We start from the raw sequence: 144179 nt of genomic DNA on the forward strand, positions 1-144179 counted from the left end.
TCAATGTTTTCATTTCAGCTAAGCTCTTTCATATGTTTGCAGCAAATATACCTTTATGTTATCATATCATCCTGAGAGTCCTCTTCAAGTAAAGAAAAAAAAGAGGTGCTGCATCAGTTCCAGAATTGCCATTTTGAATAGACTACTGAAAAACAGGTATCAATTCCCTTCTCTGAATGAGAATTCAAGAACTCAGTTTTCAGCACTCTTGTTCTCCTGGTACAGTGTTCACTGCTGATGGATGACACTTGGGTATACTGTATTAGTCATACAGGCACGTGCAGTACCCAAACCCATGACACATGGAGATAGGATACACATTGCTTACAGCTTAGAATCCAGCAGCTAATTGTGTAACCACACATTAAAAGTAAGATCTATTATTCCTCTCTATTCATCCATCACTGAGTAGCAAATTGCCATTAGAATTTGGTTTCACTAAGATGACGCCTGAAAGCTCATCATCCCAGTTGCCTGTGATCCCCTCTATTTGTCTGCCCTTTGTCACACCCTCATCTCCAAGTTCTTGTCAGATTCAGATACATTTTCTCTGCAACAGAGAAATCTCACACCTTCTTTTTTTCCTCTATAGATAATAGCTTAATTTTCTGTAGCGCACCTTTGACAGCTTTCTTTCTGAGCCTTTTGATTCAGGCTCTTCCCTGATCATGGCATAGCAAGCCCCTACAATCTGACCCAAAATTTTAAAGTTATAAACATCTCTAACTATATCCTATCAGATCTAAAAAGTAAGGCCTTGCACATCTCAGCTTTCCCTAACTCTATCGCCCACTTTTTATTACCAGGAAAACTTTTATTCTGAGATTTTTAATTCATAGACTCACAAACAACTTGTTGCAGTATAATTAGGTTCCACATTAGTCCCGGAGGCTCTAAATCCTAATAGATATTTATTTCTATCTGAAAAACTGAAAATGTTGTTTAAATCTTTTTTAAACAGGCCAGTTTTCAAATAAGGTAAAATTTTAAATAATAAAAATAAGAAAAAAGGAGAAAAAATTTGCTGTTATTTATGTCTAAATAAGTTACAGTAAGGCCGACGAGTTCTATGGGTTTTCACAGTTAAAACTGAAAGCAAAATTTGGCCATCATGGTTGTTATCATCACAATATCATCAACCAGAGGAGTCCTGCTTAAGAACTGAAATGCCTGACAATACCCTGTTCCCACAATGCTATTAGCTCTGAGTTCAATGCTTTCTGTTACCTTTCCTAAATTTAGGCAGTTAGTCTTTACAGTTTTAGATTCTTCCCTCATGGTCACCATAAATCAGGAGTCTTTTTTCACCGACCTAAATAAGGTGAAGCTCTAATGCCAAATTACTTGCTGGCTAAAGACAAAAATACACTGATTACACCATCAGGATATAAAAAGGATGTTAAGAAGCTTGTGAGTTCAATTGTGGTTTTTCCAGGAGGCTTAGTCCTCTATTAATGTGGCCTTTTTTATTATTATTGAAATCTGCACTCTGAAAAGGCAGCTGGAAAAGCGCCGTTGCTGAAATGAAGAATCGATTCAGAACCTAGTTGATCACATCAAGCGCAAAATCTAATCCCCTTCCCTCCTTTGAATATAATGTCAGTTTGCCAATGTAACTTCCAGAACTAGGATTATAGAACTTTTCTAAACTCTTCATCAAAGAGCATTTTAATTGCATTTATTTTAAATATTCTCTACTGATCTTAAGCAAATAAGCTTATTAATAACATCTCCTTAAATGACTTGTATGACAAGTTAATTTACACTCCGAATATAAAAAAAGAGAAGGTGTAGAAGCAAAAACCCAAACACTGATAGCAGCTGCATCTTGAAATCAGCAGGGGTATACCCTGGTATTTTCTCACTCTACATATACTGCTTCTATCTTAATCCTTTTTACCTGAATAGCTTGAAGAGCACAATAGGTCAGGTTTTCTACCCTCCAGGTGAGTGATATAAGAAGCTTTTCCCGTTTGGGTTAATCCAAAACCACACAACAAAAGCACCATTTTGCCATGCTTAGGAGGAGGCATGGTATTGCATGTCAGCAGTAGGAAATCGTCTTTCCTAGACTGTAGGTCGAACCCGCCCCTGGGAGGGTGTGCACCCTGTAACCAGAGCGTGCCTGCATGGCTGCACAGGCAGCCTTGAACTAAATTTAAGGTACCTGTAAGCTGCTCTGCCGTAGGAGATGACATGAACTTCCCCAACCCTAGGCAGGGGGCTGCTTAGCAGGGAGCTTGACAGGTCAAGTACTTACTGTGCTTCTTAGCTGGTTCTGACAGCCTGCACTCAATTCTGCTGCAGGGACATGGTTAGCTTGATCAATGTTTACCCTGGTCAACCCTGACAGCAACAGTGAGCAAGGTGAGACAGCCGGGCTTTCAGTCTCGGCTCTGCTGGCCCACAGGGGATATACGGTGCTCATTTCAGCAGTGAGCTTGTGCAGAAACCACAGAAAATGTTCTTCACTACTGCTTGTATTCCGGCTCACCAGATTAACTTTCAAGAAAGTGCATTTCCCTGTCCTGTCATTACAGCTTCTTGTGGCAACAGATTTCCCACATTTCCTGATATGAGAGAAAAGTGTCCAGTCAAACACCACAGGTCATGTCTTGCCTGTGTCAGTTTCTACTGTGGTTGGAGAGCCATGGTGCTTGACTGTGGCTGTGAACTATCTCTTCTCCCAGATCTCTCTTCTACCTCTCTTTTCCCTGATGACCTAGAATTACAGAGTTGAGAGGACAGTGAATGATCAATCCCTCCCTGTTCACCCTGTCCATCCATGCCACTTGTGATTCATAAATGAGCTCAAGGAGAGCCAAAGTAAGGGAGGTGAACATCCATGATTTAGTGAAAGGCTAATTTTATTTCATCCAGGAGTCTTACTTAAGCTATGCACATTGGTTCTTTGACCCTGAACAAGAAAGGGCAAAACTGATGTTAGCAATGACCAAGAGGAGAACTAGAGAAGCACCGTGTTCTTCCTAAACCACACAGACTTCATTGCAGTGACAATGCTACTGAGAGGCACTAGCTGCCATGAAATAAAGACAACTGAGGTTTGTCTAAGCGTGGAATAAAATTGGTCACGTAAACAGTGGCTTATCTGTCCCTTCCAAAAACATAGTTCACAGTGGAGCACTGGAAAGGATCTGCTTCAGTTCCTGCTCCAGCCATCCAAAACACGAGTGGCTAAGCTAAGCAGGTGAGGATTTTGCTGTCTCTGATCCCTCTACACCACTCCTTGCTGCCAGAAACACTAGCAGGTGGTAGCTACCTTCTCTATCTCTCTGCCATGTTCCTCCCACACCTGGGTGTTGCAAGAAGTAACATTTTGGCAAGCACACAAAAAGCCCAGAAACAGTACAACCAACACATTTAGTGCTCTATCATGAATTACTCCCTGCCTGACGCCTGCTGCTCTCTCACAAGCAGAAGCTGAACTGCCCTGTTGCTGATGGGGATTGTTGGGGCTCTGAGTTTCATGCAGGAGAATGACCCCTTGTTTTCTGACCTCCTTTGGTGGAGACAAAGGAGTTCACACACAGGGTGATGTCCATGGAGGGGTGAGGTTAGGAATGTAGGTAGACGCAAAAGTGGACAAGACAACAAGGAGATAACTGGTGTAAGGCTTTGAGAAACGTTGGGGGCAGAACATAGATGGGAAGATTTCTGCAAAGGTACTTATGAACTCATGTGTAGCCATTGCTCATGGAGCTGCACAATGTTTGGCAGCTGTATTTGCCGTTGATATCTGTTGATTCATGAGCAAGGCACAACTTTCTGGGAAGAGACTTTTCTGTTTCCCGTTGCCTGGCCCCTGACCTGGTCTGTCAGCAAAGGTGAAGTTCCTTTTGGTGTGCTATGGGCTGTGCATTATGAACTGGGCTATTGTGCACCCTTATCTCCTGGAGCAGCAGGATGTGTGATGGCCCTACTCCCCTCTGGGAAGGCACGCTGAGGCCTGTGATTGCATTATCCATGGAAAAATACAACCTGGACCAATATAGATAGGTTGTGGCTCTGCTGTAGGACCTGATCCTTTTTAAAGGATGGGGTGTCAAGGCAAGGCCATGCTAAGGCCTTAGGATAGGGCTTCAACTTGACACTGCTGCAATGATGTGGAAAGAGAAAACTGCACGGTGCAGCTCGGGGGGAAAAGTGGATGCAACATTGCTGCAGGGAAGTAAGAGAGGAGCTGTGAGAAGCCTCAGATTGCTGCAGCTGAAGGGCAGTTTTGGTGCTCCCTTTGGGATACTCGATCTCCAGATGGGACAGAGTAAGGGACAGAGAACCAATTTAATAACTGTTGCTGCCACCCTTGGCTCTGATTAGGGTGTTTTATAACTTATCACAACAAATTTGATATTAGCCAGCTGTGATTCCACTCACAATGGAGATGTGACAACCACTTGCTGAGCTCAGCTCCAAGCCCCCAGGAAGAGGCAAGATAGCTGGGAGCACAGCAATGCAGCAAAAGCAGTGCCTGACCTGAGTGTGTCCCTCATGAGGTTAATTGTTGCTGTGACCTCAGACCAGATACCCAAACGGCTGCAGTGAGGAGGCAGCAGAAGGGCCACGGGTAAGGGTATCAGCCAGCCTACTGCAAAGGGTTACAGACTTTGGAGTAACCATAGGACTAGTCTCAAGTCTGGGTTAATGTGCCTTGACATAAAACATTCTATCTGGTCCTCATTTACTGAGCTGGCTACAGGAAAAAAGGAGCACAGAATCCTTATTTTAATTTACTCTGCTGTTAGTGAATATTCCCCTTTTTAGTTGTGGCCTCAAGCACTTCAAAATAACTGCTCAGTTAACTTATTTTGGTATGATCTAACTTTTCTAAGCTATCCTTTATGGTGTGAACAAACTAGTACAAAATTTAAAAACTGGGGGTTTGTTGGTTGGTTGGGGGTGGTGGGGGATTTTTTTGTGTTGTGGTTTGGTTTGGTTTTTATTCCCAGAAAAATTATCAGCTACCAAAGCAGAAATCTGTGTGAGGTGGTTCTGAAAAGTAGGTTGGTACAGTTATTCTGGAATGATTAGCTGGTCAAATACATCACATTGTTAAGTCCCAGGTGAAGTTCTTGAAGTGAAATTATCTTGTTCTTTTCTGTAGTATTCTTTGAAAAATATAGTGCTGGTGACCTCTAGTGGAGTAAAAATAGAACTTTTTTTTTTTTTTTTTTTTTTTTTTTTTAAAGATAGTTCAAAAAAATCCCCATTAAAAGCAGTGGATTTTTTCCCCTCTAGACTGTATTAAACTGAAACCCATAAGACAGAAGCTTATTTTGCTTGTCTGTGTTCAAGAAGCTGAAAGCAACCATACAAAATCAGCTCCTGTGAGCTCACAGTTCTGATGGATTTATGTAATGCAAAGATTATGGTATGGTTCTGAAAAAGAAGGCACATGACCTTGGTGTAATGCATTTAGCTGTGGATTCTGAGAAAAGGTGAAGAAGCTGTAAGGGATAATTCCCTCCAAACCTTTTATGAAATCCATGTCAGCTCTCCTATTGTTCTTCCTGTCACCAGAGGGTAAAGAATATAAAAGTCAATTGGTTTCTTAAAAGTAGACCCTCAGTGGACACTCAATGAGCTTGATGCCTAGTCTTTGTGCCAAGAATGCTTTCCTCTCCCTGACAAAAAAAACCCCCCTAGATTTGGTTAAATCAGGAGTTAGGGCATGTACAGGTTTGCTAGAGCTTAAAAGCTGAAGTCTCTGAAGATGCCGTCTTCAGGGAGCGTGTCATGTCCTTGCTTCCCAGCTCCTGATGCCCAAGAAGCTGCACCTTGCCCTTCACTCTCCTCAGGAAGAGAGTTGTCCCCATCCAGCCACCCCAGGGAGTTTTGAACTGAACAGCATGAAAGAAATTGCCCCATGGTGGAGGTAGGTGGAGGTAGATGTAAATAGAGCTCCAGCCTCTGCCTGTTTGGTGCCTGATTGTAGAGAAGTCACTTACACCAGACTTTCCAAGTCAGTTTATTCATTGGTACATGCCTTGTTTCTCAAATGTGTGGAAAATAACTGCAGTAGGGACACTACAATTATTTGTAATTAATTCCTAATAAATATCAAGAATTATTAACAAATAATTGTCAAGGTGGAAAAAAATCTGTTGTCTCTTCCACAGTGGTCTCTGCTGGGTATACTTCTTTTCTCTTGGTTCCTCTTCCACCACTCATGTCATTAGCAGATGTGTGTATTCACTTCACGTGCTAGACCACAAACATCACCCTACTGGGAGGGGAGCTTCAGGCACACAGGAGGGCAGAAGATTGACAAATTGGTATAGAGAGCTGAAAAAGTGTGGGTAATAAGTCAGCTAGACCACAAAAGTATACATTTAAGTAAGAGTCATTTACTACAGAATTATGAAATGGGATATGGCAGGCTGGCTAATTCTTCAGAAAGGGAATTGAGGTTGTAGCATACTCCATGTATATTATATATTTATAAGCAAGGGCCAAAATGTGAGGATCACATCTGTGATATATAAGCAGAAAAAGTAACGTAAGAGTCATGAAGAAATTTTTCTGCCTTACTCAGCAGCCCTGAGGCATCCACTGATTTTCATGTCCCATTCTGGGCAGCATTCCCCAAAGAGGGTGTGATTCAGTGAGCAGTCGTGTCAGAGTCAGCAGCAGATGTCCAACGTCTTCAAAGAGCAGAAAAATATACTGTTCTTCATGTCCCCTGGGGACAAAGCAAGTAAAGATGGACTAGCACTAGTACAGAGTTTGAGGTAAACATGAGTCTAACAACGAGCATAAGTAGGCACTGGAAGAGACCGGCCTCAGAAGACAGTGAAATATGTGAGTTTAGGCATTTTTAAAGAGCAGGTTAGACAGGAAAAATTAGCAATAAAGATAACCAGCAAAGACTGAGATAGTTGACCTTCTGTTAGGGCAGGAAGATGGAGTAGATGGCCTACAGGGGACGCTGTCAGACTTATTTTTCCCCTTGGCACGATTTGAAATGCTTAAGCTTTATTTTCATCTGTGTTCCAGACCCCCAAGTGTGAACAAAGTCAACGGTAGCTGCCTTTATATGTTTTAAAACTTGGTTAGCACTAAATCACAAGGACAGAGCCTAGGTTTCCCAAACCGGCTGTCCAAATATAAAGGATGTTTTGGGCTTTAAAATGACACATCTTTGTTCCTCCGCTCCAGTGCAGAGTTAATGCTATCCATTCATCTTTTTGTCATGTTGTAAAGGTGGATTAATTCAGTCTTATGAAATTTTTATATATTACTGTAGCATCTAGCATTTTTTGGGGAAACTGTTTACTATATTTCTATGACAGGTTATCTCCATTTTCAAGGTTAATACCACAGGCTGGAAAAAAACCCAAACATCATAATGTTCACTATCACTGTAGGTTATGAAGGAAGCAGCAATGGCTGTGGTTTTGGAGATTGAGTTCTGACGTACCACAGACCTCCACAATATTATTAGCTAATGATTATCTTCTTTGTGTACTGAACAAGGTGGGAGTGTGTGAAAAAACCTGTATGCAGTACAGATTTTAAAAAATCTGTTGTGCATGTGCACAAAAGTGCAGAGTAACAGAAGCATGAATGCCCTCTGCTTCTGGGTTTTACCACCTTGCACATAGCTGCCTTTTGTAATAGCTTTTCCAGGTGCCCCTGTGCATGAAATCAACCTATGCAGTACTCAAACATGAAGAACAAATTTATAAGATCCTGAGGTTGGCTCAGCTAGTCAGAGTATGGTGTTAATAACACTAAAGTGGTGGTTTGATCCCCATACTGGCCATTTACTTTAGAGTTGGACGTGATGATCCTTGTGGGCTCCTTTCAGCCCAGAATATCTGTGATTTTCTGTGATATGACTCGTTGAGACAAACCTGTATTGTCTTCAAGAGGAAGCTGTTTGGTTCCTTTCCCTACTCAGTTAAGCAGGGAGGCACAACACAAGCTGTTGCTGAGATAGTTGTGAGTTCCTCCCTAGCTTCCTCTTCCCCAGAGTGGCACAGTCCAGGTAGGAGCCCGATCTACAGGGAGCGAAGTGGCCCCTGGCCTGTTGGGCTGCCCAGAAATCTCTCCTGTCTAAACTCACAGCAACCTACAGAGATCAAACCTCGATTTGATCTGGCAGTCACTTGGAAATGAAGCTGCAGGGATGGAATGATTCGGGAAGGTTCTGAAAGCTGTCTGAAAGCAGACATGCCAAATCTGAGAGCAGCCTGTGCAGCTCCAGCAGACTGCAGAGTCCATGCAGTAGGTGCAACCCCATCTATTGGCTGTAAGCACCTGGCCAGCTGCAGTTACCATGCAGAGAAGTAGTACTTCTGCTTTTTTTCTCCAAAACGTTCCCTCCAAATCCCACTTGCTCCATGACATTCATGATCTCCGAGGAACCAGGATCCAATAGAGGTGGAGACTTTGATAAGTTGCTCTGCTCCTGCCCCAACCTCCCAACACCTGCAAAAAGACATAGGCAAATGGTTAAGGGGAATTCCTCTGCAGCTGTGTTGCCCAGCCCTCACTGCTCTAGCTTGCCACTGGCACAGGCGTTTCCCTTGGCAGGGAGGATTTCAGGTGAATGAGGCAGTTTTAGGCTGTGCTCAGGCCCTCCCTTTTAAGTGGCAAATTGAAAACCTGCCTTTTAGGGGTGTTGTGGTTTAACCCCAGACAGCAATTAAGTACCATGCAGCATTCTATTCACTCCCTTAGCTTGTCCCAGTGTGATGAGGACAAGAATGAGGGGAAAAAGTAAAACTGGGGGTTGAGATAGGAGCAGTTTAATAATAATAACAAAGTAAATAATAATAACCATCATCATCAAATGAGAGAGGAAGAGATAAAACTTAAAAATCCCCAAATGGTGCAAAATACCATTGCGCACCTCACACTGACTGACACCCAGCCCATTCCTGAGCAGTGATCAGTGCCTGCCAGCCAACTCTATCTCAGCCAAAACTGGGACCAGGGGTGGATTGCTGCACATCTGGGCACTGTCCCTAGGGTACCTGCCCATTTCTACCTCATCCATATCAATGGTGCAAGGAGTGAACTCTTCCAACCATCATGCAGTCATAAACCTGAAGGATTAAATGTCTTCTATCCATAAAACTGATTCTTCTCCTCAATTTTAATGTCATGTGTGTTCAAGCTGAAGATAAAATGTTAAAGACGTAAATGTTAAACCTTTTATAACATAATCAACATACTGGCTTAGAAAACGTGGCTTTTAGAAATAAAAAATGCTGAGTTATTTCATTCATGTTCTCACTCTTGAGTTTCTATGAATGAAGCTTAACTAACTCAGGCTTTTAAGTTTTTACAGCTAAGAGGGTGGTTTGTGTAGATGTGATAATCATAAGACTCCAGGAATTAGGCACTTTAATATGTTGCCTCTGATTTCCATGGCACGTGTCCAAGAGATTGAGAGCTGGCACAAATGTATTAGCTTCTAGAATTGGCAAGGGATCCAAACCCCACACTGGTAAACATGAATATATATGTCTAAACATGTTAGTCAGAAAAAATCTCTAAATCTCACAGAAAGGCATTTCAAAGTCAGATGTCTTGCAGTGAACTGGGACTTTTTTCAAAAGGGTACTGAAGGCCTGATTTTCTTTTCTCACTGTTGGGGCTGCTTTGCCCCTTTGGGTAGGTTCAGGTAGCGGGGAGGACATGGTCAAAGAGCTTGGAGTAAGAAACAGTGAGTGTGTGTGTGGTGTAAGGTCATATTCACTGAGTGCAACTGAAATTTCAGAGCTGCTATCAGGTAGGAGCAGATACCTACTGCAAAAAACCAAGGTACAGTTCAGGAAAGTCACAGACCAGGAAGGAGAGAGTTTCCTTTGAGAGGTGGTGTGCATATTAATAACTACCTAGGAAAGGGAAATATTTGGAGAAGAAGGTGAAGCATGAGAGATGTGTTCAAAGCTCTCAGTCTGAAGGGGGAGAAGTTAAAGGCAGTGCCAAAACTCATCAACAGCTTTCCCAAAAATCAGTGAGATGAGGTTGGAGAAGGAAAAAGAGCCTTTCGCTTTCCCAGAGGAGCCAGGAAGAGATTTGCCATCTTCCTTGCTCTCATAAGAGTAGCTGCAACTAAGCAGCCACTCTAGTGCTGCTCTGGAGTTTCTGATTACTTTTTGTGGTGTGAAATTAACCTTCAGCCAAGTCAGCTACTTTCTGCCTCCTGACTCCACGCACCCAAAAATCTTCCTTATGCGCTATGTCCACGGTAGTAAAGCCCTTTCCAAGAGCTAAACTTTATCTGAGCTAACTACAAAACTATGCTTTGTTCTCTCTTGTTTGACAGGGCCTGCTGAAGTCAGAAGCTGTAGTGGAAGGCTAAAGCATTGTATGCACACTGTTTGCTGTGAACCCAATCTCAGACATTCTTTCCTTGGGGCATTCCTGCTCAGAGGCAGTGCAGTGCTCTTCAGGACACTGAGTGCCCAGCACAGCACATGCTGTACCACTGACAGTCCCTTGGACTTTGCCAGCACCTATTTCATCAGTGTGAATTTAAACAACTAATGCTTCAGTGATTAGTCTGCAACACAGAGGTTTAAGCCAAACTGAGCGGCACAGAGTCTGAATCTGAATGAGAAGGGAGGGAGGAGGGTGTCTGCTGAGTGGAGACACTCATAGGCTGGCAGCCCCTGCCATGTAGGAGGCAAATGAGTGCACCAGGACTTCTGTTGTCTTCAGAAAGGCCCAAGTCCTTATGCTGAAGTCTCTTGTTGCACAGAAGTAAGTCAGCCAAACAGCCGTGTTGGGATGACGGGGACCTTGGTGGCAGGTGGCAGCTGCCTTCTCTTGAGGCTGTCTGCCTTTACCGGGGTGTGGAAGGGGACAGCAGCAGGCCCTATGGGCTGCAGTTCTCAGCTGCTCAGGGAGCTCCTTCATACAAATCATGCTGGTAAACCAAACAGAAAATTACAAAAGAGGGTTTGCTTCACAAAATCAGCTTTGTCAGAGGTGATATATATCTTGGGCTTAAAAAAAAAAGAAAAAAAAAACCACCCAAAACAAATAAAAACTCAAATGCCAGAAGAGCAAATGCCAGCCTCTGAATTGCAGCAGGCTGCAATCCCCACCAAGTGCTTTTGGAGGATGTATGTTAGGGATCCTCTCTGAGGCCACAGCCCAGCTGAGGGTTTCCTTCCTAATGAGGTTCCCCAGGGCACCCAAGGGTGCCTACCCAACTGATCTATGTTGGATAACCAGGCAGCCACTACCTGCACAGGCACAGCCTGCCTCCAGGATCTACACCATGTGGTGTGAGGGACCAGAGACCTTGTGCCTAAAGAGAATCCACTCCTTTCTCATGGCAATCAGGAGAAAATGTCATTTAAGTGGGAAGCAAATAAGCTGTTTTCTCCCTGGCCTCTCTCTGCCAGCAAAGTGCCTACCTGTGCCTCCAGGACATACAGCAGAGAAAGGAAACTCCCTGTCAAAGAAAGGTCCCCTCCCCATCAAAGTGTTGGCAGCATAGCATTTCCCCTACCTGTATTTCAAAAGATGGGATTTTGGTGTGTGCACTGGAAAGGATTCTGGGGCAGAAAACCTCCATTTTTTTCCACAGAACCTCTCCTGTATTGTCCTGGGTTCTAACAGTTCTGTCACTCACCTACTGAGCTTTCAGTATCTCTAGCTCTGAAGAGGAATGGTAGTCTCAAAATAAATTTGAGACATCTCCAGATGCACAGTGTCCACTGAAGACTGCCTTTGCTACATTTTCATGGACACCGGTGACAGAGGTTCCGTCAGGGGAACAGGTAACCTGAAGCATTTTTCACGCTGCTTATTTCTTCAGGACTGCTGGGTGAACACAAATTGACCTCTGCTTTGGAGGCTGGTTTCATTTCCTGCTTGCCTGCAATGACTTGAAAATTTTGATGGACTTTGGAAAGCTTTACCCAGACATTTGGTTTTAATGAATACATGTAAAACTGCTTTCAGATTGCCAGCTGTGGTCAAAAACCAGCGAGAAGGCGAAGCACCGCATTAATGACATTTAGTTGTTTATTTTTGCAACAATGAGATTTTCAGGAGAAAACAAAACACTTTGTCAGTGGAAATAATTAAAACCATGAAAATGACTGCATTTCCTGTGTGACTGACATATTCCACGTGAGAGAAAATGTTTCCCAGCAACAAAAAATACATTTCAGCAACTCAAACTTTTCTTAGCAATGGACATCTCTTTCCTTAACGGGAACAGGCAAAGGGAATTTCAGTTTACACATTTTTAACAATTCATCACAAGAGTAAAGAACAAACTCCCCTTTCCACTGTACAATGATCTTAAAGGATTCAATTTTTGACATCTTATTTGGAAATTCTTAGAAACCACCTGACTTCAAGCAGTGGGTGACATTATTAACTGGCTTCTCTGGGCTCAGTTCTTGCACTGGAAATGTGCACTGCCTCCCAATTTTAGTTCAGATGCACAATTTTCTTTCAAATATATGGGGTGCTGTTTCTATGAGTTGTTAAAAAAGGAAAGGTAAATATGAAATATCAGAAGCAAACAGGAAAGAACAGTGTGTGATGACAAACAACAGACATGTTATTCAGCAACAAAGTACAAGTGGCCCCTTTGGATTACCCAGAAGCTAAAAGACCTTTCTATTTATTTGTTAGAAAGGCTACACAGCCATGGAAGTGGAGACCTGAACTAAAATTTATATTTTATTTTGTTTTCTCATATCAATTCTATTTGTATTGTATTTTCCAGTCTTCAGTTCTTACCTTCAGTTTGATTTCAAGTTTCTGCCAAAATATAACTCTTAGAGTTGCTGACCAAGGCCATACTGTACTTCTAAAGAGTACTTTTAAAGAAGATGCTAACAGAAGACCAAAAGATTAAATATTTGTGCTGTGAGTCAGCGGGACTCTGGAGGGAGTTGTGAAGTGTAATGAGCTCTGGACTATGTCTATAATTTGAGTTTTTTAAAAAAAGATAAAAATATATTGGTATAAATCATTGCCTCTCAATGAGTAAGAACATAACAGAAAGAGCATGACTTAGTAAGAAACCACAGGACTAAGAATGAAAAAACTTGTGTTCTCAGTTGTCTTGAATTTTCTATATGGCACCAGACTATATTATTTATTTTCTTACTAAATATTATCCATTTATTGATGTATCTGTAGTTTATTCAGTTGCAAAATGACACAAATAGCATAGCCTGAACATTGTGTTTATGAAATATATCTTACATTTATTAAAAGCATCTTTGCAAAACTGACTGCTGAATTGTAATTCTTTTGCTGCACAGCAGTAATAACAATTATCTTTATATTCAAGGTTCCTGAATGATGTATTATTTTACTTTCTTGAAGCAGTTCTTGGTTTTTTTCATCCAGCTCTCATTGCTCAGTAACTGGAATTTTGGCATATTTTCCTCCTTGCGTATGGGTATCAATGTGTCAACACTAATGGTAAAGGCTACTCCTGCTTTTCTAGATTGGTACCTTTTTTTTTTTTTTTTTAATAAATAGTATGGTTTTCTTTTGGTTTTTCTTCAATTCTTTCTTGTTTCTCCTCTCCATGTCATTTTCATTCTTTTGTCCTCCTAGTTTTACTCCGGTTGTTCCAAGACAGCGATCTCATGAGCATCTTCTGCAAATGGCAAACTATTAGTTCTGAAAGCGAATCTCAACAATTTTATTTCAGAGATGAAGGCAAAGTAACTTAAGCTGATATGTCAAGAAAATGCTCTCCATAGTTTGCTGAAAAGTTTTGTTTCTACATTTTAAAATAAATAAATTAATTGGGAGATTTCCACTAATCTTCTTTTTAAGAGTCATAAAATCTACAGAGAAAAAAGATGACCTTCTTTACTCCAACTCTAATAAAAGTGGTCTATGAAAACTGATTCAGAAAACTCTTCAACTCTTAATTAATTTCTACTGGCTTATCACCAACTTCCCTGTCTCTCCACAGTCCATAATTTGAGTTATTAGATCACCAGAAATACAAATACAAATCACAACCACAGATTTTAGAAGAAGTCCCCACATCAGTCTCACAGATTTTCCAGACAGATTATTCAGCAATTTAATGTGACTATCTTATCTTCTTTTTCTGGCCTAATCACGTTTCCAGTACTAAAGTGTTTGCCTGATTTTGAAAGCAAGGAACTGAGAAGATAGCAGAAAAGGTGGTTTCTTGCCAACTGCATGTGGATAAAACCAGGGGAATCTCATGAGAGTGTTGCACTCATACCCCTTGCCTGTCTCCTGACCCTCTCCTGCTTTGGGCACTTAACTCTTTCCCACTCTTCTTTCCCACTCCTGAAGGGCATGACCTTCTGCCCAGCCTCCCACAGCATAGCTATGCAAGCAGGGGTCTTACTCTTCAGAGCATCACTAATCTGTTGCCCATGTCAGCATTTTGGATTTGTTGCCTTCTGGCAACTTTTCTCCCTGCTCGTTGGTTCCAGCAGGACTCTCTTCCTGGGTAGCCATGAGAGGGGCAGAACAGGAGCAGTCCTGTCCTAGCTGCCACCACCCTGGCAGGCTCCTGCCCCTAATCCAAGGGACACCTTGCTCCTGGCACAGAGCCCCAGCCAAGTGATTGTTTTGAGCATTGTGCTCAGGCAAGGCAGTAACAGGAAAACAATGGAGAACTGAAAAGCATCAAAGCACACTTCCTTCTCTTCCTTCTTATCCCAGTCATGCCTGTTGTACTGGAGCTTTTCTTGTTTGCTTGACTGTTTATTTCTGGTGGGAAGCAGAGGGGGTTGTGGGACCAGGACCCTTCGGCCACCAGCAAGGGTTTCAGTCACTGCATTTCACACTATCCCTCTACAGCTGGATTGACTGCTTTTCTCTCTCTGTTTGCTTTCATTGGCTACAATCAGATTTTTCACAGTTCCTTCCTTTTCTGGGCTCCAAGTAAGCACCAGTAAACACCAATAACATTAATGCCTCAGATTTTTGCCACAGTTATGATAAGACATTCTCATGCCGGATGAGCTGTGGCTTTTCACTATCAGCAGAAACTGATGACACTGCAGCCCATCCCTAATAACAATACCATCTCAGGCTAAAATATTTCACATTTCCACTTACTGGGAACATTTTTCTCCAAAGACCATATTACACTGATACAGGCCTTGAACCAACGGGGCTTACTCTATTAGCATCTTCCTAATGTCCCATCTCCCAAGGTCTCAGGTTTATTCCCTCCGTGTAGGGAACCTGGGCTAAGCTTTGATCTGCCCCAAGTAATTCCCAGGCTTCCACACAGGCATAGGGTATTACTGAGGGGGCAGGCTGAAGCTCAGAAACCTTCCTGGCACTTCAGCAGCACCCACAGCTCAGCATGCAAGGTGCACTGCCCTTTGGGCAGCCCAAACACAAGCGCTCTGAATAAGAATGTCTTTCTTCCATATTTTCTCTGGCCATTATGGTTTGTACTGTGTCTACTGGCTGCTTTACCCTCTGTGCAAGCTAGGTACATACCTTCTGAGATTACCCCAGGGGGCAAAGTTAAACGATTGCTGTGTTGCAGTTGGCATAGATACCATGAAATAAAGGCAGAATTAGAAAGGAAAAATGGGTAATTTGACTGGATTTCTTAGTAAACAAGGAGGTTAAACATTTCAAATAATTCTAGGCTCTGGCTTTTGAAGGGACTGAACTCCAGGCATAAACACAGTTAAAAGAAATCATACTGTTTGTCTAAAATACCTCTTTTTTCCCTGTTAAAAAAAAAAAGAAATTCACTATTGTATTCACTTAACATTCATTTCATAAAATCTGTTCATCCTAAGATTTAAGAGCTCAATATAAAGCAGGTTTTTTTATTACTTACTTCTGGGAGTAGTATGCTTCTTGTTCAGGGGAAGGTGCAGTTCCTGACAAGTTTTTAAATCCTCCTGAAGTCTGTATGTGCCAACAGCTGTGTATAATCAGCATATTTAGTTGGAGGATGGCATTTAGTTTAGTTTTTTGGGGGTTTTTTTTTTGGTTTTTTTTGTTTTTTTTTTTTTTTGTTTTGTTTTTTTGTTTTTTTTTGTTTTTTTTTTAACAGTTGCATTACATCTCTTAACTCCCATCCAAATGAGTAACACGCTATGGTATGGCAGATGAGTGATTCAGCAGGAGGGAACCCCAAAGCATCCTCTAGGGCCTCACATTTGGGAGCAAAACTTTCCTCCCTGTCGAGTTGCCACAGGCACCTCTGCAGTTCTCTGGCATCTCCAGGACCATTACACGTAAAGGCACTTGGGATGTGGGAACAGCTGTGCACCCATGGACTCAGCTGAGTTTCCAGAGAGCTTGCACTGAGCCGAGCTGTGGGTTATATGAGGTGTGGGTTGTTAGAGGAGGTCGATTACACATCACATTATCACAGAGGAATCTTATCACAGCTGAGTTTGATCGATGAAAACATTTTCTTTCCTTCCCCAGCCTAAACAGCCTCTTTTTTTTTTTTTCCCCCAAAACATACAAATAATTTCTTTAAAAATTAACATTACTTTTTGCACATATTCCATGAAGAAACAACACCTCTCTGGATGTGTCAAGGAATTGTTAACAGCACCAACAGCGTCCTGTACTGACTGACAGGTGGACATTTTACAAGCAAAGTATGTAGCATGTGAGAGCAGAGTTTGGCTGACTCATCTAACTACATGTAAAAGGCACTGCCAAAACCCAGACTCCCCAATGGAAGCAATCCCCCATGGCATCCCTGGCGGTTCATTTTCTGAAGCTGGCAGTGAGGCATCTGTCAGATGGAGCAGTTACAATATCTTTCATCACGTTTTTCTTGCTAAGCAAACATCGATAAAGGGCTTATTATGCCTGCTCTACATAAGGAAAAATGTTTCGGAATTCTCCTGTCTGGAAATACTGCAAAAGCTACCAAGTTTCTATGTCTACCTTTCCCTCCCATGCTATCTGCAGGCGTTAGTGTATTACAACAAAAACAAACAAGCAAGCAAGCAATCAGAGAGCACAAACAAGAAGCCTACAGCACTGCCAGATTATACAACAGTGATTCCCACTGGGGGTAGCTTGGACAACTTGCCTGATGGAGGCAGCGGGTCTGCTGAGAGCACTTGGAGGCTCTCCCACCAGGACTGGGACAGAGCAGGGCAGGCAGGCTCTGTAGCCAGCTCACCTGCACCCGCTGCAAACCTTCCCTCCTGCTGCCATCCAGTCTCTGGCCACTGCTGCCACAGAAACGAGTAAGGCTGGAGAGACTCCCAGCAGTGATCAAAATCAAGTCTTTGACTCAATTTAGCTGATACAGTCTCAGTTTTTTACTACAAATAATTGTCATGGAAAAGAAGGTGGCTTGCCCTGCATTTCCTTGTAAAATATCATCCGCATCTTTGCCATGTAAAGTCCTGGTTACTACTATCACAGGCTGCAAAGGGCTGCCATGGTTGTTTTCCTCTCCACTACTTCTCACCAAAATTTGCTCATAAGTTACGAGAGCGGAGTGATGCTGCGTGTGTGTGCTCAGTGCCCTAACTTTAGCTGACAGAGCAAATCCTTCCCTTCAGTGTGCCCTCTCTGCTAAAAACCTGTGTGTATGAACAACAGGGAGAGGAGGAAAAGAGAGACAGGGGAAAAGAGAGAGACATCCTGTAAGTGAATGGGTAAGGAATGTGCACGGAGCTGTGCATAGATGTCTGATGTCTCAACTATTTGTTAAAAGGCAAAGCAATACTTCCGACAGACGGCCCTCCCCTCGCCTGCAATAGGCTCCCCAGAATAGCAACAGCCCGTGTCACAGCAAAGGGCAAAGCCTTCTGAAATAGCAACAAAGTTGTTCACAAACCACTTTGTGGTTTGCATTTGGTTTCAGCCAGCTTCAGGGACTTGTTGCCATGAGGAAAACAACCTGTCCTTTCCTGGCCGGCCGGGGAAGGGCCACAGCCGTGTGAAGTGCTCCCGCCCAAGGTGCGAAGGGGGCAGTGATGGTACCTGGGCAGAGCACGGAGGAGCTCAGCCAGCGGAGCCAGACGATGAGAGCAGGGGAGGATGAGGAGCGCAGCCGGGGCGGCGGCCGCTCCCGGCTCCCGGCTGCAGCAGGTAAGGAGGCAGGAGCTGGGTGCCAGCTGTTGGCCAGCAGCAGCTGCCAGCATGGCTCATGCTCGGGGCTGGGGGAGAACAAAGCCAGGGCACTCTCGGGACATGCCTTCTCCATTTCTAAAACTGGAAGAGAGGAACATACACGTAAGGAAGGGGACTGCCAGCTTGAATTTTGAATGAAGGTTTGTGTGATAGTTTCCCTAAAAGGCCTCTGTCCTTCTGCTCGTGTAGGTGCTGTCTGTTGTGTAAATCCTTTTCTTCTGTGAAGATCAGTCATCTGAAAGATAGGAGAACCTGCTGCCCTCTAACAACAGTGATCTGGTCCTTGCACACTTGGGGGCAGTTCAGCCCTTTTCACTGGAGTGAGTGGAGGGAGTCTAGGCAAGCACTGCACCTGCCCATGCAGGGGAACAGTACAGGGTGAGGGGACAGCGTCTCCCTCCTGTTTTTACTTCCCTCCTGGAAGTTTTTACTTCCCTAGCATTTCAGGAAGAAACAAGATTTCTGTGCTGGCACCCTCAAAAATCAGCTGTAACATTTATTCTGCAATAAATCTTTAAGTGCAGAAACTGAATTTCATAGCTCTTCATCTTTGCTGTCCTACCCAGCCAGTTTTTCTCAGTTGCAGCGTGGTTTTGCATTTTCAAACTCTTTCCCAGATGATAAGATTAAGGGGATAACGCACCACAATCATATTTCTCAGCCACAAGGAAGCTGTACTCAAACAGGACATCATGCTCATAAGACAGAAATGACAATGTCCCAAACAGATTTTGTTCACTTAGAGCTGGATGAACTGATTAGCACAGGAACATTCAGAAACCACAGGCACAAATGCTTTGTTGGAGTGTAACAGTGATCTGTCAAGCAATGTCTCCTGATACTGGAAGCAGAGGTTAGCCAAGAACAGAAGGTCAGTAGGTGTGCAGGCACATTTAACATTGCCGTAGGGACTGAGCAGAGCACTGCAGATGGTTGTAGGATAGCAATAAATAGATAGAAAAGTTTCTGTAGCATATGGATTAAGATTAGAAGACTATGCAAATTACACATCTCTCCCTATCCTCAAAAATTAAAGCAGTAACCTGAGGAATATGTACTTACATAGTTGGAAGTTAAAATAACTTGTTGATTCTTACTAGAAACGAACAAAACCCAAATGCCATTTCATGTAATGAGGGGATAGGCTGCCTCTTGACATGATGAAATTACATAGCAGAGCAGTAAGACCCATGTCAGGGTTGCCTGTCCAGGATATACATTCACTGTCTTTCCATTGTCAGGGAGCTTTTGTTCATAAATTTGAATATTGTTTAAAAAGTACATTAATTTGGCTTATGCTGTACAAAGTATTCAGTGCTTCCCACCACTGGAGGAGTTTAGATGAGTGGTACATCAGTTTCTTTCCACCTTCTCTTTTTGTTCAATTTATGAAGTAGTTGATTTGAGTTTGCCTTTCACACTTGGGTGGGAGGAGTCCCATTTGTCAAATGATTGTGATCCCACATGGCCCTGACATTATTTTCTGTTGAGTTAATATTTTCTGAGATTTTCCAGCTCTGTTTGCAATATAGCTTTGTCCCAAAACTGCCATTTGTTTCATCCAGTAAGATCTTGTTGGGTAACTGTTTTAGATCCCATGCCAGACTCCTAGAGGGACAGGTAGATCAGATGTATCGTAGCTAATTGGAGAAATGCACCTCCTGAACTGCTACTGGATCTAAAAAAACTCAGGTGCTGGAATAGGGCAATAGGGTAATATATATCTCTTTATACCAGACGACTGGATATGATAGAGAAAGTGACTAAGGCAGCACAGCAAATATCATAATAACATGAAAACAGGGGAATTATGTTTTATGAGAAGCAAAACCATGATTTAATTATGCAGCAATTTCCAATACACGCCATCAAGCATTTATCTTAAAAAAAAAAAAAAGTGATCATCATGCTGTACACTTCAGCAAAATCTTCTTTCATGACAATTTGGGAAATTTAAATACTATATCCCTTGAAAGACACACTTCTTGTATGTCAACACTCAGATGGAAAAGAAATGTATTTTAAGCTAGTAGAGATAGCTTAAAATTTTCAAAAGCAGATGCTGTAGTTTTAAAATTTATTGTAGATAAAAGTAGATATTTTATTCTATTAAAAAAAAAGATATTCCATTCTGTGGGTTTCTATCTAGGCAATGCATTCAACTCACTGCAATTTTCTAACCTGTGCTTATTAACCAATGGTTGACAGAATTTGAATTCACTTTCCAAACGTCTAAATAGATCAAAGAAATTGTAAGGATTTAAAGAACTTTCCTGACAGGAAAATACTTTCTTTCCCTTCCAAACTGAGACATTTCTCATCTCAGATTAAATCAAAGTAAACAGAAGAAAGTGCCATGGTGGAAGAGATTATTGAGTCCCCTCCTATCAAAATACATATATTTGCACAAGTTGCATAAAGTAATCTTCCTTCCCCCCTCCCAGTAGTTTCCTATATGCAGATCATTTCTACTGAATGATCTCTTGGGAGAAAGCAAGAAAAACCTACATCACAGAAATCTTGGTGCCTGGACTAATGTGGAGCATGGTACTGCCAAACTGAGCTGGAAAGGGCTCCTTTCCCATATCTCTCCCTCCCATTAGGTGGGTGAAGAGTGGCGTTTCCCAGATCAGCCTGCTTGCAGATCTTCCCTGGCACTGATCATTTATCCATAATGCCCATAGAATACATGCACAGACCAAATACTGTGCCTTTGGAAGGACTGTTTTTTCCCAAGTATGTGCTAGAAAATAAGTAAAGGGGCACACCCTTAGTACTTGGCCCCATCCAGCCTCATCGTCAGTACACTGTGCTGCTGTACTACAACTGCAGTTGGTCTCCTTTTCAGGAACCAAGCATAAACACTTCCAACAAATGTTCTTAAAGATAGGTTTGTTTGCCAAGTAGGGCTGCTTTTGTCTTGAACAACAGTTGTGAGAAACCACTGTGTTTACATCGGAAACTAGAGAATAGACTTTCCAATCACTTGTCACATACCAGCCACACACTCATTAGCCATGGTGTTAGTGGCAGACAGAAGGAGAAAATTCTCTGGAAGCTATCATTAAAATATTTTATTCCACTGGGGCTGTACACTGCCATGTGTTTTTCTGGCATCTCATAAAAACAAGAGAAATATATATATGTGTGTATATATATATATATATATATATATATATATATATATATATAAAAGCTTTTTGTTAAAAAAAATGAATGCCTAAGAACTACAGCAGCATCATTAAAAGTGACACTTAAAAGGATTGTGAGAGTAACTACTGCAACATTCTTTATCTGGAAATGTTAAAGCAAAACATATGCTGAAGTCAGAGGGAATTTTGCCTAGAGGAAGGCCGTGAAGGGAAACTGAGCAGGGATTTCAAGGTTTATCTCAGCAGGCAGTTGCGAACAGGCAGATTTCGGGTACACCAGTTAAAACAAAACCTCATGGTGATATAACAATGTTTTTCAGTGGAATAGTGCCTGTGAGGGACAAGAGACACCAAGTTAACTACTGACTTTGCTGCTGCTAATGCAGAAGGACAGTGTGTCTCTGCATCACATCAGGATCTGGTTTTCATTTCGGGGTGCTCTAGTTACAGCCTTCCACTATTTCTATACAACTGTGGGTATGTGTCACTGGACACATGAAGAAAGATACCAGCTGACCCGGCAAAACCAAACAAAATAAACATGAAGACATTGATCAAGTTGCTCTACTAGGAGAAGCAAGAAATACATGGACTTGAATGCTTCCCTATCAATTCCCAGATGTCCAAGCTCTACATCCAGCTTGTACAGACTCTCAGACTAAAAATAAATAACCATCTCAGTTTCTCTGATCTAAGGACCGCAGGCTGATGTGATCACAGTCTGGATGGTAAAGAACAGTGCTGGTGGTGGACTCTATCAAGATATTTGACTTGACACTCTCATTCAGAAACTGAAACCATACAAAAATGGCACTCCAACATTTTAGGAATTAAGAACTGTGCAGGACACAGACTTCACAGTATCAGTAGGGTACACTGTCCATGTGTTTCTGCTGCAGAGCCTTAAACTCAGGTTTTGCCCCTGTGTTACTTAATGTTTTTTTCTCAATTTCTAGGAAGAAAATAATAACAGATTATTTAACAAGGTGATAAAGGTGATGGGTGATCAATAAATGGGATATGTCACTGGCTGAATGCAATTTGGATGCCTTGGCCTGCTGACTGCAAGTGAATGTGCTGTCTGGGGTTCCTTTCTTCTAACTTTAGACATCTGCATCTGAGCAAGCTGCACAGTTGCCTTTTATAGGCAATGGAGGGAAGTAGGCATCTGACCTAATTCAGATGTCTAGAAGTGCCTACTTTTCTCAAGTGTTTACAAGAGAAATCTAGAGATGATGTTGATGTCTCACAGTTAGGTAAGTTGAACCTATGCTATGTATTTTAATACAGACAAATGTAAAGTGATTTGCATTCTTCATTAGGATGCAATGAGGCAAGCCATATTTAAAGGCACGACAGTGCCTTGGAAAGAATCTAGTCAGAAAATAAGTAGGTTTTCCTGAAGGATAACCAGGAGATAAGCTTCTATACGTGTCTGTGAGAATTCTTGGACAAGTAGAGAGGAAAATGTTCTCCAGGACTGGAAAAATTATGTCAAGTTTCTGTTTGGCACTGTGTAATCACTGCAGGAGCACTGGTGCAGATCAATTTACTGAAGAAGCTGATGGTTTGGAAAATGTTCAGAGAACAGAGGTTTGAATACTTAAGGGATTGGTAAACTAGTAAAGCCTCACAGGATAAGTAGCTAAAAAGGAGATGTCTGTTAGATGACTTAATGACAGGCTATAAGTTTGTACTTGGTGAACACAGTTAAGTGTGGGAATGGAGAATGGGATCTGATGGCTGGAAGTTGAAGTTGCAGAAATTAAGTCTAGAAATAATTTACAGATAACTTACAGTGAAAGCAATTAACCATTGGGATGACTTAATTCTTAAAGTCATTGGTTTTCAATCACTCGTCATTTTAAAATCAAAGCTGAATGTTTTAAATCACCTGGTTCAGATAAAACATAATTGAAGCATGTCTGAAGGATAATGTTGTGCTGTTTGTGAGTGTCAGACTGGATGAACACAATACTCTCTACTCCATAATATATCAATTGAGGTAAAATCCTACATTAAATATATGTGGCTCAGTGATATAAAATACAGAGATATTCAAGAAAGCATAAGCACTGAACAGTGGCTTGGGCAGAGCACTGGAATCAGATTAGCAGTTTAGTTTCTGATATGCTCATTCCTTTGGCATAATGCTGTGTTGTTATCAACCCAGATTTCCAGCCAGGATTCATTGGAAGGGAACAAATATTGCATGTGTGCATTGCAGGATGCAGCACAAAGCAGCTTAGCTGTAGTCAGCAGTATTTCCACTGAAGTACTGTGCAATGGGTGAAGGAAGTACAGCAGGATGTAATCTATGCTTCTGTTTAAAATAAGTGAAGTGGTCTCAGATACTGCAGATATAAAGGAAGAAAAAGCTTTAGAAATATTAACTGATATGGACAACAACAATATAAAAAAGATTGTTCCATCTCTGGAGCATTTTGAAAATTTGTTTCTGATATTTTCTTCAAGATGTCCCATCTCCATCCCAATAAATCTACCACCTGCCCCCACCTTCTGAAACACTTTTCATAATAATCCCATTCCCCGTGTCCTAACGGCCCACCAAGACAAAACCATGTGCTTCTCCCTTATCTCTTATCTGTCTCTGGTTTGCCAGCCACACCACCTGAGGTGTGATGCATTTGAGTTTGAGTTGAGGTGCGTTTGGTGCACTCAATATCTCAGGGCTGCTGCTGTTTGGTTCAAACTTAGGAGAGCTAATAGGTGATATTTATCTTAATGAACTTAATGGGCTTGCACCTCTCCCCTGACCCCCAAGGCATTGCTTATATTCATGGTTATATTGTGTTACCCTCCAAAATAACCCGTCTGCCTGTGGAGTGGCTGCAGGGTGGGATGGTGGAATTGTTTGCTTCTAGGAGTTGTTAGGAGAACATAAGGTGGCTTGGGGTGCAAATGTGCCAGGGATCCTGCCAGCAATTTAGTAGGGTATATGGCCACATGCCAGGGTCTGGGCAAGGGCTCTGGCACTGTTTACTTCAGCTGTGCAGATGTACTGTTAGGGCATCTCTCCTTCTCTCTATTCAAGATTTGCCTTTGAAACGTAATAATATCCTCTGTCAAATGGGACTGATCCACACCAATGTGCTCAAAATCATTGGCAGGGAACTGTGAGCAGTCAACGTGAAAAAAAGAGCCTTAACGCCTTAGAAAAATTAGCTAAAAATAAACAAACTCTGTGTATCATTTGGAATTAGACTGTATCCCACTCATTCCAGGAGAATTAAATAAATCCAGTCTCCATGATGCTGCAAAAGCCACCTCTCCTCAGACACAAACTGCAAAATCAGAAGTTAATTTACTCTTTTCCTAGTTGTGTGGCAGCCAACATCATGATGTGAGGAAAATCATGCTGGGAGAAAGAATGAGACCAACAATAACAAACTGATATATTCCTCAAGGTTTAGGGTGCAAAAGGCTTCACAGTTAGTAGAATATGATCAGTCAAATCTGTCTTGTAACAATAAACAATGAATCACAATTGTATAAAATGAGTTTGTTTTAAAGTGGACATTCAAAGGCATATAATCTGCATTGTTTTCATCATCTGTTTCTTATTCCTGACATTATGGCAGTCAACGCGATGCAAAATATTTGATCAAGATATTCAAAAGAATCTGAGTTTAGACATGAACGAAGCCCCGAAAGTTCATGTTTGCCTCAAAGATCAGTTTCCCTAGAATATCCCAGATATCTGCATCAGCCTGGTGCTCACTGAATATATCGCCAATTTGGCAAAATAAAAACAATGGTACCAGCAGCCTTCATGTCATCCTCAGGTGAAACAAAGGAAATAATAAGTGGTGAGGGAAAACTTGTTACTTATTTGAGTCAAGGTTGAAGCAATTTGGCTAAGAAATTTATGCTTTCTTTGCTCATGGTTCTCTAGTTGGGTGGATGAGACTTCCTCAGTTTAGGAAAAACACTGAAAAATCTCAAGGCAAAAATTGCTTTCTCACCATTTCTTTTTGCAGTAATATTCTGAGGTAGAAGGTTTAATTATTTAGGACCTGATCAAAACCTTATTGACTTCTGATCAGGAAGATAAGGGACACAAAAGCATTAAAGCCAAAGATTTTATATTTATTATTATTTTTTTTTCTTTTCAGAAATAGATTTTTATGTAAATAGGTTTTATGTCACCGCTGCTGCTGGATGTGTATTGTACCTAACTGCTTTGCCTAAAAGTTATGGAGAGATTTTTTAAACTGGTCTATCAAATGAAATCATTATTAATTGTCAGAAAATTGCAGAAATCGCTCTTTAAAGTTTTTTTGTTTTATCCTCTTATTTCAGGCTGTGGGACATTCACCTTTCTGTCTTCTGCCATTGCCGCCATAAGTGGACTTCTGATGGGCTATGAGTTGGGCCTTATCTCCGGAGCTCTTCTTCAGATGAGCAGCATTTTGACACTGTCTTGCAAAGAGCAGGAGGTCATTGTAAGTTCCCTGCTTTTTGGGGCCTTATTTGCATCCCTTACTGGTGGATTTCTTATAGACAGATTTGGAAGGAGACTTGCTATTATTATTGCATCCTCTTTGCTTGTGGTGGGGAGTCTGATTTTGCTGCCCTATGAATCATACAAGGTACTTATTGTGGGCCGGATTGCCATAGGTATTTCCATATCATTATCATCAATTGCAACATGCGTGTATATCGCCGAGATCGCCCCACAGCATAGAAGAGGCCTCCTTGTGTCATTAAATGAACTCATGATTGTGATAGGCATTCTCTTTGCCTACATTTCAAATTACGCATTTGCCAGCATATCTCATGGCTGGAAGTACATGTTTGGCCTCGTGATTCCATTAGGTGCTGTGCAAGCTATTGCCATGTATTTCCTTCCACCAAGCCCTCGGTTTCTTGTGATGAAAAATAATGATGAAGCGGCGAGAAAAGTACTGGAGAGGCTACGGGAAACGTCAGATGCTACTAAAGAACTTACTGTGATTAAGTCTTCCCTGAAAGATGAACATCAGTATAGTTTCTTGGACCTGTTTCGTTCAAAAAACAACATGAGGGCCCGAATGCTGGTAGGACTCACTCTAGTGTTTTTTGTGCAAACAACTGGGCAACCCAACATTTTATTTTATGCATCGACTGTTCTGAAATCAGTTGGGTTCCAGAGCAATGAAGCTGCCAGCTTAGCTTCTGCTGGAGTTGGAGTGGTTAAAGTGGTCAGCACAGTACCAGCCACGTTTTTTGTGGATCAAGTTGGAAGTAAAACTTTTTTGTGTATTGGCTCTTCTGTTATGGCAATATCCTTGGTCACTATGGGCTTAGTGAACCATAACATACATGTGAATTTCACCAAGGTCTGTAGAAGCCAGTCTCCAGAGGATTTCTCACTCCAGAGACCAGGAAACTTCACCGTCACCAATGGGAGTCTCAAGGACCTTTTTGCAAACATGACTTCAACAGAAAGATTGTCACTTGATGTACAAAGCCCAGATGTTGTCAGGACAGGAGAACTGAACAGGACTGCCCTGGCAGGAGGCAAAAGCACAACAGGGTCTCACATGGAAAGTGGGGAGGTTCCTGTTGTCCTGAAATGGCTCTCACTGGTCAGCCTGCTTGTCTATGTTGCTGCATTTTCTGTAGGTCTTGGACCAAGTAAGTGTTTAATTTTTCTAACTGTTTATAACTTACATTATGAAGTGCTGGGATGGCATGCCTGACTTGGCATTAGGCAGTTCTTAAGCTGGGCAAAACAGTGTTGTCTGCCAACATGCACTGGTATTGTTACAGACCATCCTGCTAGGCTGGTATTTTTTAGGAAGAGGTCTTGCCCCTTGAGGTCAATGACCTGACCTCTCTTCAGTTCAGTATAATTCATTGGTCCCTCTTGGGTCAAGAACTGCTGCTAGCTTTGTATAACAAAATTATGGAGCCCCGACTGTTTTTTCTCTTTCTAGTCTATTGTGTCCTTACACTGGGAAGGTTAAGATGTTGGCATTTGCTGCTGCTAGTTCCTAAATCCAAGATAATGATAAGCTTTAGACCTCTGTATGGTATGACATCATCAAATCCACAAAATACCAACCTGTCTGGATCTGTCCAGACAGGAGAGAGGATCCGAGGATCTGTCCCTCTGACTGTGTGATAGTCTTCAGATATAGAAAACACATTCCAGGTACCATAATTCATGAGCAAGCTGTAGTACCATTGCCACTGCTTGGGTGGAACAACACAAGAGGGAGGACACAAAGGCATGTTACTGTACAGCTGAAACTGTATTGCTGCATCTGCCATCACACTTTCATGGGTCCCACTCTCTCCTGAGGAGAGCATGTCTGTCATTCCAAGGGACTGGAAATTAAGTCTCTCTGTTTTCTTTTGTTTTGTTTCAATAGTACTTGCATAATGTTGTACTTCGAGGGGCTTGACTTTTTAAGTCACTCTGCAAAACCCACATGCCCAGTCCATTATTTATTAACAGACTTTATGTGCTTTTGCACTCTGGCTCAAACTTGACTTGCAAACAAGCTGTACTGTCCTGTACTATTATGATAAAAAGCTTGCCACAAAGATACAACCCAACAATTGCACTAACAACAACTCCCCTGCAGTATTTATTTATTTTAAACATTACTCACTGGGAGGGCAGTGTGAGATAAGCATTCATTGCCAGGGCTGCAAGCTTGACTGTGTTATTACAGCATTATTCTTCCCCTTGAAGATTGTCTTGGGGCTGGATTCTGCTTTCTATGACATAAGTTCAAAACCAGGGATGAAACCCTGAAAAGAAAATGTTACTTGAACTTTTATTTGGGCATTTCAAACATATATTCAATGACCCTTAGAGTGGGGTCACATGTTCAGTCTTGGCCTCCTGCTGAAATCTGCTTTCCTGGTGACCTGGCTGTTAAAGGGTTCTTAGTCATTTGAGTTGGCCTAATATGCAGTTAATGAGAACAATGTCTATTTTCTTGAGGGCAACAAAAACTGACATGTTTTCCAGGCTGATCTGAGAAGTCTCTGAGGCCACTGCTTGTTTTTTGACCTCTTTTCTGACTTGAGAGCTCAAATGCTTTCAAACAGAAAATGGGGTCTCAGCTCCATCATGGAGAAATCATGGATAAAGCCACTGTGAGGCAATTTATACTGACAGATGCATTTGCCTAGCGAGTGAAGGTCAGGTCTAGCAGAGATACTGGTACTTCAAATTGCAGATAAGTCCTTTCAAGGGATTTTCCTGCCTTTGAAAGTACACTGTTCAGTTAAAATTTACAGCATATAGAAAATGCAAGGGTTGGACAATCATGAGATTGTTGGAATCTGCAAAGGATCTATCATGCTGAAATAATCTGGATTGGGATGCAAGGTTATAATTTGTGTCTCATATACAGCCTACAACATCTCCTGTTTGGAGCCCTAATCCCTGAATGTGTTTTCAAAGCCTAGCTTTTGTAAAGAAAAAAAAAGAGCCCCTCTGCTTATGTAAAGTAGATTGTTTTAACATGTTTATGTTATTCATCTCTAAATCTGGTCTGTGGTCTGGACCAGACTGTCCTTCTTTCTCTACTTGTCAGTGGGAAGGAGGCACTGAGGCTGCACTTGCTGGCTGCCATGTCCAGGCGATGCCTGGGGCACCTGGGGACAAAAGCACTGTAATCCCTGCACCACGGTATTTTCAGTGGGAAACCCTCATGCTCCATGCAATCAGTGCCTGCCTCCATGCAATGGCTGGCTAAGGTGAAGGTGGTGTTGAGGACACCTCTCTTTGTAGATCAAATTGACATCTTTTGGACAAAGACAGAGAAGATTTTGCTATTTTCCTTCCTCACCACAAGGCCATTTCTGGACTAAATTCATCCACTTTATTTTGAGTCCATGCTGCACTACGTTCTATGGGGATGAAGGAGACTTTATGTAGGACCATTAGAAGATGACACTCTTCACAGGAGAGATCACACAATCTAAGCTCTATCTTCTTCTTTTTAACTACTTTGTACTTTTTTTACCTTTTTTTTTTTTTTTTTAAAATTCTGGACAAAGAGATAGTTACAATCGAGATAAGTGTAGCAGACATTTATAAATGTATTTTCCATGATTTCTCTTTTGTTGTCAAATTACATAAAGGAGATTGATTTTTTAAATGAATTAAGCATATGCTAAATATATTTATTGCCCTTTATCAAAGCACTCAGGCAGCACAGTGATGAGCACTCAAAAATAGGCAGTGAGAGATAAAAGTAATTTTTGCATTACAAAAGAATTCACAGACTAGCAAACATCTGCTTAGTCAATTTTTTGATTCTGAGGTGCTCTGTATTTATGTCATCAGTCCTTACACAAGATAAAAGGGGTATTTCTGCTGCTGTGTTTCAATTTAATTATGTTTGATGAACTGCAATTCAACTGCTTGTTCACACTCAATTTCACACAATTATGAGGATGTTTTGTAGATGCAACAAATCAGTGTTGCATCACACCACAGAACAGCACGTGCCATTTCTCTTGGGGTGTTTTCAGAGGCATTTCAAGGCATTCAGTCACTAGCTAAAGGGGGCTTGCTTGACACCCATGTTTGTCTTGGGTTACCCTTTGTCTGTGTGTCAGAAAGCACAAACAAGGATCAGCCGTTCTCACAAGGGAATGATGCCTGCAGAGCCCTAAAGAAACCAACCACTCCTGGCTGCCATGTGAAGGGTGAGGAGTGTGAGAGGGGCTTTGCATTGTTTGCAGCACATGTTTGTGAAGAGAAGCATTGGAACCTGCTGTATATGGACAGGGGAGGGACAGCAGAAATCTGATCCTGGCAGAAGCACTGCTATGCCTTTCACAGGGATCAGCCAGTACAGGCTGATGAGATGAGTGTGGTGTGGAGGTAGATCACCAATTCATCACCCAAGCTAGAATGTGGTCACTCAGTGTGACCCTGGAAATTATTAAATACAAAGGACACACAGAAATAAACTAGTCAGGGCTATGACCATGCATGACCACTTAATAAATGACACAGAATTAACTGAAATAGTTTCAGACCATCTCATTTGCCAATTGCTCTATTCAAACCACTTGAGGGGGAAAACCAGAGGTCCTTCCTCATAAAGAGGTGTCACTTCACTCACCACTGTGTGTGATACAACATGTCGGGATGCCAGAACAAGGAAAGCCATGCTCCTGAGATATCAGACTTATTTTCCAAAATAAGGCTGTAAGTGTAGGATTCCTATGTTTGGATGGAACGTGTGCAAGAGAGTTCTCTTGGTTAGGAACTGTAGGGCAGCTATAGCCTCTCTGAAATGGGGTGGGTGCCCAGAGCTCTGCTGCTCTCTTCGCAGACCTGATGAACAAAATTCAGATGTCAGATTGCACCCATTACCAAAGATCTGCTTTTCTGCCTTGACCATCTCCTTTTGCACCATTTATGATCAAATACTAAACAGGGACAAATTTCCCCCCATATTTCTGCATATCCCCTGAATGAGATGATCTCATCATCAGTAAGTGGCAGGAAGAAATATAGTAGCACCACACATAGGTTTGCAGGGAGGCAATGTGGTCTAGAGGCAATGCTCTTCATCAAAAAGAAATCAGAGTGGCTCCAACAAATCCTAGGCTGAGAAGCAAGTAATGTAGACTGAGTCTGGACCAAACAGAGCACCTGTTTTCCCAGTCTGAATTTGTTCTTGCAAATTAAAAGCAAGTGAGCAAGACAGACCTCTTTGCACATGTTGTGGGAATGAAGTTCAAGGGAATCCATGAATGTCTCAGTGCCTTTTGGTGTGGAATGAGGAACACCTTTAAGGAGAAAGGGATGTTAAATGTATGCATTTGGACTGCATGCATGGCATTTGTGCCTTGCACAAGAGCTTTTCCTCTGCAAGTCTTTTAAACACATTTCTGTATAACTGCGAAAGCATTTAGGCAGTTGGCCAATGAACTTTAGGGTAATCTGCTGGAGCAAATCACATCAGTTCTGCTGGCTTCATGGCTTTTCATGCTGAGCACGCAGATGAAAATGCACAGAGACACTTGCACGTGGGATTGAGGGGCAATTTCATGACATGAATCATCCTCAAAACCTCAAAACTTAGCTGTATAAAGTCCGAAGGTACTTATGTCTCTCCCAACCTGTGACAAAGATGTTCTATTACTTCATGTCCTAGAGCAGCTGCCAGCTTTTCGTAGCTCTTCAAAGCCAAGGGATAAACTCTAGAGCTCTTTTCTTGGAGACAAACTCCTCTTTCAGGTGACACCCCAGAGCTGCAGCGATGCCCCAGACCCAAGCACTTAGAGCCTCCTTAACACACAGGTTGCTGCGGCCACAACACACCCAAGGAAAGTCAGTGTCTGCAGCTGGAGAAGTGTTTCCTGGGTTTCAGGTTTTGGCACAAAGAAATACCATATTTACCTGTCCATGTAGATATAAACCTCGAAATATATTTTTAACAGACTTATGGTCAACATATGAAGTGTATAACCAGGTCTTGGAAGAGGGGTTTAGAGCTTACTGCAAACCCTGATTTTCCACATCGCTGTTGCAGTCCCATTGAAGCATAGCTCCCATGAGTGGGTGCTTGTAGGGTTAGCAGTACTTTGGTATTGCTAAAAACCTGTTAAAAAGTGAAATTAAAAATCCCCAGGGAGCCTTCTCTGAGTGGTATATAATGGCCTCTGTGGCCATCTGCTAGCCTCAGCCATCAGGTGAATATTTCTGATTGGAAAACTAGAAAAGAGTTACGTGCTCATCACTCTTTCTTCTTAGCTCCTGAAGTGAGCACATTACCTACAAAACAGGAGACCAGCTGGCTGCTGGGAGCAACCCAGCAGTGTCCAGGGCTGTGAGCCCCAGACCCTCAGTGGAGTCAAAGCATGTTTGCAGACCATGCAAAGGGTCACCTCCCACAAGGGGAGGGTGAGCACAGGACCCACAAAATGGGGACAATTGCAGTTTTGGGGACAGCGCTTCCCCCCAGGATGAGTCTGTGATGGACTTTCAGCCACTCACTCAGAGCCACCTCAGACTAAAGCTCCTCCTGCATTTGCGGATCCCTAACATCTCCCTTCTCTCCTTGTGTGGATGCAGAGGCACTTACAGCAGGCAGATTCAAAGCTGTTGGAGCAGGTACAAGAGAGGATAAACACAGGTGAACTAACCAGGGGCTTGTGGTCACTACAGTCACTTCCTTTATCCTAATGCAGGGAAGGGTGGCAGGCCACGAAGCCTGCCTTCATGTTTTACTAGTTTCACACTGGTTAAATTCCCCGCACATGAAAGACCCAGGATTGTGGCTTTGTTCTCCTTTGTCAGCCTTCTCCCCAGAAGGTGCAGGGACTGTGGTCTCCAGCAAGCCCTACTGTGATGCACCATCTTGTTGCCGTGGGAGCTGTCTGTGTGGATCATCAGCTCCGGGAGGAGCAAAACCAATGCAGAGAAGTTGATAAAGACAAGCCCCTAGTGAGGGCACACCTTAAGAGCAAATTTTTACTGATGAAAGCATAGTTTAGGATGATAGATGTCCATTTCTAGTTTAAACCTAGGGAGATTTGTCATATTGAGTATATCTGAGTTAAATTTATATCAGCTTGAATGAATACTTTAAAAGTGAGATAATTTGTACCTAAAGTGGAACAGATGTTTCAAAGTGTTTGGGAATCCAACTGATGCAGGAGCCAGATTCCTCAGATTATCAACAAAGGGTAATATTGTCTCCACCAACGGGGGGCTTTCAGACCCCTGCTCTCTAACTCAGGGCATGGTGTGAATAAAACCAAGGTTGTGGATTCGACCCCCTTTCAATTGTTGTACAAGCCACTCACTTAAAAGTTGGACTTGATGATCCTTGTGGGTCCCTTCCAACTCAGAATATTCTGTGAAACCTGTGAAATCTGTGACCTTTCCTTTGGCACCATGCTCCCTTCCTTACTGGATGTTAAAGGAACTTCAGGATGACCGGGTAACTAAATTAGACAGCATTCCACACACAGTGTACTTTAACTTTTGGTAAGCCATGAAGTGGTCACCCAGTTGGACGAGATGGTCATTGTGTATCCCTTTGTACTGAAGGATTCTATTCTATTCTATTCTATTCTATTCTATTCTATTCTATTCTATTCTATTCTATTCCTATTCCTATTCCTATTCCTATTCCTATTCCTATTCCTATTCCTATTCTATTTGATTCGATTCTATTTGATTTGATGTGATTTGATTCTATTCCAGTGTAAAAATCCACTTGTTTTCTCTACATCTTATTGTGAGCTGTTGGAGTAATTTAAATGCAGATTTAAACCCATGTTGGGGAAGTAGGGAAGAAGGAAAAAGGATCAGGCAAGAAAGATCAAGGAGGTTGGAAGAAAGCTCAAGGGTTCACAGGAAAAGTGAAATCTGTAGAGATGAAGAAGGAAGTAAATCCATCCTCAATCCATCACTGTCTTTTTTATACAAACTCATGTGGTTTGTGGTGGTCTCTCTCTGTGTTTCACTGGATTAATCAAGGCAAGACTCGGAGCAGGAACAGTGCCCTAAAGCCCAGAGAACTATACTGGAGGCAAATTTATTCCCTTTGACTTTGGTCCTGTGATTGTTAGATTAATTGGCTACCTGATTTAAAGCATGATTCATTAGAACAGTTAAAGGCTGAACCTTTTACATGTCTTTCACCCCAGTCACTAAATGCATCTGTAACAAAACCCAGAACAGCTGGCTTGACGCATGACACTCTACAGCCCAGGGACTTGATCACAGAGGTCATATCTCTTGCCATCCTGACAATCCAGATTCCATAGGATGCTTTTTCTCTGCCCCTTAATGCTCTTGGGCACCAAATGCTTGACCTGAAACTGGAAAATCTTGTGGGAATGAGAACCATCAGTGTGGAAATTCTGAACCTTCCATGGATTTAGTTGGCTGTTCCTGTGTTTTGAAATATTGTAAGCTTAATAGTTTTGCACTGTCTTGGAAAACACTGGTAAAAAAAAAAAAAAAAAAAAAAAAGATACCTAGAATTCACCTCAGTATCTCCAACATTAAATCAGTATTTCAGGCTTTTAAAAGCATGTGGTTGTCGTATTAATTTATAGTGCACAGGAATCTGATGTTAACAGATATTTATGCTCAACATTGCCTTGCATGACATTTGTTTACAATGTTTTATTTTTGAGTTTCTACATTTTTCACAGCAGCTGTGGCCTGACCTTAAAATTCACAGAAATGAGAAGCATCAGTTTTATGGTTTTTTTGTGGTTTTCTTTGGAAAATGGGATAGTGGCGGCGACTAAATCAAATGTTCAAAACCAATCAAGTGCTTAAATTCCATGTTGGAATTTAATCAAGAAAATAAACCTTGGGAATATGCATGTTTTACTGAGAAGCAGTACAGAAAGTCCTATTTCAGATAATAAAAAAGAAAAATTATCTTGGATTCTTTGTTTTATGACAAGATTCCTAGTGCTGTTTATTTGTACTGAATCATCTTTTAATGCATGCATCCATGTGGTTTGAATATGACACTCCACATGCTTATCTAGTTCATCATTCCTGTGCTATTCAAATGCTGCCTCAAATGGCCTTTATTTCACACTGTATCTGTACTACCAAGCTGAAGGAGAAAGACAAGGCATGCCAAAATGAAAAATAAAGTAAGGGTTGTAAATTGCCCACTTCTCTCTATTTCCTTGCCCCAAATAAAACTGAAGCCTCTTGTTAACACATCAGCTATCCCAGGAACAGATTTCCCTTTTCAAAGGCTGATTTGTAGTAGTGAAGTGCAAGCCAATTTAAGATATTTTTGGATAGCTGGATCTTAATTATAGGATTTCAAATTGCAGAAGCTGCTTTCTAAAATATCAGATGAATAGGTCTGTCTTATCTCACTCGATATAACCTACAAATTTGGGGGGCTTTTGTAAGTATCAAAAAGTTCATAAGAAGAAAAAATTGCTTTTGTGATAATGAGACATGGGAATGTGAGTGGGAGCTTCTTAATTGTTTTGTTGTGTTACTATATTTCAACCCCACGGCTGAATTTAAGCTGTATATTGAAGGGCACCTGAAATCAGAGACATGATTTTCACTGACATTTATATTTCTGTTTGTAACTAATATGTTGATGAGGGAAATTCTTGGTGGATCAGGCCAAAGGCTTTGCCTTCTGAGACAGAGCCCTGGCAACTGTGGAAAGAGGGAGAGACCACAGCAAGTCCCAGCCACTCTTCCTATGTCTCTGCAATGACAGTGGTTCAATCTGCTGTTGAAAAGGTAGGTGACTTCCTGTGGTTTGGCATCGTATGACCCATTTAAAGAGGGATTTGAGTCATTATCCTGAACTTGGTGCTCTGTGTATTGTAAATATCTCTTTACTGGTAGTTCTTTGTTAGTTAACGCATTGACACAAAGGTACTGCTTAAGAGAAGTGGAGCCTGTGCTTAAAATTATGCACAGTTTTAAAGTTTAGCTCAAATTTGTTTTCTTAACCATGTTCTAGGAGACAAGACCATTGTGATACTGAAATCTCTGAACAAGTTTTCAGGTCATCTGTCAAGCTTCATAAAATCCAGTTTCCTTCAGGAAAGAGGGTTGGAGAAGAATTTTTTATAGGCAAGCTGTTCTTGGGCTAGCTTTGTGCAGAAACTAAAACTTGTCAGTAGGACTTCAAGTGCAAAGTCAGTATTTTATTTCACTTGTAAAGTTCATGAAAGTAAAATAAGAAAATAGTTATGCCAAAAAGGTAAAAAAGTGTAATCAATCATAACTTACTGGCACTGCTGAGGAAGGTGAAACTGTCAGCAAAGCACAGAGAGGGTGGTAAGTCAGTGCATGAAGTCAGGAGACTGCTTCTCCCATGGCATCCCAGTTGCTGTGCCACACTGAGCTGTGGGAGGAAAGCCAGAAGGATTTTCTCAAAGGGGAAGGGCATGCAGGAGGGCACCCAGCTTCTGCTACCTTTGAAAATCAACTCTAAGTGCAGAAAACCCTTATGGAAGAAACAGAACTAAAAGACACATTGCGGTGGTTAAACCCAGAGCCTTCACACTTTCCTCCTCACTGCCTTCCTCCAGCAGCCACCAAAGCAAAGCATGGGCAGCAGTTTCCAGTGAGGAACTTGAAAAAACCTGGATCACCACAGGCCTCTCTAAATAAGTCACTGTTGTAAAACATTGCTTATCTTTTCTACTGGGAGTTTTGTGAGGCACATGCACAAATAGATCTCTATTCTTCAAGAGCAAAGGCCTAAATTGCCCCCAATTGCTATGTTTTTTTCTGCTGTGCAACCCCTCAAGGACCACCAGTAGCCCTTGGATACTGGAAAAACCGGTACCCAACTGGGTAATTTCTCCTCTGCATACTTTGTAGAAGTGAAATATGTGATAAGCCAAACTAATTCACGCAGAACTTCCTCATGCATTAGGGCTTCTGGCTTCTGCAGTCATTCCTCTGCAAATGCCTCAAAGGATTATCCTGGATTCAGTATTCTGTACAAATAAACACCTACAAACAGGAATACATATTTCAGGTTTTAATTAAAAGGGCTTTTTTTGGATGGCAGTATGTGTTTTATTACAGTAAGCACATTCTCCCTTGAAAGCTTGTTTAAATTTTTCCTTTTTCTCTCTCTTTTTTCTTTTTCTTTTTTTTTTTTTCCTGTCCTTTCTGCTGCTCTGCATGTTCTGTCTTGATGGGAGAATTTGAGTGTCTACGTAATAAAGGATGAGAGAAATGATGACTGTGATATCCAGTTGCAAATGGAATTGTCATTTCACACATCAGTTCAAAACAACTTTTCTTAGGTTACCTGAAAAGAGGTACAGCCTATTACATATCTGCCAACAGTAAGGCTATGATGCATTCTTCTTTTTAATTCCAGCTGGCAACTAAGTACCTCACAGCTGCTTGCTCACTCTTTCCCCTGCCCCTTGCCCACTAGGGAAGAGAATTGGGAAAAAAAAGTTAAACCTCATGGGCTGAGATAAGAGCAGTTTAATAATTGAAATAAACAAACAAAAAGAATAATTCTAGTTCCAATAATGATTATAACAATAACACAAATAACTGTGATGAAAAGGAAAGAGGCAGAGCAAGAGAGGAATAAAAACCAAGAGAAACAAGTGATGCACAACACAATTGCTCACTTCCCACTGACTGATGGCCAGACTTTTCCTGAGCAGTGATCCATGGTTCCCAGCCAGCTCTAACCCATTTATAATCTGGACATGATGCTCTATAGTACAGAATATTCCTTTGGCCAGTTCCTTTCAACTGTCCTGGCCATGCTCCCTCCCACTTTCTTGTGCACCTGCTCACTGGGAATGGAAAACTGGGCATGGGAAACTGAAAAGTCTTTGATTTAGGGTAAGCACTACTTAGCACCAACTAAAACATCAGTGTGTTATCAACATTGTTCTCATACTAAATCTAAAACGCAGCACTGTACCAGCTACTCAGAAGAAAATGGACTCTGCCAGCTGAAACAGGACAATTCTACTGATAGATTTTCTGCTGAGTACTTTTATTGGGCAAGATGGTCTACAAATCACATTAACTAAGAGAATTCTACCATTTCTAGTTCCTTATCTAGCTGTCATTACTTGCCCAGTAATCCTTCAGATGGGAATCACCTCCTCTAAGAAAGCTCATTCGTGACTATTCTTTCCAGATGAAAATGGACAGTCATTTAGGACTACTGAAAACAGATTTAAGAATATATTGGGCACCTTGCATTTAATAGAAAAGCCCATATGAGCCATAGCATTTCTTTGGAGTTCATGGAGATGAAAATTTGAATAGTTAAAAAAAAAAAAAGCATTAAAATGCAGGCCTACAGTGGTAAGAAGATTAAGGGAGGAAGGATTGCTAGGAAAATCAGATGTGAATTGCATCTCACTGCCCTCCTCAAGCGGCCCAGAGCACAGGTGATGGAGGTAATGCTTTGGAATCAGTGTCTTCCCCCAAACCCCTCCTGCTGCTCTATCATAAACTGAAGGAGGCGTGAGTGATTTTAATGGTCCACTGCAAGTTTTCTTAAAAAACTTAGATAGTGATAGAAATAGTACCAACAGTGGGAAACAATTTTTATGTACTCTGATACAGCCTCAGAGAAAAAAGGATTAAATCCCATTTGTCCTAATAATGTTACTGTAAGGAATCAGCCTAAAGGGTTAACGATTAGAAACAGAATTGTGTACCAGAAGAAAAAAAGAATTTAGATTTGCCACACCATGTCAGCTCCCTCTGTATCGTCAGTGGCATCAGGCATCTTGCAACCAGTAGTCTGCTGCTTGGACAGAAGCACCTCGGCAGCCATAGAATTAAAGTACATATTTATTGCCTTCATCTGCAGAGACCAGGATGCAGCCAGAGGCATGAGATTAGCTGAGGCTTCTCCCGACTCCCCCATCTTTCAGCAATAAAGCAATTCCACTCCTTTCAATGTGCACACACAAGGTAGGACTTGACCCTGTCAGGCTGGCTTTCTGCTGGCAGCTTACATGCTCTCCAAGGCAATGCAGCTGCTCATTTGCTCTATATTTGCTCTATATTTGCCAGTTACTAATTTTGAGCAGCCACTTCAGTTTCATGTTATGGGGCAGAGCCAGAGAGAAGGATGTCTCTCATTAAGCAAAGTCGTAGACTTTTAACACCAGTCACAATCGTCTACTTTGTCCTCTTGCACAAAACTGTGGGCAGAGTTAAGTTCACTTTTTGTGTGTCATATCTCCTTTATCTGCTTTGGAAAAGGACCAACTCCCTCCCACCCTTTCCTCCCAAGCTATAAGTCCAATTAATCGCTTTCCAGAGTTTATACCTCAGAAACTTGAATTCTTTCAAGTTTTCTGAATCTCACCATAAAGAATTTGATCTCACACAATACAGGTACAGGAAAAAAAAGCTAAGCAATAAATGAATCCCAAGGGAATCTAATATTTCATTAATAAGAGCTGCTGAGCAGCTTCCAATTTGCTTCTACCTCCAGGCAGGGAAAGGTCAAAACAAGGACGTTTTTCATTCATGTACTTCACTTGAACGTTGAGCACCCTCAAGCTTGCAGTATTTCTCAGTTATTCTCAGATTTTTCTGCTTTTCTGATGTGAGTATGTTAACTTCTTTTTTAAAAATTTATTTACTGCATAGCAGTAAAGTAAGGAAGTAAGGAAGTAAGGAAGTAAGGAAGTAAGGAAGTAAGGAAGTAAGGAAGTAAGGAAGTAAGGAAGTAAGGAAGTAAGGAAGTAAGGAAGACATCACGTGAAGTTTGAGACTTCTCTTTGCTTACTGCCCAGGTGTAAAGTTCATTAGTTTGTCCACGTTGGCTCAAACAAAAAGTCCACTTAATCAGTGTGTTACCCTGCCTCCAACGATATAACCTCCAGGCAATAACAGGTGCTGAGAGACAATGCAGAAGAAGAGGCCCATGCAGCATGCACAGTTGTCCTTCTGCCTATCTCTAGTTTAGAAAACTTCAAGAAAAATATTAAGGAATTATTTTTATTATTTTGAACAATACTTCTGGATGGATCTTTTTCCACACATATGGAGAAATAATATTTTGACACCCAGCATTTAATGATTTAACTGGCCAATATTTTTCATACTGGAAGAATCTTGTGAAAGTGAGTTCCATGGATGAAAACACATTGTGTGAAAAAGTAGATGTTTCTGCCTCACCTAACAGCTGTACCTGGTAATTTCACTTGGGTTCTCTTGGTTTGTATCTTTTTGAATGTGACTAAATCCGCTGCTCTTCTATCTCACAACACTTGACCAAAGCTCTTTGAGACTGAAAAACATAGTGGCTCATTTGTTCCTAACCCCATGTTCCCTCAGTCTTTCAAAATGACATGGTTTTCCTTAGGACTCTTCTTCAAGACACTGTACACATGACCCTTTCCCAGCTGATATTGGTCAGCTTTATCCTGGCTCCAGCTAGGAGCTTGGTACAGTTTAGCAGATAGCAGATCCCTTCCTGCATCCCAGTGGAATGTTTTCTTTAATACTGGGGTGTCACTACCTCCATCCCTGGCCTCTCATCCTCTCTTCCAGCACATTCAAAACACTTGGCTGCCTGATGATGATACTGCAAGTAACATTTCAGCAATCATACTGGTCTTCTTTGTCTGGGCACAATGTAGACATTTTCTGAAGTCACTTTCCTATTTTTGCTAACAGTTTTCTTCATTCAGTACTTTATCTGTGCTGAGCTATTTCTCATTTATTTGGTTGTATGTATATTTTAAGCCTTCAACATGTAGTTTAAACATTCTCCAGAACACTGCTGAAGCCCTTACCCTGATCTTTATAGAAAGTAGGCTTATGTTAATATTGTCCTCTCTTCAAAACAAAATGTAGTAGGCTCTTGGCTTTTCCCTTTCTACAAGAATATTGAATTTTAAATGTTATAACCAGTGTAACAGAGCATCTTGGTCATGATTGCATCTTGAACTACCCAAGCTCAGCACTAAAGCATGATTTGCCTTTTTTTTCTCATTAAATATCCAACAAAGTGCTGAAAGGGACCTCATTTCTGGTATGCAAAATGTAGTCCCAGCACTGTGCTCAATTATGCAATTTATTCAGTCTTAATGGCACTAGCTGAAATCTTCCATTACTATTCTGTTTCCTGCTTGTACAGCCCCTGTGACTTTGTTTAGAGGTGGATGTCATCATCCTGGTCGTGGGGCTGTTTATTATATCTGAATCCTCTGCTCTTTCCACTTGGGCAAGAATTATCAGGTCACCTAGTTTCTGTGATATTTAATGAAACAGCGAAGCTTCCTGATCCAATGCAGTGTTTCTGTCTGCATTTGCAGTGTGTGTTCTTTTCTCTGTATTGTACCATAATAAAGGACCATTAAACTGCCCAGTTTTTCTTAACTGCTGTCAACACACAACACACTGCGGGTCAGCAAAGGTGAGTTTCTGCCTGCAGCAACAAATCCTGCGGTTGTTGAATTGGGCACAGAGAATCATGCTGTCCAGCCCTTAGCCTCATGTCTTGCCTACATCTGACGTGGGGATCACCAGTTCTTTTCCCATCCATTCCACTAACACCAGCCAGGGGTGGCCGGAGCAGGCACTGAAACCTACAGAGTGTGTGCAGTGTGGTTACTATCACAGCATCCTTTGGAAATACTGCTGGGTTACACAGCAGATGGAGGGGTGGGGGGGTGGAGGGTGGTATTTGGATCTTCTTTTCAAGGACAGGCTGATTTCCTCTGCAGAATGCCGCTGCTTAGGCTGGCGAAGGCAGAGCACACGGGAAGCTTGGCAGCGACTTTGGGAGCGTGAAGGTAAAATTTCTGCAGTGTTGTGTGCACAGCGCAGAAGGCAGCAGCAGTCATTGTGAATGGAAGCCTGAACCTAGCTGCTGGCTTCCCCAGAGCAAGTCACATCCCTGCCATACCTACAACAGCTGCTGCTTTTCGGCAAGGGTACAAACAGTAAACACAATCCCGGAGAGGTGCTAAAAGCAAAGAATCGATGGTTATTGCTGCTTCAGCTTGGAGAAAGGAGTGAACAGACTGCAGTGTCAGATTTCTACAACTGCTCTTTCTCCCCGGGGGAATGAGCTTATCCACTCCTTGCCAGCTAAGCAGAGGTCAGGGCCATGCCAGCGGGTGTAGCTACCATAGTAGACACGAAGAACAGTCCTGGTGTTTTGGTGGCATCTGTCTAAACTAAGTAAGCGGTTGCAATAAAAGTAGTTAACCACCATTCCAGCTGATGCAGATCCTCAAGTGTTTTGGTTTCTTAACAGGAAAACAACACAATTCAAACCTCCAGACAAATTATCAGTTAGGCTGAAAGGACCAGTCTGTCATTGGAAAACTAAATGGTATTTGAGTTGCCACAGTGCCACACAATTCAGTTGCAGCATGAGCCATCCTCCAGTGCCCAGAATACTGCTTTGTTCCTGGAGGTTGGTTTATGCCGAGCAGAAAGCGGGTTTGGATTCTTTCAACCTTTAATTCTAATGTGACGGTAAATATGCCTTTTGCCAGTTTTTGATGTGTAACAATTTTTGCAGTCGATCTTGTGTGCTGGCTGGCAGGCCTTCCTGTGGAGATGAACTGCAGGGGCTGTGAATGCACATCTCAGAAGGGCTCCTTTGCCTCTTGCTTACTTGCTGCTTTGCCTTTCAGGTCCTGAAATGTTGTGACTAACAATGCTAGTTTCAATCGCCCTGGTGCTGAGGGGGTGCAAAATACAATCCGGACATCCCCATGAATTTGCTCAGGTGCAGGGCTAGCTGGCTTGGTAGGGAAAAACACCTGCTTGGGAAGTCAGTTCACATCTTCTTAGCTCCTGCCTCGTCTGTAGGCACACCACAGAACGTGCTGAGGGTGCTTCTTTACAGCAACGTTTGTCTTGTCAGCAGCCAGTGTATTAAAGCTTGACGTGATTCTAGTAATTTAAAAAAACCCCAAGAACAAAAACCTCTCTATGGCTGCTGTTAGACGTGGCATCTGTGTTATGGCCACTTGACTATGGCCAGCAGGGTTAGGCCATTATGAAGTGTGGTCTTGATTATCTGTAAAAAAATTAGCACTCTTCTGGGTCACTCCCATGGTGATAGTGAAGCTTGGATGGAGGAGAGGGCGGAGCAGGTTTTTGGCTGGGCTTTGGGTTTGTTTGTGTATGCGTTTTTGCTTGTTTGTTTTCTGATAATCAGGAACTTTACAAAAATGTGTCTTTTTATTTTTTTTTTTTTGCTCTTGCTATCAAAGTGATTACACAGCCAGCTCTTCATGTCTGAATTTGCTTTTGTGAGCTAGCAGCACCAGCATTTAGATCATCTGTGGTGTGGTGTGGCGTGATATGAAGGAGTCAAAAATCAGTTCCTCTCTCTTCATTTATACCTCAGCAATCTCATTTGTGTGGAGCAGAGAGCTGGAATAGCAAGCATACTTCAGTGTGGCAGGTTGATTTATAAGGTGGCATAAACACACAGTGCCCCTCTGAGGCTGAAGATTGCTTTGGTTTGCTGCCCCACTTCCATTAGTGTTATGTCACTCAAGAATTATTTAGTCAGAACTTGCTTTTATACCCAGATGTGCAGTCAGAGCTCACCTCCCCAGTCCAGTGCCACCTGTCACTGGCTCAGGCACCCGCTGGGCAGGGACGAAGGGATGGTGACCTGAGGTGATGCTGATTCCTGCACATGCTGCCTGCAGAGCGTGGGCCCTCACAAACCTAACTCCCTGAAAATCAACTTCTTCTTTCAGGTGGCCTTACCTGAATCCATGGACTACCCAGATTTACAGCAAGGAGAGCCATTCTTCCAAAGAAACTTTCTTTTTTTCCTTGTATTTCAGTGTCCTGGTTGGTCCTGAGTGAAATTTTCCCTGGTGGGATCAGAGGACGGGCCATGGCTTTGACATCTAGCATGAACTGGGGTATAAATCTCCTCATCTCCTTGACGTTTTTGACTGTAACTGGTAAGATTTCTCTGTGACCTTCCAACTTGATATTTTCCTAGTGGGCAAAATAAGTCTCTCTTATACAAAAGCATTGCTAAAATTGCAGCTGTGAAAGCCCGGGTGACAAGATCTCTGTTTAGGTGTCGGTGTAGCTTCACCATTCCCACCACATCTTTGTTTGTGCCAGTAACTTCAGCCTCACAGTGCTGGCTGTCAGACCACCTTTCATGTCAACTCTACAGGCTGTGAAACTCAGGTCTTAAAAACACCATTGCCTTGGTAGGCTGAAAATACATAATGTTTAAGATTAAGTCCTGCATCTTCTGAAATCAATGCAAGTTCTGTTCTAGATTGGACTGCAACTTTTCTGATCAGACATTTTTAAACACAATCCCATTTAATTAATTCCTTTTCACAGGAATTTCTCGGCTTTCAGAAAGTTTACTTTAGAAAAAATGTCTTTGTGAGGTAAAAGTCTTTCACGTTTAAGTGTGAGAAGGTAGACTACCATATATGACTTCTAATGTAATGAAAATACAAGGACAAGGTTAAAGGCTGATGCTGAAATTTACTGATTAGCAAATTTATTTTTCTAATTTTATATTATATGAGGCGTTGCAAATTTCAGTTTTCAGTCTTATTGCGAGGAAAATTTGTGCTGAAAATGAAAATGGATAAGAGAGCAGAAATTTCAGGTTTCTCTTAGGTCTACATTACTCTCCACCAGAGGCAGACAATCAACTCACAAAAAGTCAAGGTAGTTTTCACCCCATTAGATGTTTTTTGAGACAGATTTGAAAATGAATGTGATCTGTTACTAAAATGGGTTTCACATTTGTGTTTAAAAAAAAAAAAAAGGGAGAGAGCGAGAGAAAAAGTAAAAAAAACCCCACATCCTCCATCCTGAGTACTATCTTAATTAAAACTAGGAAAAATATGACAGGTAAAGTTTACTGTGCTCACACTCTCACTTTAATTGGATCAAGGGTCTTCTTCAAAAGGAAACTGTCCACTTACTCCCACTCACTGCCCATCAGTTTGCATCACAGAACTGCACTCCTGAACTGCACAAGCTTTTGGACAAAACCAAATGAGAAAATGCATATTGTAGGCAGTCCAGCTGCCAACACTTGCTCAGTCCTTGGACCAGACTTGATTAACTCCTAAGGAAGTGTCCCCAAAACCACCCCGTGCAGACCTCAGGTGCTCAGTGTCAGCTGTTTCACTGGGAGGTCCCCTCTTGTCATGCAGTGTTACTTGTTAATGTGCATCTCGATGTTATCCTGGTCTCAGTTTCAAAGGCTGTAAAGCCACAGTAACTCCCTTGGCTTAATTGGGTCTAATCTGGATTTATGAACGTGTAAGTACAAGAAAATGTGCATTCCTTGTCTGTGGCAGAAAGGCAGGATTGGGGATTCTATTGTCAAATGAATACACATGGAGGTCACAGTGGCAGCAGCATCTGCACTTAGGTGCTGATGCAGAGGTACCAGCTGGAATAGAAGCTTTAGCTGCAATTTTCAGCTCATGACACAACTCATGTCTCAGCTGGCCAGGTTTATCGTAGCAGGGAAGAGAGATAAGGGGGCTGCAGCAGACTGTTGGGTTTATATACACTTTACTTTTCAGAGGCTGCAGAGTGCATACCTCGGCCTGAGCATCTACCTGCCCCTGGACTGTAGGCTCAGAAAACCACTAGTTCTTGGATGGCCCCATTAGGAGTTCACTCTTGGAACACTTTCTGGCACAGCACCCATGACTCGCAGTGGAAAGGCTGGGCACTGACAGGTGGAGAGGATTAGCTGGAGACAACTGTAATAGTGTGAAAAATGCTTGGATTTGCTCCAAGAAAGAATGTGCACCAAAACCAGACACAGGCAAAAATTCAAAGGCACTCATGATCCCCACTGCCTTCTCACAAACCAGTAACAATGGCTACTCACTGTTTCTATCCAGAGTGATTGCAAATAAAATAAACGAATAGGTTCATGCTAAGTGGACAAATATGAACTCATTCATTTTCTTTCATAAGAAGTATTAGAAAAAACAAAGCGACTCTTCTTTTTCAATATATGTGAGCTAAGAACAGCAGCCTAGCTTCTTTCTAACTTCTCCTGGTCATTAGGGGCTGTATCCTATAAAATACAGCAACAGGAAGAAAAATTGCAATATTTGAAAATTAAAAAGGATATGTTTTCTTCCTTTGTAGAGCTCATTGGCTTGTCCTGGGTGTGCTTCATTTACACAATAATGAGCCTAGCATCACTGGCTTTTGTTATCATGTTTATACCAGAGACAAAAGGATGCTCTTTGGAGCAAATATCCATGGAACTAGCTAAACAGTAAGTACCAAGCGTGTGACTGCATCCCCCAAGTGCCCCCAGAGGGACAAAGCCTTTCAACTGACACATATTGGGGGGAAAAAAAAAAGAAAAAAAAAGAAAAAAAAAAAAAAAAAAAAAAGCTGTCTGGGAGAATTCTGATTCTCTCAAGGCTTGAGCTTGCACATGTTGATGTCAGTAGCCAACCAAACTTTTAGTTGGTGCTGAAGGACTGGCCCTAAAGGCGAGGTGGTTTTTGAACACCCCTTTGAGGGACACCTGCAGCCAAGTCTTGCTCCCCAGCACTTTTGCTCTCTGGCATTCCTGGATGGGAGGGCAACTTATCTTGCATTTAGGACTGTGTGTTTTGGGTTGCATGCAGAAAATGAGAAGGAGAGATCCTCTATTTCAAATTGGCTTGTCCTGGGTGTCACTTCAAGGCTCCATGTGAATTTTGATTGTTGTTGTAGATGAGCTTTTCTTATGTCTTTACTGAGTGCTGTAGACAGGTGAGGGTCAGTCTCTTCTCCCAAGCAACAAGTGACAGGACAAGAAGAAATGGTCTCAAATTGCATCAGGGGAGGCTTAGATTGGATATTAGGAAAAAATTTCTTTACTGGAAGGGTGGTAGGGTGTTAGAAGAAGCTTCCCTGGAAAGAGGTGGAATCACCACCCCTGCAGATGTTCAAAATTATCTAGATCTGGTGCCTGGGGACATGGTCTCATGGTGAAGATTGCAGTGCTAGGTTAACAGCTGGACTTGGTGATTTTAGAGGCCTGTTTCAACCTAAACTAACCTACGAGTCTAGATCCTTTATTTTGGCAGCAAAAGTAATTAATGTGTGAAAATCTTAGTATCATCCTGTATTTGTATTTCTTAGATTACAGGAGAATATTTGTAACTCAGCCAGGCATGAAGGAGCTTGTTTATAGACTAATTAGTTTACGGACTGCCGCTGGCCCTCGGGCTATCCCTTCCCCTCCTCTTAAAGAAAGGCATCCATCCCTGTCGGAGCCGGCGCCGGCGGAGAGTGCGGCGGGGCCGCCCCCGCGCGGGCAGGCGGGGAAGCGCCGGCAGCCCGCCGGAGCATCCCGGGGTATCCCGGGGCATCCCGGGGCATCCCGGAGCATCCCGGGCCCCGAGCGCTGGGGGGGATCCCCGGGGTGCGCTCTGCCGTCCTGCCGGGCTGCCAGCCCGTCCTCAGTGGCAAGTGTGTGCCGCAGGGAGAGTGGCCAACGTGTGCTGGGTTTTGTGCTTCTGCAGGAGATACGTGAGGACACCCTTGTGCCGGGTGAGCCAGCGCAGAGAGAAACTGGTGCCGGTGGAACTTGCCAAGAGAGAGAAAGAGCAGCTCTACTAGACGCGGGGCAAGCAAAGCAGCCTTCACCAAATGACTGAGTAAAAAAAGAGAAATGCTCTGTGATGCTCACACTCTTATGGGACACGCTATATTGTTACTCTACACAAGATATTCTCTCTTTTATTTCTTAGTAGAATTTCCTTCAGTGGCAGTTTACAGGCAGCATTAAAGGTTGTTATAGTTTATAACTAACTGGAAATCTAGGCTCTGTCTGTTTCAAACCAGCATCCCTCAGACTCAGCTCATGACTTTTTCAGCTCATGACACAACTGACAAATGTTTTAACTGTCCAAGTTTATCTTAGCAGGGAAAAGGGCTAAGGGGGCTGCAGCAGACTGTTGGGTTTGAGGTGAGATCCCTCACCTCTTGCATACAGAAGGTAAATGGAAATTGGAATATTGCACACAATTCTTCATGTTCAGTGAGAGTTCAGTCTGGAAGAAGTGCAAAGAAGAATCAAGGTGCTAGGGAGAGGAAAGAGTCTCACAGGAGGAGCCTACCAAAACCAGGTCTGTTTAGGCTAGCAAAAATGGGGCTGAAAAGGGTTAACAACTCTCTGTTGGTAAATTAGGGAAAACAATGCTATGGAATAAAAAATGGACAACTGTGGAGTGCAAAGGATGACATTAGTGCTGAACTACTGGATATAAACTTCCATAAATTAATTTAGAATTCAGCTTAACAATATCTGAAAAAGGATCTTGTTCAGCTAAACTTAATTATTTATAGCACAGAGCACAGCCAACTTGTAAGAGGAATTTTACATACATTTTCACGGTAGGGTGAGGATTCAGTGACCTAGGAAATACTTCTCAGAAAAAAACATTGTCAAATTGTTTAATGTGGGGCATTAAATGCATCACCGTCTACAACTACCTGAAAAGACATTGTAGCCAGGTGGGGATAGGCCTCTTCTCCCAGGCAATCAGTGACAGGATGAGAGGAAATGGCCTCAAGTTGCACCAGGGGAGGTTCAGGCTGGGTATCTGGAAGAATTTTTTCACTGAAAGGGCAGTTAAGCATTGGAATGGGCTGCTGAGGGAGGTGGTAGAGTCATCATCTCTGGAAGTGTTCAAGAAATGACTGGATGTGGCACTTAGTGCTATGGTTTAGTTGGCATGGTGGTGTTTAGTCAAAGACTGGACTCGATGATATGGGAGCTCATTTCCAACCTTACTGATTCTATGATTTGCATAATCAATTAATCTAAACTGACAATGGCCTTACAGAAGAGGAGAGAGGATTTCTTTGGCCTCTCATTTCCAGGAAAGTTGGAAACTGAAGGTACCAGAGTTGATGCCAAAAAATTTTTATTTCTCAACACAGGGTACACTAGACTTTGACTTTTGGACTCAGAAAGTGAGAACTGTGTGGTACATGGCAGCACACAGGAAGTTCAGGAACCGTAATCAGTGCAGATCATAAATTATGTCCAATTCTTGGTTATTGCTTAGCAAGTGTATCCTGAAGTACTCAACAAGCCTCTGCAAAGGGTTATTCATATGGCTCTCATAAAAGAACATTGGTCTTTTTTTTTCTTAGTGGGTTAAAAGATGTTGTTAGGTGATCAGTAGATAACTATTAGCAGATAAACAAATGGTTCTTTGTTTAAAGAAAAAAAAAACCCAAAGCACGTTTAAAAGCATGTTGACTGTCTCTGTAGCCACGAAGTGGCATTTCTTCCAGCATTTCATTGAGGCAGCAAGACTGACAGAGTCAGCTGGAGTGCAGATACTAGTTCGAACTGAGCACGTGATCCTACTTCATTTGCTGTCTCACAGCATCAAAACCACCTGACTGTGTTCTGCACTGAAGGAAAAGTGGCTTACTGACACAGATAAAGTTTTACTTCTGAGCAAAGCAGATCAGTTCTGATCCGATTCTCACATGGTCACGCTTCTAGATACTGACATCACAATTTTACATGAGCAAGTCTAGTCAAGACAGTGAGTTCATGTTCAAAACCTGAAAACAAACTATTGAAGCTAAGGCCATTATTTGCCTGAAGTCACTAAAAATTTAGCTACCTCAGGGTGAGAGCCTTAATTTTATAGCACTGATGTCTATGCAAATCTCTTCACCTGCTTCATGTTTATGCCAGAGGATGGTCATCAGTATCATGCATTCTAGTGAATCAGCTTCAGAATGAGAAATATTAAGGTGAGTCTGGGTAGTCTTCCAAATACGCTGTCAACATCATTCTTATACTAACAAGTGCCTAGGATTAATTCCAGTAATATTTAGTATTACTGGATTTTAAGACTATATTGCAGGAAATTAATGCATTTCCTGATCCTGGACTTTACCAGGTAGTGGACTATTTGCATTTCCTTTTGCATCCCCATTTACTCTGGATGGTACTGTTTTCTGATAGCTGCCTCTAGATAGCAAATCTTTGCACATACAATCCAAGCCTGTTCTTGGATTTTTTAAAATTTCTATTACATTGTAGTTAGCGAAAGGGGCTTCTGCAAAATCTTTCTCAGTATTGCAGCTTCCCAAACAAACCTCTACGGTAATAAATTTTCTGAATGTTCTTAACAAAAATAAATTTAACTTGGAACATACCATAGAAATTGTCTCCCCAGTTTACAGGTTTTGGGATCATTGCAAGCTCTTCTAAACTTTTCCTATGCACACCTATTTAGTGTAGAAGCAAATAAATAAAAATGCCATATTCCTGAAGAAGGCATAGTTTCACTACTGGTTTTACTGATGAGATGCTCTTAGACCTTCAGATAACTCCTGAAAGCGATGATGCTGTAGTCAAGGATTTTTAAAATCATTATAGCTACTGTCTCAATTGTAGTCCTATAGACTTAGCCTTATATAGCCTATAAATGTAGCCATAATTGTACAGTCTTTTATAACAAACCCTGCATATCTGATGACACTAAGTTGGCACCCACCATCTCATCAACCATGAAAATACAAGGGAAAAAAGGGATACATCTTACAGATCACATCCCTGGATCTCTGAAGCACTCCACAAAGAAATTTGTACCAGATCTAAAATTATTCAGTATCTTCATCAATGGACTGGATTACAGAAGAGAATATGCTTCTTAAATATGCAGGCAACACTATGCTGGGAAAGGCTGGGTTGGAATTCAGAACTTCGCAAATCTGAGAAAAAAGCAGGATACAATTCTGAAAATGTAAGCACAAATTTCTCTGGTAACACTAACTGCAAGGCAGAGAATGATAAAATGGTGCTAGAAACTGCAGGAAAAGTTCAGAGGCTGTGACAACCCACAAGCCAGCAATGAGTCAGAGCTATCAATCTACTGCCCTTAGCAGGGTGTATAAATAGAACCAACCCTTCTCTCTAAAGAATGTGAAATGAACTTTTTATGGCACTGCCAGCGCTACAGCTGAGCACTGTGGGGAGTTTTGCATGGGATCCACACAGAGAAACCAGGGAGAGATGAACAGTGCTCTAGGAAACATGGTCACTGAGGAAGAGATGACTGATTGACAGGTAAGTTTATCCAAAGCACTGCTCCCCACACTGGAGGTGAGAGCCATCATGCTGGGACACACTGTCTGGCCTGGATCTCCTATTGGGGATGCAGGACTTGCTAGTGAGAGCTTGTGTGGAGGCAGCCCAACAAAGCAAAGGAACAAATGCTAACTGGTGACGATGGGAAAGGGGGGCTTTGTGTGCACACAGCAGAAAGCAGCAGGAGCAAGGCCTATTCCCAACTGAGGTGGGGACCACCTATTCAGAGGAGTAGGAAAAGGAGTGATATCCCTGAGAATAAGCATACACTATGAGATGCCCTTCATCATCAGAGGTTTTAAAATGTAGTTTTCGCTGTTTGAAGCTCCCGTAGAGCTAGAAGGACAGGTGGGCACACATTTCAAGGGGTCTTTTATTTGCTATTATTCTCTTCAATACTACCCTGCAAGTTTGGTATTGTGTTTTTTGGCTCTGTTATGGATTGTTACAAAGGCTTCAAACTGCTCGCATGGATCTAGGCAGCACTTCAAACGAACCAGTGCCCATTTTAATACATTGCAGCTCATTATTAGCTTTCATTTTTGTTCTAAGAGACAGATTTCACACTACGTGACAGCGCTAACAAAGCAAAATGTTCTTCTTTCTCCACAGATAAATTTAGGAGACACATATGCTTCATAAAAGCTCCAGATATTCACTGGTAGCACTCAAGAATTTTGTAATTTGATTCAAAGAGGCAAGCCTAATCTACGACAGCTATTGTAATTGTAATGGCCAAATCCTCACTCACCAGTTTGGGACTACACTTTGTCCCTCAAAACCCATTTCAATTTTGTTCATTGTTCAAATACCTTCTGCTTTTTTTCTAAATCGTAATAATAATAACTAGTGTTCCCTAAGGGTGGTTTGTTCATTGCTCTTTGACTATGCACAAAATCCTTACTTACGTCAGGAGTGCCAAGGTCCACGCTATTTGATACAAACTGGAAAACTTAGGTATAGCAAGCTTAGCTACATATAGTGTGCTGTATTGAATTCCCTGGCTGTTGAACTCAACTTCATAATTGCATGGTTATAAGCCCTGTTATAAGCTCAAGAAGTGGGCCCATGCAAATCTCATGTGGTTTAACAAGGCCAAGCGCAGGGTGCTGCACCTGGATTCAGGCAACCCCCGGTATCAGCACAGGTTGGCAATGAACAGACCGAGAGCAGCCGTGCCCAGAAGGGACTTGGAGATTCTGCTGGATGAGAAACTGGACATAACCCAGGAATGTGCACCTGGATCCCAGAGAGTCAATTGTATCCTGGGCTGCATCCAAAGTAGTGTGGTCAGGAGGGCAAGGGAGGGGATTCTGCACCTCTGCTCTGGTGAGACCCCACCTGCAGTGCTACATCCAGCTCTGGGGTCCCAGCACAGGAGGCACATGCTGGAGTGAGTCCAGAGGCCACCAAGATTATTAGAGGGATGCAACACCTGTCCTACGAGGAAAGGCTGAGACAATTGGAATTATTCATCTGGAAAAGAGAAGACCTAACTGTGACTTGCCACTACCTGAAGGTAACCTTAAGAAAGATGGAGAGGGACTTTTTACAAGGGCATGTAGCGACAGGACAAGGAGGAGCAGCTTTAAACTAGAAGAGGGTAAGTTTAGATTAGGTGTAAGGAAGAAATACTTTAATGTGAGGATGGTGAGGCACTGGAACAGGTTGCCCAGAGTTGTGGATGCCCCATCCTTGGATGTGTTCAAGGCCACATTGGATGGGGCTCTGAGCAACCTGGTCTAGTAGAAGGTGTTCCTGCCCACAGCAGGGGGGTTGGAGCTACATGATCTTGAAGGTCCCTTCCAACCCAAACCATTCTCTGACACCCACACAGAGTTCCAAAAGGCTTTTATGAACATACCGCTTACGACTTATGGCAAAGTTTTGTTTCTTTTTGTTCTGAAGGATTTGGTGAAGCATTTCCCAATCTACTCCTTCCTTTAAATACTTTCTGCACAAAGTCACTATGAACAGCCCCAAGTTCTACACCACCCCCTCAGGCAGATGAAATCTGTCATGCCAGGCATTTGCTTCCTCCAGATGTTCTTCCACCTTTCCTTTGAAGCTGTGATTTTTGGTACAGTAACAGCTCAGTTTACTATTTTTAGCACCCCCTAGGACTGAACATTACCTGCAGCATGCAAGAGCAGTGTTACATTTGTCTTCAGTGAGATAGGGAAAAAAGACATACATACATTTATACATATTTATTGTATCTTTTTAAAAGTAGCATTTGCAGTTACTTTTCAGCATTCACCTCTCTTCTGCTTCAAATGTGCACTTATTGAGAGAAACATCTACTGGCTTCCAAGTCCAAGATTAATACCAATAATAATACATGCCAGAATCAAGCTTCATTGCTTGTTGGCAGCTCCTGTCATCAAAAGAGTATACAGTTAAGAAGAGTGTAGAAAAGGTCTGTGTTAATCATTCAGCAATAGGCTGGGACTGGATTAGAATGACCACAACATCTTCTCCAGTTGAAGCACAACCATTTTCCTGACGTTCACATTTTATTTTTTTTTCTTTTGCATTGAGTAGGTGGACAAGGCAGTTGTTTTTTTCTACAGTAGCTTCATAAATTGTTAACGTAATTGAGCTATCAGAAAGCGTCCAAGGGAGGGCCACAAGGATGGTGAAAGGTCTGGAGGGGAAGCCTTATGAGGAGGGGCTGAGGTCACTTGTTTGTTCAGTTTGGAGAAGACTGAGGGGAGACCTCATTGTGGTCTTCAACATCCTCACGAGGGGAAGCAGAAGGGCTGGTACCGATCTCTTCACTCTTATGACCAGTGAGAGGACTTGAGGAAACAGCGTGAAGCTGAGTCAGAGGTTCAGTATAGGTATCAGGAAGAAGTTTTTCATTCAGAGGGTGTTTGGGCACTGGAACAGGCTCCCCAGGGAAGTGGTGACAGCACCAAGCCTGACAGAGTTCAAGAAGCATTTGGACAATGCTCTCAGTCACAGGGTGTGATTCTTGGGGTGTCCTGTGCAGAGCCAGGAGTTGGACTCGGTGATCCTTCTGGGTCCCTTCCAACTCAGCATATTCTACAATTCATCTACAGGAAAACACTTGGTGTAGACATTTAGATTTAGAAATGTCTTCTCTTCATGTAACAACAAGAAAATACTTGAAGTCTGGCATGTAGTTAAGAGAACTGGGAACAAACCAAATTTCAACCTCAGATAAACATACGTAACTATTATAGATTTCAATCTAACCCACACACAAAGTTTTACACATACTACAAACAGAAACAGAAGGTATCAGGAAAAGACTATTCTTACATCGTTTCAAATTAATTTGCAACTATACAATTTTAATTGTAATATAAAAAGGGAAGGAATATAACAGAACAGGTATGAAGAGAAATATTTTCCAAACTTTTATTTGTGCACATTCATCAAGTGAAAAAGATAACTTTTACAGCTTCTTTGGTGCCCAATATTCAGCATACAAAAATGTAAAAGACTATTCACAAATAAAACACAAGCTCAAGCTAAAAAAAAAAAGTCTTAAAAGTAGTGCACATCGTGACAGCTTTGCTTATGAATACACAGAAATTACTGCAAAAATAAATAGAATGTCTTTTTAAAAGCAGCAATTTCATATCTTGTAAACTTCCGTTTTTACAATACAGCACTGTTAAGAGTAAAATCCAAAAGAACTGGAGTCTATACTGTGGCCATGAGCAAGTAAGAGTCTGTATTCCTCTGCTATGGTTGGTCCAGTTTTCCTTTTTGCTTTTAGTCCAATGTGCAGCAGTCTTTGAAGGTGCTTGGTTAGGGAACCTAACCATCAAGTGGTGAATTACAAAATTTATTTCCTGCTTTCAAACACGAATGGATAAATCTGTTCCACAGCACTGGCAACAGCCTTTACGTTTGGCCCTGAGACACAGTTAAAAAAAAAAAAAAAAAAAAGGCAGTAGGAAGAGAAAACTCAGGGAATCAGAAATTAAAACAACAGTACCTTTTAAAAAAACCTAATATTATTAGCAGTCACTAGTTCATACCATAGACAGTAAGTTCTCCCCCATTTCTCCTAACTTAACAAAGTTTTTCTCTGATCACTTTTCATGTTAAAGTCTTTCCATGTGAGTAAATCTGCAAGATGTTCTGTATTTGTCAATGGATAGATTATAATTAAATAATACCATCATTTAATTTCATAACAACTTGGCTGATTTTCAATTTACTGGCTTAAACAGCCCAGAGAAGAGGCTGAGTGGCAGAGGTAAAATAAGTTCTTTTACTTATGTCAATCTTCTAGGAATTTGTATTTCTTCAAGCCTAGCCACTTTTAGCTCTTGCTTTAAAAACCTACCAACAAGAGCTACTGTTAAATAATGCTGGATTTAACTGAAGTACATTTCAAGCAAGGTTATTTTAGATTTGAAAATTATAGACTACTACTTTCTATCCCGGGTTTTGCAAATAGCTTCATCACTGATCTCAGGACAAAGCTGGCAAGCCAGGGAATCGTTTTTTCATCTCAGGATGAAGCATGTGAAGGTTATCTAACATGATCTATGAGTATCCAGGCAAAGAAAAGGAAAAGTGACCTAGCAATGCTTTCTGATGGTACCAGGCCACTTCACTCAATGAAAAATTAAGATTACAAATAAGTGAGTAGTAACATGCTGGAAGATATTAATTCTGGATAGAAGCTTGGTGATGCAGCTAAGGGAGAACAGCAGTTTCTCACATGCTTCGATGAGTAGGAACTCAGGGTTTTTGTAACCTCACTTTAGATTTCAAAAGTTTCTTCCAAGTGGAGAGAACTGTTCAAAATGACTCCCAAAAATGATAACTTAAGTTACTTAAGTAATTATTGTTTTACATGCTCAGTCAGAAAGCAAACGGACAAGAATAGGATTCTTCTTGTATTTTCAAACTGGTCAAGTGAAGCACTCAGCTAAAACAAGCCTGGTGAAAGATACCTGTCTTCTCAGTAGATACTGCACCCTCCTTAATTTTGCCTGCTATTAGAAAAGAAAGTTCTCAGGAAAGGAGAAGCCTTCAAAAAGTGAGAGTATGAGCAGGCAAATAGTTCCCGCAAAAAAATGTTACTCTCTCTAAGGCTGAAGAGATGTAAAAACTGCATCATCATTCTAGAGCATATAAGAGAAGAAAAAACAAAACAACACAACCCCCCTAAACAACCCCATCATTTCAGTTTAGAGTCAAAGAAACAATACTTCTTTCTATTACACACTAGTGATTTTTATCATCTTTTATGAAATCTTTTTATATTTGTCCCATAAAAAGAACCCACCTTCCTGGGTTTTTTGTAGTATTTCTAATTATGTATCTCAAATAAAAATTCTCTGAGTCAGAGGTATTACACTAGTACTAGTAGTACAGAAACATAAATCTTCAAAAGAAACTTCATCTGAACGCACTTGAGAAGAAGTGCATTAAGGCTGAAAAGTAATTTAAAACATTTTTAGAATAAAAAGTGTAGACTCAGGACATTTTTTTCCTCTAGAAGAGAGGCAAAGCAGAAGCCTACAAAATCAACAGAGGTGTGAGGTAATTTTTAAAACTCACTGCAACAACTAAGCTAGAAGGATGCAAAATTTCTATGTTTACCATATTTATCTTCATATTTGAAAGGCAAATTCTGAAAATATGGAAGGGATTTTGTAAGTAATGAAGTAATTAGAATCTTACAGAGAAAGTGAATCTCATTAGGAGGCTCACAAGGCATGCTGAGAGCTTTTTAATACGGCAGTGATACTAAGGCTTCTTATTTATTTTAAATTTAGTTTCTAGTTTTGGCTAGACCAGTTGCACTGTTCTGAACATATACTGCAATCTTGAAATACTTTTTAGCCGTTCATTTTTAGATTATTGAATCTGACGGAAATTTGTCTTCTTTAGAAAACACTGCTTCCAGTGTCTTGTGGGAAATGTTCTGCATAAACAAAGACATTTATTAAGGAATTAAGATGTGAAAATGAAAAACTCCCTAGCCAGCTTCTGAACCAGTAGCTGAGCTCTAACAACTGCAAGATGTAATTCCTGCTGAAGTGATACACAATGATTTTTTTGGTTTTACAAGCATTTTAACATGTATTTCCTGAAAAACCTGATTTCTTTTATCTGGACACCAGTGGTGGAAATCTCACAAGTACACAGAAAAGAGAATGAAAAATGAAAATGACGAAGAGAGAGGAAAAATTGGGATGGCCTATCCAAGACCCAGGACAATGATGTCTCTGATTATATGGGAAAAACCACCGAAGCCTGTGATTCAGTGGTGGTTCTCTTAGCTGAGCTTTAACAGAAGAGAGCACAAGTCTGAAGATGTGTAAATATTGGTCAGCTTCATTTATGACAAAATGCTATACTATCCTATGAGTTTCCATAAATCTGCAGTTTGGAAATATGTATTTATGAAAGGGATGTTAATGCTAAATGTGTAGTTAACATCTCTAGAAATGGAAGAAAAAAGGAAGAAAATTCAAGTATTTAAATAAACAATAATGACCTGCATTCGTAAGTGCTATCTTACTTTTGGTTTCATTAAAAAACAGACTATGTACATGCAGTCTAACTTATTTTTCGAACTTACCAATAGTAACACTTTTTCTACAACTCTTCTGGCACTTTCACTCAAAAACAAACTATGTGCTGGCATGGGGAAACAAAACCCTTCCAAAATTATCTTTTGACTGTTTTAGACATGTTGCTTTCCCAAACCTACTGGCTCTAAAGTTAAACATTCCCAACAAGTTAAATATTTATTTTTTGACATTGAAATACCTGTAACTGTGATACTGCCTGTGGAAAAAATCTGTAAGGTAGCTCTGAGAGATTTTATTCTGTAACACACGGCAGGATGAAGTTCTGGTTCATAACTAGAAAACAAAATGAAAAGTAAAAAAGAGATATCTAGAACTGAAAAATAAAAGCTTAAGAAGTATACCAGGACTAAAATTCTTTAAAATCCTACGTACCTCGCATGAGGTCTGTTATTCTTCGTAAATTCTGGCAATCTGATCTCAAAGGGCATGTTGCACACTGCTAAAACATTCACAACTTTAAAATCTGTGAAAATTACCTTTTTAAAAGAGAGGGAAAAAGAAGGCATTAGAGATTTAAAGCAAGTCAGATGCATGGGTTGCAAAAAAAAAAAAAAAAAAGACAAGGACACTCCTTAGAAAGTCAAAATTAGAACCTTGAGACTAATGCCATTCTAATAGGCATCTAAAGAGTACTTAATGGACTCAGATAGTTTACATTATCCTTCTGTGGTGGAGTAACTGCTGAACTAGATACTTTACAGTTGTATCATGGTCACTACAGCAGCATGGTAATAGTTCAGTTTAAGGATGAGACACAGAAACAACTCAAACTGCTGCACTAAACACCTCCCCACTGAAAAGAAACTAAATTTAACAGCTCACAGACCATCCAAGTAAGCAGAGAAAAAGCTTAAATATTGTTGCAAACTTCTTTAATGCCTTGTTGCCATACACCATTTGTATTAAAACTAAGAATAAGAAAAAAGGGACCAACTGTTTTGCTTTAAATGTCCAGTGGCCAGTAGAGCAAACTGGTTTTCTACCCTGTAACTTTCTGAAACCCAACTCAAACTATTTGAATAACTTTCAGTTATTCTTTACCGCAGACACTTTAGATGACAACAAAATAGCCAACAGACAACTGCTATACAAAGGAATCTCTGCTGAGAAGTCAGCGTTGGCAGTGTCACTGGGGAAACTCATTGCTCATTTTCTGAGATTGCCTAAACTTTAAATAGTGGTTCTTCTTCAATCTATACTTTTTAGAAAGACAGATAGAAAGATAGTTAGAAAGACAGTCAGAAAGAAGCAACTCAATCTTCAAAATGTAAACTCCTTGCTTCATGACAAAACTTGGTGTGTCCACCCTGGGAGTACTGTGCACCTCACTGACTTAACGTTCCATTCCAACTTTAAAGGGCTGGGTCCAAAGTCACATTTGTGACAGTAGGAGTGTCACACTTTTCCTGGAGTCTGATGCAGCATTACCAGCATAGGCTGCCACCACTGCATTTGTGTACTATAATCAAAAGTAGTCTCTCCCTGAAAATGACAGCTACTGTGTCTATTTAATTGTCTGTCCCTAAACTGAACCTGTGTGTAAACAGCACAACAGACTATGAGAAAGTTTTAGAGCACCAAATCATGTCATTTTAAGTGGTTTATGTTGCTGGTTTTCAACCCCTGCTATGAAAAGCAAGTGGTGCTCCTGACTGGTAATGTTAACCCAAACCCAGATAAAAGAGGGTGTTTCCTGTCCTAAGCATTTTATTTGGCTTATTTCCAGCCGTACAACATGACAGTGCAGGAGCACTTTTTTTTTCCTTCCTCTTTAATTTAAGAGGCTCAAACTTGCCCTTATTAAGATGGAAATGTATCTGCTATTCCATCAGAAATGAGTGAAAATTATGTTCAAATTACAGTAAAGTTTCAGCATTTTCCAAATAAATCTTTTGAGATATTCCAAATTTTATCTAAGACACATCTGTGGGTGGTTCATATATCAAACGAATTTTGTTCTTCATAATCCAGTGAAGAAACACTGCTCGGAGCTGCCAAACAAAACTCAAATCCACGAAACAGCTTCTCTAACCAGCATCTGGAAAATGCATTCCGACACAAAAGAGCCATCTGAGTGAAAACACATTAACTGCTAAATCATTATGCTCCCTCTTCTTTGTTTCTTTCTAAAAAATGAACTACCCAGCATTGCTTGAGTCATGCAAGTCCTTTTTCGTCAGAATTACCTGAAAACCCAGTTTCTGTAGACTACGAGCTAGTCGTCTGGCACCAAATTTAGCTTCTTCTTCACTATAAAGGAGAAAGAAAAGGGTCTAGCATTAACAGAAACAGAGTATATAGTTGTGCATATACACACCACAACAGCTACTCAGACTACAAAATGAACCATTACATAATGTAGCACATCAACCATGATCTCATGGACAGCCTTCATCCTACTGTAAGTATTACATTTTAACTAGACAGATATTCCAATGGAGTCCTTCATGCCCTGTTTGAAGAATATCTTAGCACTTGGCTCCAGCTGAAGTGAGAGACATGTTTTAATCATACATGATTTTAAGTACCCTTAAAAGATAAATAAGATCAGGGGTAGTCTGGAGTTAACATCTTGAACAATCCTCTTTAATTTTGGAACAGAGATCATAGACAGAAAGCATGCAAATTTACTATTTTACCTTAACTTATCCTTACTTTGAAATGCAGACATATCTTAAAGGAATTCAGCTCTTAAGAATTTAGTGACTGCCAGATGTATCTGAAATGAGAGTCTGCTTTTGCATCTTTCCAGTCCCTCAACACCGTAAAACTTGATTAAATTTAGGTGGGGTTTTGTGGAAAAATAAGATATATCCTCAGGAAAGGTCATCCCTTCCCAAGTCTCAACTTCTGGCTAAACACACAGAACGCTTAAAGGATTTTCAAATCTCTTTAGGATTTTGTTAATAAGGTGGTTTCCCCTACAGCTCTCCCAAGAAGGTTAAACTGATGTTGTTTAAGATTATAACACTGTCTGAGCCAAACACTTCACATAGAAAACTTCCTCCCAAATACATAGCTTGACAAGGACCTATGTGTGATCCAGTGTGAGCCAATCTAAGTAAAAGCAAGTACCACCTCTTCTTTATTTACAATGTTGTATTTTAAAATACACAAGGATTTAGAGCTAGAGAAAGGATTTTCATGAACTCACCTTGTGGCTCCTGTGCAAATAACTTTTCCTGAGGACCAAATTGTGGCCGTAATCCTAGGCTTCCTAAGCTTCATTAAAACCTTCTAAAAAAGAAAAGTAGAAAAATTGGAAATTAGCAGTAATTCAATTTCATACTGGAAAAAAAAATTACTTGTTTCCCAAATCAACTAAAGTTACACTAAAACTCCCTTTACTTTTGATAGGCTTGAACTACTCCTTCATCTCTTTCAGTAATTAAAACACCCTAGCTCCTGAGAAGAGCAAAATAAGCATGAAATAGCCAATGATTCTACACAAAATAGATTAAATGAAGGTATTTTTCACTGAATAACAAGCTGAAAACAACAAGCACCATGCTGACTTTTTTCTTATTAAAGTGATTTGACATTGCTGTCTCCTTGTCAAGATATATTTTCTTGACACAGCCATCAAATTTTTGGAGGCAAAACAGACCCTGAGGTGTAAGAGGCCTCATCACATAGCTTGTACACAATATTGACCTCACCAAGTGCTGTCTCCTGAGACAGCATTTTATCCCTCCCATTACCATACAAGTAGCGTATTAGTGACTAAATACCAACAGCAAGAGAAATAGAGAAAGAAAATTCTGCTTTTCTCTATCCACCAAACACAGGTATTAGGCAGAAGAATGTTTAGCTTAAGGAACATTTCTAAAACCAGATAACTGAGGTATGCTGAATCTCTTACCCCAACATCACGCTTGTATATCACATTTGCTCCCTCTAATGCAATCTTCCTCAAGTTTAAATGGCATCTTGTTCTAAAAACACACACTACATTTGTGATTAAAATGTCCAGTGCAACATCACTGTCCGCATCCATTGGGGTGATTTACAACTCAATTTTCCCACCAGCTCACCACGAAGATCACATCCTGAGAAGCAAAAATGATAAAATTAAACATACCAATAAAAAATTGCTTATTAATGCCATTGAATCCGTTTGCCCCTTAAAAGAGACAAGAAGAAGTCTCTACACTCTGACTCATTTAACAGTGTGAGGGGAAGGGGAGGTCTGCATCCTTCATGCTAGAAAATAGGAGGTGACTTGTTCAAAGTCATGTTGCCAGACTTGACAGAAATGAAGTGCATATACACATATATATACATAAGAGTATTTTAAATGGCCAGTTAAATACATTACAATTCTTACTAAGTATATTAAGACGCTGTAAAGATTACTGAAACTTCTTCCATAGCTCCAGTAGACAATCTTTCCTCAGCTCATTTGAGGATGTCATTAGACGCCTCAGGAAAATACACTTCTCTGACTGCTGAAGTTGATAATTCTGAATAGTTTGACATTTGTGTTGGAATGGATGAGTCTATGAATAACTTTGAACTAACACCGTCTACAGAAACTGTGGTCTGCAGACAGCCTGCTCCCACAGCTTTCCCATCTTCATCCAGCACTCTTGGCCCATCTCCCCCAGTAACAGCTTAAAGCAAACTATACCAAGTGTCCTGGTGGCAGCAGCAGCCTGGGCTGACCCTCTGCACTGCCCACAGGAAGGCATTGCATGGGCAGAGTGAGATGGAATGTTTCTGAGGAAAAGCACGAGTAATTCTGGAGGCACAGGATGGCTGCCCAGTGCATGCACTGCAAACCTAAGGCACCCAGAAGCATCCAGGCTGCTCATGCACATCAAAGGTGACTCTCCTCACACACACCTCAGCTGGGAAAGACAATCCCAACACCAGCAACTGGGCTACCACTCATCGCACCCCAAGAATGCCCCAAATCTCTTCTGTAACCATACAAAGCCAAGACAGCAGGCATCTCAAACAGATCTCAGGTGAAGAAATGAGAGAGGACAAGAGCAGGATCATTGGTATACAGTGAAAAGGACTTATATAAACATTTTAGCAGTATTTCATCTGAAATAAACAAAAAGGAAAGCAAAGAACAAAATCAAAGAAAAACTGTCACATATGTGAAATGCTCCACATGGTCACTGCCATGGAAGAAGCAGGACACTATGCATCAAGAACAATAACTTACCTAACACTCTATGATGTATTTATATAACTTTAAATGTTTTGGCCTTTTGGTCTATATTGGAAATCCTCAAGACACAACATTAATGTTATTATCAGTATTTTCATCTGACTATGCTTTCCTGAACATCATGCCACAGAATCTGTACTTGAGAACTCAAGGTGCGTCTTTGACTACCACTCACTGACAACACAGAAGTAACAAACTACACAGCAGATGCGCACAACATACTGGGTCAGCTGCTGTGGTGGTTACTGCTTACACTCTGCAGCTTCTTCCCGGCTGAAATAATTATTCTGTAATTGTTGGCTTGTCCAATATGAGAAAAGGCAAGATGGATGATAATACAGAAAAGAGATGAAGAAACAGCAAGAGGAAAACAGAAAAACCAAAGGTTACATGTGGGGGTGGAGGGAATGCAGGCAAAGGAGAGAACAAACAGTAACTAATTAGTACTCCCAGATACCCTTTTAAATCTTTTTTATTGAACCAAAAATTACACGAATCCTCAAAGTCAGAAATTACAGATCCCATCTGGTTTTGATGGACTACTACAGATTGGGCAAGTAATTTATGGCACTAGATCCAAAGACAGCACATGTGCAAATTTTGAATGGCATGCAGGCAGGGCCAGCACAGACCTGGAACCCATGGCATCTTCAGAGAGGCACTTGCTTTCCACCCTGACCCCAACTCCTGGCTCTTGCTGAGCTCATTTACTGGAACCCGGGAAAGATTGTCAACAAGATACCTCCAATCAGCAGCATCTCCCAGTTATGAGCGAGCATCTGCTGACACATTCAGCCTCTACATTCTGAAAGAACATCAGCATCGTGCATAACACCATTGAAAGGTTGCTAACATCCAGGCAAACCACAGGATTGTATGATAATGTCCCCGTAATACATGGCTTATCTTAAAAAGATCCAGGGAGAAAAGTCACGTGCTCATCCAGAACAAAGGAAAAAGTGGTTGAAAAGAAAGGAAAATTACAATTTAAAAGGAAAAGATCTATTATTAAGGCAAAAAAGGCTGCTGTGGAGCTGTCATTAAGGATGTTTTCAGCAATTACAATGTATCTTGGTTAGAAGTACAATCTACTTGCATAGATATTAAGAGGAGAAAAATTACACAGATTGCAGTGGTGTGCCCCCATTTTAATTAGCCATGTTCTGAAAGCTCACAACAACAGACACTAAGGGAGGGGTTTTTTAATTTGAAATTGTATATACTATGTCAATAATTTTGAACACACCCATGCCTATTAAGCATACAAATACAATGTTAAAACTCTCCCAAGGCATAGTTTGGAAAGACTGGATAAACCAAAATGCTTCTAGGCTTGGACACTTGTGATCAAGCAGTAAGAAAGCCTTAATATAGCACAATTTTCGATTTAAGCATTCATTTTAATGCCTCACACCTCACTTACAACAAAGGAAAAAATAATCTATAGAGAGGATGTCCTGTTACCTTTCTTTCGGAAGCCTTAGATAACTTCAAATTCAGAGGAACCATGAGAACAAAAGCAACTTAAACTTTCTTAAAAAATAAAAATACATGGACTACATTAAAAAATAAATCTGAAGAACATGTTTACGAAAAAGGTCTAGCAATGTCCAAGAAAGAAAGATGTTGCTCTTATTTACATACATCTCCAGCAAGCATGACCAGCTGGAAAATTCTCATCCTCCTCTTTCCCAGCTGTCTCTTGTATTCTCTGCTATTCATACAAAGTACCATACCACTGACTGGTATTTCCCAAAACCTGAATTTCTGCATTTCCATATCTTTTCTGCAAAATGGGGAAAATACTGCTCTCTGCATATAAGCCTATTTATATTCCATACTTATGGAGTTACACTTGCAGAACAGAGAGGCTGAGTAAAACCAAACATCTGGATCTTCCCAGTTCTGGATTTGCAAATGCTCAAGTTGATTTTATTGAGTTCAGCTTAGGTTTTTTTGATTAATTTTGCCCTTTGAAGGTTCTCTCATCTGAACTGTAAAATTTTGGCAGTGATGTTTTGCCAGCTAATGGTAATTTAATAATAGGTTAAATTTGAAAAGAATTTATCTCCATGTACAGCATTTCTTTTAAATTATGTACTTAATTTGACTTTCTCCAACACAAGAAACTAGCTAACTTTGATTTCAAGTTGTTTTGCACCAGCATAACACAATCTATCCCGACAGAGGAAACAAGTTTAAATACGTCTCTGCAGAAGTTCGCATTATTTTGTTTTATCAGGGAAATTTTAGAAGACTGTTCTTTCTTTTCAATATAGACTTCAGGGGTACATCTGGAATATCACCCTAAGAGAAAAGCAAAATTAAAAAAAAAAAAAGGGGAAGGAAAAAAGTAGAAAGATTAAGCGTGATAATTAACACAAAAATAAAAACAACAGCAAAAGCTAATGCAAGGATATTTGACACTGTAATGTATCCTGCACTGAAACTAGAGAAACTCCACCGAATAAGAAATACTTTGGAGGGAGGAGTGAACACTCAAGTTCTTAAAGCATTACCTCTACATCCACTGTTAAAATCACAGACATACTATTTTAGATACTCTATAAACACACGTGAAGACAAAACACCCTGCACGGAAATCTTACAATCTTAAAAAAGCCAGCACTCTGTCTTCAGAAAAAGTTCCAAACCAACCACAGCACCATCATCAAAGAAAAAGGAAAGGCACTTGGGATGGGGTATATAAACAAAGTATTATTTTAAGCTCTTCACTACCTTTGATCCAATAAACTTGGAGCTATGAAGGTAGATGGGGGATATCTAACAATGGTTATGTTAATGTCAGAACAGTTTAATAAACACCTTTTTCAACAGCAGTCTAAGTATAAGCAACTTTTACTGGTTATTTTTAACTTTCTCCAAAGCAGTTCACAAACTGACCAACTCCACAAACATTTCCAACAGCCCAGCTGAAGGGATATTGGTCACTACTGTGTCAGTAGACATTTGTCAAACTAATGCCTGAAAGGCATCTTTGAAGAAGTTAACATGAACCTCTACAGGATATTTCCATAGGAGAATGGAGAATAAATAGAGCCTGTCAGAAATGGGGAGAGATGATTACGTCCTTCCACTGAAGATGTAGTTTTAAAGATTTGTGTTCAGCCCCCCAGGAAGCAGGTCCATATGAAACCCTGGAGGTGACAGATCTCTGAAATTTGTTTGAATCATTAAACACAGTATGGTCACAGTGGCTGGTGGATGACTGCCTGAAAACAAGAGCAACACAGCTACTACTGTCTGTGCAGAACATCCCCTGCTCCAAACAACTTTCTTAGTTCCAGCCACTGAGCGAGTGGGGCATGCATTGCAACTTTCTGTTGCAATGGCAAGTTAAACTGTGCCTAAAGCTAAAGGCCATCTTGAAGCTACTATTCTCGCCTTTCAGGATTTGCAGAGTCATGACTATTTATATTTTGGGGGAGAAAAATTTCAAAGATGTGCAAAGCCAGTATCGAAGCAGAGACTTGTTCAATTAGATCCACACACAGAGTGATAATAGCAGCTATATCATAAGCAAGCAGGCCTTCAATCCTGCTCCTAGAAAAGTCTACTGCATCTCCATGGGCTCATCCAACACAAATCCATTTGCAAGAATAAAACCAAACAATGTATAGGGCACGACAAGAAAGCATACTTTAAAAAATTCATAACGCCATTTTCCTCAAATCCTTCTCTCATCAAAACGTGCATTCACATTCAAAGCAAAATACACTTGAACTCAAGTCTGTGCCATCTTTCCCTTAGAACATGCAGGAATACTACTTGAATGCCAAGCAATAAAGATAATCCTTTTGGTCTTTATAACACGTGGAAATTAATCGTAAGCAAGACAAAAGTATGAACCAACAAGTATGGAACATTAAAATTATGGAACATCGTAAGAAGAGTAAAAATGTTTAGCTGTAACAAAATATTTTAAGGCAACGGGTAAGCCTTTCACCCCACCTCAGTCAAACATTTTTACCGTTTGCACGTCCTAGCTGAGGAAGTGCGAGTACCCCTCCTATCCCCGCTGCCGGGAATCTCACTCAAAGCCCTACGTGCACCAGCGTCACAACGCTCTGGTCAACAACTATTTCTTCTCTCCCCTCAACCCCAGTCCGAAACTTCTGCGGCCAGCACGGCACAGACAAAGCGCAGGCAGCGAGGCGGCCTGGCCACGCCGAGCTCCGCCGCTCAGCAGCGCCGGCTTGCGCGGGCACGGGCCGCCGCAGGACACGGGGCCGCCACAAAGCCCTCGGGGCCGGGCGGGCCGGCCGGGGAACGAACGGGCCGTTCCCCGCAGGACGCCCCTTCCTCCCCCTCCCTGCCCCGGCCACGCACACCCTCTGGCCCCGGGCGCGATCGGCACGGCGGCGGGAGGCACCGGCCGGGCCGCGGCGAGGCGGGGGAGGCCCCGCGCCGCCTCTCTCACCTCGGCCGGGCAGGCGGCGAGGGGCGGGACGCGGGGGCTCAACGGCGGCGGCTCCTGCTGGGCCGGGCCCGCGGACCCGAGACGGCGGCGAGGGGGAGGAGGAGGAGCGCGGCCCGGCGGGCGGCGGCCGTTACCGTGCGGGCGGGCGGCCGGGCGGCGGACGGGGCAGGGCAGGGCGCAGCGCGGTGCCGGTCGGTGGGTGCCGGTCGCCCGGCGGCGTTCCGGGTGCTGGGCCGACTCCCCGCGACAATAAACATCCCCCAGCGCCGCGGGCATAGACGCGGCGCGGCTAGAGCGGCCGCCGGAAGTCACGGCGGCGGGAGGGAGGGAGGGAGCAGGGGAGGGAGGGGGCCGCGCTTGCAGCGCTTCCGCTGTCGTCCGCCGCCCCCGAGCCGCGGTACGCCCCGGGACGGGCCCGCGGTGCGCGGCTCCGCACGGAGTTACGGAGACGTGCACTTGGGAAGGCAGCACAGTGGGTCATCTCACAGTCTGGTCCGACCTCCCTGCTCAAGCAGGGTCGTCCCAGAGCACATGGCACAGGATTGTGTCCAGACGGTTCTTGAGTATCTCCGGTGAGGGAGACTCCACAACCTCTCTGGACAATCTGTTCCAGTGCGTGGTCACCCGTACAGTAAAGAAGTTCTTCCTCGTGTTCAGCTGGAATTTCCTGTGCATCAGTTTCTGCCATTGTCTCGTGTCCTAAAGCTGGTAAAGCTGATAACAGGCTTCAGCTCGACCACGTCCGCTGGAGAGCTGATGCAGTTTTCAGCTCAGGCGCTGTGAACACCCGTGGCACGCACCAGGCGTTTCTGCGGGGCGCTGCCCTGGCACATCTTGAGCTTTGCTGCAGCCCCCTTGGTCTCTGGCCTGGCCGCTCCACACGGACTCTGACTGAACCGAGTGGTCAGCGTTGGTCTGACAGGAGCCAGCAGGCATTAGTGCTCACCGCAACAGCGCGCTGCCAGTATTGCTGCTCTATACATGCATGTTGCACTGCAGCAGGACTCTGGTCACCACCTCCTGTATTTTAAGTCATTTTAATTTTAGGGGTTTTTTGTTTGTTTGTTTGTTTGTTTGTTTAATTTGAAGTGACTTTATTTGGTGTTGAGGGGATCGTCCAGCAGTAACCTGTGCGAGCTTGGTGTATGAGCAGACTGCTGCTCACCCCAAGTGAAACAAAGATATGAACAGGTGACTGGGAAGTCTGAAATATGCCCAAGTCCCTTGAGTTCTGCAAGGTACTTTTCAGCACTTTTTTTTTTCTTGTGATTCTAATGTTAAAACGATTAAAGTAAGACCGCTGCTTTGGACTCTTTCAATGTTTCATCCTTGCAAAGTGAGCACATGATGCACCCTTTGAGGACAGACAGAGTGGGACTTGTGGACACAGTGCCTGGATGGCACTGGTTCTCTTTGTCCAGGACGTTCCTCTAAATCTGGCACTGTCCCACCTGTGCTGTCTGTAGGGAGTAGAGCGTGTGGTGAGCTACCTTTCAGCTACACTTACATTTTCTCTTGGAAAAGCTCTTGTGCTTCACATGGGAGCCCAGGAATGTGCATGCAATTTGGCCCATTAAGGACTCACAGCCAGACTGACAAATGAAACAGATGTCAAGCTGACTTCAGATTTATAAAGAGTATTGGTCTTTATATAAAAAACATAACTGTATATTTATATGGGTGTACTGCAGAGCATTCACTGAATTGACAATTTTATGAAACTGAGGTTCTGTAATTATGTACTTTGCTAAAGTGACGTGGTAGCAAAATAGCTTTAATTAGGATAGAAGGAACAGTATGAAATTTAAATTTTGAATTCTTCAGAGTTGGCGTGTTTTCTTCTGCTAGATTCAGTTTAATCCTTGAAATGCATGACTAGGTTCGCTTGTCAAAAATAAGCATTCCAAGTTCTCACTTCAGTTCAGCTGGGAGTACGTGGTTTCGCTCTCCTGTTCGCAGGCTGGCTGCGCACCGGCGTGGGGCAGCGCTGCCACCCTGTGGCTTCCTACAGACACGGATCCACGCCGATCCACCACCGCCTTCGGGTGGAACACAGGCAAGCAAGATGAGGTTTTGATACCAGGATTCTGAATTTACCATAGTTCGGTAACTCTACACGGTATCTCCGGCATTTTTTCAGAGTGCCTTAAGGCTGGTTTTGTTCTTTATGGGCTTCAGGCTCTGAGTCATTATAGTTACACAGCTAAAGTGGGGTAGAGTGCTGTGATGTCTTCACTCTGACAGTTCTCTCAGGTTCTGGATGGCTGTATCACAACAGATGCTGATTTATTCTTTTCTGAATAGCTCATCACATCGGCAAGTTATGAAGAAAATCTTTAAAAACTCTGATTTTGCTTGAATTTTGACTAAGCTTTTTTTTCTTTTTTCTTTTTTCTTTTTTCTTTTTTCTTTCTTCTTTTTTCTTTTTTCTTTTTTCTTTTTTCTTTTTTCTTTTTTCTTTTTTCTTTTTTCTTTTTTTCTTTTTTCTTTTTTTCAGCATAACCTTAAAGGTCTACAGAAATTCAGAACAAAATGTCTGCAAGCACACACTACCACTGTCTCCACATGCTTCCTCTTTTCAGGGTATAGCCTTTTCTGGCACATATTCCTCAAAATAGTGCAGTCGTTCCTGGATGTTAAGAAAATTATTTTTGCTGATGAAGAGATGAACCCTTGTAATTTCAAAGTTTTGACTGCTTTGTCAGCCTGAGATTTTCCTGTTTGGACTAAGACATGTTCTGAAAATTGCATCTTTAGATATATATTTGGAAAAATGTGCAAATGTAAGCAAGTAGCTATGATCACATTAACGTGGAATGCGAATAAGGTGATTTTGGTACCTACCTAATTTGTCTTGGAAGTTTATCAGTTGTACTGCAATTTTATTCTATACCTATATAGTTTACAAAACTGGTTGTCCTCTCCGTGCCTTCTCCTCTTCCTGGTCTCCATTCCTCCATGCAACTATAACTTGGCTCCATGGCTTCCTCCACTAGTATGACTGAGATGCCAGGGATCTGGATCTTCCTGAGGATCTAACTTACCAGATGCTGTATGACAGCAGACAGAGAAGGCCCAGAGGCCATTTCTGACACTGTCACTTTCTTTACTACATGACTTCATTCTCCTATGCCTTTATTTTGCGATCTCTTTTTTGGGAAGTAAAGAGGAGATGGAGATGTGGGGAGAGTGTTTCTTGTGCTTGGACATTCTGCAGCGTGGAATTGTAGGCTGCTTGGGACTATCAGTAAGAGTGCAGTAAAAACAAGGTAACTGAACTTTAGGGCACTGCACATGTTTTTTGTTCAGTAATTACAGCAGTGAGACTGAATGAAGATGCAATTTCATTACGTTGTTATTGAGCTGTAGCTGCAGGTTTTTGTAGAAGGAAATCACTCATCAGGCTGAAGCAAATGCTTGGTCGTCTGGATTTTTCTATTTTTACAGTATTAACTTTCAATGAGATAAGATCCTGTGCAAGGTAAAGTATGGGAAAGAGTAGGGGGGAGAGAAGAAAGCTGGATAACCCCCTGAGGCAGCCCACAATGAAGGCTGGCTGGAGAGTTTTATGCAGCTGTGTTGTAAATACTGTGGTGTCTAAGTGGAAGACTGCATTAAAGTATTTGTGTTTGAAGAGGAAGTACCCAGGAGCAACCAGTGTCGTGGATGTTCCATGGAAATGATCTTGTGTGAAATGGTTATCAGCTGCAAACATGATACTGCAGGTTAATTATGTGACATCTCTCAGGCTGGCAGCCATCAGGGAGTGAGCAAGAAGTCAGGGAGGGAATCCTTTGCTCCAGGGCTTAGTTTATCGGGTGAAACAGTAAACTCAGCTGTGCCTTCTCACACCTCTCTGATGATGTACAGTATGATAACTCATGCCACTGCTGCTGAACAGTTACCTCCCTGCTGTAAGTGGCACTTACACTAGCTCCACAATATTCAAACATTGTTTAATTTTATAATATGCATTGTTTTATATGTATGTTTATAGAAAAGATAAATATAGTTACTATATAGTATGTAAATATTTATGTCACATTTTTATATGATGTATATATATTTCATAGTGTGTATATCTGTATATTACATAATATATATTTCCAGGTATGCTATTTAATATAAAATAAGCAAATTAAGAAAATGGCAGTGAATTACCTCTACATAAAAGTCAAACTATCAGAATGAGACTTCTCTTTTGTAAACTTTGCAGTAATTTAATATATATCTGTATTTTCAGCCTCTATGACTGAATGGTATTTACAGATTATGCATGCAGACTTCTGTTGGCAGTAAGAGAGAAGCATGGTGAAAGTAGAATCAGAAGACTGAGCATGACGGAAATGAGGAAGAAAAATTTGTGGGAAGGTTCCTCAGCGCCTTCCCTGCAGTGCTGTGTGTATCTGTAGCCAAACTGGGGATGCTGGCCTTGGATCCCCCATCCAGCTTGCCTCCTACCCCAGGAGAACGATGTTAAGCATGCACAGACAGCATCTACTGGCTGTCTGAATTCTTCCCATGCATTTAAGTAGAGGATTAATCTCAATTTCAGGTCTTGGGATGAGGTTACCTTGATGCTAATTGGCAATGGTGATAAAGAGATGCTGTGAGGGCATATGTCAAATATTGGTGTCAGGCAACTCACAACTTAGAAAAGGGGCTGCAGAGTTAGGTAACAAATGAACAGAAGTTTTCAGTGTCATAATTTAGGGTATAATATTGTTTAAACTCATGTTAAGTTTGTTCTTGAACTTGGCCTCTTGCTCCTAGTGACCTTTATTCTTCATAAATATTAGTAATGAGATACAAAATAGCAAAGAGAGTCCCCACTCAGAATTTTTGGCCCATAAAAGACGAAAGCAGTTTGATCCAGAAAACAAGTGAGAAGAGCATGAGACTGAGGTGAGGCAAAGGCATCAAGTATCTCAGTTGCTGTAGCTTCTGAGGCTGCAGTGACACTGATAAATTAAACAAGGCTGAGGCTTATCTTTCTTTGTGCTTGGATTTTAGCAGGATTCTTGCTATGCCTTTGGCCTGTCTTACTTTTTCCCAGAAAATATCCAAGCATGATTTTGGAGCAGCATATGCCAGGGACTGTTCTTAATCTTTGGTGAGTAGAATAAAACTCAGGTCTGTGTGGATGTGTCCCCAGCCACAGCACTGACTGTTGGAGGCAGAGCATGATCCAGAGCCTGGTTTATCTATTCTAGTAAGTGTAGATGTTAGATATCCAGCCTGAGAGGATCACTCCCCACACCTTTCTTTGTACTGAGTTCAAAGAGCAAACATCCTTGGTGGTTTCAGTGTGCCTAGAACAGCAGCCCACGGGTTTGTGCACCAGAAAAGCTGGTGCCCTAAACGTATTCCAAACTTATGTGTGAACCTTCAGCCAGTCATTTGTCATCTCTTTTTCTTCCCATCTGTATAATGATAGTGGCCTCCTGTAGAAAAACATTTGGTCATGAGGGGACAGCCAAATGCTGCAAGATGACTCCTGTCTTCTGTGTACTTTCTGTATTGACTCTGAGATGCCAGGAGTGTAAAAGTCCCTATGTAAGAAAAAAACAACATGTTATCAGTGAGGAGGCACTGTTCCCATTCTGGTCGCCTTGGCCAATAAAAAGCATCACAGGAAACAGGATGCTGCAGCGAGAGGCCGTGCTGACACTTCAACTGCTTGTCCCACATGATGGTCTTTGCCTCCTCCCTGACGGGGGGAAGTGCTGCAGCAGCAGCCTGGGAAACCATCCAGGGACAGTTATCTGTGCAAGCACATCCCTGGGAACGCTCTTTGCCTGTGCCCACTCCTCCTCCCCTGCTGCTGCCGTGCAGGCTTTCACAGATGTTCCTCCCAGGAAAAGGCAGCTGCAGCTCTCAACCTCCTGGTTTCCATCTCCCCGGTGGTCTGGCTCCACCCGTCTGTGATGGAGCTGCTGATAGTTCCTCCCTTCCTGAACCTATCCTGCCACAAGGACTGAGCTCTTCAGAGGAAGAGGAATTATTCTATGCCTTTTTCTCCCTTTCTTCGTGTCTCCTGGCTGTGTAGCTATACGCTTGCTTTCTTTCCCTAGTGTTTCTGAGCCTTGTTTTTTAAACAACTTGTAAACAACCAAGAGAAAACTCAAGACTGTAGATAATCCATATTTACAGTTGGATGTGGTCTAATAGTTTATGCAACAGCCTGAGGTCTAAATTAGGATTGGGGTTTTTTCTTTGCTCAAGGAGAAGAACCTCCTAAAATTTAAAGTGAAGGAAGGATTTGCACTGGTTTTTACTTTCTTGCTTTTGTTATGGTCTTTTTTTTCCTTGCAAGGAGGTTTTGAAGATAGTGTAACTGAGTGCACGCATGCGCATTGGCTTGAAAACGAGTTTCATCTGTTTACAAGTTTCAGTTTAAGGGCAAAACCCTAAGGCAAGAAAATGCGTCATCCCTGGACTGTTGTGACCCTAGTGTATGTCCGTGCTGCATTTGGAAAATGAGATGACTTGCATGCCTGGGCCTACTCAAAGTCAGTTTTAAACTCAGAGACACCAGTGTCTGAAGAGAAACCATTTACTTGTAGAACTTTGCTGGTTTTGCAGTCTGCTGGCAACAGTCCTCTCGAAGGTAACGCATGGCTTTTCCCCATCTTTCCTGGAGCATAACTTTTAGGTCAGACCTATGGCATCTCAGAATTGCAGAAATTTCCCAAGCCATAACACATCAGTAGCTTTGCAGCACTAGCGACAAAAAAATGCCATCGTTACTGGTTGTGCCACTTCCCATCCATGAACTATGCTGAGCTGAAGAGCATGAAGCAATCTGTGGCTGAATAGTGAGCACAAGATGGTATTTACCCTGTGGGCCTGCATTTGATAGCACAGTCTTAATATGGAAATAGTCAGTGCTACATGGGCCTGAACAATGAACACAAACTACTTGAATCTGACTGTTGAAAGAAATTCTTATGGAGGATTTTCCTGGTGTGTATATACATGGTAATTACAGGATGCTTGGTTGTTTGCTGCTACAAATTTCAATTTCATTGAGATTTATTTTAATGTAATTGACATTTCTTCTGTAATCCTGTCCTTTTTGTGAGACTGTGAGTGCTAATCTGCATACAGATATCCAGACAAAAATTAAAATACCCGGCAATTTTATCAGATTATACCCTCCACTTGTACACCAGATATGTGGAAGTTTTGTTCTCTTTTAGAAAGTTTATTACCTGCAATTAGCTAATTTTTAAAATATTTTGCATATTTGAATTTTTTTTTTTGCTATAAATTATAATGAGAGGAAATGATCACAGGGTTTTGGCAAAAATTGTCTTTTGAAAAATATATGTGATTTGTTAAAAGGAAGCAAGTTTTTTTCCAGGCAGACACAACTGAGGGGTTACAAATATGAATATGTCAAGCAAATATATGTGCTTGTGATCTTATCACTATGTCCAAGATTCAAACCAGCTTCCCTACAGAAGAAACCACACAGATTTTGTGTCTTTTATTTTCTGAGGTGAGCTGGGAATTTTTACCTCAGAGGCACTTAAAGAATAAGCTATCTTGTACATGTTCCCTTATGCACCTTGAAGTTTGAGGGCACAACCCACACTGCGGCCTTGCTGCCCCAGTCAGCGTCCAGAGCAGCACGGCATTTTACAGGTGTCTGCAAAGTGGGTTTCTTGCTATGCCGATGCTTCAGGCTGGCAGATTTCCATCCCAGTGAGAGGATAAGATAAGCCTAAAAGGTATTTTCTGTAAGATCTTACAGACTGTGAAAGCTTCTTCGAAGGGGCACAATGTCAGCACCAAATCCGGGAGCCTGAGCACTGAGTCTAAGCTGCAAATAAAGGATTTGCTAGTCTCTAGCTGAATTGAAAAATGGTCATGAAGTAGCTGGGTTGAAACTGGTTTCTTTACAAAGAAACAAACAAGCAAAAATACTAGTATTAAAATCAAATGGAACTAAACTACTTTTATAGACTTCTTATCTTAAAACATGTAGGTCCATAAGCAAGTTTTCTTTGAACTTGTATCCTGTGACTGAAGAAGTGTTTAGAGCTTCATCTACAGCTGACACTGCTCTATATGCTCTCGAATCCAATGAAGGCTGAGCTCATGTTGAAACCCTTCCTTCAATTGCAAAATTTATAGACTTTTTCTTTACTCAGCTGCCTGTTTTCACACACACACAAATATTAAAAACTATAGTAATTTAGTTATCTTTGAGACCTCTGTCAAATCTAGCTGAAATCAGGCAATGAGTTCAAACATTACTAGGAGGGAATGTATACAGACACTCACACAGCTGCATCGACATCCATGTAGATACAGAAAGATAAACCAAGTCAACTTTTTTTCCACATGAAAAAGGGGTATATTTTGGTAAATATTAAAATGCATCACTTTGTACAGAAAAGCAAGAAAGCAAACAAAATATTTTCTTTAAAGTCTTTGACTTCAATATTTAAACCTGTTCCCTCTTTTCCTTAGCACATTTGCGAGTTCCTTTAAAAAGTATAAATTGCTTCAGTCAGACTAAACATACATTTTCTGTTTGCAAATATTTTGCAATAAAATTGCACTCAGCAGCAGGGTAGAATAATTTCATTCATTGTTCTCCTGAAGTGCATACTAGAACTCTTAATTCATCCAAGAAACTTGGGCTGTTGAAGCCAGCTGCCAGCACTGTGCCATTACTGTCAGGTCTATGCCCTTAACACAAGAGGTCACCGGACCAGGAGTTCCCAGCCACAAAAATGCCTCTGGAAAATATGTTCATTGTCTTCAAAATTGAGATAAAACCATTAATTGGTTTACAGTCAGAGTAAAGTCATTATTTACCTTTCTGTGTACTGCTGGTTGCTTTTGTTTTTTTCTTGTTGCATTTTGTTTCTTTGTTGCTGAACTGTTGCTCAGAGGCAAGGACTGAAGAAGGTGCAGGATGCTTGAGGAATAATTTAGTCCCCAAGAGACTTACAGTGTAGACTGCTACATAAAGCGAACAGCAGTACGAAAAACAACGGTGTCTGCTGCCGGCGTTTACACAGTAAACATCTTCAACACTTACTGTTCCTGCAGCTTTTGGCACATGGTTATAGCTGTGTTCCTCACATCTCACAGGGTACCACTGTATTCATCCCTTCCCTTTCTTCAATGTTTTATTTCAAGTGGTGAATGAACACTGCATATGGTTAATTAGGTGGGGAGATGCTGAGTGCAGTTAGCAAGCATTGCAAGACAGGGTGGCAAAGAAGTGTGTGTTAGAATATTCAGAATTTGACTCAATTTTATGCATATCTCAGATGCGCTTCAATTTCTGCTTTCTAGAAGGAAATCAGCACCTTGCTGTGAGTCTTGACCAGACGTTAGTTAGTATAGATTTAAGTTAAGATTTTGAGTGGTTATTTCCAATGGTTAGTTTCAATTCACTGAGTAAATTTAGAGGTTAAAATGTGTGTTTGCTGTATCAGTCACCTGCGCTCAGCTTAAGGCCGTGGGGCCTCTGTTCTGTCTCCTTTTAACAGACCAGCAATTCCCACTGAATTTCCCAGTGCCTGGGGCAAAGAAATCAGCAAATCAGCCTGTCCAGTTGCGGTTACCAGAGCCGCACGTCCCTTCAGCGGCTGTCCTGGGTCTGTGGCCGCAAAGTCAGTCAAGCCCCTGTGTGTAAGAGCGCACCTCACCTGGCGCAGTCCTGTCCACAACAGCGAAGTTGCGCATGGTTAGGCCAGGCACAGAGGTCTGCTCTTAATTGTGCGGCGTGGAGATAAAGCTGAGCAAAAGTGAAATTAAACAGCTCTCCCCTTCACAGCCATTAGGATGATATAGCAGGTCCTGGCCCTTTTCATAATGAGGGCCGAGATGTTTGCACAGCCCTCTGTTCACAGCGAGCTGCTTTAATTAAACCTAACCTAGCCCACGCATGAACCCGACTGGTGAGTTTGGGTTGCCTGGAGGACGCGCCACCTCGTCCAGTTATCTCGGGGGAAAGTGGGGGATGAGAATTAACACAATCCAGGCTGCACGGGTGCCCGGGGCAGCTCAATACCCGCCTGCGAGGGATACCCGGGGGAGGGAGCCCCCGTGAGGGTCTGTGGCCCCCGCCCTGCCTGTGACCGTGTCCCGGACCCTGCCGCCGGCCCCCGCAACTAGCGGGGACGTAGGGCTTGGTCCGGGGAACGGCCCTGTCGCCCCTGCTGCTCCTCTCCTGCTTTCGGCAGGAAAGTACCCAGGTATCAAACGGAACCGAGAGATGGTATTGAAAGAGCAAGTGAGGCGGAAATTTAAAGCCCCTCTGCTAATAATAACAGTATAAATAACCGAAGACATCTTGTAAACAGTGCGGTCATAACCCTGAAACATTAAACAGCGCGGTGGGATCTGGCGCATCAGCTGCCGGCGGCCGCTGCCGGTGCAGGGGGAGCGCCCCGCACTCCTGTTTATCTCAGCCTCATCTCCCACGGGCGCGCTGATCGATAGAGAGGAGATGTTTAACTTAAAAATTCCCGGCGCTGAGGACCGACTGTACTTCATCAATAGATCACTGCTCCCGTCCCCGCGGAGCAGAGCGGCCGGAGCGGTTCCCGCAGCGCCCGGGCGCCGGGCTGCGGAGCCGGGCCGGGCTCCCGCGGCGAGCTGCGGACCCAGTCTCCCCCTCCCCCAGGGGTTTGCTCCAGGTCTTTAGCTCCGGAGAAGCAGACCTCCTGTGTCCCGGGGCGCAGAGGCGAGATACCCGCAGCGGGATCCCGGCCGCTTCGTGGAGCGGCGGAGCCGGTGGAGGCTCAGTCCTTCCCCCGCAGAGCCCGAGAGTCTCAAACGAACACTTAACACCGCTCCGTGTTCAGTAGAAAGGAAGGTTTATTCACAGAAATAGAGCAGAATCTGCTTGAAGAAAATATATCTATATATCTTTAGGGTGAATTACTTCATAGAGATGACTGTCAAAGTCAGTTTTTCTAGGCATCTACATATTTCACAGGTCTCAGACAAAAGATACACGCGGGGTAGGTTTTGTTTGATCTCTGTCTTTTCTCTAGTAGCTCTTGAACCAGCAAGGCTGTGGTTGCAGGACACTCGACTGTACACGCATTTAATAAAGTTAAATAGAGTCAGGATCTCTCGGGGTGGATGGAGTCTTTGCTAGGGCACATTTGTTCTCCTCCGCGCCGGGAGAGCGGCTCTCCCCGTGGCTCTGGCCGGGGCCCGGGGCAGCGGCGGGGCCGCGGCGGGTCCCTGCCCGCCCCGCCGCCCGCTCCACGGCCGCGCCGGGACGGACGCTGCTGGCCCGGCCGCGGGGCTCAGGATGCCGTCGGGCCGCACAAGCGGTTTGTGTTCACCACTTCTTTCAGGTCACTCTCGGGTTTGCCGGCTACCATAAAAGGCCAAGTCTGTAGCCAGGAAAAGACACGAGTGGGAAGGGGGTTACATATGGAGAAATGCACATTGCAACGCTCATATCGCCAGCGGGTCCGGCTCGGGAGCGTCCGGGGGGACCGAGCCCGGCATTCTCCACCTGAGTCCACTTCGGGCAGCGCTCGGCGGGGCTCAGGCCGGAGCAGTTGCCGCTGGCTTCGGCAAGGACCCTTTTGCCTTTCGCCGGCGGCTGATGCCGCTTCGCCTCACAGCCCCAGCGGTCCCCACCGGGCGTCCTCGGGGCGGCGAAGCCCGTCTGATACGCGGCAGAAGGGAGGGAGAAAGGAACCGCCTGGCTCCGGAACACTCGCATACCCCCGGCATAATCGCCGCGGGCCGTAGCCGCGCCTCCCCCCGCATTTGGTCGTGACCAGCGTGGGGACTCCGACCCGCGGAGCCGCCTCACGCCTCGCCGAGCTACCCCGGGTGCAGGAGCTGCTCGGAGCCCCTATAGCCCCCGACCGTTCTCCCTGGCCTCCCGCGGCTCGGGGAGAATGTTTTGGTGTGCCTCTGTGCGGAAGAGGAGGGAGTTTATATCTATATTAGGTGCTGGTTTTTTTTTTTTCTTTTCCTATGTTGTTGCGTTGAGGGTTTTGTTTTTAATCAAAAATTATCTCTAAGGCCCTTAGCAGCTGACACAGCGGGTAACGTACTTCCCCCCAGAGTCCAGAGCTCAAAAGGCAGAGCCTGACCTCAGTGAAACGTCCCCAGTTCCCCTCTGTGATCCATTTATGAGTCAGGGTCCGCACGTGTGGGCAGTGTAAGGGCTGTATGTCTAAAAAGAGCCCAGGCAGATCTTGCTTACCCCAAGTTTACATCATTTGTACATATTTTTAGAGCTGGAAATTGGATATTTCTGGCGGCCGGGTATGCTCGGGAGATCCAGGGCTGCTCAGGAAAACTTTATGTGGTGGGAGCAGCAGGAGAGACATCACACAGCCCAGGGAGAGGCATTGTGGAGCGTGCCTGGGGCAAACACCTCCTTTGGGGAGTCTGCACTGGTATTTATTTCTCCTGTGCCAGTTTACAGGGATAGGAGAAATATTCTGGACACAGCAAACCTGAGTGGTTGAGCACAGAACCCCAAGAGTCCTGTCTTTAAAAAGTTAGGGTTTGGGGACAAAATTGTGTCAAGAAACATTAGGGTAGAGACACAGGATAAGAAAAAATCCTGTGTCCTGCCTCAAACACACCCTTTTCTACCCGAATTCCTATACCTGCCCACTTGCAGGTAGAAAGCTGCCAACAACCCTCTCTGATTTCTCAATCATTTCTGGGGCAGTAAAGCGTAAAGCCTGCCCCTGCTTATTTGTGGCCAGTGTGGCTGCCTGTCTCCTGGAAGGAGCAGCAGAGGGGGCCTAGGAGGCTTGGCGCTCAGGGCACAGGGCAGCAGGGTAGCTGGGAGCCTGTCCCTTTGTACAGCACTGCTTTCCACCCCACTGGCCGCAGGCTCTCTGTGAGAAGCATAGCAAAGTTTTGTCCCCACACATGCCCCATGCCAGCTCCTTGCCCACCTCTCCCCATGCACACGCACGGAGCGCCTGTCCCCAGCCGACTCTGACTTACCAAGTTGACTGGGTGGATGTAGCCGTTCTCATACTTGTCATTGGCCAGGATCTGCCTCAGGTGAGCAATGTAGCTGGAGGCCAACCTCAAGGTGTCCAGTTTGGAAAGTTTGGTGTCTGGGGGCACCCAGGGTAGGGTGGTCTTAAGCCTGGAGAAGGCTTTGCTAAGGACCCTCATCCTCGCCCTTTCCCTGGCGTTGGCAGCATTTCTCTGTACCTGCTTTCCCTCTTGGCTCACTCCATTTAAAGGGCTCTTCTTGGGGGGAGCTTTTTTCCTCTTGCCCGAGGCCCCTCTCCCCTTCTGAGGGGAGCCATTCTCGCCATTGGATCCCTCCTCGTTGCTCTCGGTGGACGCCCCAAACTCTTTGTTAGTATCCATTTTCAGGCCATCGCACTCCAGCATCTCCACCTCCTGCAGATCTTCCACATCACTGAGGGACCCAGTGGACATGGTCTGGAAGATGCCAAACGACCAGCAGGAAAGGGGGGAGGGGGGGAAGAAGGGTAACTCCTCAAATCTATTTCAAGGCAGCGTAGGAGAGAAGGGGTGCCAGTATCTTCCTCCCCTTCCCTCCTCCCCCCAGGACTAAAGCACAATACCAGTCCAGAGAGGATCCCCGCCCTCCCGCCCCCCAACCCCGCTTTGCCTGTGTTTGAGGGAGGGAGTGAGATTGTGTGAGAGAGGGAGAGAGGGAGAGAGAAAGCCGAGGAATTTAGTGAGGACACTAGTAATTTATCTGGGGGATAAGAGAGGCGGATCCAGCCCAGGGGAGGGGCCTTGCCCACTGAGCACACCACATCCCCAATCACAGACCTTTGCACAACACAGGGAATGAGGTATCCCAGCAAGCCTTTGCTGAGAGCTCGGAACTGGGATTCAAATCTTCACAACTGGACTAAAACAACTCATTTACTCTCTCTCCCCCTGCTATTTCTATCCTCCCCATTCCTCCTCCTCCTTCTCCTCCTTCTCTTCTCCTTCCCCACTTCCCTTTACAGCCCAGGGTTGCTCTCCCCCTCTTCTGCCTTCTAGATGACCCAGGCAGCTGGTGTCATGATTCTTGATGAAAGCCAAAATGGGTCATGAGCAGAGAGAGCAGCAGATCCACCAGCCAAGCCTTCCAGGGAGCTTTGTAATGCGTGCCATCGAAACGCTGTCCTGTAACCTAATCTGGGGGAGATTTGTGGATGATTATATTTGCGAACACATCCTGTCCAGTTAATAGCATATTCCAGGAAGGGAGTGCTCCACTGCCTGGCCCGCAGCGTGGACCTTGCCGTCACAGCCCAGGGGCTGGAGGCAGGAGGATCTGACTTCTTCCAGCCTTCCGGGGTGACGTCCGACAAGTCCCGGTCTCTCTCGGTCTTTGAGTCCTCCCAGCTGTGAATGCCGTGAAGGCTTCCTGGTCCACAGGTGTGCCAAGTGGCCAAGATCCCAGCAGTCTGTGAGCCCCACTGAGCCGAGGGAGAGTGCTGTTCTGCTGTGGAGGGTCTGTGCCGCTGTGGATAGGGTGGCAAGGGTGTGCATGAAATGAAGAAAATGGAGGGGGGGGGGGAGGGCGGAGGGGGAGGGGAGGGATGGTTTTTGGGTGATAGAGTTTCCACAGAAAAGAAACCTTTACTCGGTGTACAGAGCAGATGTCAGCGGTTCATTCCGCTGTACCCGTGGACTGTTTTGTCTGCTGATTCGTGCATGCTCAAAAGTTGGGGGTTTTGCCTTGATAAAGAAACAAGATAAGGGATAAGGCCCCTCCTGTGTGTGGGAGAGGTGGGACTGAGGCCATTAGGCCGGGCTCTGCAGCCCCTGAAGCCAAACATTCCCAGTGGTTTTACCACAAGTGTGAGCGAGCGGGTTGCTGTGTAGTTTGAATGAACAGACTTACTCTGCCATTACAAACTTATGCACATATGTATTCAGTCGCAGCAGAGCAGGCTTTTTAAAGCAGTTAACCTTGTGCTATCACTTCTTCCCCTCCATGTTAAATAGTCTCCTAAACCCACATTTGGAGCCCAAAGAGGCCAGTGGATCAGGAACTTGCTCCCATAGCTCCTTCCCTACTCACACTTTTCCTGAAACCTCACAAGTTGTCCCGCAGTCTGGGTTTTGAACACAGGGGACTAAAGAACTGCACACAGGGACTGCTCTTATTGCAGGAGCAATTCCACTTATTCAGCTGCTTATCTGAGGATTCACGTCGCTCCAGAAAAAAATTTGCAGCCTCAGATGTCACCAGTGGCTTCAAGGTTAATCCAAAGTCACTGGAGCCACAGGTAAAGTCTCTTGCTGATCTGTGTAAGCATCACATAGAGTTTTCTGAATACATGAAAAAAACCCAGCAAAAACTGTGGAAGGCCAAGCTGATGTGTCTGCCGAGTGCTATGTATTGTCTGCAGATTAAATTTTCAGTAGGAGGCAGAGTGTCATTTTTGATAGCCAGCAAGGAAGTCTTGCCTATCTCTTGATCCATCTTTCTTCCTTGGCTCATGTAAGCCAGAAAAAAACCCAGTAGATCTAAACTTTAAACCACCTCTTTATCATTTGTCTGGAAGATAACACCTTCCCACTCACAATAGGATAAGTGCATTAAGATATCATATCTCAAAGGCCTGGGCTCTTGGGAATTCACTAACTTCTAAATTCATGTTGTGTTAACTGTGTCCTGTTTGTGTTTTCTCTGTATATAGCCTAAACGAAACAGATTATCAGCATATCAGTCCTAATTAATGAGTTACTTTTTTTAAAAAATAACGTTGCCATTGCAAATCCAAAATATTAATAATCATCAGTGTGGAGATTTATGAGTCTCCTTATTTTCGAGGCCTGATTGTTGTTTGTGCAGGTGGAGATTTAAATAGCCATATCCATTGCAGAGATTTATGATCCAAGTGATTGATATCACAATTGAGCTAAAGGACTCTTACTGGGGCAAGGATGACAGAAAACCAAGTTGAAGTTGCTTGTGTCTCTAAGCATGAGTGACCAGAGACTACAAGATTCCATCAAAAGTTCAGCATCAGAAATTCCCAGAAGACAAAACAGCTAAAACAATATATACTCACAGCCTTGCCATCACTTATTTTTAACTTTATATTAGTACTTTCTAAAGTTTTGTTGTAAAAAGCAGAAGGAACGATCTGGCTTTTTAAAAATGCCTTTAGTATGCTGCTACATATGCAATCTGAATATCAAGATATGCATACATGTGTGCTATGAGCCTTTAGAATTTCCACACATTTGTATTTTTTACTTCTTTACATTTTATTAAATCATTAAAATTGACTTAATAAAGGTCACGGACATCTGAAGAGACACAGGGCACATTTTTGTATCCACTTTGCAGAGATTACTGCATGCATGTGATGTATATTCACATATATGTTATACAGACATGTATATTATACATAGAGCATAATATACTTTGAGTTCTGTATGCATTACAAACTATTATTCACTCTTAACGTGTTTATCCATTATTCCCTCTCCAAGGGGGGCAGCATGGGCAGACTTAAAAAACAACATATCTTCTAATCTACTTCCTTATTTGTTTGTTGCATGACTTGAACCTCTGCTTTTTCAACCTTCCTGCTCCTTATGTCTCACCTGGCAAGCCCCTAATCTGACTCCAAGTTTCAATCCTTTTTCCCCCTCACTTTTTGCCTAGTCCTCCTGATTTTCTGAACAGTACCTGATTTGGAGTAGAGACTGACAGGGTGGAAACCAACCCAACCCTCTGGAAAGGGTAAAATTGGGGTGGCTGCAGCCACCCAGATAATGATGGAACTACTTGCTTCTCCAGTTAGATGACTGGTACTACAGACTGGCCACTGGGTTAATAACTGGCTGGGAAAGACAGATGGAGCTAAAGTCCTTTTGGCCTTTCCAGTGCATTTGTGTCTTCATTCATGTTTTAAAAATGAATTTGAAATGCTGGCATGAGAAACATCAGTGCAAATCTGTGGATTTACCCTGTTATGCGGGACCATGCATCTCTAACTTACTCCTAAGTAATAGACCCACATCAGCCATTTAGGACATGCTGGGTTTGCTGGGGATGGAGATTTGGGATGCCTGGTCTGAAGGGTGTCAGATGAGGGACACATCTCACACAGGCTTATGCTGGTCTATGACAGGCTACAAATTTCCCTCTGGAAAAGAAGTCCCATTTTTTATTCCTCCAATCTTGCTTTTCTTGTGCAGCAGTAACATGGTAATTTAAGAACAGCTCTGGGACTTGAGGCCAAGTTTTCTGCAAGTATTTCATGGTTTTGCAGGACACAGCTTGGTTTATTTTCTGATTTTCTGTGTCATTTATCAAGGCATCATATTTTCACTACATATTAAACAGTCACCCAAGAAGAAACTCAGATCACCCAGAGCTGAGGAAAACATAATCAGTTACTAGTTTTAAAATTATTTGCCCAAGTATAATACAGGTGTATTCTTTGGAGAATAACTAAGAAAGTCACTCACAGGCAGCCAGGTGACCATGAATCATGTTCAGTCAGGTTTGCCAATAATCAGTAAGAAAAGGGCAAGTGCATTAGTGTTTTCAAGTTGCCACTTTAAAAAAAATCCTGGTTGCGCTGATATTTCTCCTGGTTACTCTTGGTGTCACCTGGAGATCAAGTGAAATGGTAGAAGGACTTTAAAAGCATACTTTAGCATACCTTAAGTAAAATAATGCCATAATATAATATATACAAATAACTAACACTAATAGTATTAATAACATAAGATATTGTAGAGTATGGACTGTGCTGGGGAAATTGATCAAAATTGTTTGTAACAGTGGAGCAGCTTGTGGGAAGGGTCTGAATCCCTTTCACATCTCATTTCCAGTGCTGTGTGTATGTTTCTGGTCACAATTTTAGTTTGAAAGGTAAGAGACATTGTGATGAATAACATAAAACAATACACAAGGTAAAAAGGTAATGTTGTTGCCAAGAGAGTAAAAAGACTGTCCAGGAGAACTAGTTCAAGGGCTACATATATGTGTGTGACATCAGCATCACTGTCCCTCCCCAAGAAACCTCAATCTCTTCCTTCAGAGCCCTGAAAGTTCAGAGCTTCTTGAGAAACTCTTTTCTGGAATAGTTTATTGTGAGAAAAAAACCCCAACCCAACAATATTTCTTTCTATGTTCATTTTAAACTGAAGGTTTTGTGGATACCTAGAATGCAAAAATTTCAGTCTTATTGATCAGAAAATTTAAAATGGAACAAGCTGTAGTTCAAAGAAAATTTATGTAGAAAATTATGCAGGAGCCATAATTCCATTTCATGTGATTTTTTTAAACCTTGAAATATCACAAACCCACTGAAACTCTGGGAAGTGGAGTTCAAGAAAAATTTCTTCAGTGGATATTGAAAAAACACGTTGCAAAATTCAAAATATCTAATTCCAGATTTAATATTTTTTGTCAAATCGATGACAAAATTTGTGACAAACGTAAGTAGTGCTTTTGTTTACCACAGGGAGCACCTGTACATGTAATAACTGGATGACTTCTATCTCCCAGACTTCTGCCACCTGGTACCTTTTCCTTGGGTGGCTCCACAAAAATCAGCAGGACAGCTCACAGGGTAAACCAGCCTGTACAAACAAGAATAGCAAAAACTATGAAGCAAAGCCATGATTAAATATTCTAATGCCAAAGAGAGATACCTACAACAAGGTCAGTGTCTTAATCAGGAGTTAAGACAAGTCTTAATCATTAATTCATCAAATCCTGATGTGACTCACATCCCCCTCCCATTCCAGATCTGTGGTGAGGGTTTTGGGTTTGCCGCTGTGTTAAGTAATGTCTTGCTGTGATTTAGAGCCTGTGTACACCAGAAACAAGAAGCATGTAAGATATAGAAGTTATTGAAGCAGAAAGAAGACAGCTAATCCTGAACATGAGTGCTCAGCTCAGGCTTTCACTGAACTATTCACAGATTTGCTAGTGAATCTCCATTGGCAGGATGCTTGCATGAAGCAAACCTAGGAGAAATTATGTCAGTTGCTGAGAGGATGGGACTAATAATGCCAAGGCCATGGGTTTGATCCCTACATGGGCCATTCACTGTAGAGCTGGACTTGATGATCCTTGGGGAACCTTTCCAACTCAGAATATTCTGTGAAACCTAAGTGGCTGTGTCATGTTTGTTTTATTATTTATTCCTATACAAATTTATGCCTGTACCATTTATTCCACACAGACAGTAAGGAGAGGTATCCTCTTCCATCTCCACTGAAGAGACCATTACTAGGTATTACTTCCAGAATGCATCTCTGAAATATTTTTACATTGTAAACTGCAGACCCTTTTATGAAGGGGTCAAAAGAGAAATATGCAGAAAAGCCAATATATCTTGTGTAAAATTGTCATTGAAGGATTAAAATGTAGGCATAACTGCTTTGTTTTGAATATCTCTTTCTGTGATGTTTCTTTATTGGCTAATCCTTTGCATTTTTGGGACTTTAGGACGTGAAATTTGTTGATAAAAAATAAGTTTTCTTTGTCTTCCCGTATTTAGCACATTGGGTCAAGTTTTGGAAAATAAAAGACTTTTTTTCAGAGGGAAGTTTGGGAAAGAAGAACACTTTGTAGGGGAGTGGCATGAAGAATGTCAGCTATTCTGGTAAGATTTTATTACTTGCGTGGTTTATGGCATGATGTGTACAAGCGTAGACACAGATTTTCTGAAATTCCTATTCCCTTAAAGTGCTCACAGTTTCTGAAAATCAGATTCCCACAGTATCCATCATTAAACACAGTAGGTTGGGCTATGTTCTCTGTTCCCATCCAAGTGAAACATCATATTCTGGAACCCACTCTTTGTGGGCTGCTTCACTCTATTAGAGATTGAGTTGGCCACAATTTGTGCTGCTGGACTCCCTTGAGCTCTGTTTGTCACAGGGGCTTTGCATTTTATCATAGGTGGCCACATTAAGCCTTTAAAAACTCAGGCTGAACTGCAGTGATATAGCTGCAAAAATATTTTGGCTAAAAATACTGATATAATAAACCAGAAAACTGGCAATACTCAGCTTTCCACGTGTGTTATCATACACAGGGGTTCAACCAACTCAGTAGTCTGCTGAAGAGTGTATGCATTGTGGATGAGTCTGTAATGGGCCTCCTAGCTGGCAAAACAAAGGAGAAAGCAGATTTCACATCCTACTCAAGTGACATAAAAAGACAACAGTCACTGTGCATTTCTTTTGAATCTGACAGGCCTTATACATGCCTCACAAACTGTGACTCTTGGAGCTCCTGGAACATCCCCAAAGTGGGGTCATGGCACTTTGCCACAGTGCAGTCCTCTGATTTTATGGTGCGTATCGTAGTTCATAATACATATAGAAAATGGTGTTGTTTTAGAAAGTGGTATTGCAAAAGCACATAATAAAAGTCTATTTAAGTAATTTGGAGGGAAAAAATAGTTTTGACAAGGAACCAGGGATAGCATACAAAGAAGACCATAAACATGTGTTGCAGTGGAGTCCTACAAGGCTGAGAAAGGACCAAAGAACTGAAAGTACAGAAGTGAGGGAAGAAAAAGCCTCAAGTACAGACTGTGAAGGTAGGCTGGCTCTCTTTCTCCTCCCTGCTTTTCTTTTTTTCTTTTGTGTGTACAGATCTGGGGTGATGCTCAGACTCCCTAGTATGCAGTTCTTAACTGGGGGTGTGAGTAACCCAGAAGGAAAGCTGGTTAAAGGAGGAAAACAGAGGGATGAGTCATTGGACCTTCTGTTAGCCAGGTCCAGCATACTTGTGCAGTTCACTAAGGGGAAATACAAAACGACGTCTGAGAGCTTCTCTGAATCTATCCAAAGAAGAAAAGGCAAGTTTTTTTAAAACTGCCAGGAAGTTAAGGCATCTGTTCAAAGGGATTAAAGCAGCCTTTTTTTCTTTTTTTTTTTTTTTTTTTTTCTTTTTTTTTCAGAAAGGACAGAATGGGACTCAAATTTGTATTTGCTAATGTTTTAAAATCAGATGGGATAGTGGTTGAGGCTAGTGTGGAGAGGGATGTTAGCCAGAACCTCCTGATTTTAAACAGTAAGGAAGGATTTTGATGCCATATTTCAATCTCCGTATCATTTCAGCTTGTTCCACCCTGAACAATAGACCTCTGTTTGCCAAATTTTGCACCAAAATAAGGCAGGTCTCTCTTTCTCATGCAGGCTTTTTGGATTACACAGCAAATTTAGCAGATATCACATATAATTCCATTTAACACATACCAAAATTTGTTGGCAGAAGTATCTTGATGTGCATTCTGTAAGGCCTGAACAAAGATGTACTTGTGATCACTAGGAGCTGGATTGACTGAAATTTCCAAAGAGTAGAAAAGATGTGCAACATTGCACCCACAAGTTTTCTCTTAACACTGTGAATGAATTCCTCAAAAAGGTTCTCCATGTATGCAAAACCCTCACTGGGGAGCTGCTCAGCCAGTCTGAGCACAGGGCCTTTATGGGGAGTCAGTGCAAACTTCCATAGGGTGCCAATGCACACTGGGTGTCTGGGGCCAGCTTGGGCTCTCTAGGGTGAGAGCTGTGTTTTGTCCTGAAGAACTGGCAGTTCCAGGGAATGCCTCTGTGTCAACTGCCTGGTGCAGCACCCATAGCAATACAACATGTCATATTTCTATTTCTCTTCCTCCCATGCCCTGGCTCACTGTAGTCTTTCTTCTCTCCTTGGCACTGTGTAGTCAGAGCCCTTTTTCAGGTGCAAGCCCTGGATTGTCCCTGCATTTCTAAGTGTTGGTGGACTAGGTCTTACAGCTAATGGCTTAGTGACATGTCTAACACAACCTTGCTTCTACAATTTAAGGTGCAAATTGTTAACAAAGTGCAAACTTGGGCTAATTTAAAAGAGACAAACTATTCTTTAAGACTCTAGCCAGAGACCTGGCATATGTGCATTGATTTTCTCCTATGTTACAGGCTTTCTAAGTGTCCACAGAAGTGAGATCCTTTCTGCTCCAATCTCCCAGTGGTAAAACAGGGATGAGAACACTTCCCTGCCCTACAGAAACATTACGAGGGGCTTAGGCACTATGGTAATGGATACAGAGGGTAGCTAAGATAAATAACCTGATAGATGCAAGAAAATGATTGATGTTAGAATACTACAAATATGTTGAAAGCCTAAAATATCTTTGTGATGTCTCCTCATTTCTTGAAATGCCAATTAACATTTTTCACTCAGATACCTGATGTTTACATTGGCGCATTTTTATGCTCACATGTCTTACAAAATGGATACTTGCCTGACTTTGATTTTAGATGAAAGCACTCATCTCTCAACCTCATAGTAATTCTAAAAGATAGAAAAGTTTCTTTTATAGGAAGAAAAACAATGAGTTTTGATCCTGCTGGTGATAAGTGACAAGCCAGGAGTTTAATAAACAGACCAGGAGTACCATCATTGGTAACACTATAGCACAAGTAGCAAATCACCATTGACTAAATTACTCAGAAGTCCCCAAGCTCTCTGTGAAGAAAAATAAAGTGTTACTTTGGTTTCCTGTAATCCTTCCCCAGTAAAAACACAGGATTCCCTTAGGAGAGTTAAAATCCATTACTAGGCTTCTTTATTCCTTTTTGTAACTAATTGTCTCTTCCATGAAGGGTCTTACTTCCTTGAACCATGAGCTAATGCAGACTCTCAGAGTGCAGAGAGGCTGCAGAGAACTCAGCTTTTATGCCCATCTTCTTCCTGAGTGATTTTTTTTAGTTTCCCCACTCCACCTCATAGCTTTCTAAGAGTTTCCTGGTACTTACCTGTGCAGTGGCCATGTCATGTGCAGGATAACGTGCTCTGAAGCATCTCTTTCCAGGGCTGTGGGAAGCAGCCAGGCAGCCATGGCACCCAAAGGAGCACTTTGTACCACAAGCAGAATGAAGCTGGCTTTGTTAGAAGGAAGAGTAGAGCTTCATTTTCTTCCCTGATAGCGGAGCATACACTCAGCTCATCAGAGCAAGTCTGGATGTTTTCTTCTCACCCGAGGTACTGCTTTTTCCTACAGTAACATATCATGACTACTTTTGTTTCCCATCATTGTATGTCACTCTTCCCCTTTTTCAGACTGCTTGTGTCACAGCAAATTTATAAATTTTGCAGCTTGTTCTGTCCAGGTTTGTTTCTCAGCAACTTGAATAACGCATCTAACTAAAGCTGCTAAAGAAAGTTCTCAAATAATATTCTCTAATTTCTGCATTTGGATGCTCAAAGCACACATTTGTAACTCCACAAGCTCCATCTGAGCTGAGTTTGAGCTCCTCAGTATACAAAAATGAATGCAAATTTTTATGAATAGGTAAATGTAATTATGAGCACAATTGTAGAGGCTGGGCCCTGTAATATATCAGGAGGCCCTTTGATACTAAACTTCCTTGAACATGTGGCATGTAATGATACAAGTGACATGATGTGCAAGTAATTTTAATAGTAAAGTAATTTCTTTATTGATCTGTCTCATTCAATTCTGAACTATTGTTATTACAGGAAAGTTGTAAAATACATATCTTGCTACTTGAATTATTTTCTTTTGAAGAAATAGATGAGGAAAGCTAAACAGCTCCAGAATATACAATCCTATACAAGGTGTCAGAGAGGGGGGAGGGTGGCTCAGTGATAAATGACCAGTCGTTCAATTGTTTTCTTTCTTGCAGAAATCAGAGACAGAGTACCGTTTATCTTACCCTGACTTTTAGCAAGACAGATTGCCAGGCAAAACCTCTGGGTTGAAGTCATCTAACCACCAAGTAAAGAGACCATTGCTGTTACCTTTGCAAGACTGACCCCCACCCTCAGTGCCTTTTAAAAGTCTATGGTGTTTCTTTCTGAGGTTCTAATGTGAACTTCAGTTACTTTCACACCGTTTTTAATGTTGAACACTATATGGAATTGTTTATTTGGAGCCCAAATACTCCACTGTTATACAGGCTGAGACTAACTCACCTGTGTGCATTCCTTGCAAATGACAGTTCCTGGTGCAGAATTCCCCATCACAGTGGGGAATACTCTCCCCATACTTTATTTCAGCTGCCACTGAACTTGTTTAGCTCTAGTTTGAATGTTTCGGGCCTGTGCTACTACACTGACATCAGTCAAACCTCTCTTTCACCTCATGGGTGAGGAGAACTGTTTGCTGAGAGGTAAAAATCCCTAAGTAATGGCAAGCTAACTCTAAGACAGGCTGATATTGTCTCAGATTTTTTCCTGCACTTCCCTTTAGTTATGCTTTTCTTATCAACTCCATTCTAATAATTTGGAACAATAATTCTGGATGTGGCATCCTGAATTTATTTTACCCACATCTGAGAGGCAACATAGATCTTAAGTGGCCTTACTCATGTCCTGAAGGTGCGTATTTCCCTATGACAACTATAAATGAATCAGTAGCTTAAGTCAGCCAAAAAGAATCTGGGCCAGAGAAGAACAAAAGGCAGGACAGACAGAAAGAGTTAAAAGGGAAAGATGGTTGCACTTGCAGTATCTGTTTCTTGCAAGAGACCATAATGTGTTTATATAGCTCTCAGCCAGGCTAGTGAATAACTAAAGAAAAGGACTGGCGCTAGACACTGCTCCACCTTATACACTATGATGTGGGGAAAGTCACACAAGTGAGATCATAAGAAAACAGCAGCAAATTCTCTTCTCTTCTTTTTGACAAGCTCAATCTCTTCTATCTTGCAGTGAGAAGGATTCCTGACTTAGTCCACCCTGGTGGGAGGGTGTTAAAATATACTGACAAAGTTAGGGTCCAAGTTGATCCTTCAGCATTACAATCAAGTATTTTATAAATTCTGACCACAGCAGGACAAACATCCTTCCTACAGTCCAGTTCAGCAGGATGTACCGTCATCAGCATAAATCCATCCCATTATCTGCCTATTTCTACAACTACAGACTATACTTTCATCTCAGATGTGTCTTTCAGTGAGATCAAGTATAGAGCTGAGTCCTTGTCTCAGCTGAGATAACCAGATTCTGGGCGGGGAGAGAAGTCTCAGCAATGACGTGATTTCAGTGCGTGTTTGTGATCGGGGGAGTAATTACCTGTTCTCTGGCCATGTGAGGGGTCAAAAAATACCATTCTCCTTCTGGATTGCCCAGACCACTTCGCCAATTTGTCAAGAATCCCATAGGATAAATATCTGTCTCCAGAGACCTTTATAGTGACAAATCCAAATAAATCAGAGTCACTTTTACTGAGCACTTCAGCAGACAGCTCAGATTTAATGAATCAGCCTTCAGACCCCCAAGGAAGATTTTCTTTCCCAAGCCCAAGGGAACAAATAGTCGACAAAATTTTTGCCTGCAGGATAAATTCTATCAATCCATTTAGAAATATTTTGTGATTGCATTTAACAATACCACTAACATTGTTTTGAAAAGCACTGGAAATGCAACAAAGGGCTCTTAGGATCAGTTGTATGATCAGTGTGTCCTGTGCAGAGAAAAGGAAGCCGAAATGGATCAGATTATTTTCCTCATCATCCTTTACTGGTTCCCTTCTGCAGTCTTGGCTGGAATTCCCCACCAAGATGACCCAAAAAAAAAACCCCAAAAAAACCCTCAAAAACACGAAGTTAGGGGTTAGGGAGAAAAAAAGAAAAGAAATCAACTGTAACGCCCCGTATCACCAAAAGTCATCACGCAGATAGAACCCTGCAGGTTAGTTGTTGTGGGTAATTCAAACAGTTTTAAGGCTTAACATCGTGATCCCCTCTAAAAACTTCCATCTCCATTTCCTTCCCCCCTTTGGGATCCATCCAGATGCCTGCTCAAATACCTGCTGGCGCCAGAGGAAATTCTCCTGTAACAGATACCCTGCGATGTAAAACCAATATTTTGTTTCCAGGGTCATCCCTTTCACACTCTCACAGATCCTCTTGCTTCACCAACCTGCCTCTTGGTCAAGCCAAAACATGAGAAATTATGAATCCAAAGGGTGGGATTTCGAAGCGGTTTAATAGGCTTGGTGATTGCTAACCCACACATTTCCTCAGCTTCCTCCTTCTGTTGTGGTAACCTTGCCTGATAATTTATGTCAGGTTAACAGTCTGCTGGGCAGACACCTCTGCTCACAGTTCAGCAAAGAGAGACAAAGAGAGCGGTTTAATCTGGCCCAAAGTGCTCATGATGATCAGAATGGTAACACCTATTCAGGTAGGCTTGTACCTAATACAAAGGCCTAAAAAGAAGCATCCTTCAGTGTTAGGATGTGAGCGCATCAGGATCCAGTGCCAGGTAAAACAGTTAAACATTTTTCAGTGTCATTCATATGCAAACAAAAAAGCAGAAACGTTTCATTTGTAATGGCTCCCCATCTCCTGTTTAGGGAATCAGGCTAGCCATAAGAAGTGGAACAGTGTTCAGAATTTGGCCAGGAACTTCTTGGTTTGACACTACTATCCCATTCTACTTGTGCTTTTTATTTGTGCTCTCTGGATTTTTACTTTACATGATAATCAGCAAATTGCTTTATATTAATGTGTTTCAATATAATGAGCTTTGTTAATAGTTGTATAGGATATGTTAGAAGGAGTTCTTCCGAAGAGAACAGAAATGAGCACTTTAAAAGTGACATTTCAGGTGCTCATTTCCTCATTTAGTCTTGTAATAAATAATAGGGATTTTTTTATCTCCAGGATGATAATGAAGAAAACATTTAAAGTTATTTAGTTATAATAGATAATCCTACTTTTAATGTAGCTTTAATGAAGTAAAAGTACAAGGACACAGCAACAACGATGCACTTCAGGTCCTCTAATTGGATTGCAAATGAATTTTTTAAAAAAACTTTGTCTTTTTAATTTTTTTCTCATGAAGGAAACAAGCAGAATAGATGACTTTTTTCCTAATTTCTTACATCTTTTCTAATTTCCCACTTTTAAATGAAAAATAATGTAGCGAGAATGTTGGGAAACAAATATTCTTTTGCCCATGACTGAAAAAAAAAAAAACCAAAAAACTTTTGCAAAATGGCTGCATGTAAGAATTTGCCATGGAGTGAGCAATTTATTACACTAGAAATTTGTCATCCAGAATCCTGTGGAATATACCAGAATGCTTGCTCATTCCTTAAAAGAAGTCTCTTCCATTCTGATATAATATATTGCATAAAGTGCAGAAGAACAAGAGTAAAAGTGTGGTTTTTTTAATGATTAAGGACTGATCTTGTTCCAATTTGAGTCAATGGCAAAACTCCATGGAACTGAGCTGAATATATGGGTGTAGATAAGATGTTGTTTACTGTGCTTTTGCTTTTTCTGGGAGCAAAATGTAAATGAAATATATTCCTTGCACAAATTAGATTATCCCAAGTCATCTGCTGACTCCTACTTAAAACAGAGTACAGGGATCTCTCCACGTTCTCCAGAAGCTGCAGACCCGAGTATCTATGCAGCCTTAAAGACACTCTTGCCACTGTGTGAATTGGCTGCTGCAACAAAAACAGAATGAACACAGTCATGGAACAAGAGTTCATGAGATTTTGCTCATATATGTAAAAGAATGCAACATTAATAAGTTCTCCCAGCCGTATTTCAGCTGCAGATACAATTTTTTTTTTAAGCATCACATATCTTTGTGCAGAGTCTTGCCTGGTTTTTGTACAGCCTTGAACAGAGAGAGTAAGTTGTTCCTCTCTGTGCCACATTTGAACAGAACAGAAGGAGAACAAACGGCATCACTGCGTGGGCAGTGGCCAAATAAAAAGAGAGAGAGAAGTAAAAACAACCTTGAGCTGTATTCTGCCAACATCAGCCAGGTAACACATGTGGTAGAAATGGACAGAGATTATGCCAGTTGCGGAACTTATTCCGCACAAGAAAGGAAACAGGAACAGAGAAAACACTCTGCTAAGTCTTGATCTTCCTGAAACAGTTACTTGGGATGTAAAACTGCCAGCTTGCATGTCTTTAAGTTGACACTCAACCAGTCCCTTGTAAGATGAAAAAGAACTGTTTGCCGAGAGTGCTTTCATTTTTGTTAACAAAATCTTTGGAAGACAAACAGTCTGACAAACTCTACCTAATTTTTTCAGTGGCACAAATCACTGGTCAGCTTGTGTCACCTTATCAGCAGAGATGGAGCTGCACGAAAGAAACAAATAAAAAGGAGCTCGGGAACAGTGCTGGAAATACTACAGAGTAATGTTATTAGGAAGTGTGAAGGAGGAGAAGGGAGTTGTTTACAATAAACTGACCTAATGATTCCTAAGTCATTTGCTGTAAAATTCATCTGTCCTCAGGTAAAAGCTGCAAGGCAAAATGGATCAATATGGTTACCCCCTTCCTTCTTTGGTCCATCCTGGTGGGTGATAGAGCATAACAGTGTTGGTTTTGACATTATTAGGTTATCCTGAAAATAAATCACTTTTGAAACGGTGAATAATTGGACAGAGCTTAGTGCTGACAAGCTAAAGGTTGGAGGCTGGGAGGAACGCATTGATGAGGGGGAGAGGGAAGGGGGATTACGGTGTCGCAAATGCAATCCCATTATAGGAGACCACCAGCATGTGAGGAGCTGTAAGTCTCATTCCGGTTTGCACTTTGGCAAATGAGTGCAGTTTTTCATCTGATAAATATTATATTGTATTTACAGTTTCTGAAACTATTTTTGATTCAGCAGAGGAATGAGACATAACTTTTCATGTAATAGAAATTCTGAGAGGTATACCCCTGCCCAGTAAAATTAAAAACAGGAAATTTTGCCCCTATAAAAAGAAATTCCCACTTTCTCCAACATTTAGCTAATCTGTGGAGTTCCCACTGCCACAAGTGGTCATCAAGATAATATATTGTGGCTGGACTCCAAAAGAGCTAGATAGGTTTATCACCATCACAACATCTGTAACTATGCAAGTGAAGTTCATGATAATGGCACTCCAACCTCAAATTTTACAGCATAAAATAAATCCCCTTGGGGACACAGGAAAGACTGGATAATTGACTGTTTATCCAATAGGTTGTTTTAAACCTTATTCTGACACCTAGGAGACAGAGCACCAGTAGGTACAGGGTAGCAGATTATTTCCTTGCGTCTACTCCCACCAGAGACTGTGGCAATATTTCAAGTGTTTGCTGTGAACTCGAACTTCATGTAGAGGTGTCTGAAAGTTTGGTGCCAATAGTGGGCTGCAATTCTTCATTGAGATGAAGATATAATGAGGTCAATCTACCATTCCTGGAAAGTTTTCTGAATGTGAGCGCTGTGGTTCTGGAACAATGTTGGCATTTAAGGAATATAGGTTCACATCCTAATGCCCAAACATTTGCAATATGATCATGAGTATATTATGTATAGCTGCATTACACATTACCTTATCCACTTCATATGAGTGATTTTCTTTCATTCAATGTCTTACTGTCTCATTCTGTCTAGATGAGGACTCTTGCATCAATTTTATGCAGTATCTGGCAAAAAGATACAGTTTCCATCCTGAATGGGGTTTACTGAGGCACAACCATCTGTTGCAAACATGGATTTAATTTTGATCTTTACAAAACTTTCAGAGGTACACCCAGCCTGTTTGTGGCACCAATCTATTAAAGGTCACCATTGCTTGAGGAATAGACTCTCCTTTGGGATTGAAATAATGAAAAGCATCCTGAAAATGCAGTTCCAAGTAGCATAGAATTCCATCTCTTTCTGCCTTCTTCTTACCTCCTAGCAGGTACTTAAGGACTTTCAGAAATCAGAATTCAAGAACTTCCCTTCCCGAACATCCCTGTAAATGTCACAGTTCCTTGAAGTGCATGCTGGTGGTGTGGAGATAGGAACACAAGGAGCAGAATAACAGTTGTCAGGGAGTTGGGTGAAATGTTGCACATCTTCCCCCAGACTTTTTAATATTTTTGAGAAACTCTTTATTATTCAGAAATTTATGACAGGAAAACATCAACACATGAAATGGGCCACAAGTCATGAGCTTTTAGGGTTCCATGCAAGTCCAAAATGAGTCCTACTCTGAGGGAACCCTTATAATGCAGTGCATTTTGCTGTCCTAGACATGGTTTTTCTACAGGCCAAACCCTGCAATCGTGGGCCCACTTGAAGACATTCTCACCACCCTTTGCCTTTGCTGTTTCTTCCTGTCCTCCTCCCCCTAGTGCTAGAGTTCACGATCTGCTCTGCTGTGATGAGTCAATTGTTTGGCTCGATATGCTCCCAAGCAGATTTGTCAAAGTGCCCGCTTTCAAAACAGATATCTATTTTCTTCCTTTTTCATTTAACCATTCCCTAGGTCTGGTTTGGAGTTCAGCCATCAAATTGTCACATCCAAGAGGAGGTAACTTCTATCAAGCAAGGAAGGAATCTCTTAACACTTCTCTGCTTTTAAAGAATTTGTGCCCTGGAAAAACACCCTGTTGTTAGATAAGAGGCAACCCAGAAAAGTCACCATCCATGAAAAGGGGAGGGATATTTCAGGCCACACTGCTCTTCTAATAGAGCTATTCAAATTCATTATCACTACATGATACAATCAGTCCTATATAGTTATCAGGTTCTGGGGCTGTTTTCTTTTTCTGCCACTGACAAATAGGCCAAAGTAAACCAGGGCACTGATAAGACAGACCCCTGGGAAGATGCTCTGCCACGCTTGATGCATGGATAGGGCTTTTTGTTCATCACTCACATGACTTTGTCTTGCAGCATCTGTTTATTTTCCTTCTCCTTTCATTGCCTAAGTTTGAAAGCAGCCTGAAATAGAATAGGATTTATGCTACAATCTGCAAACCCTGGACTTTTTATTTAGGAAATCCAAAGACTATAAGGCTGAGAGAGGTCTTTGGTATCCTCTTGTCTGACCTCTGCTACAACTAAGGCCATTAGCTTTCTCTGACTTAATTCTTGTTCGGTCTACCTACTGGAAAAACATCCCATCCTGATTTAGGAATTGCAAGTGGTGGAGAGAATTCATCACAACTCTCCATGAACTGTTCTTATGGTCAATTACCCCATCTGTTAAAAAATTTCCATTGTACTTCAGTTTAGATTTGCTGAGCTTCAATTCCCAGATGCTGGCGCTTGTCCTTGCTGTGTCTCTGTAACCCTAGATTTCCATCCAGAGTCAGCTCAAAGAATGGGATGGTAATTAGGCACATATATATATATATATATAAAACTTAGAGATATTTTCAGTCATTATTGCCTCCTGAGCAGAAATGGAGTCTGAACAGAGTCAGGAGGTTTTCTGAGAAACAGATTAAAATTTTTTATTGTTCTAAATATTTACATTTGGGGCATTTTAATTACAGGTATATGATTTTTGAATGCCTGTGGAAATGTAACTCCCACTAAATACTTTTAAGGATGACTGGGTACATTTTCAAAAGAGAAATGGCCTCTTTCCCAGAATTGCAGAGGATCCATTTTGCCATTGTTGTCAGCTGAATTAAATCAATACATTTTATTGGCAAAGCAAATTCAGTACATATAAAAGGCCAGCGTGAATTCAGATATCATAATTTAGATGCTACACTCCTATGAATTAGAGCTGATAAAAGGACTTGAGGTTTGTTTCTGAAAGGTGCTGTCATGTCACTACAAGATGTTTCTACTATGTGATGACCCCTTCCCTGGGGATGCTCTGACAAATGCTGTCCAGAGCAAGATGGCAGAGATATTGGAATCATTGTAATGATAAGGCACAGCCAAGGCCCTACAATTTGCCTTTCTAATTGTTCTTTCTGACAGTATTATGTAGCTCCACCCTTACTAGGGGAACATCCACTGGACCCCATTTACTTCAGATGATGCCTCCAGATCTGGTTATGTGTAGCATTTCCATGAGAGCTGTGGGGGATCAGTTGCTTGGCCTGGGGCAGAGGGGGACCTGGGGTGCAGGGCAGAGTGGATGTTTCCTAACAAATGCAGGAGTAGGCATTTGGACCTTTTAATTCTGTGCATAATTGTCCCCCCACAGGAGCAGCTGCTCTCCGCTTTACTCTCTTGTGTTGCTAAGTTCTGCAAGCTCATAAGGCTGGGACAGATTGCGATTTGGATCAGGGATGTTTTCCCCAGTGAATTATGCCACCAGCCAGTGAAGAACTGGCAAAGGCCTGAGAAAATGCCCTGTGCCATGTGTCCACACCCACACAGAGGAAGGAGAGTAGCTGGTCTAGGAGGAAGCTGTGGTGGGTTGATGCCAGCTGGGAGTTTTCCTTCGCAGATGATGACTCTCGGTAGCTGTTTGAGATTAGCCCACACAAGGAGCAGTAAGGGGGAAACCTGGCCCACAGGTAGATCATGCTGACACTTCCATGAGGCTGAACTGGCTGCACCAGTTCACCAGCACAGATCAGCAGACAGGCTGGTGAAAAGAACTAAATCCACATTTAGTGAGGACAGCAGTAAAAGTCTGTTGTCACTTCTGCTACTCGGGTATGGTCCCCTCACTGCAACTCCTATCACAGTTTTTTTCCTTCAATACCATTTCAACAACAGTTTGGTATTGGGAAGGAGAACATTTTAATAACAAGAAAATTGAAATTTAGTTAATTTGCAGTGAAACCCTCTAGTTGTTGCAAAAAATGATGCTAGATTGTTCCTTAAGAGAAGATCTCAATGCCATACACTTGATGAAGTATGCAGGGACAGCTTACCTTTTGAAGCAGCAGTTGTTTGGTTTGTGGGGTTTTTTGTCAGTAGTAGGAATTAGTACTACCTGTGAATGAACAAGAATAATAATTATGCTCTGCAGTTAGAAGTTCCAGTGTTTTTTGTTTATTTAATAATTTTCTGGAATAGCTCACAGACATTGGCACCCGTTGTCCAAATACTTCATTTAGATTCCACTTTATGGCTGTCCTGAAATGTAACTGGTCATCTGGCTGAAACCAGAAGGCAGCCAATTAAATTCACAGGAAAACATTAATCTGAGCTGAAGAATTCACAGCACATGTGTGCAATCATTTCTCCTTTTACGTACGCTTTCTGTTCTTCCTCTGCTCCTGCTCCCCCAGCTGCCAGCCCCCCCCCCCACCCCTTCTTATTTCACTGGTCGCAGGAGAACGGGCCAACTCTAACAGCACTGTCCGAGGGAAAGGAAAATTAACACCAGTTTTGCTTTTATGTGTTCAGGACTCAGTCCAAGAAGGCCACTAGAGTGAATGTTGGGTTTTCCCCCTGCTTTTACCAGGCCTGGGATCTGGCCCAAGCATTGTGCTGCCAGCATGTATCAGCGCATGGGGTGTGAGGACAGAGGAGGCATGAGCCAGGGCGTGGGTGGCAATGAATGAGTCGAGGGCTGGGAGGGAAGAATGAGATGGAGAGGGAGGGCTTGCAGGAGCAGAGGAGGAGGAAGGGGGAAGTTGGGCGTGCTGGGAGCAGGAGCAGAGGTCTGGGATCATGAGGACATGCTCTCCCTGGGCCTGGAAGCTGAGCCTGGTCTCCTTACTTCTCTCCTGTCAGTGAAAATCTGTGAACAACTGCTGGACTTGTGTGTTTATTGTCTCCTTCTCCCTTCTATGTCATTTTGCAGGAAGTGATCCAGCTCTGCTGTGAACTTTAGCAGGGGAGAAGTGTGCTGTGGCTGCAGGAAGGTCATGCTCTTCCAGCCAGCCAGGCTGGACTCACCTTGATTCCACCTCCATCTCAGGACAAAAAGGAAGGCAGTGTTTTTCCAAGGAAAGGATTGCATCACAAAACAAACAGTTAAGCATATACTGGTTTGGAAATAAGGGCAAGGATGGTATTTGTACTCTCTCACTGAATGATAGTTTTATAGCACAAGAGGGAGATAATCTCCACCTACTTCCACCTTACTTAGGCGCAGTGGAAGGTGGTGAATGGGTGGTAAATAAAGTGGCAGATGATTGGGGTTAAGGTGCCTAGTTAATATTCATGGCTAAAATTATTCTACCCATTGTCTATGCCACAATGCCCCTAAACAATGCTGAGTCCTGGGTTTCCAAAATCGAGAATATTGCAGTTAAATAGATAATTATGTGTTCCCCTATTAGCTAGGGTGCCTCACATGGTTCCTGTGAGGTTGGACTTTCAAGAGTGCACAGGTGTTATCAACAGACATGATTCGAGCTTAACAGGCATTGTAAAAAAGCTCCACACACTGGAGAATCAGATCCTGGCTGTTGTGAGGCCTACTGTTCCCTGGCCATTCAGATTCTCCTGTTTAACTGTGAAGAGCTACACTGCTTACAGGTAAGGAGCTTCACAGTATGGCACTGCAGTGTCTCAGGTGAGAAGTGATCTGTATATGCATGGAAAGCTGTTTGAGTGTAGTAAAGTGCACAGGTATCTAGATACATATATATGTATACGCCTCATATATTTTTCATGAACACTGGATGAGAGATAGTAGAAAAGCTATACTATTCTATGCCATCCATAAGGCTCTATGTGAATAAGGAACTCTGCCATAATAAAGCCATGATTACATTTAGCTTTTTTAACACCCTCATTAATGGACATGAGGAAATAAGGTTGTATGGGGAAATACATTATCTTCTCAACACCAGAGGGAGCCCACCTGGGATAAAGTCCACTTATTGGCATAAGGAGTGTATTCTTTTCTGAATGTAGCTCCAAATATATTTTTTTTTTGTCCCTGTCTTGCATTCGAGTGCACACACACACAAGAGCACCAAGGTTATATCCATTCACAACAGATCCATGCCACTTTCACCCATGTGGATATGTGTGTGTATAACCAAGATACATGATGTAGTGTGCTGTATGCTTTTTGTTTTGATTTGGTTATTTAATTCATAATTCAGTTGAGATCTGAGATACAAATGCTAAGTAGTTTTTTGGCTTGATGTCATACAAAGTTTTAACACAATGCTTTTGCTCAGGGCCTCTGGCCAATGTGTATGCCTTGCACGTCATTTGTGGATGCTCTCAGGAAAGAATGTGCAGAATTGCATTTATTTTTTGGCATTGTGAGTTGCATGAAAGCTACTTTAATGCTTATTCTAGGCCAGCTATTCAAAAAAAAAAAAGTAATACTACTTGAATTTTATAAACAAGAGTTTAAACAGGGCTGGTTTATGTTATTGTTACTTACATTTTACAATGAAGATGCAAACATACCAATCACCAGAAGTCAAACTCATCTTTTGCTTCCTAAAAAATGCGTAAGTTACAGGTATGATGAAAACTTTTCTTACTGTTGTGCCCAATTGCTTCTGACAGAAAACAAACAAACTGCAAGCATTTCAACTCTCATTTAGTTAGGAGCTTTGGTGCTGGTTTCAAAGGAAGCAGGAGGAAATGCAAATGTGAAGGACTGTTCATGGGGCAAAATCTACATAGACTGTAAGAAAGTATTCTGCAGGCATGGACTTAATTTTCACTCTATAGATGTGAAATTCCTGTCAGTAAAACCTTTCTGACTGGTATTCTCTGCAATATTCTATGAAAAAAATGGGCTTAGACATTGTTCTTTCTACCTACAAAATTCAATGTTACAGCAGTTCCAAAGGGAACTCCAAAGGCTGGAGAGGTAAGTGCCTTGCCTGCCTGGTTTGTAAAACAAATTCGATCCATGGTCAACCCCTGAAAACTAGTGCTTAGAAGCTGAGATGTGGACCTCAGTCTGGACATAGCTTCTCCTTTTCAGAAGCTTTTCCCAAACTGCATGTCAGCTGCTGACCTGTTCCTGCAGTTCCTAAGTCCTGTCACAACTGGTGACACCATGACTGCAATAATTTCTGTGAAATGTCACAGCAGATTCTAGAAACAGAGGTAATTATCAGGTGAAACATGTATATTCATTGATTTGTTCCTCACAGCTTTGTCCTGGCAATCTCTTGTCTAGAATGTAGGGAAAAAAATCATTGCTGAGGATCTTTGGGTTTAGGGTCTGCGATGCCCCTCTACTCAAAACGCAAAGTAAGCAGCACCCTCTCATCTTCAGGTTTTGGCTTGCTCAGAGGAACAGTGCTGTAAAATATAACAGAGGCTGCTCTAATTTGCAGCTGTCTGCACACTTCTTAGCAACCATCAGGCAGGACTGCTAGCTTTCCCATATGTTTTTCTTCCTGCTTGCAGTCCAGTCCTTGGCAGAAACTAAGGCTTAAAGGAAAGAAGGGGAATGGCTTGGAGCAATCCTATTCAGAGTCAGTTTGTCCCCCTCAAGCCAGCCTAGAGAGCTCAAAGCAGAAAGGAAAGCTAATAACAGCAACAACTTGGTCTGGTAACATTGGTGTGATAAATACCTACAAAATTGCAGTAAATACTGAGAGCCAAGAAATATAGTGGTGTTGTATGAAATGAAGAGTCCTTTGGACAGAGGGAGTGGTGAAGGCACAGGAGACTGTGGACCATTTTGTTTGGAGAGGAACAGATCATGTACCAAAACATCTACTAGACATAAACTCTAGTAACAGTTTTAAAATGCCAGCTATTCAATTGGTTTGGTAGTGACTTCCAGGTGTGTGTATAATTAGTCCTGTAAGGAGAGAAAATGATGTAAGGAAACATTATGTTGAAGTACAGCCTTCAGTGACTGGGGCATGATACCTCTGCTAACTCGAGGTTATTGGCTTAGAAACAAATGCCTCTTTAGATTTTCCTCTGAACAGGTGAAAAAATCAGTTAGAAATATTTGGAATATATTTTGTGTAGTGTGAAAAGGACAAAGAACTCATTTTTTCACTTTAAAACATCCCTGACTTCAGGAACTTTTGTTGATTTGCTGATTACTTCAGGTGAAGTTTAAATTTTTTATAGTTGAATATGAAGATTGTTGAAAGAAATCTTATGGAAATGCTATTATTGTCTGACCATCTAAATACTTTTAATCTAAGCAGTCTGGAGTCAAATGCAGCTAAAAATTTATGTGCTTCCTCTGAATTTCCAAGTTGACTATGCCTGATATTTTGTGGAATATTATTACATTGATTTCTTAAAAATATTTAATATTTTTATAGTTTCCCAGTTTCCTGTACTTCAGACTTCTTTTCTAAAGCTATTGCTGCTGTCTATTTCCACACTAAATTCTAGGAGCAAACAGATTCAAATCTCTCTATCAAATGCAAAGCTAAACACTCCAACCTATTTCAAGAATAGGAGAGAATTCTATCAGGGGATCCTCATCAGTGATGGTTTTTCAGGACCATGTTGAACAAGCAAGTGTGGAATGAAACAGATGTAAATTAACCTGTACTTAGGCAAGGGAGTGTTGCAGATGGTCTCTGGAAAACCCTTTGATTCCTGAAATACTTTTTATCATTCTAAAATATAAATAGAGAATCAAATCGTAATTTTTTTTAAAGTATCATAATTTCTAGGGTTTGGTAGCATAGCTAAAAATCTGTTTAGAGACACATCCTGCTGCTATACTGAATGTGACTTTTGATTTTTTTGAATAGCTGCTGGAAAGAACTTTTCACTTGATGTTTTATTTAATGACCCCGCCGCCACCTTCATTAAGTCCTCTGGCACTTTTCCAAAGGAATAACCATTGCTAATCAAAAACAAAACAGCAGAGGTCTTGCTGTCACTCGGGTTTTCTGTTCCTTACCAGGTTGCTCCTTGCAAGATACACAGCGTTGCAACACAGTCTGAGAAGGTCTGAAAGTCTCTCAGTTCTGGATACAGAAGCCATGCTAAAGCACAACTTTAGAGATTCTAATATGCCATAAGAGCAAGGGAACAGCCCTCAGCATTTTTTGCGTGAGACTTCAAGTCATATGAAATCAGAGGAGGCCATCGAGAGAGGATGCATTGGCTATTAGCAAAAGGGAGTTAACAAGTGATGAAGTCAGGAATGTGCTGATGTCTTGAAGCTGGATGAGGGGGATAAAGTGTGGGAAGTCACAGCTTTCTAGAGACAAAGCCTCTGTTGGGTTAATTAATTGGGGTGGGATGTCTGCACATTGTGGGGAGGAAAGGAGCTTCATTTGGTACATATTCTGTTTTGAGCAGCAGTTACAAAGGACTGTGGAGCTAGGGGAAGGAGAGAAGTGTTTGGTACAGCTCAAGCTGGCAGGAAGCCAAAGAAACTTGTCAGATTTTTGTGAAAATAGGATGCAGCTGCTAGGGCTAGGAGTGCTTCACGGTGTAAGCAGCACTCTGGGACTTTGTGAGAGCCCACACTGACTGTCCCCACAATTTCTGATAGTGCTCTGCCACACATCAGATTTCACAAGTAGGGACTGGGTTTGATAAAATGAAATGCCACACAGCAGGTTTATCACAGTGTGGCATCTCCTTCTGGCCTGACAGTGCCAGGTGAAGGACTCAGATTTCTTTTGAAGACAAACTGTATGTGCCTGTTCCTCTGTGCTTGCAGAATATGTATCTTCTCCCTGACATTTGACTCTACAGCAACATCCAAGCAAGCACTTTCCCATTAATGGCAAATCAAAAGAGTTAATATCACTACAAGCAATGTGGCCAGATACCAAGAAGGAGTAGAGATGACTGCTTTGTTTGACCAAGAAGTAGTGGCCATTCAACTTACACTCAAGACATTTTAAAAGGCTTGGTGCTTGTTTTCCTCTCAGTGACATACTCTTTCTCAATCCTCCTCTTCCCTTGTTCCTTTGTAAACTTTACACTGCTAAACTTTATCTCAGAACTTAATTTTCCTCCTAACTTTGAGGGAGGAAAAGCTAGTATTTCCTAAACTATTTTCTCTGATTGCCTAAATACATATGTAAAAACTTACCTGTCCGCAGGATTGATCAGATTAAATATATTATGTACTCTCCACCTCCAGAAAGAATACTCTTATGTTTTTGGGAAAAGGATAATTTTGAGAGACAGGACAAAAAGTCACCAAGATTTGGAGGGGGGGGGGGGGGGCAAGAGTACATTTGTGTGTTCAGCTTGCATAATAATATCTGTTAAGGAACAGACTTATTAATGGCATGACTTTGAATTTTAACAATTTTATATAATAATACTTACAACTTTTAATGTCCTGTTTTTGGGGGTTTTTTTGTAGTTTTAGGTGTTTTAAGATAAAAATGCTGTTTTGTGGAAGTTCCAGTGTGTTTTCCTGACCCCAGGTAAGCACCACTGTAGCACAGGTTTTATCCTTTCTCCTCTCAAAAACACCTTTTTGTTTTTAAGAGGAAGAAGGAAAAGAAAGGAAGAGTGACGGTTTGCTTTTGCTGTTTTACCCTCATCTTAGTCCACAATATTAAAGCAGTCTTGCTTATGGAAATGTTGGTATCTGTGTGCAAATTTCATAGGTTGTACAAGGCAGACTGTGTTTATCATAATGGCTATGCCCATCCTAAGGCTTTTCATCGTCCTGTGAAATTGGAACAAAATGTGCTGATGGGAAAGGATCCTCTTTTCCTGCTTTAAAATACAAAATAAACACAAAATTAATCAAAGAGACAGTTGCATTTCATTGTTTTTCAGTGCTCACATATTGCAACTATTTATTAACATTTTATAATATCCTAAATATAAATCAGGAACTTTACAGGCTGTGGAGATGATACTGGTGCCTCAGCTGGAATGTATCACAATACCTGATTTACACCAGCTGAAGGTCCCTAGTTTTGGATGAGGCTCAGATGTTTCGCCTCAACCCTATGTTTCACCCTGCTAGCTACTTTGTACATTTATAAACTTATCTAAATGTGACTAAAGACATTTCCACATGCCCATCAATGCATGTTTTCTTTTTCTCTTTCAAACCTGCTAAAAGTGAAAGAGACAAAAATCCAGGAGAAGGGCTGCCCGCCTTATTTATCTAGCCTGCCAAGGGACACAGACAGGAGAATGTAGATGGAGCTTCTCCTCCCACTTTCAGGACAGAAAATTAAGGCAGATCTAGATGGAGAAACAGAAGAAGGTGAAAAGCTTTTTTTCCTTCCCTCCTTTCCTTATTCCTCTTCCCTTTTTTAAACATCTTAGTCTCCTTGAACTGAAGGACTGATTATTTTATCTCCATTTTTTCCTCCACTCCATCATGCAAAGACTTATTCCAAAATCACTTGGCAGCTGTAAGACAAGCTATTTCCTAACTCTCAAAATAACTTTTGTTTTGAATAGTTCCCAACTCCTTAAAAATGCATCCACATGTATGCGTGTTTTGCATGGGAAAGAAAACTTATAGAAGTAAATATTCATGGTTAATGACTGCTAGAATCCTGCTACAATCATTATAAAAATTTGGGCTCATTCTCTGTGGAAAGTTCTAGGTATTAATCAGTGTCCATTTGTGATGTGAACTGTGCAAGCACTAAGGAAAGAGGCAGTCCTAATCACAAATTTCTGTCATCTAGACAGAAAGGGTGAGTCTGTTAGACCCCCAAGTTTAAAACAGGGAAGCGAATTTTTTCCTTGCTACAGTCTGAATAGGCCTTTTAAATAATTTTTGGCTACCAGTCACATAAACCAAAACACCAAGGCTGGCATACACAATGCAAAATAAAACCATGGGGGCGTGCAGTTTGCTGAGTTTTGTTTGACAGCCTCACTTCACTAACTAGCTGAGGGTCAGTGCATGTTGTTGAACTCTTCTGTTACCTTTCATCTGCTCACAGGCTGCTTGAGCACAGACTTGCTAGGAGTTTTCTTCCTAGCAGTGGTCCATAGTAAGCTCAGTAACTTCCTCTACACTGTGGTTGTAACCAATCCTTGCCACTTTCATAAAAACAGCGACAACTTTGGTATTCCTCTCTGAAAATTCACTAGAGGCATTACAGCAGGAGAAATGATATCAGTAAAATAGACTTTGGAAAAGAAAAGACATCTATACTTGGTGAAAACCAGAGAGTGGCAAATAAGGCTGGCCTTTTTTTTGCATCTAGACATAGCATTTCTTGTCGTTTCCAAAGCATAAAAAAATATGGTTAACCCTACCAACATTTCCATAGTAGAAAGTGTCTCTCCTCTTCAGGATATTAAGTGGAGAGATTTCTTGCCGGAAAATGAATGATGCAATGATTTAAAAAAAAAGAAAAAAAAAATTGGAAATTGCTTATTTCTCAACAGTTATCATATTTTTCTTCTTAAACTAACTCTTCCTGCCTAAAGAGACCCTGGGGATTCCCAGCCTTCCTTGTCCTTCAAAATGGAGCTGTGAAAAAGCTGTTGTTTCTCTCCTTCCCCTGGGTTTGTTAATGTCTGAGGCCTATCATCCTCTTCCCCTTTCTGAAAGCTGAAGAATTTGAAAAACTCCACACTACTCAAGGAAACAGAGAGGCTTCCACATTCATCAGGATCCTCTTCACAAGCATATTTTAAAAATTACCTTTATTGCTGATTTCAGCAGATCTCCAACCTACAGATTGATTGTTTCTAATTAGCTCTTCCCAATTCACTAATAAATAAAATGTGCTCCTGTTATGTAAATGCTAATGACTTGATAAGGCCAATTCAAAGTAAAAACCAATAGAAGATAGAGTCAACGAAGAAAATATAAGGCCAGGAAAAGAAGTAAAGAGATCAGCAAGTATTTGACTGTGATGTATCATTAGACTATGAAAGTTGAACCATTTAACCTCTGGAGGACTTTTCCAACATGAATTTATCCCATGATCCTAAAAATATTGGACTTTATCATCATGCAAGATTGCATCCAAAACAAAATGCCTATTTAATGTCTTTTTTTTCCCCTGTAGTTCTCAGAAGTCAGCACCTCTGCTTGCTCTTTTCTTGTCTTTCCAGCTCTGGAATTACAGCAATAGAACCATTCCCCTCTCTGCACATAACTCGGGCAAGTATTGGATACTTAAGGAAGATAACAGATTTGATGAAGAAATTCAGAAACACAAAACTGACAAATGAAATAAACAAGTTTATCATATTTCCTGTATGAAAGCATAAAAAGGAAAGTTTCAAAGGAAACAACTTTCAAGTAACAGAACATGTAAGAACATGTGATTTAAATGAGTTTACAAAGTAAGATTTAAAGACAGGCTTTTAAGTTGGCTGGATGATCTCTCCTCAGTTCTTTAAAGATTCTGAACTGTTTTGTTCAATGACAGAAATAATTTAACTTTATTAATAACTTTATTTTTTCAGTTAAACAAACTGAAACATAGCAAAATAGATGAAAAAGAACAAAAAGAAAACCTCAACAACTTAAATCCATCAACACCCAGCAAAGAAGCCCCAGACTATCACTCAGTCTGGGTCATTAAAACTAATATCAAAATAAATTACGAATTAAGCAATGCAGCTATCAAATTAAGACCAGGCCTGTTATCAGTCTCCTTTCTTTGAACTCTCTTTTGGTTATGATGATTTTGCCTTCTGGAACTGCATCAAGTGGTGGGATCACACAACAGACCCCAGGAGAGCACTCTTGACAAGCCAGTTGTGGTAACTTGTCTTTCGCAGAAGCTGTCTTTTCAGAGCTCCATGGACAACTAACACAAACAATAAAAGTGGTCCTATTTCAGTACTTCTTAATTTGTGATGTGTATCTTACAGAAGAGAAAGGACTACGAAGCTCAAAAGATGAGGCATGAGAAGGCAGCAGCACAGTTGTGAGGGACAGGCTGACCTTTCGCTCTCTAGTGAATGTTTAGGATTGTTTCAAATGGGGGTATGTTTTGGCTGTGGTCATAGGTCCTTTCCAGTTCCAGCTATGTTAAGGCAGATGGGATCTGCCCTTGCTGTTCCCCAGTTGCTTGTCACCATTCTTCTGCTAGTAGGAAGGCTTCTTTCAGGTGTTCTGGTGGTTTACTCTCTGTGAGCACTTGCCATGAAATGGGCTAAATAAGCAATCACACAGATGTGAAACTACCCATTTTATTTTGGCTGTCTAAAGTAGTTCTGGGTGAGGAGAGGGCCCTGGACTATTTGGCATTCCTTGTGTAGGACTGAGCACTGGTAGCAGTGGGGTGATGGTCAGGATTTGGGACTAGGCTGGAACTAGTCCCATCTATGCAGGGAACAGCTGAAGCTGTTCTGAAGCTGAAGGAGGAGTGTCTGCAGTATTATCTGTTGTGATGGGGAATTTGACTGACCCTCATACAGACCTGTAGCAATTCCAAAACAAAAATTTAAGTATTTCAAAAGACTGGGAGATTTCCCAGCTAGAGATAAATCAACGGCTAAAAAGAAGTCCAGAAGACAAAACAAAAAAATATGCAGTTCATGAACTCTAGCTTTCACAGCCATTGAAATTCTCTTAGAATATATCTTGGAACTCTATTCAAAAAGAAAGAGCCAGTACTGGCAAGTTCTTTCTGCTAGTGGACCCACCACGAGCTAAGAAAGCTTCGGCAGATGTGGGCACAGTCTCTTTTGTGACATCTTGGACTCTTTTTCCCCAGGAGGGCCATGGAGAGAGAGAGAGTGACAGCAGAACTCCTGACTAAGGGGCTCCTTGGTCTTTTGCTAACCTCTTGCAAAAAGATCTCAGTGTGCTTGGTCATATCTGCCTCCAGACCTATGAACAATGTGCAAACTATGCAACTTTCTATAGCTGGCTTCAAATGTGATTCCCTTGGTTATTGCCTATTTTGGGCAAATTTCTACTAAACCTAAACTTTAGAAGATTTTCCGTTTTTATATTAGAGCATATATGTGTCTGGGATCTTCTCCACCAAACAGCAGAAATGTCGACACTGAACACCCGCATTCCTGTAGGAGCCAAGATGGTTTTATCTGAGTGACAAGGTCCAGGGATGATAGTATGTTGCCAGGTTATGTAAGGTCCAGTTCACATATCCAATTAAAAAGAAGGCTTTTGTCAACAACTGACCACTTAACGTTCATTTATCAGTGAAGATAAAAACTAACGAACCAGAGAGCTGACAATCATCTTCCCATTTGGAAGGCACATTGCACTGGACAGCCGTTCTTCCGGAATCTCACTCAGTACAGAAATGCTACTTTAAAATTTCTGAGATGAAATGCAGTTAAGCAGTAAATTTATCTCACCCTGGTGTATCATTGCTCTCACCATGTGTAATGTTCATTTCCTCTCCTGGAACACTGATGTGCAGCAGCAGGTTACACAGCCCTGGCTTCTGTGAACCCATTGGCTTCACTTAGGATACATGTCTTCATTTTCAACAATGTTGTCATGTTTCTTCCTAATCCAGGCCACTGTGTCTGCTTATTAACTAATAGGAGGTATTTCCTCAGGACAGTTCTTGTCTTCATTAGTATGTTTGCTGGTTTATCTCAGACCTGCCAAAATAAAGAATGCATAATAAATTTCATAATAAAAGCCCTGGACTTTTTAAAACTTCATCATTATAATAAAGTAATATCTAAGTTTTTGACCTCTTCTGTTCCCTTTTGGAGGCACAGTTTGAACATGCCAAGAACTGGAACCAAAACAGTCATTAGCTAATTAAGATTTAGTAACTACAGTCCATGAACGAACTCAGAATAGACACCTCTATTTCTGTCTTCCCTTCCAGGTGCCACACTTCTGTTGTGAGCCCAAAAACTGAATGGGTCAGGGCAAAATTTAGCCCTCAGCCATCTCAGCAAAGGGGCAAGTGCTAAGACCCATGTTAGTAACATGACAGCATTTAATTTTTCAAATGCTAAAGCTGTTTCAGTCACAGCATGTCATGAAAAAGCTTTACTAAAACAAGCTGAAAACCCTCAATGAGATAGTACAGGAACTGGGACATAGAGGGTTTTAAGGAAAAATTTTTAAAATAAGCTGTGGCAGCTCAGTCCTGTAGTCCTTTTCTAAAGGCCACTCATCTCATAGCCAACAAAAATGTCACCTGAAGGAGGACTGTACACTCCAGTCTCACATCAGCAGCATTCTTGATACTTGCAGTCCTGTAAATTATGGATATACAGCCATTTATCTTTCCTGGAGTAGATTCAAACCTGGTGTGAGCTCACCGGGCTTGTAGCTGGGTAGACTTGGTCCTTTTTCTCTTATGAAGATCTTACTCCAGAAGTGCATTTAACTCTTAGGGAGAGAATAATCTGATTATTTGTGCTGAAACCTTCATGTTTGAATTTAGGCACATATTAGACTTAAAGGGACCTCACCAGGGATGTGATTTTTCAGCTTACTCTCACTGATGAATAAAAATAAATATTTTCCTAACTACATCTGAAACCTTCATCTTTGTATGCAACCATTTTCCTTATTCTTTATACTGATACTAGCATGCAAGGGCAGCTAGATGTCTCACTAGAACAAACTCTGAAAAACTTTTCCTTTCCCAACCAAGATCAGCTACAGTCTCTTTGTTACTAACTGTATTTTCCCTTCAATTCACATCTTCAAGCTTCAGAACATATTAAAAAAGAAGTCACAGAGAGAGGGCTTCTTGAATAAGATCACAAATAAGTGACACTGCTCCTCCTTCATGTAGCTTGTTCCGAAAAAATGTACATAGGGAAAAATCACCTAGTATCATTTGCATTGTTTGATTGTTTCAGTCCATTTTGTACAACATTTACCACAAGAAAGTGAAAATTTCTTGGGACAGAGAGCAGTCACTATTTTATGTGAATTTCCATGCACTCATGATTTTTATCAGAATATCTTCACTGAAAAAGGACTGGCATTTTCCATCTTTCTATTGACTATAATCAGTATTGGATTAGGTTTTAGTAGTGGGTGCAATTATGTTACTTCTTTACAAGCCAGCCAGCATGATCTTATTGACCTTGAAGAAATAAATATGTGAGCATTAAACAACCTAACAACCCTGAGAAGTGGTTTCACCCCCAGAGAGTCACGCTCTAGGATGGATAATGAATAAAGAGCTTATCAGAATCTTTGTAACATATTAGAAACATTCTCCAGATTACCCATAAAATTCATTAGAGACTAGTGACCTGTGCTGAAGCCTGATAAGACAGAAGCTCAGGAAAGAGTTGAGAAAAACATGATCCATCAGAGTCATGGAAATCAAGGGTTTGGAGTAGAAGTATAAGACTAAGTATAGAGATAGGGAACATTGCTATTTGAAAAAGATAATGAAAGGGCAGAAAAAGGAACAGAAAAAAGTCTTAGTTCTTAATGCTGCGAATATCCAAGGTGAGAGCTTCAACACTGAATTATATAGTTTGTGGGTCATATCTTTGTTGATAAGTAAAAGAGGGGCAGGAATCCAAGCATTTTGTACAGACTTGTGTCTGCCCTGCTCAGGGTTCGCTTGCTGTGGGGTGATGGACACAGAGTGTAACAGTTCTGTCAATCCCCTCTGGCCCTAAAATACAAATGTCCTTTTGTGAAGGCTTTTTCATTTCAGGTTTCCAAAAGATCATCACGGACACCTAACTGGTGCTTTAGAGCATGAAAGAGAGGGCAGGCATGATATAGCCCAAGGTGTTTGGGAGTGGTCCCTGGAGTAAAGAGCTGATGAAATGTACCAGTGCACAGCCCAGGAGAAAGATCTCTGGGGCAGTTTAAAACCAAAATGAGGGAATGAGAAAGCAAGTCGTCAGTATGATCGAGGGCCTGTCTAGGCCTTGTGTCCAGCTCTTTGCTAGCTCATAATCTGGTCACTCCTTCAGAGACCTCTCATATCTGAATGGCCTGCAATAAGCTGTAAGTTTAGATTTCTAACTAAGAAAGAAGCCAAGTAGGGTTTTGTTTCTATAGTGTAACTTTGCCACCACAGAAGGGAAACATGTACATTCATCCAGCATGTACGTAAGTGGGGCTGCCCTGGGATCAATGGGAATACAGCGTTTTTGCAAAGAATATTGGGTATGGACCTAAATGTTAGGCAGATGGTCGAGGCAGAGGGCAAGACTGCTCTCTTAAAATAAAGAAAGAGAGGGAGTTCATAGGTCCTGGGCAGGAGCTCTTTAAAAAAATTCAGTATCTCTCCATGATGTCAATGGAAGACAAAAAATTAATTAGCATTGGTTATAGAAGTGTATGTCTGGAAGCAGATGGAAATGCCAAGAAAGAAAGCTTGTAATTGTAAAATACATGAAAATGTGGAAGCTGCAAAGGGATCATTAAAAGCACAAAATAGTACTGTTTATATATAACTATAAAATAAACATTAAAGTGCCTAATTATAGGATTTTAAATGATCAGCTGCAAAAGGAAGAGTCATTTTCCTGCTTTGCATTTAAGTTAGGAAGAAAATATATCTTGGAATCATTAGTAGTGATTAGAGTTGCTGTATTTGGTAGGGAATTATCAGGTGTGATAACTAGATGGCATTGCCTTATATGCTTTAAGGCCTCTGAGCCTCAAAAATATATTTGACTTACAAATTAATCTTTCTCGCTGTAAGAATTATTTTGGTTAGCATTAATGAAAGCTGTTCTTATTACAAGCTACCTCTGGAACTGGGATTTTGATAACAATGCCCAACTTCACAATACAGGTAGTGAAAAAAAATGCTTGAGACCATTAAAAAGCAACAAAATTACACAGAACTGAGATCCAGGTGCAATTTCAAAACCAAGTGTGGTCATGACTTTGGAAAACTGAAACTAAAAAAACCCTAATCTAATCAAGGTTTTAATTATAGCCAGTTCTCCCTGCTTTTTCCTATGTTTCTACTAGTACTGACTAGACAGAGAGGTGCAGTGACTTTCCTCTGAAATTCATGTCCTTCAGCAGTGTTGCTTGAGTCAGTCCAAATGACACAATTTTATTTCCATTTCCCACTTTCCATGCAGAGAGTGACTGAGTCTTTTAGGTATTAATGAATTTCCTAATCTCTAGAGTTAAGTTCTTTTCTGCTGTAAGTAGAACTTCTTCCATAGAAAGTATCATATTTGAGAAGCAGACATAGAATCATAGAATCATAAAATAGTTTGGGTTGGAAGGTACCTAAAAGATTATCTAGTTCCAACTCTCTTGCCATGGACAGGCACACTTTCTATTAGACCAGGTTTCCCAAAGCCCCATCCAATCTGGCCTTGAACATTTCTAGGAATGGGAGATCCACAGCTTCTCTAGGCAACCTATGCCAGTGTCTCACTAGCCTCACAATAAAGGATTTCTTCCTAATATCTAATCTAAACTTCTAAACTCTCTTACAGTTCGAAGTCATTCCCTCTTGTACTGTCACCATATGTCTTTGTAAAAAGTTTTTCTTCATCTTTCTTGTAGCTTCCCTTCAGGTATGGGAAAGCTGCAATTAGGTCATCCCAAACCCCTGTCCTGTCCTGTCCTGTCCTGTCCTGTCCTGTCCTCCCCTCCCCTCCCCTCCCCTCCCCTCCCCTCCCCTCCCCTCCCCTCCCCTCCCCTCCCCTCCCCTCCCCTCCCCTCCCCTCCCCTCCCCTCCCCTCCCCTCCCCTCCCCTCCCCTCCCCTCCCTGCAGGCACTGTGACATCAGGAGATTTCAGGTAGGTGTAACAGAGGTTTTAACTGCATGTATACCAAACCAAAATAAGCCAGAACTACCACAGAAACCATTGGGCCGTAATTGTCCTGTCCCTGCTGTTTGATTAAAAAAATAATTTTTATTAGTTTTCTGTTGCATCTTTGGAACAAAAGGTGGAGATGTTCTTGGGACATGAAAAAGTAGAACAGGACTTTCTGTTTTATTTTCAGCTGTGACCTCAGCTAATGTTGGCTCAAAATGTCTAAGTGAATATAAAATAAAGGCCTTGGTTTTAGCCTGCTCTGTTAGAAGAAAAATCCATATCTGCCGGAGTATATGGAAGTTCAAAACATTCACTTGAGACAGCTTGACCCTGTTTTTTTCCTCCTTCCCTGTCACAAATATATTCACTAAATGAAAGGGTACACTTTTGCTGCCAGTTTTCACAGTTATGATTCAATTTTCACACAGCTTCCAGTGGAAATCCAGGACCCATTTCCGCAGACATGAAGTAAACAATATTTGCCTCAGTGTCTTACAAAGCTAAGTGGTTAATGCATTTAAGCAATGACTTTGGGGTTTGAATTAATTCTCACCATCTCCACACACAGATATCTGTAATACAGTACAGGCACTACCACCATGTGCAGGGAATATGCAGTTCTGTGATGCCATGACATTTTTTTAAGGAAAAAATAGGAAATATTGTCAAGCAACATGATAACTGTTTCAGTGCTGTTTCATTTATTTTATAGAATCATAGAATCATAGAATGTTAAGAGTTGTAAGGCACCATAAAGATCACCTGGTCCCACCCCCCGCTATCATGGGCAGGGATGCTAGACCACTAGACAAGATTGCTCAAGGCTTTATCCAACCTGGCCTTGAACACTGACAGGGTTGGGGCATCCACAGCCTCCCTGGGCAACTGTTCCAGTGTCTCACAACCCTCACATAAAGAATTTCTTCCTAATACCTAGCCTAAACTTTGTCTCTTTCAATCTGTATCCATTACTTATTATCGCTACAGTTCCTGAGGAAGATTGCCTCCCAGCTTCCCTGTAGGTGCCTTCAGATACTGGAAGGTTGCTATCAGGTTTCCTGGCAGCCTTTTCTCCTACAGGCTGAACACCCCCAACTTTCTCAGCCTGCCTTTGTAGAAGAGGTGCTCCAGTCCTTTTGCCAACTTTATGTCCCTTCTCTGGACTTGCTCCAAGAGTTCCATGACCTTCTTATGTTGGGGACATCAGAGGTGTATGCAGTACTCCAGGTATATCAGCTTGAGGTTTATGAGAGAGAAAGTTATCAGCTTGAGAGAGAAATCAGGGATATTTATCAGCTTAAGAAAACCTATCTGGCTATCTGGCTACATTTATATCTCTAAACTAAATTTAGCCTGTTCAGAATTTCAGAAAAGATATTGGCTCATTGATTTTATATATCTTATGCTGCTCAGGTTCTGATTTACAAAATATGGTCTTCTGATGCTAAAAGAAACAAAGTACATAATTTTCAGTTCATAATTGTCTGATTCTTGTCTTTGCATAAACACTACAAAGCAAAAGTATTATGTAAAACAATATAATATATAATATAAATATACTGGCCAAGCTATGTGTGGCTTTCTTAAATTGAAGTTCTTTATGTGAATCCCTATCCACTAAGAGAAATGGGAGGAATTTTTTGACTAGAAGAGAGGCAGAACTTATTCCTGATGTTCTTAAATTATTATTCCTATGAGCAGATGAAATGTGACCTTTAAAATGTTTTAATTATCAGGATATTGACACTGCAGTTTTTGAATCTGCTTTGTGTACAGATTTCTGAGTCTGAATCCTGCTCAATCTTCATGGCATGCAGATAGCAAACAGCCAGGACCCAGCCCCTGGGTTCAATCTGTATAGCAGGTTATCCCACACACAGCTGCACTGACACAGCAGTAAGAGTTCCAAATCCTAATCCAAATGAGATTTCTGGATATTTATGGGCATTAACTAATTTGACCCTCCCATTTCTTTCAGTGTTTTCAAATTTAAATAACTACATTTGTGTTCATTTCACTCTTAAAATCTGTGTTCTGGGAATTGTTTTTTGAACTTTTGTAGAGTTTTTTAAGTCTTTCAAAAAACCCTAACTCTAACTTCCCCCATGCCACAGCTGCATATCGTGACTTCATGGCAATCCTGCATGTTTCCAGGCTGAGAGCGTAATGCTGACAGAGATTTTGCTAGAAATCAACCTCTCTTTCCCCAGTACCTCTGGCATTCATTCCAGATGACAGTCAGATGCAAAATGGCTTCAAACTTGTTTTATTCTCAGTCATTGGAGGACACTTCTCAAGATTTGCACAGGTGGTCTGTCTTGGGTTAAGAACATCTGAGGTCCAAACCCACTGCAGTAGCCAAGGACATGCTTTTGACCATTGCTGAAGACTACTGAGTACTTTTCAGAGCACCTTTTTACACCAGTGCTGTAGACCCTCCATCTGGCTACAAAAGAACTGTTACATTACCCAGCGCAGTTCAGGTGCTGTACAGTAACCACACCAGGTGAGGTCCATGAAGAGTATGTTCAATTCCACTGGCATGATCTGTTTAGAGACTTAAAAGGTGCAGCTGTACAGCTTGCAGTTCTGGAATCAGTACGAGTAAGCTCTAGGGCATCTCTGTATTGACTGCATGAGAAGCAGAGATCCTTAACTTTTTCTTTTAATAAGCATAAAAAAAATATGAACAGTAAAGGGATATTGAGGTACTTTCATAAGTGAGAAACTTAATAGTCTCAAGAGTAGAACAAGATGAATCCTGATGCAAATGTACATCACTCCCTGCAATCTGCTGCCCCTGCAGCACAGCTGCTTGATCCAGCCCATCACATACACATGCTTAATGCTGAGAAACAGTGAAGTTTGCATGTTGTTTTAGTGCTTGTTGCAGGAGTTGCAAGACAATGATTTAATACAATAACGGATATTTATTTGTAGTCTCTAAAAGTCTATTTCTTAGCCTCTGTTCCCTGAAGGGCATGACCACACTTGAGCCTAATGTCATGTATGCCCCGTCATGTGAGAACACATTGGTGAACTCAGTTCAAAATTCACATAATAAGTGTCATTCTTTTTGAAAAATTTACCTCTATTTTGGTCTAGAAATTGTCTAGTAACCTGTTTTTTGGGGCAATAGCAAGCATGAGATTGGTAGCAGAGATTTGACTGAGGTCCCAGCCACTTGTAAAGTTTTCTGGCAGTTCTCTCCAATATGCCATGAACGATCCATTTTTTTTTTTTCTGTCACATATACTCAGTCACATTTACATCTGGGTACAGCACAGGCCAGTATACTAACACAAGTAATTTCAAATTAAATCTCTCAGTCTTTTCTGGCTCTATAGTATAAGTTCCAATGCAAAATGTACAGAACACCCACGTAACCCATGGCTTTTAGATCTCAAAGTAAATGTTTTCACATAATCATGGATTGCATCCAAGCAAATGTCTGTAAGATGACATTTCTGGAAGCTTTTGCATCTTTACATTATATTTAGTTTACACAATATACTGTACAACTGGAAAAAGTGGCCATATGAGCCAGACCAACATTTGACCTCTTGTAGAGTGCCTTTGAGAACAGGCTATTTCTCTACCCTCCTCTATGCTAACACCTTTTACATCAGACAATTTCCAAATCAGGAATTTCTTTGAAGTTTCTGGTCTTTCTTCCATAGTTTACTTTTCAAAACATCACAAGGCTAGTGGAATTCATGTATTCATATGCTGGGGGCCCCCATGCAACCCAGCCTGGATCTGAGTTACCCTCTCTTCTTTATATCCACCTTCTTTTCCTCTCTTTGTGAAGCAGTCATATTCCAGTATGATTCACTGGGAGTCCTCAGAGTTTGTGGGTGGAGTTGAAATTTGGATCTCCTGGCCCTACCAGCACGCAGCCTTTGTCCTTCAGGCACCATCCACCCTGTTTCTCAACAGAGCTCAGCACAGCCATTGTGCTGGAGCACCTTTGGTGTTAAGGGAGGGAGGATGCTTCCCCCAGTAAAGGCCCACAAATCTGCACAAAACTGATCCAGAAATATTTAGGGGAAAGGAACCAACACATTTCTACTGGAAATGTACCAAAGGACAAAATGCAGCACCTTCTATCATTTGGTTTTCTAATACTGTACATGCTGTTTTCAGGGCTTCTGTGAAAATAGTCAGTGAGCTGTGCTCTCTGTGGGAATGGCTGCAAGGAGGGCATAACAGGAAAATAATTTCCTTTGGAGTGCTTTCAAGGGTCCCATGGAGCCTGATCCAAAGCCCACTGCAGGCATTGGCGGACCTGCCAGAGAGACTTTAATACTCTGCATCAGGCTTCAGCCTATTCACACATGAGCAAAAATTTTTTCCATGTTGCTAGTTTTACAGAAACTGCTGTGGTGTCATCTGGGAACAAGGAGAAAGAATGTTTTCATTTCCTGAGCATAGGTAAAGGGACTGTTTTTGCTTGTTTATTTTAAGATGCTGTGAAATCCAAAGATGCAAGAAGAACCACTTTTCTCTCCGCACAGATAACTGAAACCACAGCTTAAGTTTTAAACTTTTATCTTTTGTTTTTCATTTTTCCCATATTTCTCAAATATATCATTTAGTGAGAAGAATCAAAGAGATGGGGCAGAAATTTCTGTCATTTTCAGTTGTTTGGGTGCAGTACTCCCTGGCTTGCAGAAAATAAAGTGTCTGTTCTGATGGGAACTGTGACTTCTTTAGATCATAAGAAACATAAAAGATGGAGGAGACAGCAAATAGCAGATATGAGAAGGTGAGCAACAAGCAAAGAAGTTAGCTTTCTAAGGAATAAACTGACTCTAGTGCTTCTCAGAAAAAGATTATGAGGGCAGCATGCGAAATATGTTACTTGGTTTCTATATCAGATATTCATGGATGTAACATTTGTTTATGCCTGCAAACTGATTCTTCTTAAAATGAAATTTACCTTCCAGCGTCAGTCCTTATTTTGTCCTCTGTCTTTTCAGTGCCAGACTCAGCTACTCTACAGAATGTCTTGTGGGACAAGGTCCCGGGTAGCAAGGTATCAGTTGTCCTAGGAATGGCTCACAGCAGGGAGATTTGTGCTATGAAGTGGGTTTTTCGATGTCCCATAAAGGTAAGGTATCAGCCTCCTCCTCAGAAACAGCACAATGAAATTTATTTTCTCAGCCCAATCAACTACCTCCATGAAAGATGAATTTGTGCGTGTGTGAGCCTGCTGCTTGTTCAATATTTGTTACAGTTGGTCAAGGGGTTCAGCAGCTAAGGGCACGGGCAGAGGCACACTCACATGCATCCCCAGAGGTGTTTAACGCCAGGTTGGACAGAGCTTTGAGCAACCTAGGCTGGTGGAATATGTCCCTGTCCATGGCAGGAGGGTTGGAACTGGATAATCTTTAAGGTCTCTTCCAAACCAAACCATTCTATAATACTATAATTCACAGAAAAGCAATATGTGGTGTGATGTTGTAAACTTTTGTATTAGAAAAACTGGCAAAAAATGGACTTTGTTGCCCACAGCTAGAGATCTAGCACAGAAGGGTAGATTCAGACAATAATTATGCTGTGTTTCTTCTTCAGTAAACATGCAGATTTTAAAATTGTACAAAAATTTTAGTTAGGCAAACCAGAAAATCTTTCAAAGAGAACACCACTAAGCAATGCCTGAGTCAGGAAGAGCTTTTAAGAAGATGGAGTATTTATAAACTGCCCCATATAGTGATAAGGCTGTATGATTTATGCACAATAACTGCTCTATGCTATATCACAGGTACCAGAGTGGTGGAGCTTCACATCAAAAAATTTTGTGTATGTGTACATTTAACAGGAAAATAAGATAGTTAATGACTTTTAAAACAGGCTTAAGTATGTTATGTAATGTGTGCCTTTAAAAACTTCAGGAGTGGGTTTTTTATGGGAAACTTGGAATACAAAAAAATGTTTGGAGTAAAGTCAAAATATTATGAGCAGTGCTCTGCACTAATGACACATATCAGCAGTATTTGTAACCAGAAGAACAATGTGATAAATTTTAATCGCTAGGGACTAGGCTTTGTGGGAAGTGCCTAATACACAGGCATCCTTTATAGGTTTCCAGTTATGACCTATGTCTGAAAGACATTTTAATGATAACTATGGAAAGTAGATGGATTGTCTTCCCAGAGTGTTGAAGGTCCTGTTTGTTGTCATCCGCAGCTTCTATAAAGACCAGAGATTTTCAAAGGTACTCTTCTGTCCTGCTATCAGCACGCAATACCACAAGGATGGAACTATCTAAGATAAAACATGCCAGAGACATGTAGTCCTCAGGATTTCCTGTGGGAGTCTGACCAAAAGAAGGCAATATTAATAAATATAAATTCTGGAACATTATTATCACCAGAGCCGTGTCATGTAGTTTACCCTTGAATCCTTATAACCCCTCTAGTTTTCTCAGGCAGTTCAAGTATTTAACTGCAACTGGTCAGAGTGTTAGACCTCCCCACTGGGACAATTGTTTTCAATTAAATTAAAGGCTCAAAGCCTTTGATAGACATGCCAAAGCAAGGAGTTTAGCTTGCTGAACGTTTTAACTCTTTGAACTAATGTGGGATCTGGGAGTCCCCATACTCTTGGACCTTGAAAATGCTTAAAAAATAGATGCAATCTGGAAGAAGATTAGTGCCAAAAATCTGTAGTAGTCCTCCCTTTGAGGATGCTGTTGCCCCTTTTTATTTTCATTTTCCTGGAAATGGTAGTTAGAGGGAGTATAACAAACAAATAGTTTTTCTTGAGGAGGATGAATTACACCAGTGAAGTTCCAGTCAACCAAAACCTTCTCTAAATATCTAAAGTGATTTCACCTATTTTTTTTTTAATCTTCAGAACTATTTTTTTGTTTCTGTGCTCCTAGCCAGGGCATTTCTTAACAGAGAAGAAGGATACCAGTGCTTGGTGGTTAGCTTCCTGCTCCTAGAAGGAAAAAAATGCAAACTAAGGAGCAAGGCAAAAAAATGCTTAAAATACACTGATCTTGTGGGATTGTATTTTTGCCAAATTCTGGTACACTATTCAGCATAGGGTATAATACCGTTTTGCTTACAGGAACCTCCAGAACACCTCCTTTTCAAGTTTTACTTTTCAGAAATTCCTCTCAGTCATTCAGATTACACAACCCTTTGGGCATCTCTGCCTCTACAGATTAACCCTCAGGTTTTTCTAATGAGATAGTTGTTTCAGAAACTCAGGCAAACATTAGTTCTGTTACAGTCATGCTTTATATATTGAGTTCTTATTAACACATGGGCAGTGGCAATACAGTGACCTTGAATTCATCAGGATGGCTTCCACTGACTCCCACTATCTCCACTTCCATTCTAATGCAGAACAAATCAGGAAAGGCAAGAAACAAAAGGTAGTCCACATGAAGTCATGCTACCTCAGTGGAACAGTAGCCTCTGAACAGAAAACATGGCTTAAAAGACAGCTGAGAGGGGGTGGATCACAATCTAATATTGTATCTCAGCTTTGGTGAGAATATCTTTCTTCATAACTTACTAGAAAAGGGCTGATTAAATCTCTGCACAAGTATATTTACAACAGACTTTGTCCTACTCATTACATATGGGAAGCTAGATCCTTCCTTTCAGGCAGTGTGATATTTTTCCTGTTTAAAACAGAATATGCTATTCCTTTTGATGAAAAGAGCAGTGGAAAGCAACTAAAAGCATAGTTCTAAATAACTACAATACACATCAATGCTTTCAGAAACAAGCTTTCATGATTTTTGCTTTGACAAAGATCCTATGAACTCCACAAAACATAAACAATACCTCATAATGAAACACTGTTATTCCAAAGTTGACATCACATCTGACTCAAAGTGTGACTTTTTGATTGGGATTAAATTCAGTTTATTCAAAAGTTTTAGAATAACTCCTTATTTATCTAGAACACAAGATAAACATAATATTTATCTTACAAATAAAAATGCTGATAAATATAATTTAGATAGTTAGGAAATCTTTCTTTCTTTCTTTCTTTCTTTCTTTCTTTCTTTCTTTCTTTCTTTCTGTGTATTTTACATATGGGAGCATTTTGTGCATGGAATTTTCACTATTATGCATGTTAGGATGAACAAATATCACCTGTTTATATGAAGTTTTTTACAGTTCAGCAGGGGAAAAATAATGTAGAAGAATATATTCACACCCCCATGCATAAAAAATCATCAAGTCATGACATATACATGCGAAACATTTGGCATTGACTACCTTTCAGAATAGCTCGAGGAAGTTCATTTTAGATTGCTTAGAGCAGTGCTGGAGTCTCGTGAAAATACCACCTCTCTTTAGATACTCTGATGGTTAAAAATGTGCAAATCACCAAACAACAATCATTAGTTAGTGCTCAGTACAGCCAATTGCTCTAGCTATCTTATTAGAGTCCTGTTTATATTCATACCTGGATTTACCTTACAAATTAGGAGGTGTGTTGTGGTGGGCAAAAAGGACTTATCACAGCTCACAAATAAAGCAAATGAGTCAATTTTTATAGAACAAGGAGGAAAAGCTACCACCTCTGGTGTTAGCTCTGTATTTCTGGATTTGTTCAGGATTTCTTAATATGGGCTATGGAATCCTAGCACTGTCAATAAACAGAAATCAATGTACAATCTGACATAATAAGACTCAGAAAATTTACTACCTGAATTGGGACAACATGAACACTGCATCCCAAAATTAATCACTTTCAGGTGTGGTATGACATGATGGTAAAGATTTCCAAATTACATAACTAGCATACCCCAGCAATCCTCACATCTCACCTCATGTAATTAGTTAAATGCTATGTTAATTGACTACCAATGTGTGTTTGCTGTAGTCTGAGTTACTAATAAAATCCTTAGAATAAAGCAAGAATTATGTGAGAAGAGGTCAGTGCTTTATAGCTATACATGAAATGTTGTTCACTGTTAGTCTGGACAATTAAAAGTTGTTAAATCCCAGGTTGCCTTAAAGAACCATTCAAATGGTTGCTCCCAGGAAAGAGTCTAACTGGATCTGAATTACCTAGTGAATCCTCACAAGAGATCTAAATTCTAACTATATTCTAATGACTTCTTATTTTCTGTTTGGTAAATCTGTAGCTAAGAGAAAGAAGGGAGACATTTTAAAGCACGTAAGCAGCATACTGAGACTAACAAATTGAATTAAAGATAATCTCAAGCAGCCAAATCTGTGATTAAATTCCCCTGATTTTGAGAGCATCACCAGCCTGCGAGTAAACACTGGCTAATTTAGCACCAAGTTCTCATGCTTGTGATTCAGATTAAAGTTGATTTTTTTCTATGCCAAAATATACTGGCTGTTTTTTCTTTCTATAAATACTAAAAATTGAGTAAAAAGAGCCTATAATTTCAGGGTATTTAAAAAAGATTATAATTCAGATAAGACTTTTCATGGCAACCCATAGGTCTTTACCTTTCTCCTCTTTGCTGTACATACTGAAGTATGGAACTAGGCAATGAGGGGTTAAATAGTAGTGGTGCAGATGCAGCTGGGCCATGTTACACTAAAAGGACCAGCTAATGGGCATAAAGGAGGATTAGGAAAAGGAAATAGATGAAACTGCATTGAGTGCTGGTAGGGAGAGTGTGGATTTTTGTTTAGGGGCAGGGACTCTTGTTTAGGCCTTTTTATGAACCTCAGATAATAAAGGGAGTTTGCATTTGTTTGCTGCTCTCTGTGCTTATTTTTTTTCCAAATATTTTTAAATTCCAGAAGTCTGTAAGAGATAGAGTTGTGAAGGTTTATTGACAAATGGACACTGAAGTGTTTAAATACGAAGATCAATCTTTATATGTTGGGTTTCTTGCGTTGAAGGGTTAGTTTGATGGAGTATTATGTTAGCCCAGGATTGACATATCCTTCACCAGAAAAATGGGGGAGAAAGAAAATGGAAGCTATCAAGAGTAGAATTATGCTTGTAGGAGGTTCAAGCTCTTGCTCTCTCTTCTGTGTGCTTTCTTGCACCACTGAGAACCTGGCAGGGTTTTAACAGTATGTAGGTAACTATCTACCTTCTCAGTGGCCTATCTGCCCCTGAACTTTCATGGCGAAAACTTAGCAAGCGGTTGAATCAAAGAATCCCTGTGTCATGTTCTCCTTTTCTGTGGGGAAGACAAAGCCTGAAGGGAACATGCATCTATCTTTGTCAGTTTACAGAGTCACATAATCACAGAATTGTCTGAGTTGGAAGGGACCCAGAAGGATCACTGGGTCCAACTCTTAAGTGAGTTCAGTTTTTGTTTGGATGGGGGGAGAAAGCTAACATTTGGATACAGAAACATTTTTTCAGGACTCTGCTCATCCAATGTGTACCTATAATCATTCTTACAAGTATTAACTGGTTTGAAGAAACCCAGAGCTGTTGAGGCATATCAGTACAACAGTGGAATGGAGATGCTCTTATCCTATTTTCATCCAGGCTAGCTCAGGCCCTTCTAGCTGCTCACAAGTGGACTAATCACAGCTTCTGTGTATGTGCTTCTACTCAGCTGGGCTTTGCACCTCATTTGTTTGTGGATCTAACTAGACTTGCTGGCTGGAGGAAGCCAGACTTGCTGTCCACCTAAAAGTGGTGCCTGGTTGTGGTGTTCTTGCCCATCTTGCTACTCCTCAGCGTTAAAGTAATGCTGTGTTGCTGGCTTTTTTTTTTTTTTTTTTTTTTTTTTTTCCCTTTTTAAATTTTTTTCTTTTTTTTTTCTTTTTTCCCTCAAAGATAGATACAGAGTTAGCAGCATGAAAAATTTGCGGGTGTTTCAATGTACTTAAAAACAAAGAAACCACACCAAACCCACAAAGTCCAGGTGGAGTTTTTTCTCTTTCCCTATGTCTTTCATCACAGAGAGCAATAATCTCTCCATTCTTATTGAGGTTAACATCACTTTCAGACCAGGATTCATAATGCCTTATCTCCTAGGGAGTTTCTGACAGTGCATGTGCAGGTAGATAGTAAGTGTGCAAATCCAGTCCTTGGAATGGGCCCTACAAGGAGTTGAACTTCATCCACCACCACCATCCTCTTCAGGGGGACTGGGAGTGTTCTTCAACATAATGACTTCCAAATAATACCCGAGATGAAAGAAAAGGGGTAACATCTGTATATCAGGCCCCTGAATGTGGCCAGGGACAGACAACAGACCAAACTTGTGTCTGCAGGAATGGTGCCTGGCATTGATTTGCTGACTCAGATACAGTCACACAACTGAGTACACAGACTGCAGAGTCCTCATGCCCTGTGTCTCTGTAGCTCTGGTATTCCATAGCCTGCACAAGGCTGTAACTTGGGGCAAGCAAATTCAATGTAAATGAGACTGACTTCCCTTAGCCTCTCCCTGGCAGCAGAAACAGCATCTGCCATTGCCCTATGCTTTAAAATTCTGGACTTATGGATGTTGTCTTTGGGAAGGTCACCAAGATTGAAGGGACTGACACTGACCAAGCATCTGCAGGCAACCACCTGCTCGTGGCAGGCTAACACAAACAGTTACAGCTGACTAGTGCCCTGGACTCGTGCATTCGCTTATTGCACAGTTTGTGAGAGGTGAGAGTAATGAGCCTATGCTTTAAATCCGTCTGGAGTTTATATCCAAATTCCCTCTTACTCTGATAACTCAGTATTTATTACAGTCCTAGCAGACCTCTTGTTCTGTGGTTTCTTCCTGAAAGATCATGAGTCTACATAATGTTGCTGTCAGGGGGATGTTCTCCTCTACCTCGGTTACTCTCAGCCCTCTTCTAGCTCACTCTTTGGGACTGCACTTACCGTTTTCCCACAGGACAGCATTTAATTGCTCCTTGATTGACCTTTTGCCTTGTCCCAACAACTTTGCCCCTGAGGTCATTTAACCAATTCATTATTCTTGGTGGAGGAGAAAAAAAATCCTTCTTAATGTCTAAGCATCTCTCCCTATTATTGCGGAGTTAATTACAAGAGAATGATTTAGAGTTATTTATCACTACCTTTTAAATATCAGGTAGCAAAGCGTTCCCTGAAAATAATGGCTTGAGAATCCCTCCACTGCTTTCTGCTTAGAAACTCTGTCTTTCATACCCGGAAATAGGTTAAACATGATTTTTGGACAGAGATTTGAATACTGTCCTGGATCATTCAGGCTTTCCATCATCCCTATTGCACCATTTGCTGTAAAAGCAACAGGGTAGTAGAGCCAATTAAAATCTATGATCTTTGCATAAAAAAATAATTGTGCTTTGTGGGACAACACATTTTAAAAGGCTCAGAAAAACTGCTAATCAATCACACAGATGAGTCATGCTTATAAGTACTCTCCTGAAATCAGGTAATGCTGATAAACACACTCTAAGAATGTTTATGAACAAGCCATTAAGAAAAAAAATAGTCCAGGCTATAGAAATCACTTAATCATTTCCACATGAGTTATTCTCCATAAAGCCAGAGTCACCTATCTTCCCTTTTCCTACTCTCCAATCCTGTCTCCTAGCTTTGGGGTTTGTGGGGGAATTACACTGGTTTGCTGTTCCAGTAGTCCATTAACCCTTCATAAGACATTCATATAAGAAGCACAGAACATTAAGTATGGTCAGAGCAAACCACCTGCAATGTTTATGTATTTTATGTGCAGCCTGTTCTATCCAGTACTAATGTTCATTTTTCTGGTGGGTTGGCATCTCTTTCATTTGAGGGAGTTTCTTCTAATTTGGCTCATTTGTGCAGCTTTCCTTTTACAAATAGTCACTTGTCGGAAGTTTCAAGGCAGAATTTGTAAAAGATCTTCAAAATAATGATGAATAGTTAAAATGAGCATTAAAAAATAAATAAGTTCAGTAACTATTTATCAAGATTACAAACTAGAAGGGCATTTCCTCCAGCTAATATGTGGAACACTTCACCCTGGCATAGATAAATCATGAATCAGCCAAGGGGTTAGTTAGGGCTTCCAGTTTTTATTAGGTCAGTTTACTAAAGGCTGGCTTTCTGAAGAAGTAAGGATTCAGGGGTTATTTCTTTTTTAAATTAACTCTGGGGTTGCATAAAGCAGCAGAAAAAAAAAAGGTGTATTTTAATTTGTATCTCAGTAAAACAGGATCTGAAGCTGTTCTTACAGAGTATTTTCTCTCTGTTGATGAGAAAAATAGAAAAGCCACAAGAAGAAAGAAAGGAAGATTTCTCTCAAGTGCAGGACTGCAGTCTGTAAGGAAAAGCCTTTCCTGTGAGCAAGTGAAGGGGGTGGAGATTTGCACTAAAATAAACAACAAAGTCGGGTCTTGTGTTGGATGTACTGACAAGGTTGCAGGCACTGGCTTTAAAATGTTTCATCCCGAGTATCCAGTGTCTCCCAGAAGGACATGCAGTAGGAGGAAGTGTGAGGTTAAGAATTCAGGGAGATTGGATAGATAGTCAAAAGACTTGGGTAGACAGTCTGAAATTCATTACAAGAGTGTATCCCAGGGGTCACCACAAACATCCTATAAACATCAGTGAACTTTTCTGCAATCCAGAGCTCCAGGAGCAAGTGTGGTGAGTCATGAGATGTCTCCTCCTCTAACACGTGCACCCAGCGGGACAAAGAAGGAGATAATGGTGGGTGCTCTCTGAAGGGATTAGAAGTACAGGTTTCTAATCTATTTTTAAATGTCTCCAAACTGACTAGCAAATATGACCTGACTTTCCAAATGTTGAGAGCACTCTTTAAATCATGCCTCTGCTAGGTCAGTCTTATGAATACCTCTCAAGACGAATAATCAACACTGAAATTTCTACACTTTTTTTTGGTAATCTAGCAGAAATGCACATCTATGCACATGTACACTGATACCCTTTTAATGATTAGGAGTGAGGGAAAATACAGGAATTCAAAGAAATAAAAAACTGGAGTAAAAGAAAGGTCATAGTAAAAAGTCAAAGCAAAATGATTTTGCACTTCAGTACATGCTTTGATTACCGTGTCCTATCCCATTTAGAAGGATTTGCAGAGTGTCTCAGTGAAAAAGGAATTAAGTGCCTTAAGATCTTACAGTGAGGCTACCCAGTGGTGTAAGCAGAAGTCCTCTCGAGTAACAGAGTTTATGTGCAAATCCTGGATTGAGCATATGTGACATCTTTGATTCTGAACACCTGCTTCAGTTTCCCTTCAGAGAGTTTTGGGTGCTTCAGCTTTCTCTTCACATTTTTTGTAACATTTTTCATTTGCATGAGCATGTTTCAAGTTTAAGAAACCAGTTATTCCTCAGTGCTGTAGCAGCAAAGGAAATATAAATGGAAGAAATGTATTCTAAAATGTTCTGTAGTCCATGTTGCACATAAGCCTCAAACAACTGAGCTTTAGTTTTGAAGAACTTTGCATTAATTAATTGGGCTGAGTGTAGTGGAACAACTTAATCTCTGAAGATGGTTTGAAATGTTTAGCATGTGAGTAAGTGATTTTAGGGCTTGCATCTAATGTTAGAAACCTCTTCTGCACCAACAAACCTGAAAAACTGTAATGGAAAATAAGTTCATATTACATTTGCTCAGGTCTGAATTGCATGCCACTTAGATTGTTCCTCTTGCAACAGTCTGCCAGTTTGTTGCAATCTTGTACAGACTTTTGATCTGAATGTTCAGTTTTGCAAGTACAAGATGTGGGAGCTAAGATGATATATTGAGGCATATAAGTAATCAGGAAAAAATGCAGTTCAGCCCATGTATTCTTTGGAAATATGTATAAATATTTACAAATTATGGAGTTAAATCCAACTCATTTTGTAAATGAAGGGATATTCTGCTTTTTTATGGGAAACATCAAAATCCAGGAAGCATGGGAGCATAAGACATAAAGTCTTTTCCAAGGGACATTCATAAACTCTCATAAAATCAAACATCATGCAGACTGCAACCTTTCTCCTATTTTCATTGTGTGCACGCCTACGCGTCCGTGCATTTGTGAAAGCAACTTTCATACAAAAACTGTTTTTTTTCTTTTTTGCATCTACCAATTACTTTGTAAACAACTTAAAGAGATTGGTGAGGGACTGCTCTGTAAAAATGATAGCACATCTGCAGCACAGGCAGTTAAAGTCAACAATTAATTAATTGTTAAGGGCTCTGTTCATCCAAACGTTTGGCTCTGCATTTACTGGATGATTCATGGCTTGTGATCCCTAGTTTCCAGAGAACTCAGTCTGGTCCTCCATTTCAACCCTTCCCCTGCTCCCCGTTTCACCCTTCCCTGCCCACACCCAGCTGCAGAGAGCCACAAACACGTTCCTTACAGAGTTAACAGGGCTTTATGGCAAACAGCTCACCCAGAACTCCACCCACCAAGTGTATTCAGCAACCCCACACTGCTCTGCTGAACCTACTAGACAGAGAGCCCTCCTTGCCTGGTGTCAGGAATTTACTGGTAGTCAAGTAATTACAAAACAAGACACACACAGAAGCACATGCAATCATCTTTTGTGTAGCTGGTTTTTGGTAGGTTAGACTTTAATCCCTCAGTGTAAAGCAGTGTCTGCCGGTTGTAGCAAACAGATTTTATACCAACCTGTATGAAGTTGTGGAGTGCTGCGCTCAAGAGAGACCCTGGCAGTCTGGGAGGCACTTTGTGTCCCAGCTTGAGCCTCCAGATAAGAGATGTCATTGTGATTTGCTTGAGTTGCCTCCCAGGGAAAGATCTGCTATCTTCCAGTGCATATAGGACAAAGAGAGACCATTACGTTTACAGTGAACTGAATCTATTCTAGACGTGGTCCAAAATCTTAGGTAAATTCTTAAGAGAAGTTGTTCCTTAAATAAGGAGTGTCAAAAAATTTCAGCAAAAATAAATAGTGTTAAAACGTTATTTTGCTCATTAATATTTTTAGTATTACTAACTTGCAAAGCTCCCCTGGAGTATAAAGCAGAACATTAAATGTGTCTAGCAAAATAACAAGTACCTATCACTGAATAATTGAAGTTGTCACTGAAGAAACAAAATGTAAAACCATAAACAAGCCTTGAACAAACAAGAAATAATCAATGCATGATGATAAAGGGAACCAAAACATCTGGCATCTTTGCCAGAAAGCATCTACAGATGATAAGAAGAAATAACATTTCGGAGTCACAGGCCCTCAGTGAGGCTCCTTCCTTCCAGTGTGGTTAAGTCACAGGGAGGTGCAGCCAGCTTTGCTCCCACTGTGGGTCTCAACAGCCCTCCTGGTGAATTGTTCAGATTTTTGAGGGCTATTTCTGGTGTGTGGGACAGAATCTGATTCAACTTCACAAATGAAGGGACAAAAAGAAAGCTGTGGTAATTGCTGCTTCCTTGAGGTGGTTCCTTCATTCTCACATCCAGGCTGCTCCTGAAAGCAGCCGTATCACAGAGCCAAAACTTTGCCTGAGTAATCCAGTTTAGACATCACTGATGGGCAGAGACTCACTGCTTTGGTATCTTTCCATCTTGAATTTCCCAAAGGCACAGAGAGACAAATAAAAAGACAGATTATTTCTATTTTGTAGATGGAAAAGTCATTCTCACCCTTTCTTCAGATATAGTTTTTCAGGTTCATCTTGCAATATACAGCTAATCTGTATATATATACAGATAATCTGAACATCCACAGGTAATGGCCAGCTGCCATTAATTCAGGCATTTTACTGGAAGTTTCCGTGACTTAGCAATAGTCACTTTGTAAGGCATTACCTAAATTCAAAATCTAATTGCTTCAGAATCAGATGGCAGCTTGGTAGGTGAGGATTCACTGCAATTGTATTTAAGAAAAAGAAAATCAAGGGGAAAAAAAGGGCAAGACATTTTGTTTGATTCGTCAGACACTGATAGAGCTGGCTGTGGTTGTTCTACCTTTTCCACTGTATCTGCACAGTTTTCCTTATGGCAGGACACACAAGAAGTCACTTTAAAATAAAAAACTACCTGGCTGACTGCTGAAAAGATCATTTGTCAAGAGAAGAATGCTGTGGAGGGAAACTCTGACCTCTAAACCTGCAACAACAACAAAAGCCAGTGTTTTAAAAAGTTATTTTGAAGCCTAAATAAACCTTGACAGACTCCCCTTAAACTTCTTTTACAGTGATTAATTCCCAGCTAGGGAAATATTGACTTTGAGAGAAAATGAAAATATTTCCATCTTCTTTCTAACACTGCATTATAAGATCATTTGACCTACTAGATAGAGTGGAAAATCACTATCTGTCTTGATGTTATTAGATGGATCAGGTTTCACATCTCTCTCACTCTGTTTTCCTTTGCTTCCCCTGTATCAGCATGTTGTCTTCCCCTCTCTCCCCTTCAGTCTGGCTTGAGGAGGCAGAGCCCTTGATGCTTACAGGCAGGGTGGCTGCCTTTTTTGTGGGATGAATGTGAAGATACAAGGGGCAGTCAGAGGCTCATGGAATGCCATGAGGAAAAAATCCACCTTGCCTAAAATATTAAATGTACATGGTGAGTTACTTTTGTTCTGGTTATATTTCCTCTCCCTGTGTGGAGGAGTTGTCCTTTTCAAGAATCAGAGCCATTTGTCACATCACCCACACACCCTTCCCATTTCCACACAGAATTCCTCTTATGGGTTTGGCTAGATGATGTAAATGTCATAGGAATCTTCCAGAGGGCTTTTGATCATAATGCCTATGCATGTATGTATACTGCAGCCTCAGATTTATTAGGAGGGTAAATGAATTATAGTCACCAGCCCCAAAAATTCCTTTTTAACTGTCACCGATACTTAGAAATGTGACATGTACCCAATGAATTGCATGGCAATACTGCCTCCATCATATTCAGCTAGGCTCTAAAGTTCTTTTGCTGACCTCTAAAAAGTGAGGGGAGGAGCAGGGTGCACCAGCTGGGGAGAGAGAGACAGGAGCTGTGGCAGAAAAGCTCCGCTTGTTGTATGCCCAACTGAAAATTTTCTTCATGAAGGAACTTACAATAAATTTCTAAAGTAACTAAAGCCATTGCTTAAAAAACTTTGGCAGCCTTTCCGCATATCCTATTACTTGCTTGGCTTAAAAGACAGCAGGACACAGAGCATCTTCTAGAAAAAAATTATATGTTTGATCCTAGCTGTTTCTAACAGAATTAGCCAATTCAAATAAGGTGAATAATAATAATAATAATAATAAAAAATCTAGCTCAGATCTCTGTGTCTAAAGAGACACAGAGAAAACATCAGTCAACCGCATGGAAAATCCTTCAAAGTGTCCTTGGGAGGATATGAAATATAAGTTGCCCATAGTTCATAACATCAGTAAAAGTGCCTGTGAAATACTGTGTGCCACTGCCCTGAGGATTTGCCTTGCCATGCTTCCTTCCTGCAGCAAACCTCTGATGGAAAGAGTTATTAGATTTTTTTCATGAATCTGGAGAAAAACTGAACTTAAAGATTCTTGTTAAGGCTGTAGTGCTCAGTACAGAGTATGTGCATCATGCATACACCCCTCCACAGCACCCAAAATTAGCACCTAAATGTATTCATGTGTAGGTAAGTACACAGAAAAATAAGTATTCTTCTGTTAGACAATCCTTTTCCTGTGATTTTCTATAGATTATAGTGGCAAATTTTCTGTATTTCTGTCTTGACTTGCAATGCTTAGCCAAAGGAACAATCTTTGCAATCTGAAGTATTTGAATTGAAAGTCATAACTATCAGCCATAAGGTGAACAGCCAAAGCCTGCATTACTGAGAACTTCTTGGTCCATTGATTGCAGTGCTCCTGTGCCAATTTACAGACCACAGTCTGTAGATGCCAAATCAGTTAAGTAAAAGCTGGATGAAATTAAAAGTTTACACTTTCCTGACATATAAATATATGTTAAAAATCAGCCAACAGCTTCTGAAGATTTGGCTGTACTCTGCATAAGGATATGTACATCAAGAGTTAATGAACTTGTCAAGACTGAGTAAATATTTGTTTATAATTGCAAGTAGGCCCTAAGCCAAGCATTTTTTAGGTCCATTAGACAGATTAAGTCCACAGTAGAAATGTTGAGTAGGACCATGCTTCTCGTCTTACCCCTCCACTTCTGCTGTGCTCACCCCCCTCACTTTGGAGTTCCCCAAGGTTGTTTCAGGAGAAGATTCTCTTCTCTTCTCTTTTGACTTCTTATCAGTTGCAGGTGGTAGCTGCCATAATTTTCCTTTGAAGATAGAAGTCAAGCCTCAAAGAAAGCACTGTCAGTGCTAGGATCTGGCCTGACCTCCATAAGTGGCAGTAGACAAAATCTCTTTTGCCACCAGCTGTCACTCCACTAGCTTTCATGTTTGAAGCCTTGCATGACCGTGAACTTCTAATGTCTTTCATGAACCAGACACTGCAAGAGCCTTCAGATGTCATCTTGATTCACTTTAAAGATTTCCCATTCACTTTTACAATAATAAACAGGGGCTCTTTTCTTAGTGAGTTTTCCACTTTTCTCTGGAAGGAACCAGAGACTTTTAGAGGAGTTTGGGCTAGCACCTAATGCTGTGCAGTGGATTGTCTCAGTGCACCTCATGTTTGCCCTGACATTGATTAGTCAGGGGCAGAAATGTTTTATCCAAAACCAATTACCACAGAGTCATCTGTTTTCTCGGACAGGTTTTCCTCATAAATATAAAACTACCTGGCAATACTGTGCCTTAGTGGTGCTTTCAAGACGAGACAGAGATGAATAAGGTCAGAGAAGTCTTGCCAAACTGTACAGGGAATCTGAAAGGAAAATGAGTTTCATTTGTGATGAGGAAATTAGGGCATGTCTGCTACAATTTACCACTGCCTAGTCAGAGAGGGGAGCAAGGACTGGTTAAACCAGAAGGAACAATGCGTATGAGGAAACACTTGGAGCCGGATGCTGAGCTGGCAGAAACCTGCAGAGGTCCATTGGAAGAAACCAATTGATTTATATCAAGCTTGGATGCACAATTAGGATGAAGTTTTCAGAGCTGAGATTTACTATTGAAAATTGTCAGTTTTGTGGGGGCAGGGCGAAGAAGGCCTGCCAAATAATTCACAGAAGAAGATGGGATAACTTGTGCTCTGAGCAGAGCCAAACTATGCACATGTTCAGCAGTTCAGATAAGCTGAATTCTGGAGCTCTACATCTCCCACTTGAAAAAATCAAAATGCAGAAATGATGCTTTTCTTTATCTTTCCACCTCAAAATCAGACTTTTTGGTAAAAAACGTGAATTACCTGATCGGACCATTCAGCAAGACAGATATTCTTGTTTGGCAGCAGGATGCTGCTGCTTCTGGGCCCCTTGTAAGACCCAGACCGTTTCTTTAGTGAAGATGTCACACTCCTTCATAAGCCTGGCTGTGTTCATGTATTTTTAACGCAGCTGGATAGCTGCAGTAAGCACTTGATGAAGATAAGTAGAAATAGGCACCTCTCATGCATGTGTATTGCCATTATATGAATATTGAAATAATCTTTCTTGTTCATTTTTATTCATCTTTTGCCTGGAGTAGTAGGAAGTGTTTTTCATTTGGTTTTTAGAAAAGGAGCTCCTGTAGCTGGAGAAACACAAAAGATTATCTTCAGCAGTACTGAAGATATATTTCAAAGGCAGACACAGAAGTCTCCAAGCTACATACAGGCCAGGATTTATTGCCTTGTCTTAAAAACTTGCTGCCTTCTTTCCCTTTTCCCCTCCCTATCTTCCTTCCATTCTTCTTCTGTCTGTACATCTTTCCCACTTCCTATTCTTCACAGCCAGTTGGCCTTCCTTGGCCGCCTTCATTTCATGTACATAGAACTGTCACACAAAAAAAGTGTGAATTCCCTTAAGCTACCTAAAAAGAAGTACTCCAATATTTGCAGCCTACAGAGTATCTTCTTTCCAAGAGCAGAGTGTAGTTTCCATTCCTTTGTCTTTCACAGGCAGCTTGGCTTTCAGAGAGAAACATTATTGCACCTTCAAATCTGCACCTGTCGAAGATGGTATCAGAAGGTACGATCCTTTTTGCCAGCCCATTTATCCCAAACCCCTTACAAGCATGTGCCTTTTGTGCGCTGTGTTTTTTGGAAAACTTCTCTATGTTTTGTTGCATTATTACTCCTATTGGCACTATTACAGGGATTATACTGTGCAGCCAAGGACCCCAAAAAGAAATACAGAAATAAGGGCTTTTTTTTCAGTAGACATTGTGTAGATAAAAATCAAAATGCAAAATACTGTAACTCTTCATCTGTGCAATAACAAGAGGAATAGCATGAAGCAGTAACAAAGCAAATAGGTTTTTCATAAATTATAATAATTGCCCCTCTATTCTGATCACTCCTGTTGGGACATGTAAGCATTCTGGCATGAGTGAGAGTGAAAAAGGATTTAATGAAGAAAACCACAAGCTGTTAAAAGTGATGCTGGATATATGGCAGGAAAGGTGAGCAACAGTGCAGCCAGCTTCATATGTCTCTGGTGCTACTCAAGTTCCTTAAAGAGACTGTGTTGATAATAATAGTAATAATAATAATAATAATAATAATAATAGTAATAATTTTTCCCATTTCCTTATAGTTTAAACTGAAACCTAATAGTGATGGAAGGGTTGAACTCCCAACAGTGACATCATGTGCTATCAAGGCCACATTTCCATTCTGGAGTTGAGGATGTCCATTGACACAGCAGCAGGTCCTCTCAGGCAGGGCAGCAAGAGGCATGAGAGACAAGACAAAGCAGAAGGAGAAAGTGTAGCATTGTAGCTCCCTGACAACCCACTCTGCTTAGGAAAGGAGTAATGCATGCCAAGGGGAAAGACAAAGGGAGGATGAGTAGAGAAGAGGAAGATGAGATTTTCTGCCTCCCTCTGGTAGAGGTAGAGCAACAGAAAGTAGAAGGGGCCTATGTAGAAGAGGAAGAAGAAGAAGCCACGGAATGTGACAGAGGAGGCATAAAGTCAAGAATGGGATAGATTTTAAAAAAAGGGAAACTGTGCCCCTGGAGATCAATCAGGCTTAAGAGGACCATTACCCTGGCTGCTCTCTCATGCCCATGGGCATGAGCCCACAGTCATCAGCATTTTCTTCTCCTCTGAAGCAGGTCCTCTGGCAAGGCCTCTATTTACTACCCTTTAAACCCTTAAGGAGCCTGAACTATGTAATTTCTATTCACTAATTTAACCACACTAAGTTCACAGAAAGCATTTTGTAGGAGGGACATGACCTGGCTTGTTAGCACCACATGTTGTAAAATACAGAAAAGGATCTTTCATACTTCAGAAGTCTTGTTTCTCAATTGCTGGTCTCTTACTTTTTAACTTCTTTGCCATTTTGAATGAATTTCAAAACAAATCAACAGACACATAGAGTCTTTGGTTATTTTTGGCCAGAGTTGGATAAATGAATAGTCCAGAAAGTTTCTGACATCGTGCCAAATGTCTATGTGCCTAAAGTTTAAGAGTCATGTTTTCCAGGAAACCTTGAAGTTTGCCGAGATTTATGCTTTTGATATTGTCATCCATTACTGTATTCAAAGGAGTTCTCTGCATAAAGGTTGATAGAGGGCAGTCAAACCTTTTGCACTGAACAAATTATATCATTAGGTGTCTGCTTGTGGGTCAACTTGTTCTCAAGCCCCCAAAACTAAACACAGCTGAGTTCTAAATCCCCTGACAAATGAAGGCTGTGAGCAGGGATCATGAATAACATATGGCAAATGGAATTTCCAAACACCACACTGCCATACAATATACACCTGATAAATGGTTGTCTACAGTGATGCTGTTGAAAAAGGCACTTGATGCAAGCCTCATGCATGGCAGAGAAACATTAACAGAATTCTGCAAGATCTTTGAAAGCTGGCAAGACACTTATATGAATGTGTTTTCTGGTCCTCCCTTCCCCAAGTAAGGACAACATCCTTGCTTTCCTGTACATGGGAACAAAGAGAGGTAGTAATTTGACTTAAGCCTGTGGGGCAAGAAGTGTTCAAACAGGAACAAAGACAGGATTATGATAGGGAGAAGAAAGAAAAAGAGAAGATGAAGAAAAGGATAGCAAAATATTACTCAAGATTAACTTTTAGGTACATTTGTAGCCACAAAATTTAAAAGATTGCATGACATTTTCCTAGATGTACAGCAAATAATTTTTTCCAACTAAATAAAAATGTGAATGCAAGAACCACTTTCCCTAATCATCTAAAATGCAGCCAACTCTTGGGCAGGTATGACGTTAGCATACAAAACCACTGGTTTTATAAATAAAGTGTGGGATGCTGCATCTGGACCCACCTGGGCAGCATCACAGCCCCAAAATCAAAATGTGCCACAAGAATTTGGCCAGAGCCCCAGTGCAGTGGACAGAAAGTGATAAGGTAGGATATTGACCACAGGCAAGCAGTTAAAATGGATAGTTTGTTATTTTTCTAGTTGTTTTGAGTTTTTTTAGGGAGAGGGAGGGAATTTGGTTTGGGGTTTGTTTCTTTGATTTTGTTTTGGTAGTAATTTCTGGAGTTGTTCGTAACATTGGTATAATTTGAAAATTTATCTTTATATATTTTTATGTGTGTACATATGCAAAAATATATGTGTTTGTTACTGCTGGTTAGCCTCTTGAGGTGCTATTTACCCTTAATGAGATTTAGAAAATAATAGTAATAATAATAATATAAATGTTTCAAATGTGCTATTTTCAGAAACGGTGTAAAAACAATAAATTTTTCATTGAATTAGGCTGATTTTTTTAGCTAAGAAAATAAATAGAAGGATAATTGGGATGTTCCATTTTCAAGTGTCTTCAGCACTTTTTTTGGAGTTTCATTTCAAACATGATCTCAAGATAATAATTAGAAAGTGATTAAATAGTGCCAGGGACAGAAAGCAGTGGGTACATGCATTCAATTTTTTTTTTTTTAAGATGCAAATAATTTTCAATTTTTCACTATAGTGATAAAATCAAAAAACAGGAATTCATTTGCTTTGACTTCAAATTATCTTTTTTTATAAATCTGTCTACTTATATTGAAGGAAATCTCTCACCTTAGCACAGGGAAATACATGGATTTACTTCTAAGCTTCATGCAGTTTTTTTCATATAAACATTTGCATAAGCACAAATGAGAAAGTCACACAAGGAAAAAGTGGTATGAAAGGGGAAGAGAATAAGAGAATAGCTTTTCCTTTAGCCAAAATTGCCACCAAGAGAGCAGGAAAAGGCCATGTACCCATGGATCGCCTGTGTCAATTACAACTGGCCACTTAACTGATGTTAATGGGTTAAACCGGCGGTCATACAGCAAGAATCACCATCACTGTGAGACCAAAGTTACCTCTACTCTGGCTGTTGGGTGTCAAGTTCAACTCTCACAGACTGCCCAGTGTGGTCTCAGAGCCAAATTTTCAGATGTTCATCCATGCACAGAATAATGCACATGTCACTCAGGGCCTGTGCTTGCTCAGACAACACCTCCATTAAGACTTCAGAAGAGAGATTTTCCTGCCTAGAGGTCATTGGAGTCTGTTGGCAGACTGGTGTGTAGTTCAGGGCATGGCTAAGTGCAGCACCATTCACAAAAGGCAATGCGTTAGGGTAACAGCTTAAGAATCACTAATTCATGAATCTAAGTCTGATAATTATTTTTATTGCCACTGCTAACTTTTACAGTTCGAACTAAAATGTATGGATGTGCAAGTCAGAATTGCTTGGGGAAATCATACATTAGTCTAGATTATGTAGGAAGTCAGATTAGATGATTGTAACACTTCCTTCATGACAGAAAAATTCATGACACAATTACATGTTTTGTTAAATTGGAGTCTAAGTGATAAGCAAAATTAATAGATTTCTGTATTTCCCTGGGTGGTCTATCCATAACATGGGAATATTTGTGTTTCTGTGCTCTGATCTGCTTGTGCATGCAATATATATGTGTGTGTATGGACCTAATGCTGATAAATAAATAACCTGATTCTCAGTTTGGTTACTTAAAAGCCCCATAGAAGATTGAGGAAATATGCTTTACCCACTGATTTTGTGCATAAAGTAACTCTTAATCAAATTAGCCATTCTAAAGAACAAAACAGTCCCTTGCATTTCGGTGGAACTGTCTGCATGAGTAAACCTTTGCAGGACTGGTATCGATGTTGCTTAGAGTTGCAAAGAAGCTTAAGTGCTGAACATGTCTTCTGTGGATGTTTCTTTTTAGCCTGTTTCTGGCTCTATACCATCATGATTTTGTCGCAGGAAACATCTATGCTAAATATCACTGTCAATTCCAAGACAAGAGACACATTCAAAAGCACATGGAAGCCTTTTTTTTTTTTGTTACCATAAGTTGCCCGCAGAGGGTCCATTCATTCTGTTTGCTTGTTCCACTGTGTAATAGCTCAACTCAAGTATCAACAAGATAAGCTTTTAAAAGCAGAATATTCCCAGCTGTTGTGGTCAGGCAGCAGCAGCAGGTTCCTGTCTGAGGACAGCAGAGCAGCCCAGCGCACTGGCGATGGCAGTGTCGAGGGGAAGCATGTGTTCTCTGTACACAGTAGCGAGGGGTCCAATAGACAGCAATTAGCACCAGCAGAATGAAGATGAACGGTCATATACATAACCTTAATAAAAATGTCACAGAAGAGAAATCTCACACCATATGGATCCATGCTGAATTTTTTTTCCCCTTTTTTATTTTTTTTAGAAGCAAGACAGCTCCATTTCATTATAGTCTTTTGCATTAGTTTCTCTCCCTATTTTTTCGCAGCCTTCTTCCTCCCTAAGCATTATGCAAATGCCAATTCATGCAATAACAAAGAAAAAATATATTTTCATTTCTTCATTTTTAAATACATGCTCAGCCTGAGATTTTAATCAAAAATATCTCTCGCTCAACCTTAGCAACCTGAGTAGGTTACTTGAATGTCATTGGATCCCATTTCCACTCACGTTTAGAAAGAGATTTGCAAGGTTTTATTCCTGATGAATTGCTGTAGCTTGATAGTGAGTGCTGCTTGTTCTCAGGTCGTCTGCTTCTGTTTTGCACATAGCAAAGACTATAAATTTTATCATTATAAACATCACTGTTACAAATCATAGTTTGTACAAATCTTTGGCAAAAAGTCTTTGAAGTATGAAACTGCCTTTATGCCATCTTGGGGATGTCATTTCCATTTTCCACCTTGAGATAAAAATACCAAAGCCAGGAGAAAAAGTGATCAAGGAATGCTGGAGTAGGAAGAAAATATTTTCCCAGAAGATCCTGTTAAGAGTTTTGTGCTTATTCTTTTCAAGTCATGTCTTTGCCTTTCCCTGATCAAAACAGAATATTACTGATGTTTTAGAAGCTCCATTTGAGGTCTGACAGCAATATTTTGATACTTTCTGCTTTTTCTCTACTTCCAGTAATAAGATTCCTGCCTTTAGTATGTATCTGTGAATTTTGTTGATTACATTAACAGAAGATAGGGATGGATGGGACATTCTCAGGTCTTCTAACCATGTTCGTTTGAAGGCCTTCTGTGAAGAAGATTCCGCTATCTCCATCTCTCTTCTCCAGGCAAAAAAAGCTGACCACTATCCTCTTTCTAAAACTAGAAAATTATTAAAATACTAAGGGTTATCAATCTCCCATTTTGCAAGTGAACCTCATCTCTTTTTGTTATGTCTACATGGAAATCAGGTTAAGTCTTTCCCCTTTGTGACATCCCCTTGCATGCTTGCAGACTGTTGTCATGTCTCCCTCTGTTTTCTCTAGATTAAGCAAATTCCTTTCATGCCACATCCTCTGCATCCACAGTAATGTCTTCTACGCTTCTGATTATTTGATTTGCTCACCTCTGGATTCTCTCTTTATTTGATTTGTAGTCTCCTTGAAGCACCATGCCCAGAATTATGGGCTCCAACTGAAACTGAGTGCTGAGGTGGGATAGGAGGGTTATTTTACAAGTCTTGCAGACTACATTTCTACAGGAACATCACATCTTTTTTCTGTAGACAAGAACAAACTTGCAGTCTCCTAGTTCCATTGCTTCACCAAGGAAAAGCTTGACACGGTAATAGAATGACTGATCGTGTCTTGAAAACATTTAGAAGACAGAATTTGTGGGAAATACCTCCATTTTCCACAGGATTCAGTCCTTCCAATACTTAAGTTATATGACCTATTTTACTGATGGAAGCAGTCCCATAGGAATGAATGACCATGCTCATGTGTAAAAAATTTGGTTGCATGATAGTGATTGAAGGATTGGGACCAAGATGTTTCAGAGAAAACACAATGTAAAACTCCAAATGGGAGTCTGAATTTCTCTTGCCTCTTGTGACACTGCTTTTCTGTTAATCTGGTGTAGTATTTCTACGGACAGGATAGCCCTCATTCAGTCTCTGGAAGACTTCATGCAGGAAAGCAAATCTAGTAAATCTTTATTCAGAGAATAAAAACATTATTACCTCAAGGAACGAAGCAAAACTCACAAATACCCACGGGACTACAAGTGTAGAAAAATGCTAGTATGAAATCTCATCTTCCCCCTAGTCCCCTAGTTTAGCCTTAGTGATGACAGCAATCCACTTACAGCATGCACTAAGACATGTCTATCTTCATTTAACTGTGCGGACTTGTGGTCACACTGCCATACTCTCTATGCAGATGGGAAACGGATGCATGCTTACAAAAAAATGTCTTAAACAGTTTTAAATGGAGTGAATAATGAATCATTTTGGGCTCAAAATCCATAGAAGTTTCTCTCCCTTCTCCAACCCCTTTCTACACATTCCCTCTATGATGTGAACATTAATGTTTGGGGACTATTGACTTGACATTATTCAGAGGTGGCTGGTTTGCATCAATATTTCTAAAATCCCTCTTATTATCTTGCATATGTCAAAGTGTGATAAGAAGAAAGAAGTATGAAGCTATTTATAATTCAGAATGACTGATACCAAAAGGTATTTAAAATCAAATCACAGTATGTCAGAGTTTAGTTTTACACAAGCTTAAACAAAAGACACAGTTTGAAAACAATTAGTAAATCTGACAAAATTAACTTTGACCTTACAATCTTATAAATGCCAACACAGCTTTTCTTCTAGTGTCAGTATGCCTGTGTCTGTGTGTGTATTTTCAGCAGTGCAGTAATTTCACAGCAAAGAGCCATACTGAGACTTAAGTCTCAGGGAAGAATTATGCTTCCGTGCTGAGGAGCTCCCCATGGGGGAATGTGCTATTTCACTGCTCCTTTATGGTGGAAATCCATCTGTGCAGACAAGTCAGATTAGTGCTTAATTATTTTCATTATTTCTGGTAAGTAGACATTTTCTCCCAGCCCAGACTTTCAGTCATCTCTACTCCTCAGCTCACAGAGGAGGGTTATTTTAGGTTTTCCTAATTTCTCTTAGTCTTCTTCAAGAAAAAACCCAAAACAAGCTGGTGAAAATATAACATCTCTGCCTTCCACCTAGTCTGTGAATGGAGATTGTAAAGACACAAAAATGTGCTGGTGAGATTCTAAGTGTGCTAAGACAGGAGGCTTACCTGTCTTAGGAAAAATTCCCTTTTACCCTGAATTTACCAATTCGACCATCAGGACCCTAATGCCGGCTCATGTCTGTACTTTCTTCTTTTTGTCCAGACTGTCTGCAGAATTCTCTGGACAAAACAGTCTGCATGTCCTCCCTCTAGAAAGAGACAGTCCTTTCTGTAGCGTGAGAACACCTAGAAACCTGTTCTGTATCATGGCTGACCTTCACAGTTTTTTCTTACTGAGTTAATTCCTTGTCCAGCCACCAGACAGCAAAATCCAACATCATCCTGGCATTTTAGGGGTCTCAGTTATTTGGGATCTGAACAACTGGATGATGCACATTTTTGCTTTCTGCAGTTTTATGCAGGTGTTTGTGTGTTACTGGGTCATTTCTAAGCCCAAGGACTGGGTTCAAGGCACTTGACAGCTTGTTTCAATCAAAAACTTCCATCTGCATGCCAGCTACACAAAGAAGACGTAGGGTCACAAGCCACAGGGTCACCAAAGTGAGCTCCTCAGTGGAGGAGA

At 41.3% G+C, this 144179-nt stretch overlaps 3 protein-coding genes across 5 annotated transcripts; 1 reads left to right on the forward strand and 2 right to left on the reverse strand.

Moving 5' to 3' along the window:
* The first annotated feature begins 17762 nt into the window (after positions 1-17762).
* SLC2A12 (solute carrier family 2 member 12) lies at positions 17763-47505 on the forward strand. The gene is made up of 5 exons (XM_066179142.1): positions 17763-18048; positions 25566-26882; positions 43527-43649; positions 45841-45973; positions 47217-47505. The coding sequence occupies exons 1-5, from the start codon at positions 17934-17936 to the stop codon at positions 47311-47313; spliced, it is 1785 nt and encodes a 594-aa protein (XP_066035239.1). The 5' UTR covers positions 17763-17933; the 3' UTR covers positions 47314-47505.
* A 5514-nt stretch (positions 47506-53019) lies between these two features.
* Positions 53020-67339, reverse strand: TBPL1 (TATA-box binding protein like 1). 3 transcript variants are annotated; one of them, XM_066179145.1, is made up of 7 exons: positions 67166-67339; positions 61271-61457; positions 60563-60645; positions 59595-59658; positions 57781-57884; positions 57587-57681; positions 53020-54706 (listed from the first exon to the last, which is right to left on the reverse strand). In XM_066179145.1, exons 2-7 carry the CDS (start codon positions 61403-61405, stop codon positions 54636-54638), a joined length of 552 nt encoding a protein of 183 aa, XP_066035242.1. In that variant the 5' UTR covers positions 61406-61457; positions 67166-67339; the 3' UTR covers positions 53020-54635. The 3 variants fall into 3 exon arrangements, with proteins under 3 accessions (XP_066035242.1, XP_066035240.1, XP_066035243.1); XM_066179143.1 differs by having other exon boundaries at positions 67032-67339; XM_066179146.1 differs by lacking the exon at positions 67166-67339 and adding an exon at positions 66582-66808.
* A 10522-nt stretch (positions 67340-77861) lies between these two features.
* On the reverse strand, positions 77862-80707 carry TCF21 (transcription factor 21). The gene is made up of 2 exons (XM_066179147.1): positions 80001-80707; positions 77862-78409 (listed from the first exon to the last, which is right to left on the reverse strand). Exons 1-2 carry the CDS (start codon positions 80448-80450, stop codon positions 78320-78322), a joined length of 540 nt encoding a protein of 179 aa, XP_066035244.1. The 5' UTR covers positions 80451-80707; the 3' UTR covers positions 77862-78319.
* Positions 80708-144179: the final 63472 nt, after the last annotated feature.

This window comes from Chamaea fasciata, unplaced genomic scaffold (assembly GCF_029207755.1).
Source record: "Chamaea fasciata isolate MVZ Bird 193981 ecotype frontalis unplaced genomic scaffold, bChaFas1.0.hap1 SCAF_3, whole genome shotgun sequence".
In the NCBI taxonomy this organism is placed as follows: Eukaryota; Metazoa; Chordata; class Aves; order Passeriformes; family Sylviidae; genus Chamaea; species Chamaea fasciata.

What these genes read in the sequence shown, in the direction of transcription:
- SLC2A12 (XM_066179142.1), top strand. Translation starts at nt 17,934, where the DNA reads ATGGTACCTGGGCAGAGCACGGAGGAGCTCAGCCAGCGGAGCCAGACG. An exon ending in TTCTGTAGGTCTTGGACCAA is followed by an intron (nt 26,883 to 43,526) that starts GTAAGTGTTTAA and finishes CTTGTATTTCAG; the next exon opens with TGTCCTGGTTGGTCCTGAGT. An exon ending in TCCATGGAACTAGCTAAACA is followed by an intron (nt 45,974 to 47,216) that starts GTAAGTACCAAG and finishes GTGCTTCTGCAG; the next exon opens with GAGATACGTGAGGACACCCT.
- TCF21 (XM_066179147.1), bottom strand. Translation starts at nt 80,450, where the DNA reads ATGTCCACTGGGTCCCTCAGTGATGTGGAAGATCTGCAGGAGGTGGAG. An exon ending in ACATCCACCCAGTCAACTTG is followed by an intron (nt 78,410 to 80,000) that starts GTAAGTCAGAGT and finishes TCCTGGCTACAG; the next exon opens with ACTTGGCCTTTTATGGTAGC.
- TBPL1 (XM_066179145.1), bottom strand. Translation starts at nt 61,405, where the DNA reads ATGGATGCGGACAGTGATGTTGCACTGGACATTTTAATCACAAATGTA. An exon ending in TATACAAGCGTGATGTTGGG is followed by an intron (nt 60,646 to 61,270) that starts GTAAGAGATTCA and finishes TTTCTTTTTTAG; the next exon opens with AAGGTTTTAATGAAGCTTAG. An exon ending in AGGCAGTATCACAGTTACAG is followed by an intron (nt 54,707 to 57,586) that starts GTATTTCAATGT and finishes ACTGTGTCTCAG; the next exon opens with GGCCAAACGTAAAGGCTGTT.